The sequence below is a fragment of the Phyllobates terribilis genome, unplaced genomic scaffold, assembly GCF_046119375.1.
Source record: "Phyllobates terribilis strain yellow unplaced genomic scaffold, ASM4611937v1 Scaffold_144__1_contigs__length_4642544, whole genome shotgun sequence".
In the NCBI taxonomy this organism is placed as follows: Eukaryota; Metazoa; Chordata; class Amphibia; order Anura; family Dendrobatidae; genus Phyllobates; species Phyllobates terribilis.
In genome coordinates this window covers 633,319-777,497 of record NW_027362904.1, presented here as the reverse complement: position 1 = coordinate 777,497, position 144,179 = coordinate 633,319, and positions in this window count along the sequence as shown.

Below are 144,179 nucleotides of genomic sequence, written 5' to 3'. Positions count from 1 at the left end.
CCTGTGGGGATGTGGTGTTCTATCCCCTTTACTCTGCCGAAGTCTAGCGGGTGCTTACTAAAGACTCTCTCGTACTCCTGTACCACCCGGTAGACTCCTTGTTTTTGGTGCAGGGGAGTGGAGTCAGCACCCACGTGGAGTTTCTGGCACCAGTCCTCCTTTTGTTTCTGGGAGCCATTACCCTCCGCCTGAGGAGATGGAGGCAAGGGTTCCACGGCCCTGATAGCTTTGTGTTCGACCACAAACAGCTTGGCGAGTGTAGCGTACCTGGGTAAGTGTACCTCCCTCTCCCCAATGTTGAGGATGCGGACGGGCACCCTCCCATGACGGACATCAACCACCCCCCGGGCTGTCAAAATGGTGGGCCTGCTGTCTGAGTACACGGGTTCTACCATGGCTTGGTAGTCTCTACCTCTCAACCCGATTGCAGTCCGACACCAGATCATCATTTCACTTTTGGGAGGCATGGAAATGGGGAATGGGTCACTCAGTCTTACGCTACCGATCTCACCACCAGACAGTTCTACCTGCTGCCGTCTCATCAGGGCCTTTATCTCCTTGTTGAGAACTCTCTGTTGGCTGGAACTAGCATTCACCGCCACCTGTTGTAAGATTACAATTACCTCTGAAAGACAATTTTCAATTACATTAGTACCCACAGTTATTTTAGGGTGACTTTCACGACGGTCAATGTCCACAATAATCACTCCCTGTGCCGGTAGTTCAACTTTACCAATCTTAATGGTCATCTCCTTGAACCCCATCTGCGGCACGGGTAAGCCATTACTGGCGATGATGCTCAAGTTACCGTCTGGATACCGTGTGATATCAGCATCAGTCCAATACTGCTTAAAAAGTACATAAGGGATAGTGGTTACTTGTGACCCAGTATCCAGCAAGGCGCTCATGGGGATACCGTCCAGCACCACGGGTAAAACCGGGCGCCCCCCAACGTACTTATTACGCCAATTGTAAGGGCCTGGTGATCTTATGCCTGGGGGTTGGCCCTCTGCCCCAGGTTGGACCCGTTTAAATTACAGTACCTGGAAATGTGTCCGGGCTGGTTGCATCGACGGCAAATGGGCTGTCCATCCTCTGCGTAGCGGTCTGTGGGCCTCCCTCGGAACGACGGGATCCTCCTCTGTCGACGCCATGGGACATCCTCCGGACTTGAAGCCAGCTCGATGGGTCTTGACGGGTCCACTTGCAATGCCTGGACGGTCCTGGTCAACGCCGCGACGCTCCTGGTCAGCTCCTGGACTTGTTGGTGCAGATCTTTCGACGGGGCTTGGTTCAGGGCCTGTGCATCAGTCTCCACAGAGTCCATAGAGGAGGGCGCCGCCTCCTGGTGGTAAGTGATAGCAGGGCGCCGGGGGTTTATAGCGCCACTGGTTGCAGATTCACGGAGCACCCTTATGGCCCTGTCCTTAAATTGGGCAAAGGTCAGGTCGAGGTTCTGAAAGAACATGAGGCGCAGTTGGGCCCTGTGGGCGCTAGACAGCAGACCTTCTATGAATTGTTCTGTTAGCAGCTTATCCGTTTCCTGCACACTGCCAGGGTCAGTTTGTTGAATAGCCCTCAAGGCTTCCTGCAGATTTAGGGCATAGTCTCTGATGCTGTCCTGTGCCCGCTGCTTACATCCATATAACCTCATTTTAATCTCAGCGGAGGTACGTGTGTCAAAGGTACCCCGCAGCCGGGCCAGAATACCCTTCACAGTCCTTTTCTCCTCAGTGGGCCATGATTTTACCTCCCGCTGGGCTGCGCCAGTTAACTGCCCTGTTAATATGCTGACCTTCTGTTCCTCTGTCAGGGGGTAAACGTGGAACAAACTGTATAGCCTTTCCTTGAAGTCAGTTAGGGCATGGGGCTCCCCTGAGTATTTGGGCAGCTAGGCCGCTCCAGGGATGTAGGGCAAGGAAAAGGGCATCACCGCTGCTGCAGTTGCGTTGGTGGTAGTGGGCGCCTCTGTGTCCGTCATCTTCCTCCTCCCCTAGTTACGCGTGGCCTACCTTCCGACGATCCTCTTCTGTAGGCCGCGGCTCCGCTGCTGCTGCTATGGACGAGGACCTGGCGTCGCGTCCTGATGACGTCAGCGTCGCTCTCTCTCCCTTCCAGGACCTTGCGCAGCGTCGGTGCGTGGGGCGGAGCTTCGGATCTCGCGCGGTTTTGACGTCCACGCCCCTCTTCTTCCCGCGCGGCGTCCTGAAGATGGCGTCCGATGGCGGGAAGCAGCTGCGGATGGCGGGAAGGCGGCAGAAGATGGCGGGAAACGGTCCAAGATGGCGTCCGATGGCGGGAATCGGCTCCGGATGGCGGGAAAAGACTCCGGACGGCGGGAAACTTTGCCACAGGTAAGTTACAAAAGTCTTTTTCAGGCACGCAGTACCCGGTGGTTGCGGGCACGAAATCCTGCCGACTATGCCAAAGCTGACTCGCCCCCTGGGCCATGCGGCACTCGGATCCGGGCAATAGGGAGACGATGGGGGTAGTAGTGGCGACCCGGTTCCGTGGCTCAGGGTGGTCAGGCCAATGGTAGTCTGCTATGTTCTGCTGATAATGTTCGACTACGCCACCCATGGATTGCGGTTATTAGGAACCGCCGCTGCATGCAGACCGCTGGGGCTGATGAGGTGTGCAGCTAGGGTAGTGTGACTCTCCACGGGAAGAGTGCGGCCCCAGGGCAGTATAATGGATGTTGGGAGTGATGGTAGTGGGAGTCCCAGTGCTGATAGTGCTGGAGGAGCAAGGAGCACACAGACAACAGGTTGCAGTCTAGGGTCTTTACTAAACAGGTAAACTGACCCACAAACAGTCCCGGCTAGGAGGGGACCTGGATGTCTGAGAGCAACGGGGAAATTGGCCCTGGTCAGGGTGAGGGTGTAGGCCTACCGTGCTTTCTGCGCTCCTTCTGGCTATCTCCTCCTGATAGGGTAACAGCCCACGTTTCCGAGCTTTCCATGTTTTCTCGCCTGTATGGCCTGCGACATGGGTTCCTTTCTCCTCCCAGCCTTGTATGGCTTTACTGGTCCCTTCTGTTGTGGCAGGGCCTCCAGGCTTCTTAGGCCAAGGAATATACAGTCCCTTGCGGACTGGTTCTCTGCTGGGGGATGTGGAATCCTTCCAGCCTCAGACACCAAACTCTGGTAGATTAAGTCTGTTATCTGCCAAGACAGGCTCTCTTCGCCTCTTGTCTCTGGCTTGTGGCTCTCCTCCTGCCACACTTCCTCTTAGGTGCAGTGCAACTGTCTGTCCCTGCTCTGCTGAGACACGTCTCAGTCCTGAGACAGGTCATCTGGGTTCTCTCTAACCCTGACCTCAGCACCAGCTTTTATAGGGGCAGCCTGCTCCCCCTACTGGCCTGAGACAGGAAGCATTGCATGCTAATGTTCCCCTGACTAGAGAACCTCCCCCCTGCTCTCAGACACAGCTTTAATTACACTTGTGGCATCCAGGCCAGGGTGACACACATGTACACTTACACTACACACGTGGTCAAAACTGTTGGTACCCCTCGTTTAATGAAAGAAAAACCCACAATGGTCACAGAAATAACTTGAATCTGACAAAAGTAATAATAAATTAAAAATCTATGAAAATGAACAAATGAAAGTCAGACATTGCTTTTCTGCTTCCACAGAATAAAAATAAATAAATAAACTGATGAAACAGGCCTGGACAGAAATGATGGTTCTTCTTAACTTTATATTTTGCTGAACAACCTTTTGAGGCAATCACTGCAATCAAACGACTCCTGTAACTGTCAATGAGACTTCTGCACCTCTCCACAGGTATTTTGGCCACTCCTCATGAGCAAACTGCTCCAGTTGTCTCATGCTTGAAGGTTGCCTTTTCCAGACGGCATGTTTCAGCTCTTTCCAAAGATGCTCAATAGGATTTAGGTCAGGGCTCATAGAAGCCACTTCAGAATAGTCCAATGTTTTCCTCTTAGCCATTGTTGGGTGTTTTTAGCTGTGTGTTTTGGGTCATAATACTGTTGCAAGACCCATGACCTGCGACTGAGACCACGCTTTCTGACACTGGGCAGCACATTTCTCTCTAGAATCCCTTGATAGTCTTGAGATTTCATTGTACCCTGCACAGATTCAAGACACCCTGTGCCAGATGCGGCAGACCAGCCCCAAAACATAAAAGAGACTCCTCCATGTTTCACAGTAGGGACAGTGTTCTTATCTTGATATGCTTCATTTTTCCATCTGTGAACATAGATCTGATGTGCCTTGCCAAAAACTTCCATTTTTGTCTCATCTGTCCATAGGGCATTCTCCTAAAAGCTTTGTGACTTGTGAACATGTAGTTTGGCAAATTCCAGTCTGGCTTTTTTATGATTTTTTTTCAACAATGGTGTACTCCTTGGTCGTCTCCCATGAAGTCCACTTTAGATCAAACAACGACGGATGGTGCGATCTGACACTGATGTTCCTTGAGCTTGAAGTTCACCTTTAATCTCTTTAGAAGTTTTCCTGGGCTCTTTTGTTACCATTCATATTATTCGTCTCTTTGATTTGTTATCAATTTTCCTCCTGCGGCCACGTCCAGGGAGGTTGGCTACAGTCCCATGGATCTTAAATTTCTGAATAATATGTGCAACTGTAGTTACAGGAACATCAAGCTGCTTGGAGATGGTCTTATAACCTTTACCTTTAACATGCTTGTCTATAATTTTCTTTCTAATCTCCTGAGACAACTCTTTCCTTTGCTTCCTTTGGTCCATGTTGAGTGTGGTACACACCATGTCACCAAACAGCACAGTGAGTATCTGTAGCCCTATATACAGGCCCACTGACTGATTACAAGATTGTCGACACCTGTGATGCTAATTAGTGGACACAACTTGATGTAACATGTCCCTTTTGTCACATTATTTTCAGGGGTACCATCATTTCTGTCCAGGCCTATTTCAAGAGTTTAATTTTTTTTTAAATTCTGTGGAAGCAGGGTTGAAAAGCAATGTCTGTCTTTCATTTGTTCATTTTCATCGATTTTTAATTTATTATTACTTTTGTCAGATTCAAGTTTTTTCTGTGACCATTGTGAGTTTTTCTTTCATTAAACGAGGGGTACCAACAATTTTGACCACGTGTGTATATAGTATATACAGAGCTCCTGTGTATGTCACAGGTGATCACTGTATTACCTATACACTATATACAGAGCTCCTGTCTATAATGTCACTGGTGATCACTGTGTTACCTGTACACTGACACTATATACAGAGCTCCTGTGTATAATGTTCCTGGTGGTAATAACAGTGTTGTTAGTATTGTGGTTTTGTATTCATGATCAGTATTGTAGTATTTGGTCACCTTGGGGTGGTAATATATGGTCTGGTCATAGTTTGGCCATATTTGTTCCTTGTATGTGGTATTATTCGGTCACTATGTAGTGGTAATGTGTGATCTAGTCAAGGTGTGGCGATATTTGTCCCTTTTGTATGTGGTATTATTGGTGTTGATATAGTGGACTGTGTTGTGTATGGCGGTCATTTTATTCTCGCTGATCTTAACTAGGAAAAGATTTTTTTCCATTAGGCCACAGCCCCACCATCAGTATTTGGTCAGTATTTTTCTCAGGAGTGGCTGCCGAAACCAGGAATGGTTGATTAATGCAGAATTGGTGACTTGTTTCTATTATACCTTTTCTCTGATTGTTCATCACCTGTTTTGGCTCCCACTCCTGAGAAAAAATACTGACTGGACACTGACCGAATACTGATAGTAGGGCCGTGGCCTTAGCGATTAAATACTTGGACCAGAGCAGCAGAGATGCACTTACAGGGGTTCTCCGGTGAAAACAAGTAATCACCTCTCCACAGGATCATTGATAATATTGATTGGTGGGGGTCTGACTGCTTGCACACACCGGCAGAATGTGGAGCTTTTCTCCCCATTAGACTGGAGCGGCATGTGAGATGCGACCACTGATCCATTCATTCTCTCAGTGGCTGTGAGCGCTGCTCTTTTTTGCAAGTCTCTAAGAGAATGAATAGAGCTGCGGTCAGACGTCCCACCTGCCGCAGCATTTTAAAATAGGGATAAGTGTTCTGTCAGGGATAAAACTTCCCCATTCTTCCGATAGGTGCGTTTTCCAATGTTCGGACACAAATGCTCAATAAGTGATCACCTATCCTGTAGAGCCCATGGATCGTTGGTAACTTGTTTTAACTAGTGTTGAGCGAGTATGTTCTGTCCGAGTATGCTCGGGCCGAGCGCCGAGTATTTACAGCTGCTCGGTGATATGGTTGAATCGCTCCCGTGTGCATGATTTGCAACTGTTTGACAGCTTTAACCCCTTAACGACATGTCACGTATTAGTACGCGCATGTCGTTATCCTCCGGTTCAGTGAGGGCTCCGGCGCTGAGCCCGCACTGAACCAAGCACATGTCAGCTGATTATTACAGCTGACATGTGCCCGCAACAGGCGCGGGTGGAATCGCGATCCACCAGCGGCTGTTAACATATTAAATGCCGCTGTCAATCTCCGACAGCGGCATTTAATGCGCGCTTCCTGGAAGCGCGTCACTTACCCCGCCCATCGGCGACCCCGTCACATGATCGCGGGTCGGCGATGTGTGGTCATGACAACCCTGGGTCTGCAGCAGACACCAGTGGTTGTAATGATCCTGTCGCTATGAGCGCCATCTAGTGGTCGGCGCTCATAGGACAGGACCATTTCTGCTGCATACAGGGGAACTGCTGGTCCCCTGTATGTAGCAGAGGCGATCGGACAGTTGCTGCTTCAAGTCTCCTATGGAGACTACAGAAGCAAGCAAAAAGTGAAAAAAAAAAGTTTTAAAAAATATGAAAAAAAATAAAAAAATGTAAAAGTTTAAATCACCCCCTAAAATCATAAAATAAACCCCACATACACATATTTGGCATTGACGCGTTCAGAATCGCCTGATCTATCAATATAAAAATAGAATTAATGCGATCGGTAAATGGCGTAATGAGAAAAAAATTCTAAACGCCAGAATTACGTTTTTTGGTCACCGTAAAATTGCAATAAAATGCAATAACGGGCGATCAAAACATCGGATCTACCCCAAAATAGCATCTATAAAAACTTCAGCTCGGTTCACAAAAAATAAGCCCTCACCCTGCCCCAGATCCCGAAAAATGGAGACGCTACGGGTCTCGGAAAATGGCACCATTTTTTTTTTTTTTACCAAACTTTGGAATTTTTTTTCATCACTTAAATAAAAAAGAACCTATACATGTTTGGTGTCTACGAACTCGTAATGACCTGGAGAATAATAATGGCAGGTCAGTTTTAGCATTCAGTGAACGTGGTAAAAAAAATAAAAAAAAAACCTCAGTGGTATTGCACTTTTTTTGCAATTTCACGGCGCTTGGAATTTTTTTCCCGTTTTCCCGTACACGGCATGGTAAAACTAGTAATGGCGTTAAAAAGTACAACTCGTCCCGCAAAAAATAAGCCCTAACATGGCCATATTGACTAAAAAATAAAAACGCTATGGCTCTGGGAACAAGTGGAGCAAAAAGCGAAAATGCAAAAACGGAAAATGCTCCGCGGCTTAAGGGGTTAATACATGTGAGGAATGTCTATTTCTTACACATTCCTCACATGCAGGGTCGGACTGGGGTGTCTGGGGCCCACAGGGAGAACTGACTCTAGGGGCCCACCTACAGCCATATGCAAATATCTGTTTTCCGCTATCCCTGTTATAGTGGAGCATTGACTGGCGGCTCCTGCACATCTACTGTGCACCACTATAACTGGGATGTGCAATTACGGTAGTTTGCATTAAAGGGCTTCTTTGGTTAAAACAAGTTATCACCGATCCATGGGATCCACAGGATCGGTGATCACTTATTGATCGTTTGGGTCCGAACATTGGAAAAGGCGCCTATCAGAAGAATGGGGAAGTTTCATCCCTGACAGGACACTTATCCCCATTTTAAAATGCAGCTTCCAAAAAAGAGCAGCGCTCACAGTCACTGAGGGAATGACTGGATGAGTGGTCGCATCTCACATGCCGCTCCAGTCTAATGGGGAGAAAAGCTCCACATTCTGCCGATTGTGTCCCAGCAGTCAGACCCCCACCAATCAATATCATCACTGATCCTGTGGAGAGGTGATTACTTGTTTTCACCGGAGAACCCCTGTAAGTGCATCTCTGCCGCTCTGGTCCAAGTATTTAATCTCTAAGGCTGCGGCCCTACTATCAGTATTTGGTCAGTATTCAGTCAGTATTTTTTCTCAGGAGTGGGAGCCAAAACCAGGTGAGGAACAATCAGAGAAAAGGTATAATAGAAACAAGTCACCAATTCTGTATTTATCACCCACTCCTGGTTTTGGCAGCTACTCCTGAGAAAAAATACTGACCGAATACTGATGGTGGGGCTGTGGCCTAATGGAAAAAAATCTTTTCCTAGTTAATATCAGCAAGAACAAAATGACTGCCATACACAACACAGTCCACTATATCAACACCAATAATACCACATACAAAAGAGACAAATATCGCCACACCATGACTAGATCACATATTACCACCACATAGTGACCGAATAATACTACATACAAGGAACAAATACGGCCACACCATGACCAGACCACATATTACCACCCCAAAGTGACCAAATACTACAATACTGATCATGAATCCAAACCACAATACTAACAACACTGTTATTACCACCAGTGACATTATACACAGGAGCTCTGTATATAGTGTCAGTGTACAGGTAATACAGGGATCACCAGTGACATTATACACAGGAGCTCTGTATATAGTGTCAGTGTACAGGTAATACAGGGATCACCAGTGACATTATACACAGGAGCTCTGTATATAGTGTACAGTGTACAGGCAATACAGTGACCACCAGTGACATTATACACTGGAGCTCAGTATATAGTGTCAGTGTACAGGTAATACAGGGTTCACCAGTGACATTATACACAGGAGCTCTGTATAGAGTGTCAGTGTACAGGTAATACAGTGATCACCAGTGACATTATACACTGGAGCTCTGTATTTAGTGTACAGGTATTACAGTGGTCACCAGTGACATTATACACAGGAGCTCTGTATATAGTGTACAGGTAATACAGTGGTCACCAGTGACATTATACACAGGAGCTCTGTATATATTGCACAGGTAATACAGTGGTCACAAGTGACATTATACACAGAAGCTCTGTATATAGTGTATACATAATATAGTGATCACCAGTGACATACACAGGAGTTCTGTATATACTATATACACACACGTGGTCAGAATTGTTGGTACCCCTCGTTTAATGAAAGAAAAACCCACAATGGTCACAGAAATAACTTGAATCTGACAAAAGTAATAATAAATTAAAAATCTATGAAAATGAACAAATGAAAGTCAGACATTGCTTTTCTGCTTCCACTGAATTAAAAAAAAAAATTAAACTCATGAAATCGGCCTGGACAGAAATGATGGTACCCCTGAAAATAATGTGACAAAAGGGACATGTTAAATAAAGTTGTGTCCACTAATTAGCATCACAGGTGTCTACAATCTTGTAATCAGTCAGTGGGCCTGTATATAGGGCTACAGATACTCACTGTGCTATATATAGGGCTGCAGATACTCACTGTGCCTGTATATAGGGCTACAGATACTCACTGTGCCTGTATATAGGGTTACAGATACTCACTGTGCCTGTATATAGGGTTACAGATACTCACTGTGCCTGTATATAGGGTTACAGATATTCACTGTGCCTGTATATAGGGTTACAGATACTCACTGTGCTTGTATATAGGGTTACAGATACTCACTGTGCCTGTATATAGGGTTACAGATATTCACTGTGCCTGTATATAGGGTTACAGATACTCACTGTGCTTGTATATAGGGCTACAGATACTCACTGTGCTTGTATATAGGGCTACAGATACTCACTGTGTTGTTTGGTGACATGGTGTGTACCACACTCAACATGGACCAGAAGAAGCAAAGGAAAGAGCTGTCTCAGGAGATTAGAAAGAAAATTATAGAAAAGCATGTTAAAAGGTAAAGGTTATAAGACCATCTCCAAGCAGCTTGATGTTTCTGTGACTACAGGTGCACATATTATTCAGAAATTTAAGATCCATGGGACTGTAGCCAACCTCCCTGGACGTGGCTGCAGGAGGAAAATTGATGACAAATCAAAGAGACGGATAATATGAATGGTAACAAAAGAGCCCAGAATAACTTCTAAAGAGATTAAAGGTGAACTTCAAGCTCAAGGAACATCAGTGTCAGATCGTACTATCCACCGTTGTTTGATCCAAAGTGAACTTCATGTAAGACGACCAAGGAGAACACCATTGTAGAAAAAAAAAATAGTAAAAAGGCCAGACTGGAATTTGCCAAACTACATGTTGACAAGCCACAAATCTTCTGGGAGAATGTACTATGGACAGATGAGACAAAAATTGAAGTTTTTGGCAAGGCACATCAGCTCTATGTTCACAGATGGAAAAATATCAAGAAAAGAACACTGTCCCTACTGTGAAACATGGTGGAGGCTCTGTTATGTTCTGGGGCTGCTTTGCTGCACCTGGCACAGGGTGTCTTGAATCTGTGCAGGGTACAATGAAATCTCAAGACTATCAAGGGATTCTAGAGAGAAATGTGCTGCCCAGTGTCAGAAAGCTTGGTCTCAGTCGCAGGTCTAGCAACAGGATAATGACCCAAAACACACACAGCTAAAAACACCCAAGAATGGCTAAGAGGAAAACATTGGACTATTCTGAAGTGGCTTGTATGAGCCCTGAACTAAATCCTATGGAGCATCTTTGGAAAGAGCTGAAACATTCTGGAAAAGGCAACCTTCAAACACGAGACAACTGGAGCAGTTTGCTCATGAGGAGTCGGCCAAAATACCTGTCGAGAGGCGCAGAAGTCTCATTGACAGTTACAGGAATCGTTTGATTGCAGTGATTGCCTCAAAAGGTTCAACAAAATATTAAGTTAAGAAGAAGAACCATCATTTCTGTCCAGGCCGATTTCATGAGGTTAATTTTTTTTTAAATTCTGTGGAAGCAGAAAATCAATGTCTGACCTTCATCTCTTCATTTTCAAAAATTTGTAATTTATCAGATTGAAGTTATTTCTGTGACCATTGTGGGTTTTTCTTTCATTAAACGAGGGGTACCAACAATTTTGACCACGTGTGTAGTGTAAGTGTACATGTAATACACTGACTCACCAGTGATGTCTCTAGGTGAAGTCCTTCATCTTCGCTTTTCTTCTTCATCTGGCACAGACGGCCATCACTTCTTCCAGCCAGGAATCATCTCTGCAGAAAATAACACACAGTTATTAATAACTGATCTCTTCTAGAGAATATTCCCACTTTCCCTCCCCCGACCTCTACACTACACCAGTTGAAGAAAAAAAGCAACATAGTGCCGTCCTGCACAGTAACAGGACCCCTCTTTTGTCCCATCCCATGGAAAACAATTTCCTAAAAAGTAAATTATATTACAGAAGTAATAATGTAATAATAATTGGAATCTAAAGTAATAATGTTCCCCACTGGTCACCATAAACTAATAAAGTATGTTCCTCAATCTGGCTCCCAAACAGTAATTAAGTCCCTTGTCTAGCCAGGCACCCCCATATGTCCCTTCTGGCCACCATTTGTCTAGTGTGACCCCTCCATATATTTATCCTAGCACATGTGTATCGAGCCTGCCCCCTCCCATATACCCATCCTAGCCCCCCCATGTGCCAGTCTGCCCCCCCACATATCCATCCTTGCTTCCATGTTTCCAGCCTGCGCCCCCATATGTCCCCCCCATATATCCTCCATGTGTCCAGCCTGCCCTCTACATATTCATCCTGGCCTCCATGTGTCCAGCCTCTCCCCTCATATATCCATACTGCCCTTACCCCCTGCATATATCCATCCTGACACCCCCCATATATCCAGCGTGCCCCTCCATATATTTACGCTAGCCCATGTGTATCGAGCCCGCCCCCCCCACATATTCATCCTAGCACCCCATGTGTCCAGCCTGTCCCCCCCCATATATCCATCCTGGCCTCCGTGTGTTCAGCCTGCCCCCCCTCCCCCATATATCCATCCTGGCCTCCATAAGTCCAGCTTGCCCCCCCCATATATCCATCCTGGCCTCCATATATCCATCTTGCCCCCCCATATATCCATCCTGCCCCCCCATATATCCATCCTGCCCCCCATATATCCATTCTGGCCTCCATGTGTCCAGCCTGCCCCCCATATACCCATCCTGCCCACCCCCCTTTGCCTGGGTCCACCTTGGTTCCCCCTTGTGTGTCCTGCCAGGGCTCCCCCTTGTGTGTCCAGCCAGGGCTCCTCTCCCTTGCGTGTCCAGCCAGGGCTCCCCCCTTGCATGTCCAGCCAAGGCTCCCCCCCTTGCGTGTCCAGCCAGGGCCCCCCCCTTGCGTATCCAGCCAGGGTTCCCCCCTCGTGTGTCCAGCTGGGCCCCCCCTCGTGTGTCCGTCCAGCTGGGCCCCCCCTCGTGTGTCCATCCAGCTGGGCCCCCCCTCGTGTGTCCGTCCAGCTGGGCCCCCCCTCGTGTGTCCGTCCAGCTGGGCCCCCCCTCGTGTGTCCGTCCAGCTGGGCCCCCCCTCGTGTGTCTGTCCAGCTGGGCCCCCCCTCGTGTGTCTGTCCAGCTGGGCCCCCCCTCGTGTGTCTGTCCAGCTGGGTCCCCCCTCGTGTGTCTGTCCAGCTGGGCCCCCCCTTGTGTGTCTGTCCAGCTGGGCCCCCCCTTGTGTGTCTGTCCAACTTGGCCCCCCCTTGTGTGTCTGTCCAGCTTGGCCCCCCCTTGTATGTCTGTCCAGCTGGGCCCCCCCTCGTGTGTCCGTCCAGCTGGGCCCCCCCTCGTGTGTCCGTCCAGCTGGGCCCCCCCTCGTGTGTTTGTCCAGCTGGGCCCCCCCTCGTGTGTCTGTCCAGCTGGGCCCCCCCTCGTGTGTCTGTCCAGCTGGGTCCCCCCTCGTGTGTCTGTCCAGCTGGGCCCCCCCTTGTGTGTCTGTCCAGCTGGGCCCCCCCCTTGTGTGTCTGTCCAACTTGGCCCCCCCTTGTGTGTCTGTCCAGCTTGGCCCCCCCTTGTGTGTCTGTCCAGCTGGGCCTCCCTTGTGTGTCTGTCCAGCTGGGCCCCCCTTGTGTGTCTGTCCAGCTGGGCCCCCCTTGTGTGTCTGTCCAGCTGGGCCCCCCCTTGTGTGTCTGTCCAGCTGGGCCCCCCCTTGTGTGTCTGTCCAGCTGGGACCCCCCTTGTGTGTCTGTCCAGCTGGGCCCCCCCTTGTGTGTCTGTCCAGCTGGGCCCCCCCTTGTGTGTCTGTCCAGCTGGGCCCCCCCTTGTGTGTCTGTCCAGCTGGGCCCCCCCTTGTGTGTCTGTCCAGCTGGGCCCCCCCTTGTGTGTCTGTCCAGCTGGGCCCCCCCTTGTGTGTCTGTCCAGCTGGGCCCACCCCTTGTGTGTCTGTCCAGCTTGGCCCCCCCTTGTGTGTCTGTCCAGCTGGGCCCCCCCTTGTGTGTCTGTCCAGCTGGGCCCCCCCCTTGTGTGTCTGTCCAGCTGGGCCCCCCCTTGTGTGTCTGTCCAACTTGGCCCCCCCTTGTGTGTCTGTCCAGCTGGGCCCCCCCTTGTGTGTCTGTCCAGCTGGGCCCCCCCTTGTGTGTCTGTCCAGCTGGGCCCCCCTTGTGTGTCTGTCCAGCTGGGCCCCCCCTTGTGTGTCTGTCCAGCTGGGCCCCCACTTGTGTGTCTGTCCAGCTGGGCCCCCCCTTGTGTGTCTGTCCAGCTGGGCCCCCCCTTGTGTGTCTGTCCAGCTGGGCCCCCCTTGTGTGTCTGTCCAGCTGGGCCCCCCCTTGTGTGTCTGTCCAGCTGGGCCCCCCCTTGTGTGTCTGTCCAGCTGGGCCCCCCCTTGTGTGTCTGTCCAGCTGGGCCCCCCCTTGTGTGTCTGTCCAGCTGGGCCCCCCCTTGTGTGTCTGTCCAGCTGGGCCCCCCCTTGTGTGTCTGTCCAGCTGGGCCCACCCCTTGTGTGTCTGTCCAGCTTGGCCCCCCCTTGTGTGTCTGTCCAGCTGGGCCCCCCCCTTGTGTGTCTGTCCAGCTGGGCCCCCCCCTTGTGTGTCTGTCCAGCTGGGCCCCCCCTTGTGTGTCTGTCCAACTTGGCCCCCCCTTGTGTGTCTGTCCAGCTGGGCCCCCCCCTTGTGTGTCTGTCCAGCTGGGCCCCCCCTTGTGTGTCTGTCCAACTTGGCCCCCCCTTGTGTGTCTGTCCAGCTGGGCCCCCCCCTTGTGTGTCTGTCCAACTTGGCCCCCCCCTTGTGTGTCTGTCCAACTTGGCCCCCCCCTTGTGTGTCTGTCCAGCTGGGCCCCCCCTTGTGTGTCTGTCCAGCTGGGCCCCCCCCTTGTGTGTCTGTCCAACTTGGTCCCCCCTTGTGTGTCTGTCCAACTTGGTCCCCCCTTGTGTGTCTGTCCAGCTGGGCCCTCCCTTGTGTGTCTGTCCAGCTGGGCCCCCCCCCTTGTGGGTCTGTCCAGCTGGGCCCCCCCTTGTGTGTTCTGCTGGCCCCCGCCTTGTGTGTCCAGACCATTACACACACACACACACACACACACACCTCTTACCTTCCTGCGATCCCGTGCGGTGTCCTCCTTCTCCTGAGTTGCGCGCCTCCTTCACAGCAGGCGCATGACGATGACGTCATACGCCGGCCGGCGAAGGGAGACACGCAGCTTCAGCTGCTTCACAGGGACGTGCGCCGCGGTGGTTCAGGTAATGAACGCTGCGTGCGCGCGTCCCTGCATACACTATGCCTGCGCTTTTAAAGGGCCCGTGCCCCTTAAAACCGCAGGATTTTTTTTTGTTCTCTTCTCCCCCCTCTACTCTGCAGCAGGGGGCGGGGCCCACCGGGAAATTTCCCGGTATCCCGCCAGCCCAGACCGACCCTGCTCACATGTATTAAAACCGTCAAACAGTCGCAAATCATGCACACGGGAGCGATTCAACCATATCACCGAGGAGGTATAAATACTCGGAGCTCGGCCCGAGCATACTCGCCGAAAGGGTTAACAGAACATACTCGCTCAACACTAGTTTTAACCAAAGAAGCCCTTTAATGCAAACATGTCCATCCCAGTTAGAGTGTCGCCCAGTAGATGTGCAGGAGCCGCCAGTCAATGCTCCACTATAACAGGGAGAGCGGATAACAGATATTTGCATCTTGCTGTAGGTGGGCCCCTAGAGTTAATTTCCCCTGTGGGCCCCAGACACCGCAGTCCGACCCTGGTCATCAATATCAGATCAGTGAGGTTCCAACACACGGCCCCCTCACCAATAAGACAGCAGCTGGAAATACTCAGCGTAGAGAGCCCAAACAGCACAGCGCTGTACACTGTGTAGTGGCCGATCTTGGTACTGCAGCTCCTATTGAAATGATTGTGATCTGAGCTGTAGTACCTGAAACCAGCCATTGCACAGTGTGCGGAGCTGTGCTATTCCAGCTCTTAACACTGTGTACATCATCTTGCAGAAGTAGCTGATGTCTGGGGATTTCAGGTGTCAGACCCCCACTAATCACTGTATGAGTTCTGCTCTACTCCTTTATTAAAGGGGTGGTCTTGTGTTCCTCTCATCAGAAGCTGAAGATTTACAGTTCTGGCCGGTGGCTTGGCTGAGCCGCTTGTCTGAATTGTGCCCTCTTGCATTCTGCGGGCAGAGGCGGCTTTGCCTCTGCAGAATGGGACAGGCACAGGGGCGCTGAAGTCCACCAGTCTGCAAGTGAGCGCTTCTTGCCAAGGAGACCAGCCACTTCTCAGGTGGTCAGTAACCATAGCAATGAGCTGTACACTGCAGAATTAAAAATCTTTTCCTTCTTGAGAACAGAGAAGATTTTGAATAAGAAGGAAATTGCAAAGTTTCTTGTTTTTACAAGCTCTTTGCAATCTTAGCCTTTTAATACATTCATTTTATTTAGTTATATATTTATTTTACTCTCTTATATAGCGCCGTTAGATTTTGTAGCACCTTACAGACATTATCATCACTGTCCCCATTGGGGCTCACAATATGAATTCCCTATCAGTATGTCTTTGGAGTGTGGGAGGAAACCGGAGAACCCGGAGGAAACCCACACAAACACGGGGAGAACATACAAACTCCTTGCAGATGTTGTCCTTGCTATTATATGAACCCAGCCCCACAGCGTTAATCATTGACCCACCATGTTGCCCACATTCCTCGGCTTTTTTAAGATTTTCTGCAATGAATAAGAACACTGAAGAAAATCTAGATTGATCAACATTTAATATCACAAATGCAGTTGCTGCAAAACTTGTCCATAGTCCTGTTCCCAGCTGAAAATTGGATACAATTGTATCTTGTGTAGACAATGCTCTGTGAGCTAAATAGCCGGGATCCACTGCTACAAGGCAGGAAACAGACAGATTCTGCTGATGGGTTCTGCTCCCAGAGCATTATTCAGCCTGGACATCTCAGCTCAGAGCAAAACCAGCTATAAGGCTGTGTGCACACCTAGCAGATTTGATGCAGATTTACATGCGTTTTTTCTGCTAGAGAGAAGCGTTTTCACATGCATTTTTTCAAGCAATTTTCCAAGCGATTTTGAGCATCACTTGGAAAAGTGCTTGATAAGTTGATCACACAATATAAATCCATGCAACCGAAATGGATCTATAATGTGTGAACAACTTAGATGCTTTAAATGCAGCATCTATAGTAAAAAAAAGAATCAAAACGTTAATAAATAAAAAAAAACAACTGTATATTCACCTCTCCGGCGGCCCCCGGTCTGCTCTCCGGTCTCCTCCGGTCTGCTCCCGGCCGCGTCTTCTCTCTTCAGCGTCCCGCAGTGTACGGTCAGGACCTGCGGTGACGTCATTTAGTCAGCTGATGGCCACGCGACCATCACCTGATGCCGACGTCAGCGGTCATGCGACCATCACCTGACTAAATGACGTCAGCGCAGGTCCTGACAGTACAGACAGCAGACCGGAGGAGACCGGAGAGCAGAGCGGGGGCCGCCGGAGAGGTGAATATACAGGTTTTGTTTGTTTTTAACTTTTTTATTTCTTTTTTTCACCGCGTGGTAGCCGGGATGAAGAGGAGTTGTAGTCTCGTCTTCCTCCCAGATACCACACGCATCGCGAATAAGCTTCAGCGTAATCGCAGTAGAAATGGTCATGCTGCGTTTTGCAAAGTAATGCGAATTCGGCGCGCAAATTAGCGCATCATGTGCACAGCACATCCGAATTCACATGGCTTTGCATGGCAGACTGTTTTACAAGCATTTTCGCGGCCGTAAAAACGCCGCAAAAACGCTACAAAAACGCTACGTGGGCACATAGCCTAAGGCTGTGTGCCCACGACGCGTATTTTAAGCGTTTCCGCATGGCAAAAACGCTGCAGAAATGCTTAAAGACGCATGTTAGAAGGTCTGCCATGTTCCCCAATGATAGTCCGCATGTGCTGTGCACATGCTGCGGAAATTTCCGCTGCGGATTATCATTGCGGAAAAAAACGCAGCACTACCAATTATTTTGCGGAAGCGCAGCGTTTTCCTGGCCATTGACTTGCATTGGAACGCATGGATTCCGCTTCACTAGATAAGCACATGCGGAATACATGCGTTCAATGTGCGGATGGTACCCGCGTGTGGAGGATGGGAGACTCTCCTCCGGACCCGGGTACCATAGAACCTGTCAAAATAAAGAATAAAATAAAAAATAAATGTTATATTTACCTTCTGACGGCCCCCGCTGCGCTCGTCCTCCCATGTCGGCAGCTCGCGATGGACTGAAGGACCAGCGCTGACGTCATAGTCATGTGACGGCAGGTCCTTCAGTGTACCGCGATCTGCCAGCAGCCAGGACGGAGCGAAGCGAGACTGCGGGGGCCATCGGAAGGTAAGTATAGATTTATTTTTTTATTTTTAACCAGTCGTTGGGGTCACACTATATAAATCCATGCCGTTTTCATGGATTTCTATAGTGTGACCAAGTTGACAAGCACTTTCCAAGTGATGCTAAAATCGCTTGTAAAGCGCTTGTCAACCCGCATGCGGAAATGCATGTGAAGAACGCTCCACTTCTGCATGTCCCTGGCAGGAAAAACGCATGTACAATCCGCATATACAATCCGCATGTACAATCCGCGTGTACAATCCGCATATACAATCCGCATGTACAATCCGCATGTACGATCCGCATGTACAATCCGCGTGTACAATCCGCATATACAATCCGCATGTACAATCCGCATGTACAATCCGCGTGTACAATCCGCGTGTACAGTCCGCATATACAATCCGCATGTACAATCCGCGTGTACAATCCGCATATACAATCCGCATGTACAATCCGCGTGTACAATCCGCATATACAATCCGCATGTACAATCCGCGTGTACATTCCGCGTGTACAATCCGCGTGTACAATCCGCATGTACAATCCGCGTGTACAATCCGCATGTACAATCCGCATGTACAATCCGCATGCGTTTTTTCTGCCAGCGAGATGCAGAAACGCTCAGGAAAAATCCGGAGCATTTCTGCATCGTGGGCACATAGCCTAAGTCTCTGCATTTGTCTGCTTACACATCAGTACATTTCTGAACACATTCAGCAAAAATTGCAGTACATTTGTTAAAATTGGGCATATAGCATACTATAGGTGCTTCTCACAAAATTAGAATATCATCAAAAAGTTAATTTATTTCAGTTCTTCAATACAAATAGTAAAACTCATATTATATAGAGTCATTACAGACAGAGTGATCTATTTCAAGTGTTTATTTCTGTTAATGTTATTATCTCAGTAAATTAGAATACTTTATAACACCAGCTTGAAAAATGTTTTTAAAATCTGAAATGTTGTCCTACTGAAATGTATGTTCAGTAAATGCCCTCAATACTTGGCCAGGCTCCTTTTGCATCAATTACTGCATCAATGCGGCAATGTGGCATGGAGGCGATCAGCCTGTGACACTGCTGAGGTGTTATGGAAGCCCAGGTGGCTTTGATAGAAGCCTTCAGCTCGTCTGCATTGTTGGGTCTGGTGTCTCTCATCTTTCTCTTGACAATACCCCATAGATTCTCTATAATAGATTCTCTATGGGGTTAAGGTCAGGTGAGTTTGCTGCCAATCAAGCACAGTGATACTGTTGTGTAAACCAGGTATTGGTACTTTTGGCAGTGTGGACAGGGGCCAAGTCCTGCTGGAAAATGACATTTCCATCTCCATAAAGCTTGTCGGCAGAGGGAAGCATGAAGGGCTCTACAATGTCCTGGTAGACGGGTGCGCTGACTTTGGTCTTGATAAAACACAGTGGACCTACACCAGCAGATGACATGGCTCCCCAAACCATCACCGATTGTGGAAACTTCACACGAGACCTCAAGCAGCTTGGATTGTGGCCTCTCCACTCTTCCTCCAGACTCTGGGACCTTGATTTCCAAATTAAATGCAAAATTTACTTTCATCGGAAAACAACACCTTGGACCACTGAGCAACAGTCCAGGTGTTTTTCTCCTTGGCCCAGGTAAGATGCTTCTGGCGTTGTGTATTGGTGATGAGTGGCTCGACACAAGGAATGTGACACTTGTAGCCCATGTCCTGGATACGTCTGTGTGTGGTGGCTCTTGAAGCAATGACTCCAGCAGCAGTCCACTCCTTGTGAATCTTCCCCAAATGTTTGAATGGCCTTTCCTTAACAATCTTTTCAAGGCTGCGGTTATCCCGGTTGCTTGTGCACCTCTTCCTACCACACTTTTTCTTTCCACTCAACTTTCCATAAATATGCTTGGATACAGCACTCTGTTAACAGCCAGCTTCTTTAGCAATGACCTTTTGTGGTTTACACTCCTTGTGGAGTGTGTCAATGACTGCCTTCTGGACATCTGTCAAGTCATCAGTCTTCCCCATGATTGTGGAGCCTACTGAAACAGACAAAGGGACCTTTTTAAATGTGTAAGAAGCCTTTGCAGGTGTTTTTTGTTAATTATTCTAATTTACTGAGATAATGACTTTGTGTTTTCATTGGCTGTAAGCCATCATTATCAACATTAACAGAAATAAACACTTGAAATAGATCACTCTGTAATGACTCTGTATAATATATGAGTTTCACTTTTTGGATTGAAGAACTGAAATAAATAAACTTTTTGATGATATTCTAATTTTGTGAGAAGCACCTGTATGTTTGATGCATCTCATTAGCTAAGCTCAACCTCTTCCTTGCTTCACCTCAATTTGAGCCATAAATTGTGATATTTCATTTTGGTGCATTTTATGACTCCTCTTTGTCACACTTTTCTCATAACTATTTTTTTTATAACTGAGGGAAAATAACAAAATCTTATTTGTTGTACTCAAGTTTTCACAGAAACATCTGATAAAGTGTTGACTTATTTTTCTGGGTTAAACTCTTCCTTTTGGCCCTCTATATATTTGAGTTTGACAGCCCTGATGTAGATGGATGATGATGTGGCAAGAAGGGGCAGAGGGGCAGAGCCTCCTGGCTCTCAGCTTCGCTCTCCACTGCTCACAGGAGACAGCAGTTACTTCACAAATGTAACTGATAGAAAAGATGTCACGTAAGAGGGGATCAGGGGAGCGATGTGCTGCAGGAAGAGGAGGATTAGGCAGGGAGCGCTGTGCTGCAGGAAGAGGAGGATTAGGCAAGGGAGTGATGTAATGCAGGAGGGGGAGGCTTAGGCAGGGAAGCGATGTGCTGCAGGAAGAGGTGGCTTATGCAGGGGAGTGATGTAATGCAATAGGAGAGGATTAGTCAGGGAGCGATGTGCTGCAGGAAGTGCAGGATTTGGCAGTGGGCGATGTGGTGCAAGAGGGGATTTGGCAGTGGGTGATGTGGTGCAGGAAGGGGGAGATTTAGAAAGGGCACAATGTGCTGCAAGGAGGGGAGGATTAGACGGGAGCAATGTGCCGCAAGAGGGGGAGGTTTAGACAGGGGAGTGATGTGCTGCAGGAGTGGGAGAATTAAGCGGTGAGAAACATGCTGCAGGACGGGGAGGGTTAGGCAGGGGAGCAATGTGCTGCAGGTGGAAGGAGAATCTGTGACTACAGCCCAGTGTTTAAGGTTTATTGGAGCCTGTCTTTTATATATTTTATTGTTTTTTTTTCTGACAAAACTGCATAACATCTGACATGAAGTCCGCTTAGCAGTCACAGTCCCTGTAGATTGTTACTGTCCAGGTTCACCGCTGTCTCTTTTTGTTTTTAGTGCCAATCTGACAGCAGTGAAGGTTCCGCTGATAATGGCGGTCGGGTTCCGAATAGAATGTTCATGTCTGTTCTCATTGTAGTAACATCACGGAATATGCTAATTTCTTCTGACCACACCCGATGACTGAATAAAGGCGCCTCACCCACTTGTCTATGTCATCACTTTGTGGTGTCACAATGATCTAAGGGGATAAAAAAAACGCTCCTGGCAGCTTTACAGTCGTCCCTTCGTGTTAAAGGAGCAGGATGATAGAGCCGCACCATGCCAGCCAGAAGAAAAGAAAGTGGAGCCCTTCAAGATGATGAAGCAAGAAAGCAGACTGTGGAAGGCCATCCAGGACCAAGAGCATCATGAGGGCCTGGTAACGTATACTACACAACTGTTCTGTATATGCTCATGCCATGTACACCTATGGTGGCCGATTCATCAAGGCTGGTGGATTTCTATACCAGCATTCATGAAGCGCCTATTGGAGGAACGTGCACCAAATTCATTAAAAAGACTAAACCTCTTAATGAACTTGACTCATCCTTAAAGGGGTTGTTCCCTTTCAATAAATGAATGTCCCTAGCTGCAGGTCATTTAATTAAAAAAAAGAGGTTCCACCATCTCAGAGCTGCAGCAGCTCAGTGCGCTCAGCTGGGCAGTCCGTCTGATTACATTTGTTGGCTGCGGCAGTATTGAGGTGATGTCAGTGCCATACACAATCCCAGGAATGGGTCAGGACAGCACAGTTTGATTCTTTATACCTGCAGCCAGGGTCATTCATTTATTGAAATATCCCCTTAAAGCTGACGTACTACACCTCAAGAAATGTACTCCAGTCAAAAGATGGAGTCAATTTCAGTCCTATTTTACACCACTTTTCCAGCCTAATTTGTAATAAGTTTTCAGGTAAAGCTAAGCCACAAGCGGTCCAGATAAGCTCTGTTCACTATTTAAGAAGTTAAAAGAGTGGGTGTAAAAAGGTCAGAGTATTTAAATGTAAGTTGTGCAGGAATTTACTGAGATTCAAATAGTTGTGCAACACATTTCCGGTGAAAACTGCTTGATGAAAAATGTTCCTTGAATAATATAACATTTCAGGTTAGTGGTAATAGATTTTATTATGGGACGTTGATCCAGGGAACTACTCTGATTGCCATATGTGGAGTCGGGAAGGAATTTTTCCCCTAAAATGGGGCAATTAGCATCTGCCTCATGGGGTTTTTGCCTTCCTCTGGATCAACACATTAGCTTTTAGGTTGAACTTGATGGACTTGTGTCTTTCAACCTTAAAACTATGAAACTGTCCCTGTATTGAGGTTCAAGGGTGAAGCCCAGGGTTCATTTGGAACCATCAGAAATGGTGTGTTTTGCGCCCAGTCTGTCCAAGGAAGCCTGTTTGAGCCAACGGCCTCAGAAATATCCTAACATTTCAGAAAGTAGCAATAGTTAGGGTGGCTGAACCATTCTAGCCTTAAGTTTGCCCCTCCAGTCAGCATCTACTATGTAGATGCAATCAAGGCCATGTAATAAGTCTTTATCGCTGTACAGGGCTGTAAGAGTGAAGGCCAGAGTTCCTTTGGAACCTGTAGGATAGACTGGCTTTTGCCAAGTCTTTCCAAAGAAGCTTTTTTGAGCCATAGGCCTCAGACAGGTTCTAACAAGAAAGTGGCATTAGATAGGTTTTTCTTTAGTTAGGATTGATTCAACTACTCAAGCCTCAAGCGCACTCCTCCGGCCAGCAGCTACTCTGTAGATGCAACCCTGGGCCTATGGTAAGTATCTATCCCTGTACAGGGGTGTAATGGTAAAAACCTGGGTTCCCTTGGGATCTGCAGAATGGAGTAGCTTGCGCCAAGTCTGTCCGAGGAAGTCTGTTTGAGCCAACAGCCTTAAACAGATCCCAGTATTTGGGGAAAAAAAAGCTTCAGTTAGAGTTGAATCAACCACTATAGCCTCAAGCTCGCTCCTCCGGCCAGCAGCTACTCTGTAGATGCAGCCCTGGGCCTATGGTAAGTATCTATCCATGTACAGACGTGTAATGGTAAAGGCCAGGGTTCCCTTGGGATCTGCAGAATGGAGTAGCTTGCGCCAAGTCTGTCCGAGAAAGCCTTTTTGAGCTGATGGATTTAAACAAATTTCAACATTTAGGAAAAAAGCATTAATCTATTTCAGTTAGAGTTAATTCAATTACTCTAGCATAAAGATCCTAATTCACTTTGTCTAAAGGAAGTTAGTTGGCAAATTTTTATTGTGTGAGCAATGAGGTTATGGAACTCTCTACCACATTAACTTGAAATACTTAATTTTCTAAAAAAAATTCAAGGAGGGCATATGTGTGCCTTTCTTGAATAATATAAAATTGCAGGTTATCCGTACTAGATTTTGTTATGGGACGTTGATCCAGGGAACTAGTCTGATTGCCATATGTGGAGTCGGGAAGGAATTTTTCCTCTAATATGGGGCAATTAGCATCTGCCTCATGGGGTTTTTGCCTTCCTCTGGATCAACACATTAGCTTTTAGGTTGAACTTGATGGACTTGTGTCTTTCAACCTTAAAACTATGAAACTGTCCATGTATTGAGGTTCAAGGGTGAAGCCCAGGGTTCATTTGGAAACATCAGAAATGGTGTGTTTTGCGCCCAGTCTGTCCAAGGAAGCCTGTTTGAGCCAACGGCCTCAGAAATATCCTAACATTTAAGAAAGTAGCAATAGTTAGGGTTGGCTGAACAATTTTAGCCTTAAGTTTGCCCCTCCAGTCAGTATCTACTATGTAGATGCAATCAAGGCCCTGCAATAAGTCTTTATCGCTGTACAGAGCTGAAAGAGTGAAGGCCAGAGTTCCTTTGGAACCTGTAGGATAGACTGGCTTTTGCCAAGTCTTTCCAAAGAAGCTTTTTTGAGCCATAGGCCTCAGACAGGTCCTAACAAGAAAGTGGCATTAGATAGGTTTTTCTTTAGTTAGGATTGATTCAACTACTCAAGCCTCAAGCGCACTCCTCCGGCCAGCAGCTACTCTGTAGATGCAACCCTGGGCCTATGGTAAGTATCTATCCCTGTACAGGGGTGTAATGGTAAAAAACAGGGTTCCCTTGGGATCTGCAGAATGGAGTAGCTTGCGCCAAGTCTTTCCGAGGAAGTCTGTTTGAGCCAACAGCCTTAAACAGATCCCAGTATTTAGGAAAAAAAAGCTTTAGTTAGAGTTGAATCAACCACTATAGCCTCAAGCTCGCTCCTCCGGCCAGCAGCTACTCTGTAGATGCAGCCCTGGGCCTATGGTAAGTATCTATCCCTGTACAGGGGTGTAATGGTAAAGGCCAGGGTTCCCTTGGGATCTGCAGAATGGAGTAGCTTGCGCCAAGTCTGTCCGAGAAAGCCTTTTTGAGCTGATGGATTTAAACAAATTTCAACATTTAGGAAAAAAGCATTAATCTATTTCAGTTAGAGTTAATTCAATTACTCTAGCATAAAGATCCTAATTCACTTTGTCTAAAGGAAGTTAGTTGGCAAATTTTTATTGTGTGAGCAATGAGGTTATGAAACTCTCTACCACATGAAATTGAAATACTTAATTTTCTAAAAAAAATTCAAGGAGGGCATGTGTGTGCCTTTCTTAAATGATATAAAATTGCAGGTTATCCGTACTAGATTTTGTTATGGGACGTTGATCCAGGGAACTAGTCTGATTGCCATATGTGGAGTCGGGAAGGAATTTTTCCCCTAATATGGGGCAATTAGCATCTGCCTCATGGGGTTTTTGCCTTCCTCTGGATCAACACATTAGCTTTTAGGTTGAACTTGACAGACTTGTGTCTTTCAACCTTAAAACTATGAAACAGTCCCTGTATAGAGGTTCAAGGGTGAAGCCCAGGGTTCATTTGGAAACATCAGAAATGGTGTGTTTTGCGCCAAGTCTGTCCAAGGAAGCCTGTTTGAGCCAATGGCCTCAGAAATATCCTAACATTTAAGAAAGTAGCAATAGTTAGGGTTGGCTGAACCATTCTAACTTTAAGTTTGCCCCTCCAGTCAGCATCTACTATGTAGATGCAATCAAGGCCCTGTAATAAGTCTTTATCACTGTACAGGGCTTTAAGAGTGAAGGCCAGAGTTCCTTTGGAACCTGTAGGATAGACTGGCTTTTGCCAAGTCTTTCCAAAGAAGCTTTTTTGAGCCATAGGCCTCAGACAGGTTCTAACAAGAAAGTGGCATTAGATAGGTTTTTCTTTAGTTAGGATTGATTCAACTACTCAAGCCTCAAGCGCACTCCTCCGGCCAGCAGCTACTCTGTAGATGCAACCCTGGGCCTATGGTAAGTATCTATCCCTGTACAGGGGTGTAATGGTAAAAACCTGGGTTCCCTTGGGATCTGCAGAATGGAGTAGCTTGCGCCAAGTCTGTCCGAGGAAGTCTGTTTGAGCCAACAGCCTTAAACAGATCCCAGTATTTAGGGAAAAAAAAAGCTTCAGTTAGAGTTGAATCAACCACTATAGCCTCAAGCTCGCTCCTCCGGCCAGCAGCTACTCTGTAGATGCAGCCCTGGGCCTATGGTAAGTATCTATCCATGTACAGACGTGTAATGGTAAAGGCCAGGGTTCCCTTGGGATCTGCAGAATGGAGTAGCTTGCGCCAAGTCTGTCCGAGAAAGCCTTTTTGAGCTGATGGATTTAAACAAATTTCAACATTTAGGAAAAAAGCATTAATCTATTTCAGTTAGAGTTAATTCAATTACTCTAGCATAAAGATCCTAATTCACTTTGTCTAAAGGAAGTTAGTTGGCAAATTTTTATTGTGTGAGCAATGAGGTTATGAAACTCTCTACCACATGAAATTGAAATACTTAATTTTCTAAAAAAAATTCAAGGAGGGCATGTGTGTGCCTTTCTTAAATGATATAAAATTGCAGGTTATCCGTACTAGATTTTGTTATGGGACGTTGATCCAGGGAACTAGTCTGATTGCCATATGTGGAGTCGGGAAGGAATTTTTCCCCTAATATGGGGCAATTAGCATCTGCCTCATGGGGTTTTTGCCTTCCTCTGGATCAACACATTAGCTTTTAGGTTGAACTTGACAGACTTGTGTCTTTCAACCTTAAAACTATGAAACAGTCCCTGTATAGAGGTTCAAGGGTGAAGCCCAGGGTTCATTTGGAAACATCAGAAATGGTGTGTTTTGCGCCAAGTCTGTCCAAGGAAGCCTGTTTGAGCCAATGGCCTTAGAAATATCCTAACATTTAAGAAAGTAGCAATAGTTAGGGTTGGCTGAACCATTCTAACTTTAAGTTTACCCCTCCAGTCAGCATCTACTATGTAGATGCAATCAAGGCCCTGTAATAAGTCTTTATCACTGTACAGGGCTTTAAGAGTGAAGGCCAGAGTTCCTTTGGAACCTGTAGGATAGACTGGCTTTTGCCAAGTCTTTCCAAAGAAGCTTTTTTGAGCCATAGGCCTCAGACAGGTCCTAACAAGAAAGTGTCATTAGATAGGTTTTCCTTTAGTTAGGATTGATTCAACTACTCAAGCCTCAAGCGCACTCCTCCGGCCAGCAGCTACTCTGTAGATGCAACCCTGGGCCTATGGTAAGTATCTATCCCTGTACAGGTGTGTAATGGTAAAAACCAGGGTTCCCTTGGGATCTGCAGAATGGAGTAGCTTGCGCCAAGTCTGTCCGAGGAAGTCTGTTTGAGCCAACAGCCTTAAACAGATCCCAGTATTTAGGAAAAAAAAGCTTTAGTTAGAGTTGAATCAACCACTATAGCCTCAAGCTCGCTCCTCCGGCCAGCAGCTACTCTGTAGATGCAGCCCTGGGCCTATGGTAAGTATCTATCCCTGTACAGGGGTGTAATGGTAAAGGCCAGGGTTCCCTTGGGATCTGCAGAATGGAGTAGCTTGCGCCAAGTCTGTCCGAGAAAGCCTTTTTGAGCTGATGGATTTAAACAAATTTCAACATTTAGGAAAAAAGCATTAATCTATTTCAGTTAGAGTTAATTCAATTACTCTAGCATAAAGATCCTAATTCACTTTGTCTAAAGGAAGTTAGTTGGCAAATTTTTATTGTGTGAGCAATGAGGTTATGAAACTCTCTACCACATGAAATTGAAATACTTAATTTTCTAAAAAAAATTCAAGGAGGGCATGTGTGTGCCTTTCTTGAATAATATAAAATTGCAGGTTATCCGTACTAGATTTTGTTATGGGACGTTGATCCAGGGAACTAGTCTGATTGCCATATGTGGAGTCGGGAAGGAATTTTTCCCCTAATATGGGGCAATTAGCATCTGCCTCATGGGGTTTTTGCCTTCCTCTGGATCAACACATTAGCTTTTAGGTTGAACTTGATGGACTTGTGTCTTTCAACCTTAAAACTATGAAACGGTCCCTGTATAGAAGTTCAAGGGTGAAGCCCAGGGTTCATTTGGAAACATCAGAAATGGTGTGTTTTGCGCCCAGTCTGTCCAAGGAAGCCTGTTTGAGCCAACGGCCTCAGAAATATCTTAACATTTAAGAAAGTAACAATAGTTAGGGTTGGCTGAACCATTCTAGCCTTAAGTTTGCCCCTCCAGTCAGCATCTACTATGTAGATGCAATCAAGGCCCTGTAATAAGTCTTTATCACTGTACAGGGCTTTAAGAGTGAAGGCCAGAGTTCCTTTGGAACCTGTAGGATAGACTGGCTTTTGCCAAGTCTTTCCAAAGAAGCTTTTTTGAGCCATAGGCCTCAGACAGGTCCTAACAAGAAAGTGGCATTAGATAGGTTTTTCTTTAGTTAGGATTGATTCAACTACTCAAGCCTCAAGCGCACTCCTCCGGCCAGCAGCTACTCTGTAGATGCAACCCTGGGCCTATGGTAAGTATCTATCCCTGTACAGGTGTGTAATGGTAAAAACCAGGGTTCCCTTGGGATCTGCAGAATGGAGTAGCTTGCGCCAAGTCTGTCCGAGGAAGTCTGTTTGAGCCAACAGCCTTAAACAGATCCCAGTATTTAGGAAAAAAAAGCTTTAGTTAGAGTTGAATCAACCACTATAGCCTCAAGCTCGCTCCTCCGGCCAGCAGCTACTCTGTAGATGCAGCCCTGGGCCTATGGTAAGTATCTATCCCTGTACAGGGGTGTAATGGTAAAGGCCAGGGTTCCCTTGGGATCTGCAGAATGGAGTAGCTTGCGCCAAGTCTGTCCGAGAAAGCCTTTTTGAGCTGATGGATTTAAACAAATTTCAACATTTAGGAAAAAAGCATTAATCTATTTCAGTTAGAGTTAATTCAATTACTCTAGCATAAAGATCCTAATTCACTTTGTCTAAAGGAAGTTAGTTGGCAAATTTTTATTGTGTGAGCAATGAGGTTATGAAACTCTCTACCACATGAAATTGAAATACTTAATTTTCTAAAAAAAATTCAAGGAGGGCATGTGTGTGCCTTTCTTGAATAATATAAAATTGCAGGTTATCCGTACTAGATTTTGTTATGGGACGTTGATCCAGGGAACTAGTCTGATTGCCATATGTGGAGTCGGGAAGGAATTTTTCCCCTAATATGGGGCAATTAGCATCTGCCTCATGGGGTTTTTGCCTTCCTCTGGATCAACACATTAGCTTTTAGGTTGAACTTGATGGACTTGTGTCTTTCAACCTTAAAACTATGAAACGGTCCCTGTATAGAGGTTCAGGGGTGAAGCCCAGGGTTCATTTGGAAACATCAGAAATGGTGTGTTTTGCGCCAAGTCTGTCCAAGGAAGCCTGTTTGAGCCAACGGCCTCAGAAATATCCTAACATTTAAGAAAGTATCAATAGTTAGGGTTGGCTGAACCATTCTAACCTTAAGTTTGCCCCTCCAGTCAGCATCTACTATGTAGATGCAATCAAGGCCCTGTAATAAGTCTTTATCACTGTACAGGGATGTAAGAGTGAAGGTCAGAGTTCCTTTGGAACCTGTAGGATAGACTGGCTTTTGCCAAGTTTTTCCACAGAAGCTTTTTTGAGCCATAGGCCTCAGACAGGTCCTAACAAGAAAGTGTCATTAGATAGGTTTTTCTTTAGTTAGGATTGACTCAACTACTCAAGCCTCAAGCGCACTCCTCCGGCCAGCAGCTACTCTGTAGATGCAACCCTGGGCCTATGGTAAGTATCTATCCCTGTACAGGGGTGTAATGGTAAAAACCAGGGTTCCCTTGGGATCTGCAGAATGGAGTAGCTTGCGCCAAGTCTGTCCAAGGAAGTCTGTTTGAGCCAACAGCCTTAAACAGATCCCAGTATTTAGGAAAAAAAAGCTTTAGTTAGAGTTGAATCAACCACTATAGCCTCAAGCTCGCTCCTCCGGCCAGCAGCTACTCTGTAGATGCAACCCTGGGCCTATGGTAAGTATCTATCCCTGTACAGGGGTGTAATGGTAAAGGCCAGGGTTCCCTTGGGATCTGCAGAATGGAGTAGCTTGCGCCAAGTCTGTCCGAGAAAGCCTTTTTGAGCTGATGGATTTAAACAAATTTCAACATTTAGGAAAAAAGCATTAATCTATTTCAGTTAGAGTTAATTCAATTACTCTAGCATAAAGCTCCTAATTCACTTTGTCTAAAGGAAGTTAGTTGGCAAATTTTTATTGTGTGAGCAATGAGGTTATGAAACTCTCTACCACATGAAATTGAAATACTTAATTTTCTAAAAAAAATTCAAGGAGGGCATGTGTGTGCCTTTCTTGAATAATATAAAATTGCAGGTTATCCGTACTAGATTTTGTTATGGGACGTTGATCCAGGGAACTAGTCTGATTGCCATATGTGGAGTCGGGAAGGAATTTTTCCCCTAATATGGGGCAATTAGCATCTGCCTCATGGGGTTTTTGCCTTCCTCTGGATCAACACATTAGCTTTTAGGTTGAACTTGATGGACTTGTGTCTTTCAACCTTAAAACTATGAAACGGTTCCTGTATAGAGGTTCAAGGGTGAAGCCCAGGGTTCATTTGGAAACATCAGAAATGGTGTGTTTTGCGCCCAGTCTGTCCAAGGAAGCCTGTTTGAGCCAACAGCCTCAGAAATATCTTAACATTTAAGAAAGTAGCAATAGTTAGGGTTGGCTGAACCATTCTAGCCTTAAGTTTGCCCCTCCAGTCAGCATCTACTATGTAGATGCAATCAAGGCCCTGTAATAAGTCTTTATCGCTGTACAGGGCTGTAAGAGTGAAGGCCAGAGTTCCTTTGGAACCTGTAGGATAGACTGGCTTTTGCCAAGTCTTTCCAAAGAAGCTTTTTTGAGCCATAGGCCTCAGACAGGTCCTAACAAGAAAGTGGCATTAGATAGGTTTTTCTTTAGTTAGGATTGATTCAACTACTCAAGCCTCAAGCGCACTCCTCCGGCCAGCAGCTACTCTGTAGATGCAACCCTGGGCCTATGGTAAGTATCTATCCCTGCACAGGGGTGTAATGGTAAAAACCAGGGTTCCCTTGGGATCTGCAGAATGGAGTAGCTTGCGCCAAGTCTGTCCGAGGAAGTCTGTTTGAGCCAACAGCCTTAAACAGATCCCAGTATTTAGGAAAAAAAAGCTTTAGTTAGAGTTGAATCAACCACTATAGCCTCAAGCTCGCTCCTCCGGCCAGCAGCTACTCTGTAGATGCAGCCCTGGGACTATGGTAAGTATCTATCCCTGTACAGGGGTGTAATGGTAAAGGCCAGGGTTCCCTTGGGATCTGCAGAATGGAGTAGCTTGCGCCAAGTCTGTCCGAGAAAGCCTTTTTGAGCTGATGGATTTAAACAAATTTCAACATTTAGGAAAAAAGCATTAATCTATTTCAGTTAGAGTTAATTCAATTACTCTAGCATAAAGATCCTAATTCACTTTGTCTAAAGGAAGTTAGTTGGCAAATTTTTATTGTGTGAGCAATGAGGTTATGAAACTCTCTACCACATGAAATTGAAATACTTAATTTTCTAAAAAAAATTCAAGGAGGGCATGTGTGTGCCTTTCTTAAATAATATAAAATTGCAGGTGATCCGTACTAGATTTTGTTATGGGACGTTGATCCAGGGAACTAGTCTGATTGCCATATGTGGAGTCGGGAAGGAATTTTTCCCCTAATATGGGGCAATTAGCATCTGCCTCATGGGGTTTTTGCCTTCCTCTGGATCAACACATTAGCTTTTAGGTTGAACTTGACAGACTTGTGTCTTTCAACCTTAAAACTATGAAACGGTCCCTGTTTAAAGGTTCAAGGGTGAAGTCCAGGGTTCATTTGGAAACATCAGAAATGGTGTGTTTTGCGCCAAGTCTGTCCAAGGAAGCCTGTTTGAGCTAATGGCCTCAGAAATATCCTAACATTTAAAAAAGTAGCAATAGTTAGGGTTGGCTGAACCATTCTAACTTTAAGTTTGCCCCTCCAGTCAGCATCTACTATGTAGATGCAATCAAGGCCCTGTAATAAGTCTTTATCACTGTACAGGGCTGTAAGAGTGAAGGACAGAGTTCCTTTGGAACCTGTAGGATAGACTGGCTTTTGCCAAGTCTTTCCAAAGAAGCTTTTTTGAGCCATAGGCCTCAGACAGGTCCTAACAAGAAAGTGGCATTAGATAGGTTTTTCTTTAGTTAGGATTGATTCAACTACTCAAGCCTCAAGCGCACTCCTCCGGCCAGCAGCTACTGTGTAGATGCAACCCTGGGCCTATGGTAAGTATCTATCCCTGTACAGGTGTGTAATGGTAAAAACCAGGGTTCCCTTGGGATCTGCAGAATGGAGTAGCTTGCGCCAAGTCTGTCCGAGGAAGTCTGTTTGAGCCAACAGCCTTAAACAGATCCCAGTATTTAGGAAGAAAAAGCTTTAGTTAGAGTTGAATCAACCACTATAGCCTCAAGCTCGCTCCTCCGGCCAGCAGCTACTCTGTAGATGCAGCCCTGGGCCTATGGTAAGTATCTATCCCTGTACAGGGGTGTAATGGTAAAGGCCAGGGTTCCCTTGGGATCTGCAGAATGGAGTAGCTTGCGCCAAGTCTGTCCGAGAAAGCCTTTTTGAGCTGATGGATTTAAACAAATTTCAACATTTAGGAAAAAAGCATTAATCTATTTCAGTTAGAGTTAGTTCAATTACTCTAGCATAAAGATCCTAATTCACTTTGTCTAAAGGAAGTTAGTTGGCAAATTTTTATTGTGTGAGCAATGAGGTTATGAAACTCTCTACCACATGAAATTGAAATACTTAATTTTCTAAAAAAAAATTCAAGGAGGGCATGTGTGTGCCTTTCTTGAATAATATAAAATTGCAGGTGATCCGTACTAGATTTTGTTATGGGACGTTGATCCAGGGAACTAGTCTGATTGCCATATGTGGAGTCGGGAAGGAATTTTTCCCCTAATATGGGGCAATTAGCATCTGCCTCATGGGGTTTTTGCCTTCCTCTGGATCAACACATTAGCTTTTAGGTTGAACTTGATGGACTTGTGTCTTTCAACCTTAAAACTATGAAACGGTCCCTGTATAGAGGTTCAAGGGTGAAGCCCAGGGTTCATTTGGAAACATCAGAAATGGTGTGTTTTGCGCCAAGTCTGTCCAAGGAAGCCTGTTTGAGCCAACGGCCTCAGAAATATCCTAACATTTAAGAAAGTAGCAATAGTTAGGGTTGGCTGAACCATTCTAACCTTAAGTTTGCCCCTCCAGTCAGCATCTACTATGTAGATGCAATCAAGGCCCTGTAATAAGTCTTTATCACTGTACAGGGCTGTAAGAGTGAAGGTCAGAGTTCCTTTGGAACCTGTAGGATAGACTGGCTTTTGCCAAGTTTTTCCAAAGAAGCTTTTTTGAGCCATAGGCCTCAGACAGGTCCTAACAAGAAAGTGTCATTAGATAGGTTTTTCTTTAGTTAGGATTGACTCAACTACTCAAGCCTCAAGCGCACTCCTCCGGCCAGCAGCTACTCTGTAGATGCAACCCTGGGCCTATGGTAAGTATCTATCCCTGTACAGGGGTGTAATGGTAAAAACCAGGGTTCCCTTGGGATCTGCAGAATGGAGTAGCTTGCGCCAAGTCTGTCCGAGGAAGTCTGTTTGAGCCAACAGCCTTAAACAGATCCCAGTATTTAGGGAAAAAAAGCTTTAGTTAGAGTTGAATCAACCACTATAGCCTCAAGCTCGCTCCTCCGGCCAGCAGCTACTCTGTAGATGCAACCCTGGGCCTATGGTAAGTATCTATCCCTGTACAGGGGTGTAATGGTAAAGGCCAGGGTTCCCTTGGGATCTGCAGAATGGAGTAGCTTGCGCCAAGTCTGTCCGAGGAAGTCTTTTTGAGCCAATGGCCTTAGACAGAACCCATCATTTAGTAATAAAAAAGCTTTAGTTAGAGTTATAGCCTCAAGCTCGCTCCTCTGGCCAGCAGCTACTCTGTAGATGCAACCCTGAGCATGTGGTAAGTCTCCATTCCTGTAAAGGGGTGTAATGGTAAAGATCAGGGTTCCTTTTGACCTGCTTATGCCAAGTCTGTCAAAGGAAGCCTTTTTGAGCTGATGGCTCTAAACAGATCCTAATGTTTAGGAAAAAAGCTTATGTGTATTTCAGTTAGATTAAAAGTAAAGTCAACAAAAGAGAATTTAACTTTCCCCAAAAAATCAATTATTAATATAGCATTTACCTGCCCAGATCTCAGAACTAATGCACTATTAGGATGTAGCAATCCCATATAATTTTGTGTGCAGTTTTAATACTATGTAATCACCCCCCTCCATTAATTGGTAATATGTGAGTGGTTGTCGCATCAGTATTTTGCACCTGTATTGCTGTCATCGTTATTATATGGTATGATTAGTACTGAGACCTAGGCAGGTAAACACTGTTGCCCTTTTTTCCTGTGTTAATTCTTGAATTTTGGTGGGAATTTAAATTTGTCTTTGCTTTTAATGTTAGTGTAGGGACTCGCAAGTATGAGGACCCTTGACGCGGGTTGCGAGCTTGTGTATTTTGGCCAAAATATTTACTAATACCTCATATATATCATATATATTTTTTGCACATTATTTTTATTCAGGGTGCAGCCAGACCCATCAATGTTGGCCTTGTAAACTAGGGTGTCTGTCTTCATGGGGTGTACTTAAAAAGTGCTGGGCAGCCCGCCTAATCTAATAGTTTGGGCTTCACTAATAGGCTGTAAGCCAGACATTGTGCACTACCTATGTGTGACCAGTGCCCTATACAAGGCTTATTTGTGTGCAGTTTTAATACTAAGCAATCACCCCCTCCATGAATTGGTAGGTTGTGAGTGGTTGTCTCATCAATATTTTGCACCTGTGTTGCTGACTTCTTCATTATATGGGTTTGCTGCATCCTTGTAATTATTGTTGCTGTATTTGCTGTGTTAATTCTTGAATTTTGGTGGGAACTTTAATTCCTTGTTTTTGTGACTTTGCTTTTAATGTTAGTGTAGGGACTCGTAAGTATGAGGACCCTTGAGCAGGTTGCGAGCTTGTATATTTTGGCCAAAATATCGACCAATACCTCATATATATCATATATATTTTTTACATGCTATTTTTATTCAGGGTGCAGCCAAGCCCATCTACAGGTGCATCTCACAAAATTAGAATATCACCATAAAAGTTAATTTATTTCAGTTCTTCAATACAAAACGTGAAACTCATATATTATATAGAGCCATTACACACAGAGTGATCTATTTCACGTGTTTATTTCTGTTAATGTTGATGATTATGGCTTACAGCCAATGAAAACTCAAAAGTCATTATTTCAATTAATTAGAATACCTTATAACAACAGCTTGAAAAATGTTTTCAAAATCCAAAATGTTATCCTACTGAAATCTATGTTCAATAAATGCCCTCAATACTTGGTCGGGGATCCTTTTACATCAATTACTGCATCAATGCGGCAATATGGCATGGAGGGATCAGCCTGTGGCACTGCTGAGGGGTTATGGAAGCCCAGGTGGCTTTGATAGAAGCCTTCAGGTCGTCTGCATTGTTGGGTCTGGTGTCTCTCATTTTCCTCTTGACAATACCCCATAGATTCTTTATGGGGTTAAGGTCAGGTGAGTTTGCTGCCAATCAAGCACAGTGATACTGTTGTTTTAAACCAGGTATTAGTACTTTTGTCAGTGTGGACAGGGGCCAAGTCCTGCTGGAGAATGAAATTTCCATCTCCAAAAAGCTTGGCGTAGCTAAGGTTTTGTTTCAGGGGGCCGAAACTTCTGAGTGGGCCTCTAACCAGGTAACCCTGATTCCAACTATAGCGGCGCACCCAGATAGTTGATGTAGGAAAACCTCAGCAGATGACCGCGCTGTTACTAAAAATAATCTCTATACAAAGACCAGCACTGATATTACCGCCATATGGTGACATATATTGATAGATGCCAGTCCTGCAGAACATATAAGAGATCACAGCTCAGTTATATATAGTACCTTACAGCTGACGTTCTTTCTGATTAAATTGTTCACTTTTCCCGTCTTTTCCATCTGGCCCAGACCGACACGACAACTTCTCCAGCCAGGACTCAGAGTCTCAGGTATGCAGAGATCACAACAAAGACACATTTGACTCCTTACATTTCAGGCACTGACCACATCTATCCCCAACCTGCACAAACTTCTCATCCTGCTGATACCCCAATACTGAGCCTCTGCTGCAAAATGTGTCCCTATTACTGCACCTACTGTGTGCCCTCTAGATGGTAAAACAAACCTCTAAAATAAAGTAATGCCGTGTGCAAGTGTCCTAGAAAACAGTGCCCGCATTGTGCCCCCTAGAAAGTAATAGTGCCCCTTCGACAGTCACGATAACCTGAGTTCCCCTATAACAATAAGTGCCCACCTAAGATTTAATAATGTCCTGAGTCTCCCCCCATGTAGAGCTCCGCTCTAACCAGTATGATGTTCTCCTATTCACGATATAATTCCCCCTCACTGTATAGTACCCCCACAAAGTATACTGACCCCTTAGTAGCCCCCAAGCTGATGGCTCCAACACTGTATGATGGCCTCCACACTATACAAAGACCCCACATTATCTCCCACACTGTATGATGGCCCCCACGCTGTTCAAAGAACCCACATTATCTCCCACACTGTATAAATAGCCTACATATAGTATAATGCGCCAGATAGTCCTCTATATAGTATAATGCACTCCCCATAGTCCTTCGTATAGTATAATGCGCCCCTATAGGCAGAGTCTGTAGTAAAATGCTCCCCCCATTGACAGAGTCTGTAGTATAAAGCTCCCCCCCATAGGCAGAGTCTGTAGTATAATGCTCCCCCCCTCCTCATAGGCAGAGTCTGTGGTATAATGCCCCCCCATAGGCAGAGTCTGCAGTATAATGCCCCCCCCATAGGCAGAGTCTGTAGTATAATGCTCCCCCCTCCTCATAGGCAGAGTCTGTAGTATAATGCCCCCCCCTCCTCATAGGCAGAATCTGTAGTATAATGCCCCCCCCCATCTCATAGGCAGAGTCTGTAGTGTAATGTGCCCCCCCTCCTCATAGGCAGAGTCTGTGGTATAATGCCCCCCCATCTCATAGGCAGCGTCTGTAGTATAATGCCCCACTTATAGGCAGAGTCTGTAGTAAAATGCACCCCCCATAGGCAGAGTCTGTAGTATAATGCTCCCCCTCTTATAGGCAGAGTCTGTAGTACAATGTCCCCCCCATAGGCAGAGTCTGTAGTATAATGCTCCCCCCCTCCTCATAGGCAGAGTCTGTAGTATAATGCCCCCCCATAGGCAGAGTCTGCAGTATAATGCCCACCCATAGGCAGAGTCTGTAGTATAATGCTCCCCCCTCCTCATAGTCAGAGTCTGTAGTATAATCCCCCCCCTCCTCATAGGCAGAATCTGTAGTATAATGCCCCCCCATCTCATAGGCAGAGTCTGTAGTATAATGTGCCCCCCCTCCTCATAGGCAGAGTCTGTGATATAATGCCCCCCCCCATCTCATAGGCAGCGTCTGTAGTATAATGCCCCACCTATAGGCAGAGTCTGTAGTAAAATGCACCCCCCATAGGCAGAGTCTGTAGTATAATGCTCCCCCTCTTATAGGCAGAGTCTGTAGTACAATGTCCCCCCATAGGCAGAGTCTGTAGTCTACTGCTCTCCCCTGCTCATAAACAGAGTCTGTAGTATAATGCCCCCCATAGGCAGAGTCTGTAGTAGAATGCCCCCCCATAGACAGAGGCTTTAGTATAATGCTCCCCCCCTCCCCATAGACAGTCTGTAGTATAATGCCCCCCCTCCCCATAGGCAGAGTCTTTAGTATAATGCCCCCCCTCTCTGTGGGCAGAGTCTTTAAGATAATGCTCCCCCATAGGCAGAGTCTGTAGTATAATGCACCTCCCCCTTCCCATAGGCAGAGTCTGTAATATAATGCCGGCCCCCACCCGGCAAAAAATAAATAAACAGTACTCATCTCTCCTCCTGGTTCCCTCGCTGCTCAGAGCACCCAGCACGCACACATCTTCAGCACAGCGGGCTGGGCGCCAAGTGATGATGTCAGAGACGTCAGTCACAGAAGGGACTAATGGGAGAGAGATCCGCGCTCCCTCTCTCATCAGTAAACTTGCGGCGGTGGCGGGCAGTGGGGCCCGATGCTGGCACCAGGGGCATGCTAGATACAGTTACACTGGCGTAGCCCTGGATGGGCCCCCTAAGAGCAAGGGGCCCGGGGCCACCGCCCCCTTTGCCCCCCTGGTAGCTTGATACTGTGGCAGAGGGAAGCATGAAGTGCTCTAAAATTTCCTGGTAGACGGCTGCGCTGACTTTTGTGTTGAAAAAACACAGTGGACCTACACCAGCAGATGACACGGCTCCCCAAACCATCACTGATTGTGGAAACTTCACACTAGACCTCAAGCAGCTTGGATTGTGGCCTCTCCACTCTTCTTCCAGACTCTGGGACCTTGATTTCAAATGAAAATTGGAACTCTGGACATCTGTCAAGCCAGCAGTCTTCATCATGATTGTCATGATTGTGGAGCCTACTAAAACAGACTAAGGGACCTTTTTAAATGCTTAGGAAGTCTTTGCAGGTGTTTTTTGTTAATTATTTTAATTTACTGAGTTAATGACTTTTGTGTTTTCATTGGCTATAAGCCATAATCATCAACATTAACAGAAATAAACACTTGAAATAGATCACTGTGTTTGTAATGACTCTATATAATATATGAGGTTCACTTTTTGCATTGAAGAACTGAAATAAATTAACTTTTTGATGATATTCTAATTTTGTGAGATGCACCTATATGTTATGGCCTTGTAAATTAGAGTGTTTATCTTCATGGGGTGCACTTAAATAGTGCTGGGCAGCCCGTGTTTTTGCCTCAGCAGCGAATTTAGCTATCCAGGGAATCTAGTCACTTTATGTGTATATCAGTTCTGACATTATGTTGCTTGCATTTGAATCCTGTCTCTTTTTTATTGTTTGATAACTGCACTGTCTGCTAGTGATTTAATGTATTTGCTCTAGTTTCAATTTGCAATGCATTATGGGAAAGTTCCAAGAGCATTGTGAGACAGTTCTTGTTGCATTGTGGTCCTGTTCTTGTCACAGTTTGGGCAGCGACCATTATTTCCTCTTCTCTTCTGATGGAGAAGTTCCCTTATCACTCATCTTGTAAAGTGGCACAGAGCGGTAGTCGTGACTGAACGTCGGTCTGATTTCGCTCTGGCACTTTACAGACAATGGGTGTCCCAGTCCCAGTGTGCTCTAGGGTGTGGGGTGCAGCACACTCTCTTGTAGGCCGCAGGCCTCCACTGCCTTCAGGCTTCTGTCCTCAGAAGCCGCCGCACACAATTTAGGGGACACGAAGTTCTTTGTAACAGTCAAACATATACTTGACAGTTCAAGTTCATCAGGTGGGTACAGATGGGATAAGGCACAGCAATTCACATTATCCTCCTTCTTAGCATAACTCCTCTTCAGCCCTGTTGCTAGCTCATCCTGTATTTCTCGTCCACCTCTGCAGTGCACCCGGGACTGGCCTTCAACTTCCATCTATGCAGGTCCCTGTCCATCTTCCTTTGTACTTCAGAGCACACAAAGTGTCCGGCAGCTCCTATGCCAGACCTTAGGCTCTGGACGTGACTGGAGCGACTGCTCTGGATCCCAGTAATGCCTCCCACTGCCTGGAACATTGAGTACTATATACAGTGGGTACGGAAAGCATTCAGACCCCTTTACATCTTTCACTCTTTGTTTCATTGCAGCCATTTGGTAAATTCTAAAAAGTTCATTTTTTTTCTCATTAAAGTACACTGTGCACCCCATCTTGACTGAAAAAAAACAGAAATGTAGAAATTTTTGCAAATTTATTAAAAAAGGAAAACTGAAATATCACATGGTCATAAGTATTCAGACCCTTTGCTCATATTTAAGTCACATGCTGTCCATTTCTTGTGATCCTCCTTGAGATGGTTCTACTCTTTCATTGGAGTCCAGCTGTGTTTAATTAAACTGATAGGACTTGATTTGGAAAGGCACACACCTGTCTATATAAGACCTCACAGCTCACAGTGCATGGCAGACCAAATGAGAATCATGAGCTCAAAGGAACTGCCTGTTACGATGTTAGTAGATACCCTGAAGTCCAATGGCGTGGGCCAAAAGCAGAGACTGAGACAAGAGTAGTGTGAAAGTCTATTTTAAACTCAAGTGCAAAAGATCACAGCAAACAGTTTATGAAGGTAAGTTCATTCCAAACAATACTTCTTAGAACCTAATCTGTAAGGCACGGCCTTCATTACTATTAGGGTATGTAAACGTTAACGATAGTCCAAGTTTACTTAGGGACAGTAATATGCAAACAGAAATAAGGATAGTAAGCAGACGTAGGTATTCCTCAGTTGATTGTGGACTCACGTAGTGCAGAAGAGAAGACAAACTGGAATATGGATCTGGATATTGAAGAATGCAGGAGGTGCAGCGGAGGAAACAGCGATGTCTTAAGCAGAGCTGGAGCCGGGTATTTAAACACAGAGCAAGATGGTGACTATACCAGAGGTGTAGAGATCCAGGAGAAGTTTTCTTCAGGAAGACAAAAGTTCAGAGATCCCAGCGTGAGTGAACAACAGCCAGCGGTTCCTTTCAGCAGAAGTCCCCTTAGCAGAGGATTCAGGCAGCAATCCTTTCAGCGGATGACTAGGAGTAAACACAAAGTCAGCAAGACTCTATTCAGAGGGCTAGCACAGGTGAGTAGAAAGCTAAAAGCACACAATACTCAGGCAAGGCATGATTGCAACACATGCAGTTTAAGTAGGTCCACAGGCAGGAAACACATGACCCCAGTGAGGCAATGGAAGCCATCTTGGCTAAGGGAAAAACTACTGGCAAAGTAAAATTAAACCTGGCATCCTGACACTGCCAAAGGAGCTTAGAGACAGAATTGTGGCAAGGCACAGATCTGGCCAAGTTTACAAAAGAATTTCTGCATTAGTCAAGGGTCCTAAGAACACAGTGGCCTCCATAATCCTTAAGTGGAAAAAGTTTGGGACCACCAGAAGTCTTCCTAGACCTGGCCGTCCAGCTCAACTGAGCAATCGTGGGAGAAGAGCCTTGGTGAGAGAGGTAAAGATGAACCCCAAGATCACTGTGGCTGAGCTCCAAAGATGCAGTAGGGAGATGGGAGAAAGTTGCATAAAGTCAACTATCACTGCAGCCCTCCACAAGTCGAGCCTTTATGGCAGAGTGGCCCAACGGAAGCCTCTCCTCAGTGCAAGACATATGAAAGCCTGCACAGAGTTTGCTTAAAAACACATGAAGGACTCCCAGTCTATGAGAAATAAGATTCTTTGGTCTGATGAGACTAAGATAGAACTTTTTGGTGATAATTCTAAGGGGTATGTGTGGAGAAAACCAGGCACTGCTCATCACCTGCCCAATACAATCCCAACAGTGAAACATGGTGGTGGCAGCATCATGGGGGTGTTTTTCAGCTGCAGGGACAGGACGACTGGTTGGAATTGAAAGAAACATGAATGTGGCCAAGTACACAGATATCCTGGATGAAAACCTCTTCCAGAGTGCTCTGGACCTCAGACTTGGCCGAAGGTTCACCTTCCAACAAGACAATGAGCCTATGCACACAGTTAAAATAACAAAGGAGTGGCTTCAGAACAAATCTGTGACCATTCTAGACTGGCCTAGCCAGAGCCCTGACCTAAACCCAATTGAACATCTCTGGAGAGACCTGAAAATGGCTGTCCACCAACGTTCACCATCCAACCTGACAGAACTGGAGAGGATCTGCAAGGAAGAATGGCAGAGGAACCCCAAATCCAGGTGTGAAAAACTTGTTGCATCATTCCCAAGAAGACTCATGGATGCACTAGCTCAAAAGGGGGCTTCTACTCAATACTGGTCATTTGGTCTGACATGCACTGTGAGCTGTGAGGTCTTATATAGACAGGTGTGTGCCTTTCCAAATCAAGTCCTATCAGTTTAATTAAACACAGCTGGACTCCAATGAAAGAGTAGAACCATCTCAAGGAGGATCACAAGGAAATGGACAGCATGTGACTTAAATATGAGCAAAGGGTCTGAATACTTATGACCATGTGATATTTCAGTTTTCCTTTTTTAATAAATTTGCAAAAATTTCTACATTTCTGTTTTTTTCAGTCAACATGGGGTGCAGAGTGGACTTTAATGAGAAAAAAATGAACTTTTTAGAATTTACCAAATGGCTGCAATGAAACAAAGAGTGAAAAATTTAAAGGGGTCTGAATGCTTTCCGTACCCACTGTACTTCAATAAAACTCACCCTATAGATACCCTAGCCTGAACCTGCATGTCAATGGAGATGGGCATCCTACATATAGATGACAATGGCACCCTTGCTGAACGGCAGCTGCCCCTAGACCCTAAAAGTCCCTTATTCGTACTTACATAGACCAAAGATCTGACAGTCTACCAGAAACTGGTACAGATATCACATCAAACAATCAATCCTCAGTGTGTACTAAATGATTAAAGTGACAACAGTGAATAAAGTGACAATGTGCAAATTTATAAAAACACCCAAGAACGTTCCTAATATCTTTGGACCTCCAAGCCAAAGGATACATTCGGGCATCCAAACAAAGGCTACAATCAGCCCTGTTCAACACCCTAGATGCTGATTACCTGCCTTATAGTGGAGGGTGACACCCTAGTTAATGTTGACACTGTGGCGCCCCCGCTCCACGGCGGCTATCCCTGGATAACCCTAGCCGGCCCTGGAATTAATCACCCATAGAGGTATCAATGACATAAATGATCACAAGACTAAACAATGAAAGGAACTTATCTTGATAAAGTGCAATACTGATGCGGATCATCTTTATGCCGCATGTCCCGATTTTAAAGAGATTTAATAAAATTTGTATTTTAGGGTTTATGTTATACTTATGTCTTATGGTATCCTAAGCTTATCTTATGCTATACTCACATTATGCATTAACACTTCACATGCTGATACATCACCATTATACATTACATAAGACACATATCACTTTTAGATATAAAACCGCAAGACAGTATTCACATGACGTGTTTGTTGTCTTCAGGGGCAGGAACAGGGTAAGACAGTCCACATCCCTACAGTTTTGTATCTTGGGCTCTGTGCACACAGCCTGCTCCAAGCTTAGCCGGTAAGAGCCCTATCTATGTGGTACAATACTGGGGTTCATCGTATGTTTTCCGCATCTACTGTATGGAGGTTTCTCTACTATCAATAAAGAGAAGGTTTTTCGCAGCCTTATTCTTAAGAAGACAGGGGGTTTAGCTCCATGTCACACTACACACCGTGGTAAGGTGTATGAGGGGAGCATAGCCTGCCTAATCTAATAGTATGGGCGTCACTAATAGGCTGTAAACCAGACACTGTGTGTGACCAGCGCCAAAATATCTACCAGTACCTCATATATAGATTTTGCATGTTATTTTTATTCAGCGTTCAGACAAGCCCATCAATGCTGGATTTGTAAACTAGGGGGTCTGTCCTCATGGGGTGCACTTAGATAGTGCTTTGCAGCCTGCCTAATCTAACAGTATGAGGGTCACTAATAGGCTGTAAGCCCTATATTGAGCACTATCTGTGTTAGGCGTCAGGTGTTTTCTGGATCTGAAATGGGTTCAGAATCATCAGTGGATTCTGTGGTCTCCCATTCCGGTCCAGATGCTGCTCAGCATCATCGTCAGTCCCAACGCCTAGCTGGTGCACGAGATGTACAAGCTGTCTCTTGGGTCTTTGTTCCTAGCAACATGAAGGATAGGTTGCGGAGGGAAACAGGGCTGTTACAGCCTAAGTCCAGGATACACTGCACTGAGCATGCCCGTGACATGGCGGACCGTGATTAGTGGTTTGGGAGTCAGCTGATCCGGTGACCTGGCACCGCCTGATTGGTCGCGGGTGACGTCACCAATAATGTGACGATGGGCAGGGCTTAATATTTAATATTTAAATAGCACGCCCACAAACATGGCGGCGCACTCTGATCATTGAGCTGAGTTGGTGTTATTGTGTGGACGCTTGGTCGTTTCGGCTCCACGTGTGCTTTTGCTGTTATAGCTTCTGACAGGCAGTTTTAGCAGGGGATAGACAGCCTTAGATGGAGGGAGGCAGGTAGCTTCGTCTGACACTCTGGCTCCAACAAGGGGGTCGCTATACACCCCGAGCAGACTGCGGACTCCGTATTCCCGGCACCGCCTGTTAGCCACGTGGAGAGATACTCCTCAGTCCGGTAGCACGCCAGCTGGGAGCACGTATAAGCCGGCGTGAATCACACACGCATCCGAGCGCCTGCTGCGTAGCCTCTGTGCAGTTAACAGGGCTACGGCTCCATTATTTGTCGCACATCTCTCGTGCAGTTAACGGAGCGAATCCCTATTCCCGTTCCGGTGTGCAGTAACACGGGGGGGATTGTTATTTCAGTTGGTTGTTTTACCTTCTTACCCGGAAGGTGTTCGTCCGCAGTCCTCCAGGCTGCATCACGGACCCCGGGTTCGTTTGCTTTCCATTATTTAATAAAGTTGTTTGCAACCATTCCCCTAACAATCTGTGTGTGACCAGTGACCTATACAAGCCATTTTTTGTGTGCAGTTTTAATACTAAGCAATGACCCCCTCCAAGAATTGGTAGGTTATGAGTTGGTTGTCTCATCAGTATTTTGCACCTGTGCTGCCCCTGCCTTTATTATATGGTTTGCTTCATCCTGATTAGTGCATTCGTTTTGAGACCTGGGCTGGAGAATAAATACTGTTCCTCTTTTTTGCTGTGTTAATAATTTTTTTCAGTTTTAATTCAACTACTCTAGCATCAAGCTCCTAATTCGCTTTGTCTAAAGGAAGTTAGATGGCAATGTTTTATTGTGTGAGGTATGGAACTCTCTACCACATGACCTTGTAATACTTAATTCTCTAAAAAAAAGTTCAAGGAGGTCCTGTGTGACTTTCTTGAATAACATTACAGGTTATTCATACTAGATTTTGTTATGGGACGTTGATCCAAGCAACTAGTCTGATTGCCATATGTGGAGTCGGGAAGGAATTTTTCCCCTAATTTTGGGCAAGCAGCATCTGCCTCATGGGTTTTTTTGACTTCCTCTGGATCAACACATAAGCTTTTCACAGGTCTCTATATATAGTGTGATGGCTCCCACAGCTCTTTATATACAGTACTAGATGGTGGCCCGATTCTAACGCATCGGGTATTCTAGAATCTGTATGCGGCCGACCAGGCGCAATCAACAGAGTGGTGTTTAAATGTGGCGCCAAAATCGCTGATTGGTCGCGGCCGCCGGCCACGACCAATCAGCAGAGCGGTGTTTAAATTTGGCGCCAGTATCGCTGATTGGTCGCGGCGCCAATATCGCTGATTCCGACCAATCAGCGAATCGTATTACTGAGGACCGGGCAGCGACGCTACCTGTGCGGGTACTTCCGCTGCAAGGAACCGGGAGATGGCCGGCTGCTCACAGCCAAAGTATCCCGACTGGCGGCGCCGCTCCCCGGTCCTCGCTTCACACTTGCCGTCGGGAGATCAGCGGCCCTAGCCATTGATCTCCCGACGGTAGCCGCATGGAGGTCAGCGGCGCCGCCGGTCGCGGTACTTCTGCTGCGAGCAGCCGGGAGATGAGCGGCTAGCGCCGGTCATCTCCCGGCTGCATCGCCGCTGACCTCCATGCGGCAGATGAGCTGCTAACGGCCGCCATCTTTTTCTGAAATCCCGCGTCGCTGATTGGCCGCGGCTGGACCAATCAGCGACGCAGGATTTCCTGGACAGAAGGACAGACAGACAGACGGGATAAGACGATTATATACAGTACAGACCAAAAGTTTGGACACACCTTCTCATTTCAAGATTTTTCTGTATTTTCATGACTATGAAAATTGTACATTCACACTGAAGGCATCAAAACTATGAATTAACACATGTGGAATTATATACTTAACAAAAAAGTGTGAAACAACTGAAAATATGTCTTATATTCTAGGTTCTTCAAAGTAGCCACCTTTTGCTTTGATGACTGCTTTGCACACTCTTGGCATTCTCTTGATGAGCTTCAAGAGGTAGTCAATGGAAATGGTCTTCCAACAATCTTGAAGGAGTTCCCAGAGATGCTTAGCACTTGTTGGCCCTTTTGCCTTCACTCTGCGGTCCAGCTCACCCCAAATCATCTCGATTGGGTTCAGGTCTGGTGACTGTGGAGGCCAGGTCATCTGGCGTAGCACCCCATCATTCTCCTTCTTGGTCAAATAGCCCTTACACAGCCTGGAGGTGTGTTTGGGGTCATTGTCCTATTGAAAAATAAATGATGGTCCAACTAAACGCAAACCGGATGGAATAGCATGCCGCTGCAAGATGCTGTTGTAGCCATGCTGGTTCAGTATGCCTTCAATTTTGAATAAATCCCCAACAGTGTCACCAGCAAAGCACCCCCACACCATCACACCTCCTCCTCCATGCTTCTCGGTGGGAACCAGACATGTAGAGTCCATCCGTTCACCTTTTCTGCATCGCACAAAGACACGGTGGTTGGAACCAAAGATCTCAAATTTAGACTCATCAGACCAAAGCACAGATTTCCACTGGTCTAATGTCCATTCCTTGTGTTCTTTAGCCCAAATAAGTCTCTTCTGCTTGTTGCCTGTCCTTAGCAGTGGTTTCCTAGCAGCTATTTTACCATGAAGGCCTGCTGCACAAAGTCTCCTCTTAACAGTTGTTGAAGAGATGTGTCTGCTGCTAGAACTCTGTGTGGCATTGACCTGGTCTCTAATCTGAGCTGCTGTTAACCTGCGATTTCTGAGGCTGGTGACTCGGATAAACTTATCCTCAGAAGCAGAGGTGACTCTTGGTCTTCCTTTCCTGGGGCAGTCCTCATGTGAGCCAGTTTCTTGCAGCGCTTGATGGTTTTTGCATCTGCACTTGGGGACACTTTCAAAGTTTTACCAATTTTTTGCATTGACTGACCTTCATTTCTTAAAGTAATGATGGCCACTCATTTTTCTTTACTTAGCTGCTTTTTTCTTGCCATAATACAAATTCTAACAGTCTATTTAGTAGGACTATCAGCTGTGTATCCACCAGACTTCTGCACAACACAGCTGATGATCCGAACCCCATTTATAAGGCAAGAACTCCCACTTATTAAACCTGACAGGGCACACCTGTGAAGTGAAAACCATTTCCGGTGACTACCTCTTGAAGCTCATCAAGAGAATGCCAAGAGTGTGCAAAGCAGTCATCAAAGCAAAAGGTGGCTACTTTGAAGAACCTAGAATATAAGACATATTTTCAGTTGTTTCACACTTTTTTTGTTAAGTATATAATTCCACATGTGTTAATTCATAGTTTTGATGCCTTCAGTGTGAATGTACAATTTTCATAGTCATGAAAATACAGAAAAATCTTTAAATGAGAAGGTGTGTCCAAACTTTTGGTCTGTACTGTATATTAGATGATGACCCCACAGACCCTTTACACAGCATTATGTTTCCACAGCTCCTTGTATACAGTATGATTCCCTCATTGTTCCCTAAATACAGTATGATGTGCTCACAGCTCCATATACACCGTATGATGTCCCCACACATGCAGATACACAATATGATACCTATACACAATATGATGCCCCTACATCTCCCTATACACAATATGATGCCCCTACATCTCCCTCCATCTGAACAAGTCTCTCCAGCTTCAGAAAGATTATGGACGCATCACATTTTTTTTTACGGACAGGGAAAAAAGTGCCCTATTTTTATGGACTGTCCAAGAATTTCTGGACAGTTGGCTACCCTGCTATTAGTTCCACTGGGGTGGCAGCCTAGGTGGATGCTGGAAGCACAACCGTCTCTCCCTAAGATTCGGAGAGGGAAGGCCACCGATTCCTGACCCTTGCTGTGGCCTTTTCGTTGAGAGGGATGGTTTATTGAGGGCCCATATATACACACAGTCATGGCCGGAAGTGTTTAGCAACCTTGAGATTGTTCCAGAAAGTGAAGTATTTCTCCCAGAAAATTATTACAATTACACATGTTTTGTTATACATTTGTTATAATATTTATTTCCTTTGTGTGTATTGAAACAGCACAAAAAAATGGGAAAAAAAGGCAAATTGGACATAATTTCACACAAAACTCCAAAAATGGGCCGGACAAAATTGTTGGCACTTTTCCAAAATTGTGGAAAAACAACTTTGCTTCAAGCATGTGATGCTCGTTAAAACTCACCTGTGGCAAGTAACAGTCGTGGGTAATATGAAAGTCATACCTGAGACCAGATAAAAAGTGGAGAAGATAGATAGATATGAGATTGATAGATAGATAGATATGAGATAGATAGATGGATATGTGGCACCCCAGGGTCTGGTTACCACTGTAATAGAAATATTATGTCTGAGAGCAAGTGGGAGGTTTCCTGGTTCGGAGCCCTTAAACATGCAACACCTCCTGTCCCAGACCAGATAGGGGAGGAACCTGCCCTATATAAACTGGATCTGGGGTGGGGTTAGTGAAGTCAGAGCCTGGAGTTAGTTCCAGACACAGGGAAAGTAACAGCGAGGAGCTCTGTAGGAGCAGGAGCTGAAGACCAGGGACTTGAGCTAAGCGGAGTTCGTCCTGGCAGAAGACTCTGAGAACCGGACACAGGAGTCCGAGGTTGCGGGGACTTATATATACCCAGCAGCAGAAACCCGCCGGCAGGGGATTTCAAGTCCTCTGGCCATAGAAGCCCGGAGGCTCAGTCACGAGCAAGGGACCAGCACTGCAATCGAGGAGCGGGGGCTATCAGAAGGCCCCAAGTCACCAGCCATACAGGTGAGCACCACACGGAACACTCAGGGACGTGGGCTACTTCCACTCGCTTACAGCAAGGTAGCCAGGAAGAGTGCAGATAGTCAGGGAGGCCTACAACTCCACCTGGCCAGGGGAACTCCAGTTTGCTCACAGACTGACCAGGCCTCTTATGCTAGCCAGTACTCCCGGGAGGGTCTGCCTTATCACCATCAGTAAAGACCCTGAACTGCACTGCAAAGCCTCTGAGTCATTCCTGCTGCGCTCGTGCACCATCACTCCTATCATCCACACTCACTAGCCTGAGGCTATACTCCTCCCGTGGGGAGTTATACTACACTCTGCTGCCCTCACAACATCAGCCTCAGAGGTCTGCTCAGGTCTGCTCAGCAGCGGCCGTTCTTATTGACCGCAATCCACGGGTGGCGTAGTCGGACATTGCATTATACTGATACAGAGACTGCCACAATATTGGTCTGGCCACCCTGAGCCACGGGACCGGGTCGCCACTACTACTCCCAGCATTGCCCTGAAGTCCAGTCCCGGGTGCCCCATGGCCCAGGGGGCGCGTCATATAGATAATAGATAGATGATAGATTGTCCTATGATATGAGATAGAGGTCGTTATAGACAGGTTTATACACTCTCTCCCGAAGTCGGTAAAATCCTGGGTTGCCCAGGGAGATCCCTATAATGCTGATGACTTGGTGGGGTTGGTGGAAAGATACCAGGCGGTTGAGAGTCCGTTGGGAAAACAAGGGGTCGTAGCCTCTCAATACTGGGGTTCCCAAAAGGTGGCGGACACCCAAAAGAAGCAAGCTAGCGCCACACCTGGGGGGCATCCTAGAGTTCAGGAGGGGTCTGAGTTGCTGCCCAAGGTCCCACCCCATAATATAGTGTGTTGGAGATGTCATACCCCTGGCCATATTGCCTCCCGGTGTCCCATAACCTCTGAACCAATGGACTGTAACATGTGCCGGCGTTGCTCTTATTTTGCCTACCCCGCCTGCAGCGCGGTTCGTCAACATGGCGAGGGCCCTCAGGCATGCTCAGTGTCAGTTAACGGGGCACAAGTCTCTGGACTATTGGTCTCAGGAAGTTTGGTGACCCTGATAAGGGCCACACTCCCTCATCGGCTGGTTTCTGGGAAGGTGGTGGATGTCCGGTGTATCCATGGGGACGCTAAGAACTATCCTGTGGCCCAGGTGGATGTAAACACAGACTGTGGCACCACATCTCATGAAGTGGCGGTCGTTAAGGACCTATTGCATCCCATAATAATTGGACGTTACTTTGCATTATTCTGGGAAATGTGGGGGAAAGCGGGGACACCTGGTTGCTTGGACGACAGCCAGATCGCCCCTAAGGAAACTTACCCGCAGAACATAGTAGATGAGTTTCCCATGTGTGTGCTGGTGGGCAATGAGGATGAAGTAGCATCCCCTGAGTCCAATATCCCTGAGCTGGAGGTGTCCGAGGGAAACTTTGGAACTGCCCAACTCAGGGATTTAACTCTGAAAGGGGCCTTTGAAAATGTTACTGTGTTAAATGGGGTGCCTCAGGAACCGGGGGCTGACACTCGGTTCCCTCATTTTGCTGTGAATGGGGATTTGCTGTACAGAATAACCAAGCCAAGGGGTGAGGTAATAGAACAGTTGCTGGTGCCAGGGCCCTATAGACGCAGGGTGTTAGACATGGCTCATTCTCATGTGTTGGGTGGTCACCTGGGTGCAGACAAGATTCAAGAACGGATCCTCCAAAGATTCTACTGGCCAGGTTGCTATAGAGAAATATAGAGTTATTGTCGTTCCTCCCCCACATGCCAGATAACCTCCCCAGTGGCCCACTTCCGCAGTCCCCTAGTGCCACTACCAGTCATCGAGGTTCCATTCGAACGCATAGCAATGGATCTAGTGGAGCCTCTGGTCAAGTCCGCCCAAGGGCATCAGTATATCCTGGTGGTATTAGATTATGCTACATGGTATCTGGAGGCCGTACCACTACGAAACTCCTCCACCAGGTGTATAGCCCGGGAGTTAGTCCACATGTTTTTAAGAACCGGGTTGCCTAACGAGATCCTAACAGACCAAGGAACTCCATTTATGTCGAAGGTCATGAGGGAATTGTGCAAGACACTGCAGATTGCACAACTGAGAACCTCCGTGTACTCTCCCCAGACGGACGGACTGGTAGAGAGGTTTAACAAAACCTTGAAAGCAATGTTGAGGAAAGCAGTGGAAAAGGATGGCCGAGACTGGGACTATATGTTGTTCGCCATGAGGGAAGTTCCCAAAGCTTCCACAGGTTTCTCCCCGTTTGAACCACTCTATGGACGACACCCTCAGGACTCCTGGAGGTGGAGAAAGAGTCCTGGGAAGCTGAGACCACTCCCTATAGGAGAGTGGTGGAGCACGTTGCCCAGATGCAAGAGAGGATTGCCCATGTGATGCCCATTGTGAGGGAGCACCTCCTCAAGGCACAAGAGGCACAGTCCAGGGTGTATAATAGGTCGGCCAGGGTGAGATCGTTCAACCCAGGAGATCGAGTGCTTGTGCTAGTCCCACAGTGGAGAGCAAGTTCATGGCCAAGTGGCAGGGCCCCTATGAGGTGGTAGAGAAAGTGGGGGAAGTCAACTTTAAGATCCACCAACCAGGGAAGAGGAAGCCCTACCAAATTTATCATGTTAACTTGATTAAGCCATGGCAAGATAGAGAGCCTGCGGAAGCTCCCTGTTTAGTGGCTGAGGCTGAGGCCGATGTGAAAGAGGTCAAGGTGGCAGAGTCACTGTCACATGCCCAAAAGCAACAGTGCAAAGAGTTGTTACAGCGAAATAAAGACATGTTTTCGGAGTTGCCAGGACTCACTCAGGTCATAGAGCATGAGGTTCTCACAGAGCCTCATGTTCGCGTCAATCTAAAACCATACCGGATCCCCGAAGCCCGCAGAGAGGTGATCTCTAAAGAAGTAAGGCGGATGCTAAACCTGGGAGTCATTGAAGAGTCCAAAAGTCGATGGTCCAGTCCTATAGTCTTAGTGCCGAAACCAGATGGGGAATGGCGGTTTTGCAACGACTATAGGAAGCTGAAGGAGGTCTCAAAGTTCGACGCCTACCCAATGCCTAGGGTAGATGAGCTTATCGAAAGGCTAGGACCCGCTCGGTACATCACCACTCTGGACTTCACCAAAGGATATTGGCAAATTCCCCTGTCCAAAGAGGCTAAGGAGAAGACAGCCTTCTCGACGCCAATACGTCAGGATGCCGTTTGGGTTGAAGGGAGCTCCGGCCACCTTCCAGAGAGCCATGGACCGGATCTTAGCACCCCACAAACAGTATGCAGCGGCCTACCTAGATGCTATCGTCATATTTAGCCAGGACTGGGAAAGTCATCTGGACAAAGTTCAAGCCATACTTGATGCCCTAAGGAAGGCGGGCTTTACTATCAACCCGAAGAAATGTGCCATGGGGATGGAGGAAGCCAAGTACCTAGGGTACGTGGTTGGTAGAGGGGAAATAAAACCACAAATAAATAAGGTCGAGGCGATCTTGAACTGGCCACAGCCCCTCTCGAAGAAGCAGGTCAGGGCGTTTCTAGGCATTGTGGGCTACTATCGAAGATTTGTCCCTAACTTTGCCCTGATAGCAGCCCCACTGATGGATCTTCTGAAAGGGATGAAGTCAGCTATGGCCAAGTGGTCCCCGGAAGCAGAAGCGACCTGCCAGGAATTGAAACTGGTCCTCTGTAAACAACCAGTCTTGGTGGCACCCAGCTTCTCCAAGGAGTTTGTGGTCCAGATGGATGCATCGGATGTCGGGCTGGGAGCAGTCTTGTCCCAGGAGATTAACGGAGAAGAACACCCTGTAAAATACCTCAGTCTGAAGCTCTCCGCTTGTGAGAAGGACTACTCCATTGTAGAAAAAGAATGTTTGGCCATTAAGTGGGCGTTAGACACTCTGAGGTATTACCTATTAGGTAGAAGGTTCAGGGTAGTGTCAGACCATGCCCCATTGAGGTGGATGCGAGAAAAGAAGGGAAACAATGCCAGAGTGACTAGGTGGTTCCTGGCTCTACAAGATTTTAGTTTCCGGGTAGAGCATAGGCCTGGGAAACAACATGGGAATGCCGCTGCCTTGTCAAGGATTTATTGTATGGTGACAGAAGGTGCCAAGCCCTACGGCTTTGGACAGAGGGGGGGTGTATGTAAGGTTGCTGCCGGACAGATCGTGGACGGGAGGTATGTGTCCTCGAAGTGCCATGCTTCGGTGATGTAGGATCCGGAGAAGCAGGCTCCAGCACACATAGTGCTGAGAGGAATTTAATGGGTCCGGATTACAGGGCCGGGTTTTATGAGCAGCTGAAAGAGCTGGGGGGAACAGCTTCTCACTTACCTCCAGTCCAGGTCTTGGAAGGCTAATTTAAGACAGCTGCGCCTGTCTCTGTCTGTCTGTGTTTGCTGGGCAAGGTGAGCAGACCTTGCAGGTGCTTCTTAGACTCTGCAGGAGGCAGAGAAAAGCACCTTGTTTAAACGGCTGAAGCCGTGCTGCATGGACTTGTTATTTTGAGCTTTGTTCTGTTATTCCTTTTTGTGCCAGGAAAAGGCTGTAACTTTTGTTTCTTAACTGGTGTATGGACACTAAAATAAGCCACCAGTTTGTTTGAACCCGTGGACTGCATCACTGTGTGAACCTGTGCCTACCTCCAAATCCCTACACTATCTATCTATCTATTTATCTATCTATCCATCTATCTATCCATCTATTTATTCATCTATCCATCTATCTATCCATCCATCATACATGGATAGATAGAAAGATAGATAGATACATATATGGATAGATAGATGGATAGATAGATATGAAATAGAGTATATAAGGATAGATAGATGATAGATAATCCTATGATATGATAGGTTTGATCGTGCATTTCCAATGTCTCTTACCACTGCTGCCATGATAGAGCATTTTCTACACTTTCTCGGTTCCTTCTTCCATTGCTGGAGGCTAACTTCTGCCGCATGAAATACAGTGGTGGCCAAAAGTATTGGCACCCCGGCAATTCTGTCAGATAATACTCAGTTTCTTCCTGAAAATGATTGCAATCACAAATTCTTTGGTATTATTATCTTCATTTAATTTGTCTTCAATGAAAAAACACAAATAGAATTGTCCTAAAGCCAAATTGGATATAATTCCACATCAAACCTAAAAAAGGGGATGGACAAAAGTATTGGCACTGTTTGAAAAATCATGTGATGCTTCTCTAATTCGTGTAATTAACAGCACCTGTAACTTACCTGTGGCACCTAACAGGTGTTGGCAATAACTAAATCACACTTGCAGCCAGTTAACATGGATTAAAGTTGACTCAACCTCTGTCCTGTGTCCTTGTGTATACCACATTGAGCATGGAGAAAAGAAAGAAGACCAAAGAATTGTCTGAGGACTTGTGAAACCAAATTGTGAGGAAGCATGAGCAATCTGAAGGCTACAAGTCCGTCTCCAAAGACCTGAATGTTCCTGTGTCTTCCGTGCGCAGTGTCATCAAGAAATTTAAAGCCCATGGCACTGTGGCTAACCTCCCTACATGTGGACGGAAAAGAAAAATTGACGAGAGATTTCAACGCAAGATTGTGCGGATGGTGGATAAAGAACCCCGACTAACATCCAAACAAGTTCAAGCTGCCCTGCAGTCCGAGGCTACAACAGTGTCAACCCGTACTATCCGTCGGCGTCTGAATGAAAAGGGACTGTATGGTAGGATACCCAGGAAGACCCCACTTCTTACCCCGAGACATAAAAAAGCCAGGCTGGAGTTTGCCAAAACTTACCTGATAAAGCCTAGAACTGGAAGTGCATTGAGGTGAAGGTGAAGAGGTATTGGGAATCCTGCAGAAAATACCTGTGTGAATTGCGTGAAGAGGTATTGGGAATCCTGCAAAAAATACCTGTGTGAATTGCGTGAAGAGGTATTGGGAATCCTGCAGAAAATACCTGTGTGAATTGCGTGAAGAGGTATTGGGAATCCTGCAGAAAATACCTGTGTGAATTGCGGTGAGTGCTGCATTGTGATCTGCTGAGTGCTTTTCTACCTGTTTAGATTTATTGGGCTTTTTAAAATCTATTTTCTCACTACAGTTTTAGTTTCTTAGTTTACTACCTGTGTATTTAAAGGTTAACTACATTGCACTAAAATCCTGAGGTGTAGATTTACTCACAAGGGGTTAATTAAGGGGAAGGGGTCATAATTAAGGGTTTATAAGGGGCAGCTGGTTGGGCATAAAGTCCTTTGGAAGTGCATTGAGGTGAAGGGTACATTGCTGGAAAAGGAAAAAAAAAAAAAAAAAAACACTTTAAATCTCTTAGTTTGCGAGTGTGAACGAGCTGCGTGTGTCCGGAGCGTAAGTGCGAACGAAAGTAAGTGTGTGACTTGTTTTTCAGTGACTTTGGATTCAGGGAGTTTGGAAGGGAGGACTTAGGACTGAATTGCTGACTGTATTTCATTCTTTCTTTACTTTACTTTTTACTTAATTAATCCACCTGACCTACTTAGCTGATTCCCCCGTCCATACTTGATACTTAATTGATCCCCCGTCCATACTTAACTGATCCCCTGCCAATATCTAATTGATACACTTGCACATCCCTAATTGATCCCCGTCCATACACCTATATATAAATAATTGTGTTTTGTACTTGTATATATATACTGACTGTATCCCCATATTTAGAATGACGTCCATGTTGGACGGAGCCGTGCAGTGTACATCTTGCGCAATGTATGCATTCCGTGAGCACCCACTCGAGGATCCATACTGCTGCGAGAGATGTGAGCATATCGTGCACTTGGAAGCCCAAATTCTGGATCTAAGTGCTCAGATAGCGGTACTGAGGAGCATCGACAACATAGAACGGAGTTTGCTGCTCACCGAGCAGACACTCAATGGGTCAATACTGGGGGTGGAGCATAGAGGGGAAGTGCAGGCTGAACAGGCAGGGAGCTGGATAACAGTAAGGAGGGATAGAGGGAAGAAGTATAGGAAGGCTGGTTCAGAACCGGCATTATTGGAGCATGACAGATCCTCTGACCGCCGGGGGAGTGTATCCTCCAGTAATGAGGGGGAGGGGGGAAGTGTAGGGCAGGCAAGACAGGTTCTGGTAGTGGGTGACTCTATTATTAGGGGGACAGACAGGGCAATCTGTCACAAAGACCGGGATCGCCGAACGGTGTGCTGCCTCCCTGGCGCTCGAGTCCGGCACATCGCGGATCGGGTTGACAGGTTACTGGGTGGGGCTGGCGAAGACCCAGCGGTCATGGTCCACATCGGCACCAATAACAAAGTGAGTGGTAGATGGAGGGTCCTTAAAAATGATTTCAGGGACCTAGGTAGGAAGCTTAGGGCAAGGACCTCCAAGGTAGTTTTCTCAGAAATACTACCAATCCCGCGAGCCACACAGGAGCGCCAACAGGAAGTTAGGGAGGTGAATAAGTGGCTAAAGAGTTGGTGCAAGGCAGAAGGGTTTGGGTTCATGGAGAACTGGGCCAACTTCGCGGTCGGATACAGGCTCTACCGTAGGGACGGGCTGCACCTCAATGGGGAGGGTGCAGCGGTGCTGGGGAAGAAGATAGCTAATAGGTTGGAGGAGTTTTTAAACTAGAGACGGGGGGGGGGGGGAAACCAAGGAAATAGGTGGGATGTGAGGCAAGCAAGGGGGAAGGGGAGAAGTGAATATAATGAGGGTGGAGAGGGGGGTGGGGATAGTACAGTTAGATCATTAGAGAAGAATAGGATGCTAAATAAACCCAAAGTTTTATCTTGCATGCTGACCAATGCAAGAAGCCTGACCAATAAGGCGGATGAGCTGCGGGCGCTTATATGGGAGGAGAGGTATAACATCGTAGGTATAACAGAGACTTGGCTAGACGATAGCTACGACTGGGCGGTAAATTTATTAGATTATAGTTTATTTAGAAGGGACCGGAAACAGGGGAAAGGCGGAGGAGTCTGCTTATATGTAAAGTCATGTCTAAAACCCAGACTAAGGGAAGATATAGGAGAGGGAGAAGAGGGGGTCGAGTCCATGTGGGTAGAGATAGAGGGAACTAAAAATAATAATAAAATATTACTGGGGGTCTGCTATAAGCCACCCAATATAACAGAGGAGAATGAGAATCTGCTATTAGGACAAATAGACAAAGTAGCAAAACATAATGAAGTGATTGTAATGGGGGATTTCAACTACCCGGATATTGACTGGGAAACAGAAACCTGTAGATCTCATAAAGGAAAAAGGTTCTTGACAAATATTAAGGATAATTATCTCTCCCAACTAGTGCAGGAACCAACGAGAGGGAAGGCCGTGTTGGACTTAATATTGACTAATAGGCCTGATAGAATAACTGAGGTACAGATAGGGGGGCACCTAGGTAATAGCGACCATAATATTATCGACTTCAAAATGCCCTTCAGTAGGGTTATCAATAAGGGAACAACAAAAACATTAAACTTTAGGAGGGCGAAGTTTGATCAGCTGAAAGAAAGCCTTCAACTTATTGACTGGGACAAAGTTCTTAATCAAAGGAATACGAATAGTAAATGGGAAACCTTCAAAAGAATTCTGAATACTCAGTGCGAGAGGTATATACCGTATGGGAATAAAAGGGCCAGAAATAAGAGGAAACCAATATGGTTGAACAAGAACGTAAAAGGGGCGTTAAATAGCAAAAAAGAGGCATTCAAGAGATTAAAACAGGAAAACAGTAAGGAGGCACTAATGTGTTACAAGGAAAAAACGAGAACCTGTAAAAAACAAATAAAAATAGCGAAGGAGGAAACAGAGAGACGTATTGCTAGGGAAAGTAGATCAAATCCCAAACTGTTCTTTACGTATATAAATAGTAAAAGGATTAAATCGGATAATATTGGACCAATAAAAAGTGAGGAAGGCAAAATCATAGAGAAAGATGAGGATAAAGCTAATCTATTAAATAATTTTTTTTCGACAACTTTCACAAAGGAAATCAAACTAACAGGAGAAATGAGAAGTGACAAGCTTAATCCTCCACTAAGTATGACAAATCTAACCCAAGCTGGGGTACAGAAACGCCTCAGTAACATTAAAATAAACAAATCACCAGAACCTGATGGCATACACCCACGGGTACTAAGGGAACTAAGTAATGTGATAGACAGACCGTTATATCTTATATTTAAGGACTCTGTTGAGACTGGGTCTGTGCCACTTGATTGGCGACAGGCGAATGTAGTGCCAATATTCAAAAAGGGAGCGAAAAGTGACGCCGGAAACTATCGGCCGGTGAGTCTGACGTCCGTTGTGGGCAAAATTTTTGAAAGCTTCATTAAAGAGGCAATTACGGAGCATCTTGATGCTAATAATCTTTTAATCCCGAACCAACATGGATTCATGAGGAATCGCTCCTGCCAAACAAACCTGATTGACTTCTACGAGGAGATTAGCTCTCGAGTAGATCAGGGGGAACCAGTGGATGTCGTGTATCTCGACTTCTCAAAAGCTTTCGATAGCGTGCCACATAATAGGTTGGTATACAAAATGAGAATGATGGGGCTGGGGGAAAATGTCTGCAAGTGGGTAGCTAACTGGCTAAGGGATAGAAGGCAGAGGGTGGTTATAAATGGAATATACTCAGATTGGGTAAGCGTCACTAGAGGGGTTCTTTACGGTAAGAGCAGTGAGAATATGGAATTCACAGAGTGAGGAGACGGTGATGTCAGATTCACTACGCCAGTTCAAGCGGGGACTGGATGCATTTCTAGATACCAGGCAGATTTCAGCATATACTTAAAAATAAAATAAAATAGTAAGTTGATACAGGGATTTATTTTGGCTGCTGGTTTCAGAGTCAGGAGGGAATTTTTCCTCAGGTGAAGATTGGCCAAATCATTTGGGGTTTTTGCCCTCCTCTGGATCAACTTTACCAATTACAGAACTAACAGGTCGAACTTGATGGACGCAAGTCTTTATTCGGCTTTACTAACTATGTTTACAAACTATGTTACTATGTTTTGGAAGAATGTTCTCTGGTCAGATGAGACAAAAGTCGAGCTTTTTGGGAAAAACCATCAACATAGAGTGTACAGGAAAAAAAAGAGGCATTCAAAGAAAAGAACATGGTCCCTACAGTCAAACATGGCGGAGGTTCCCTGATGTTTTGGGGTTGCTTTGCTGCCTCTGGCACTGGACTGCTTGACCGTGTGCATGGCATTATGAAGTCTGAAGACTACCAACAAATTTTGCAGCATAATGTAGGGCCCAGTGTGAGAAAGCTGGGTCGCCCTTAGAGGTCATGGGTCTTCCAGCAGGACAATGACCCAAAACACACTTCCAAAAGCACTATAAAATGGTTTTAGAGAAAGCACTGGAGACTTCTAAGGTGGCCAGCCATGAGTCCAGACCTGAATCCCATAGAACACCTGTGGAGAGATCACAAAATGGCAGTTTGGAGAAGGCACCCTTCAAATATCAGGGACCTGGAGCAGTTTGCCAAAGAAGAATGGTCTACAATTCCAGCAGAGCATTGTAAGAAACTCATTGATGGTTACCGGAAGTGGCTGTTCGCAGTTATTTTGGCTAAAGGTTGTGCAACCAAGTATTAGGCTGAGGGTGCCAATACTTTTGTCTGGCCCATTTTTGGAGTTTTGTGTGAAATGATCAATGATTTGATTTTTGCTTCATTCTCTTTTGTGTTTTTTCCTTGCAAGCAAATTAAATGAAGATAATAATACCAAAGAATTTGTGATTGCAATCATTTTCAGGAAGAAACTGAGTATTATCTGATAGAATTGCAGGGGTGCCAATACTTTTGGCCACCACTGTAATAAGTGAGCTGTCATTTATTCATAAGACGTTCTATTCTTCAGAGCTGAGACTGTAAAATAAAAAGTGAAGAATAAAATATCTGATGACTGTTCTTTCACTGTGAGTAAGAAACAGATAATAAAATTAAAGGAAAAATAACTGAGGGGAGAACCCTGCAGGTTTATTGTCCTTCTATAGCTGTATGGTGGCAGGATGGTGACACTGCTGGAGTCCTGGTGAGGATCTGCATGATATTCATTTCTGTTGACTTTTTATTGCCAACATATTCTGCAGTGATGTACATATAGTCCCTGCCCACAATGCGGTACACATGAGGGACAATTTCATATTAAGCCAAGTAACCTATGATGTCAAGGTCTCATATTTACAAGGTGCTTATTGGCAATCTGAGCCGGCGAATGGCTCTGTGTCCGTATATTCGCTATATACTGCCCGCAATATCTTGTAGAAAGCTCACAGTGACTAAAATGTATAAATAGTTCTCTTTGGAGAATTTAATTAGATCCATTCATACCTTACCTTATAATGAGGACTTAAAGGGCTTTTATAACTAGGTAAAACAAGCTTAACGGGACTGTCCAGGACTTATATATTAATGACCGATTTTAGGATAAGTCATCAACAGGGTGGGACTGGGCTGGCGGGGTACCCTTCTGCAGAGGAGAGGGGGAGAAGAGAATGAAAAAATAAAAAAACCTGCGGTTTTAAGGGGCACGGGCCCTTTAAAAGCGCAGGCACAGTGTATGTGACGCGCCCCTGGGCCTGTGTCGCGCTGCGTTGCGCACGCGGGAGCTTACCCGGAGCCGGATCAGATGAGGGTAGTAGTCTTGTGGCGGTGACCCGGTCCGTGCCCAGGGAGTCAGACTAAGTGGCGGTAAATTAGCAGTGGATGTTGGATGACTACGCCACCCGTTGAATGCAGCTATGGAGCTGCCGCTGCAGGGCAGACTGCTGAGGCCGGTGGAAGGATGGTGCAGCGTGGATGGTATAACCCCCAACGGGAGGGGTATGGCCTCAGGGCAGCCGACGTGGATGATGGGGGTAGCAGGAACCACTCAGAGACGATGCGGTGTAGTTCAGGGTCTTTACTGGTGACAAAGATAGACCCTCCCGGAGTACTTGCTAGCAATCGGGGCCTGGTCAGTCCTTGAGCAGATGGGATCTCCCCTGGCCAGGCGGAGTTGTAGGCCTTCCCAACTAACTGTACTCTTCTGGCTACCTTGCTAGAGGCGGGTAAAAGTAGCCCACGTCCCTGAGTGTACCGTGTGGTGCTCACCCGTATGGCCGGTGACTCGGGGCCTTCTAATGGCTTCCGCTCCACGATGGCGGTGCTGGTCCCACGCGTGTGACCGTGCCTTCGGGTTTCTGGGCCAGAGGACCTGCAATCCCCTGCCGGTCGGTTTCTGCTGCTGGGTAGGAGTTAGTCCCCACAGCCTCGGACTCCGGGTCCGGTAAGAAATCTTCTCAGTCAGGGCGAGCTCTGCAGCTGCCAGCCCCTGACTCGTAGTAGTACTGCTTCTGCTGTCTCTTCCTATGACTGTTTCTCGTCTCTACTCTCCTTGACTGCCTAACCCTGCCTCAGCCCCGGGTTTATATAGGGGAAGTCCTTCCCCTCCCAAGACTGGGCAGGAGGTGTGGCATGCACAGGATCCCTGACCAAAGGACCTCCCACCTGCTCTCAGACATAACATTACATTACTGTGGAAACCAGACCCCTGGGGTGCCACATTCCCCCCTAGTGAAATTTAGTACTCCGGGACTAAACATATTTTTGGAAAAACATAACAGAGTACAACCAAAACATTATAATAAAGAGACACATAACGATGGTCACGGCGTGTCCGCAACCGGGTGCAGTCTTTGAGGGAAAGCAAGGTGTCCATTTCACCAAAACAGGGAGACGTAACCAGGTAGGGGCCTGTCCTGCCCCGAGTCCTTAACAGTCTTTAGTCCATCCTGGGTTACGCTCCAACTAATTGTACAAGGATTCCCGGTAAATCCACCAAGGACTCCTAAAAATAACTAGAAACACAAAATTATACACAAGCAACTATAAACAGGTAAACATTATAAGATAGCTTAAACATTTAGATCCTCCAACGTGTGGGTAACTGGCCTCTAGTGGCCCTAGTGGACCTACGGAGCTGACTGTCTGGCCCTGAACTACAGGGTGTAGGAGCTGTCAAGGGTAAACTGGGCCGCTGTCTATGGGCCCTCTGGCTCACTAGGGGTATGGCAGGCTCACTATAAGCAGAGGGTTGATTTTCCGGGTCTGCTTGTGTAGAGTCTTCTGCCTCCTGGACCGGCTGTTCTTCCAGCTCTACCGGTTGCTCCGTAGGTACTTGGGATGATGGTTGGAGGAAGGTGAGTACGGGTACCACAACTGCACCATTGACTTGAGTCCAAGACCGAGGGAAGTCCCCGAGCACGGTACTAACCATATCTTCCCTTTCCTCTATGGGTCGATGGTCTTCTTGTTCCTCTTCAGGGTTCCTCAGTTGTTCGGGACACTTCTTCAGGTGGTCCCGGGATACAATGGCTGTGGTCTCCCCTCCGTCTTTACTGATGGTACAGACCTTCGGGTTCTCGTGGCTTGAGGGCAGTACGGTGTACGGGTCCTTCTCCCACTGGTCGTCCAACTTGTGGAGCCGTCTTTTCCTCTTCAAGACCTGCTCTCCGGGTACCAGGGGAACAGCGGGAGCATACTGGTTGTAAGTTTTCTCTTGCCTTTCCCTAGCCTGACAGAGACTTCGCTCCACGCTCTCCTGTACTTTCCGGTACTGCTGTTGCCTCTCTGTGTCCCAGTCTGCTTCTGGTGAAGTGTCCTCAGGTGTCAGGACTCCCATTTCCAGGTCAACAGGTAACTTACCAGGTCTCGCCCTCATTAGGTAAGCCGGGGTACAGTTGGTGGAACCTACCGGGATGTGGTTGTATAGGTCCACCAGATCGGGCAACTTCTCAGGCCACAGACTGCGTTCTTCCAGGGGCAACGTTTTTAGAAGATCCATTACCACCTGGTTCATTTTTTCACAAAGTCCATTAGTTTGCGGATGGTAGGGTGTCGTATTTATCTTCCGGCAGCCATACAGATTGCAGAATTCCTGGAAGACCTCCGCTTCAAAGACAGGTCCCTGGTCCGTCAGCACTTGGTCCGGGTACCCGTGTGGACGGCAGAAGTGCTGCTGGAAGGCTCTAGCTGCTGTTTGAGCCGTTAAGTCCTTGACGGGGACGACAACCAAGAACCGGGAGTAATGATCCACGATGGTTAACGCGTAGACGTAGCCACTTCTGCTTGGGGTCAGTTTTACATGATCCAAGGCTACCAGTTCCAACGGTTGCCGGGTGACGATAGATTGCAGGGGAGTCTTCTGGCTGGCCCGGTCCTTCCTTCTCAGATTGCACGGGCCACAGTCCCTGCACCACTTCTCGATGGTTCCCCTCATGCCTACCCAGTGGAACCGCTCGCGCAGCAGGAACTCCAGCTTCTTCCACCCGAAGTGTCCAGCTCCGTCGTGGTATGCCTCCATCACCATGGCTGCGTCTCTTCGTGGCACCACTACTTGCCAGAGTAGTTCATGCGTCCGGGAGTTGACCATTCTGCGGCACAACTTCCCCTTGTAAAGGAACAGTCGACTCTTCTCCGCCCATAGTTGTTTGGCTTCCTCCGGAGCGTCTGGTTCAAGGCGAGCCTCCGGCCGAGTCAGCATCTCCTTCACCAGTCGGACGGCAGGGTCGCTGTCTTGCGTTTCCGCCCAGTTGTGGTGAGGTAAGGGGTTCAACGTAGCAGCCTGCTTACTCCTTACCCGGTGGGAATACTGGATAGTCCCATGACGGTGGAACGCAGGGAGTTCAATTTCTTCCAGTCCCTCCGGATCTTCTCCTTCGTCCGGCAGGTTGGGCATCCTGGACAGGGCGTCCACGTTAGTATTGGAGCGCCCTGCCCGGTATTTGATTGTGAACTCGTAGTTGGACAGACGGGCCATCCACCTCTGCTCCAGGGCACCGAGTCTTGCCGTGTCCAGGTGTGTCAACGGGTTGTTATCCGTGTACACGGTGAACCGGGAAGAAGCAAGGTAATGCTTAAAGCGCTCAGTGACTGCCCATACCACGGCCAGGAACTCTAGCTTAAATGAGCTATAATTCTCGGGGTTCCTTTCGGTGGGTCGCAGTTTTCGGCTGGCGTAGGCGATTACTCGTTCTTTCCCCTGCTGGATCTGGGACAGTACGGCTCCTAGCCCAATGTTACTGGCGTCGGTGTAGAGGATGAAGGGCTGGCTATAATCCGGGTATGCCAAGATTTCATCCCCCGTGAGGGCCATCTTCAGCTGGCGGAAGGACTCTTCTTCTAGCTCCTCCCATTTGAAGGGCGGCTTCTGGTTCTTGGCCTTCCGGGACTGGCCTATCAGGAGGTCCTGCATAGGCGCTGCCTTTTTGGTGAAACCGGGAATAAACCTTCGGTAGTAGCCTACCAACCCGAGGAACTGCCGCACTTCTTTTACGCTGGAGGGGCTTGGCCATCCCTTAATTGCGGTGATCTTATCAGGGTCGGGAGCCACTCCGTCAGCGCTCACCACGTGTCCCAGGTACTGCACCTTTGGTTTCAGGAGGTGACACTTGGAGGGTTTCACCTTTAGGCCGTAACTCGCCAGAGCTTCGAACACCTCCGCCAGGTGTTTCAGGTGGTCCTCATAAGTCTTGGAGTATACGATGACATCGTCCAGGTACAACAGGACCGTCTCGAAGTTTCTGTGGCCCAGACAGCACTCCATTAATCGTTGGAAGGTTCCTGGGGCGTTGCAGAGTCCGAACGGCATGCAGGTGAACTCGCTAAGTCCCATCGGGGTGGTGAATGCGGTCTTCTCCCGGTCCGCCTCTGCTACAGGAACCTGCCAGTACCCGCTAGTGAGATCCAAGGTAGAGAAGAAGTTAGCAGATCTTAAAGCAGCCAATGACTCCTCTATCCTTGGTAAGGGGTACGCATCCTTGTGTGTGATACGGTTGATTTTCCGGTAATCTACACACATCCTCATGGTGTTGTCTTTCTTTTTGACTAAAACTAGTGGGGCTGCCCAGGGGCTACAGCTATCCCGGATTACCCCAGCCTCCTTCATGTCTCTAAGCATCCCCTTGGCGTGTTGGTAATGTGCAGGGGGTACGGGTCGATACCTCTCTTTTATGGGAGGATGATCTCCCGTGGGGATGCGGTGTTCTACCCCCTTGACTCGCCCGAAGTCTAACGGGTGTTTACTAAACACTCTCTCATACTCTTGAACCACCCGGTAGACTCCCTGTTTCTGGTGGGAGGGAGTGGCGTCAGTTCCCAAGTGTAGTTGCTGACACCAATCCTCCATTACTTTCTTAGAGCCGTTACCTTCCTCCGGGTGAGATGGAGGCAAGGGTTCCACAGACTGTATAGAGTTTTGGTTGATGGTATATAATTTGGCTAGCGTGGCATACCGGGGCAGGTACACTTCCCTCTCCCCGATATTGATTATGCGAACGGGCACCCTCCCATGGCGTACATTGACCACCCCCCGTGCTGTCAAAATGGTGGGCCTACTGTCTGAGTAAACTGGTTCTACCATTGCCTGGTAATCTCTACCTCTCAGACCAATAGCTGCCCGGCACCAAATCATCATTTCACTTTTTGGGGGCATGGCAATAGGGAAAGGGTCACACATTCTTACGCTACCAATCTCACCGCCGGAGAGTTCCACCTGTTGCCGTCGCATCAGTGCCCGGATCTCTTTCTGGAGCACTCGCTGCTCGCCGGAGCTGGCGTTCTTGGCAACCTGCTGTAGAAGGAAAATCACCTCTGCAAGACAATTTTCAATTACATTAGTTCCTAGAGTTATTTTTGGGTGGCTCTCATGTTTGTCAATGTCTACAATGATCAGTCCCTGTGCTGCCAGTTCGACTCTACCGATTTTGATGGTCACCTCTTTAAATCCGATCTGTGGCACGGGCTGGCCATTGCTGGCGATGATACTCAAGTCGTCGTCAGGGTAGCGGGTAATATCCGAGTCATTCCAGTACTGCTTAAAGAGCACGTACGGGATGGTGGTGACCTGTGACCCGGTGTCCAGTAGGGCACTCATGGGAATGCCATCCAGTACCACAGGCAAGACTGGATGTCCTCCCACATATCTGTCGCACCAGTTCGATGGGCCTGGTGATCTTTTTCCTGGGGGTTGGCCCTCTACCCCAGGTTGTGCCCGTTTAAAGAACAGTACCTTGCCATATGTCCGGGTTGATTGCAGTGGCGGCAGATGGGTCGTCCGTCCTCGCTGTATCGGTCACTGGGTCTTCCTCTGGCCGGTGGGGTCCTCCTTGGTCGACGCCACGGGATGTCCTCCGGTCCGGATGCCAGCTGGATCTTCCCTGGAGTGGAAGCCTGTAAAGACTGCACAGTTCGGGTTAGCGCAGCAACGCTCTTAACTAGCTCTTGGACCTGATGGTGTAGGTCTGGAGCCGGGTCATTGTCCAAAGCCTGTGCATCAGCTCCCACAGGCCCTGCCGACAAGGGCGCCGCCTCCTGGTGGTAAGTGATAGCAGGGCGCCTGTGGGTCACAACGCCACCCGGTGCCGGTTCTCGGAGCACCCGGATGGCTCTGTCCTTGAACTGTGCAAAGCCCAGATGGGGATCCTGTAAAGCCATTGCCCGCAACTGGGTTCGGTGGGTATTACAATATAGTCCCTCTATAAACTGTTCGGTCAACAGCCTGTCCTCATCTCCCACTCCATCAGGGTCGGTCTGCTTAATGGCCCTCAGGGCCTCTTGTAGGTTTAGTGCATAGTCCCTTATACTCTCATGCGCTCGCTGCTTGCACCCGTAGAATCTAAGCTTAATCTCGGCTGAGGTGCGGGTATCAAAGGTGTCCTTCAGCCGGGTTAGTATCCCTGCGACAGTCTTCCTCCCAGGTGGCCAAGATTTTACTTCCCTTTTGGCTGCCCCGGTTAGTTGGGCCACCAGGATGCTCACTTTTTGCTCTTCTGTGAGGGGGTACACCTGGAAGAGGCTATCCAGCTTCTCTCTAAAGTCATGCAGGGTATGCGACTCCCCTGAGTACTGGGGTAGCCAAGCTGCTCCCGGGATATAGGGCATGGTGAAGGGCATAACTGCAGCAGCGGTAGCGCTGGCGGGGGTTGAGGCAGTGAAGCTCTCCTCCGTATCCGACATCTTCCTCCCCCCTAGTGGACCATGGCCTACCTTGCGATGATCCTCTTCCGTAGGCCGCGGCTCCGCAGTGGATCGTCAGGGTTGAGGACCTTCCGTCGCGCTCCTGTGACGTCGGCGTCTGCTGGGCTCCTTCCAGGACCTTACGCAACGTCCGGACGTGAGGCGGGGCTTCAGTTCTCGCGCGCTTTCGGAGTCCACGCCCCTCTTCTTCCCGCGCGGCGTCCTCAAGATGGCGTCCAATGGCGGGAAAACTCCACGGATGGCGGGAAGAAGGCTGAAGATGGCGCCGGATGGCGGGAATCTTCACCGATGGCGGGAAGAAGGCTGAAGATGGCGCCGGATGGCGGGAAACTTCACCGATGGCGGGAAGAAGGCTGAAGATGGCGCCGGATGGCGGGAATCTTCACCACAGGTGAGTTTGAAAAGTCTCTTTTTCAGGCACGCAGTACCCGGTGGTTGCGGGCACGAAATCCTGCCGACTACGCCAAAAGTTGACGCGCCCCTGGGCCTGTGTCGCGCTGCGTTGCGCACGCGGGAGCTTACCCGGAGCCGGATCAGATGAGGGTAGTAGTCTTGTGGCGGTGACCCGGTCCGTGCCCAGGGAGTCAGACTAAGTGGCGGTAAATTAGCAGTGGATGTTGGATGACTACGCCACCCGTTGAATGCAGCTATGGAGCTGCCGCTGCAGGGCAGACCGCTGAGGCCGGTGGAAGGATGGTGCAGCGTGGATGGTATAACCCCCAACGGGAGGGGTATGGCCTCAGGGCAGCCGACGTGGATGATGGGGGTAGCAGGAACCACTCAGAGACGATGCGGTGTAGTTCAGGGTCTTTACTGGTGACAAAGATAGACCCTCCCGGAGTACTTGCTAGCAATCGGGGCCTGGTCAGTCCTTGAGCAGATGGGATCTCCCCTGGCCAGGCGGAGTTGTAGGCCTTCCCAACTAACTGTACTCTTCTGGCTACCTTGCTAGAGGCGGGTAAAAGTAGCCCACGTCCCTGAGTGTACCGTGTGGTGCTCACCCGTATGACCGGTGACTGGGGGCCTTCTAATGGCTTCCGCTCCACGATGGCGGTGCTGGTCCCACGCGTGTGACCGTGCCTTCGGGTTTCTGGGCCAGAGGACCTGCAATCCCCTGCCGGTCAGTTTCTGCTGCTGGGTAGGAGTTAGTCCCCACAGCCTCGGACTCCGGGTCCGGTAAGAAATCTTCTCAGTCAGGGCGAGCTCTGCAGCTGCCAGCCCCTGACTCATAGTAGTATTGCTTCTGCTGTCTCTTCCTATGACTGTTTCTCGTCTCTACTCTCCTTGACTGCCTAACCCTACCTCAGCCTCGGGTTTATATAGGGGAAGTCCTTCCCCTCCCAAGACTGGGCAGGAGGTGTGGCATGCACAGGATCCCTGACCAAAGGACCTCCCACCTGCTCTCAGACATAACATTACATTACTGTGGAAACCAGACCCCTGGGGTGCCACATATGCAGGGACGCGCTCACGCGGCGTTCATTACCTGAACCGCCGCGACACACGTCCCAGTGAAGCAGCTGAAGCTGCGCGTCTCCCTTCCCCGGCCGGCGTATGACGTCACCGGAGAAGGAGGACACCGCACGGGAGAGCAGGAAGGTAAGAGGTGTCTGTGTGTGTGTCTGTGTGTATATGAGTGGATGCAGAATGGGATGGGCCCCTGGCTGGACACACAAGGGGGGGCCCGGCTAGACACACAAGGGGGGACCCTGGCTGGACACACAAGGGGGGGCCCGGATGGACACACAAGGGGGGCCTTGCTGGACACACAAGGGGGAGCCCTGGCTGGACACACAAGGGGAAGCCCTGGCTGGACACACAAGGGGGAGCCCTGACTGGACACACAAGGGGGAGCCCTGACTGGACACACAAGAGGGAACCCTGGCTGGACACACAAGGGGGAGCCCTGGCTGGACACACAAGGGGAAGCCCTGGCTGGACACACAAGGGGGAGCCCTGACTTGACACACAAGGGGGAGCCCTGGCTGGACACACAAGGGGGGAGCTGGATGGACACACAAGGGGGAACCCTGGCTGGACCCACAAGGGGGAGCCCTGGCTGGACACACAAGGGGAAGCCCTGACTGGACACACAAGAGGGAACCCTGGCTGGACACACAAGGGGGAACCCTGGCTGGACACACAAGGGGGGACACTGGCTGGACACACAAGGGTGAGAGCCTGGCTGGACACACAAAGGGGAACCCTGGCTGGACACACAAGGGGGGGAGCCTGGCTGGACACATAAGGGGGAGCCTGGCTGGACACATGGGAAAGGGTGGGCAGGATGGCTATATGGTGGGGCAGGCTGGACACATGGAGGCCAGGATGGATATGTGAGGGGGATGGATATATGGGGGGGCCGGATATATGGGGGGCGGGGCAGGCTGGACACATGATGGCCAGGATGGATATGTGGGGGGCAGGCTGGACACATGGGGGGCTAGGATAGATATGTGGAGGGGCAGGCTCGATACACATGGGCTAGGATAAATATATGGAGGGGCCACGCTGGACATATGGGGGCCAGTATGGATATATGGGGGGGTGTAAGGATGGATATATGCAGGGGGGAAGGGCAGGATGGATATATGAGGGGGCAGGCTGGACACATGGAGGTCAGGATGGATATATGCGGGGCAGGCTGGAAACATGGAGGCCAGGATGGATATATTGTGGGGGGCAGGCTGGACACATGGAGGCCAGGAAGGATATGTAGGGGGGGCATGCTGGACAAATGGAGGCCAGGATGGATATATGGGGGGCAGGCTTGACACATGGGGCTTTAGGACAGATATATGGGAGGGGGCAGGCTGGACACATGGAGGCCAGGACAGATATATGGGGGGGCAGGCTGGAAACATGGAGGCCAGGATGGATATGTGGGGGGGCAGCCTGGACACATGGAGGCCAGGATGGATATATGGGGGGAACAGGAGGGCCACATGGGGGACTAGGATGGGTATATGGGAGGGGGCAGGCTCGATACACGTGGGCTAGGATAAATATATGGAGGGGTCACACTGGACATATGGGGGCCAGAAGGGATATATGGGGGGTGTCAGGATGGATATATGCAGGGAAGGGGGTGCCAGGATGGATATATGGGGGTGCCAGGCTGAACAAGGGACTTAATTACTGTTTGGGGCCAGATTGAGGAACATACTTTATTAGTTTATGGTGGCCAGTGAGGAACATTATTATTTTAGAGTCCAATTAGAGACATTATTACTTCTGTAATATAATTTACTTTTTAGGAAATTGTTTTCCATGGGATAGGACAAAAGCGGGCTCCTGTTACTGTGCAGGGCGGCACTATATCGCTTTTTTTCTTCAACTGGTGTAGTGTAGAAGTCGGGGGGGTGGAGTGGGAATATTCCCTAGAAGAGATCAGTTATTGATAACTGTGTGTTATTTTCTGCAGAGATGATTCCTGGCTGGAAGAAGTGATGGCCGTCTGTGCCAGATGAAGAAGAAAAGCGAAGATGAAGGACTTCACCTAGAGACGTCACTGGTGAGTCAGTGTATTACATGTGACTCGCCCCCTGGGCCGTGGGGCACTCGGATCCGGGCAATAGGGAGACGATGGGGGTAGTAGTGGTGACCCCGTTCCGTGGCTCAGGGTGGTCAGGCCAATGGTAGTCTGCTATGTTCTGCTGATAATGTCCGACTACGCCACCCGTGGATTGCGGTTATTAGGAACCGCCGCTGCATGCAGACCGCTGGGGCTGATGAGGTGTGCAGCTAGGGTAGTGTGACTCTCCACGGGAAGAGTGCGGCCCCAGGGCAGTATAATGGATGTTGGGAGTGATGGTAGTGGGAGTCCCAGTGCTGATAGTGCTGGAGGAGCAAGGAGCACACAGACAACAGGTTGCAGTCTAGGGTCTTTACTAAACAGGTAAACTGACCCACAAACAGTCCCGGCTAGGAGGGGACCTGGATGTCTGAGAGCAACGGGGAAATTGGCCCTGGTCAGGGTGAGGGTGTAGGCCTACCGTGCTTTCTGCGCTCCTTCTGGCTATCTCCTCCTGATAGGGTAACAGCCCACGTTTCTGAGCTTTCCGTGTTTTCTCGCCTGTATGGCCTGCGACGTGGGTTCCTTTCTGCTCCCAGCCTTGTATGGCTTTACTGGTCCCTTCTGTTGTGGCAGGGCCTCCAGGCTTCTTAGGCCAAGGAATATACAGTCCCTTGCGGACTGGTTCTCTGCTGGGGGATGTGGAATCCTTCCAGCCTCAGACACCAAAGTCTGGTAGATTAAGTCTGTTATCTGCCAAGACAGGCTTGCTTCGCCTCTTGTCTCTGGCTTGTGGCTCTCCTCCTGCCACACTTCCTCTTAGGTGCAGTGCAACTGTCTGTCCCTGCTCTGCTGAGACACGTCTCAGTCCTGAGACAGGTCATCTGGGTTCTCTCTAACCCTGCCCCCAGCACCAGCTTTTATAGGGGCAGCCTGCTCCCCCTACTGGCCTGAGACAGGAGGCATTGCATGCTAATGTTCCCCTGACTAGAGAACCTCCCCCCTGCTCTCAGACACAGCTTTAATTACACTTGTGGCATCCAGGCCAGGGTGACACATTCCCCCCTAGTGAAATTTAGTACTCCGGGACTAAACAGTAAACAAAGACAATATGCATAACAATAAAACATTAATAGACAGACGACGCACAAATTGAGTTCTTAAGGTCACAGTGTGGCCTGTGACCGGGTGTCCATATCACCAGCACAACGGGGAGCCTTAACCAGGTGGGGGTCTGTCCTACCCCAAGTCCTTCACAGTCTTAGTTCATTCCTGGGTTAGGCTCTGAACGCAGTCCATACAAGGTCCCGGTTATAAAAAGTCCATAACCTGTGAGTCCTTACGGTAGCTGCAAGAAACTGAAACAGAGTATTACCAAACATGCATGTAACTTTGCAAACAATTCAACATTTGGCAACAGGGTTATTTACAATTTTAGTACACTCTATATTCTCCAGCGAGCGGGTATCTGTCCCTTTGTGCTCCTGGTTGACCTACGTAGCCCACTGTCTGGTAGTGGACTGACTTGGCTTTCCCCACTAGCGTTAGGGGTGCAGCTACCAGCTGGGTGTACAGGTAGGGCAGGCAGCTGTCTGCGAGTCCTTTGGCTTACCACAGGCATGGCAGGCTCACTGTCAGCAGAGGGTTGACTCTCCTGGGCTGCTGGTACAGGCTCTTCTGCCTCTGGAACTGCTTGCTCCTCTTCACCTTCCGGCTCTGGTGTTGGTTGTTGCTGTGCCGGTTGCAGGAAATGCAGGACAGGTACCACTATGGCATCATTTATGCGAGTCCAGGACTGAGGAAACTCTCCGAGAACGGTGCTGATCATTTCTTCCTTGTCCTCTGCGGGTTCAAGGTCACTCTGATCCTCTTCTGCACTACGGAGTTGCTCGGGGCACCTTTTGAGATGGTCTCTGGAGACGACACTAGTGGTTTCTCCTCCGTCCTTGGTGATTACGCACACCTTTGGGTTGTCGTGGTCAGACTGCAGTACGGTGTAGGGTTCCCTTTCCCACTGGTCGTCCAACTTATGTAGCCTTCTTTTTCGCTTTAGGACTTGCTCACCAGGTTCTAGGGGACTAGCAGGGGCGTGTTGATTGAAGAGTCTTTCTTGCTTCTCTCTCACCTGGGCCAGGCTCTTCTCCACACTCTCCTGTACCTTCTTGTACTGCAGTTGCCTTTCCGTATCCCAGTCCGCATCCGGGGAGGTGTCCTCAGGTATTAGGACTCCTATCTCCAGGTCTACGGGCAGCTTTCCTGGTCTAGCTTGCATCAGGTAAGCCGGGGTGCAGTTTGTAGCATTCACCGGGATATTGTTGTATAGGTCTATCAGGTCCGGCAGTTTTTCTGGCCACAGGCTGCGTTCCTCCAGGGGCAACGTCTTCAGGAGATCAATGACTATATTGTTCATCTTCTCACACATCCCGTTGGTTTGGGGGTGGTAAGGCGTTGTACGAATCTTCTTACAGCCATAGAGGTTGCAGAACTCCTGGAAGATTTCAGCCTCGAACGCTGGACCCTGGTCTGTCAGGACCTGTTCCGGATACCCGTGTGGACGGCAGAAATATTGCTGGAAGGCTCTGGCCGCTGTTTGGGCTGTCAAGTCCTTTACCGGGACCACCACTAGAAAACGGGAATAGTGGTCCACGATTGTCAGGGCATAGATGTATCCTGACCGGCTGGGAGCCAATTTGACATGGTCCAGAGCTACCAGCTCAAGAGGCTGCGTGGTGATGATGGGCCTCAAGGGTGTCTTCTGGCTGGCACGGTCCTTCCTCCTTAGGTGACAAGGGCCACAGTCTCTGCACCATTTTTCTACAGCTCCTCTCATGCCGACCCAAAAGAATCTTCCTCTTAGTAGGAACTCCAGTTTCTTCCAACCGAAGTGTCCCGCTCTGTCATGGTAAGCCCCCAGGACCATAGCTGCATCCCTCCTTGGGACCACGACTTGCCAGGTCAGCTCGTGCGTCCGGTGGTTGACAATCCTTCTGCACAACTTGCCTTCGTAGAGGAACAGCTTGCTCTTCTCCTTCCATAGCTGCTTGGCTTCCTCTGGGGCATCTGGATCTAAGCGGGCGTCTTCCCGGGTCAGCAGATCTTTCACCAGGCGGACTGCAGGGTCACTATCTTGGGTCTCGGCCCAGCTGTGGTGAGGTAGGGGATTCATCATCACAGTTGTTAGATCCTCCTCCTTCGCGCGGTGAGAGTGTTGAGCGGCTCCATACCGGTGAAACGCGGGGAGTTCTACCTCCTCCAGCTCTTCTGGGTCTTCGTCACCTTCAGGTAAGTGAGGCATCCTTGATAGGGCGTCCGCGTTGGAGTTGGTTTTGCCTGCCCGGTACTTGATCACGAAGTCATAGTTGGAGAGACGGGCCATCCACCGCTGTTCCAGGGCACCCAGTCTTGCATTGTCCAGGTGTGTCAACGGGTTGTTGTCCGTGTACACGGTGAACTTTGCGGAGGCCAGGTAATGCTTGAAGCGTTCCGTCACGGCCCACACCACCGCCAAGAATTCTAGCTTGAAGGAGCTGTAATTCTCCGGGTTCCTCTCGGTGGGCCTCAGCTTCCGGCTGGCGTATGCGATCACCCGTTCTCTGCCCTGTTGGTTTTGGGACAATACGGCTCCCAGTCCCACATTACTGGCATCTGTGTGGAGAATGAAAGGCTGGCCATAATCAGGGTAGGCCAGGATCTCATCCCCTGTGAGGGCCATCTTTAGCTGGCGGAAGGACTCCTCTTCCGGTTTATCCCACTTGAAGGGCGGCTTTTGCCTCCTGGACTTAGACTGTCCGATCAGGAGGTCCTGCATAGGAGCTGCCATCTTGGTGAACCCGGGGATGGATCTTCGGTAGTAGCCTACCAACCCGAGAAACTGTCTCACCTCTTTGATGTTCGAGGGGCTTGGCCAGCTCTTGATTGCCGTGACCTTGTCAGGGTCGGGGGCCACTCCTTCCGCGCTTACCACGTGCCCTAGGTACTGGACCTTTGGTTTCAGCAGGTGACACTTCGATGGTTTCACCTTCAGGCCATAGCCTGCCAGGGCTTCGAACACCTCGGCCAGGTGCTTCAGATGGTCCTCGTAGGTCTTCGAATAGACGATCACGTCGTCCAGGTAAAGGAGGACCGTCTCGAAGTTTCGGTGCCCTAGACAGCATTCCATCAGCCGCTGGAAGGTCCCTGGTGCGTTGCAGAGCCCGAAAGGCATGCAGTTGAATTCGCTCAGTCCCATCGGTGTGGTGAAGGCGGTCTTCTCCTTGTCAGCCTCTGCCACAGGAACCTGCCAGTACCCGCTAGTAAGGTCCAAAGTAGAAAAGAAGTTAGCTGATTTTAGTGCGGCTAAAGACTCCTCTATTCTAGGCAGCGGATATGCGTCTTTGTGAGTGATACGGTTGATTTGTCTATAGTCGACGCACATTCTCATGGTGCCGTCTTTCTTTTTGACCAGAACCAAGGGGGCTGCCCAGGGGCTACAGCTGTCTCTAATTACCCCAGCTTCTTTCATCTCTCTTAGCATGCCCCTTGCGTTCTGATAATGTGCAGGGGGTACAGGTCTGTGCCTCTCTTTTATCGGTGGGTGGCTCCCTGTGGGGATGTGGTGTTCTATCCCCTTTACTCTGCCGAAGTCTAGCGGGTGCTTACTAAAGACTCTCTCGTACTCCTGTACCACCCGGTAGACTCCTTGTTTTTGGTGCAGGGGAGTGGAGTCAGCACCCACGTGGAGTTTCTGGCACCAGTCCTCCTTTTGTTTCTGGGAGCCATTACCCTCCGCCTGAGGAGATGGAGGCAAGGGTTCCACGGCCCTGATAGCTTTGTGTTCGACCACAAACAGCTTGGCGAGTGTAGCGTACCTGGGTAAGTGTACCTCCCTCTCCCCAATGTTGAGGATGCGGACGGGCACCCTCCCATGACGGACATCAACCACCCCCCGGGCTGTCAAAATGGTGGGCCTGCTGTCTGAGTACACGGGTTCTACCATGGCTTGGTAGTCTCTACCTCTCAACCCGATTGCAGTCCGACACCAGATCATCATTTCACTTTTGGGAGGCATGGAAATGGGGAATGGGTCACTCAGTCTTACGCTACAGATCTCACCACCAGACAGTTCTACCTGCTGCCGTCTCATCAGGGCCTTTATCTCCTTGTTGAGAACTCTCTGTTGGCTGGAACTAGCATTCACCGCCACCTGTTGTAAGATTACAATTACCTCTGAAAGACAATTTTCAATTACATTAGTACCCACAGTTATTTTAGGGTGACTTTCACGACGGTCAATGTCCACAATAATCACTCCCTGTGCCGGTAGTTCAACTTTACCAATCTTAATGGTCATCTCCTTGAACCCCATCTGCGGCACGGGTAAGCCATTACTGGCGATGATGCTCAAGTTACCGTCTGGATACCGTGTGATATCAGCATCAGTCCAATACTGCTTAAAAAGTACATAAGGGATAGTGGTTACTTGTGACCCAGTATCCAGCAAGGCGCTCATGGGGATACCGTCCAGCACCACGGGTAAAACCGGGCGCCCCCCAACGTACTTATTACGCCAATTGTAAGGGCCTGGTGATCTTATGCCTGGGGGTTGGCCCTCTGCCCCAGGTTGGACCCGTTTAAATTACAGTACCTGGAAATGTGTCCGGGCTGGTTGCATCGACGGCAAATGGGCTGTCCATCCTCTGCGTAGCGGTCTGTGGGCCTCCCTCGGAACGACGGGATCCTCCTCTGTCGACGCCATGGGACATCCTCCGGACTTGAAGCCAGCTCGATGGGTCTTGACGGGTCCACTTGCAATGCCTGGACGGTCCTGGTCAACGCCGCGACGCTCCTGGTCAGCTCCTGGACTTGTTGGTGCAGATCTTTCGACGGGGCTTGGTTCAGGGCCTGTGCATCAGTCTCCACAGAGTCCATAGAGGAGGGCGCCGCCTCCTGGTGGTAAGTGATAGCAGGGCGCCGGGGGTTTATAGCGCCACTGGTTGCAGATTCACGGAGCACCCTTATGGCCCTGTCCTTAAATTGGGCAAAGGTCAGGTCGAGGTTCTGAAAGAACATGAGGCGCAGTTGGGCCCTGTGGGCGCTAGACAGCAGACCTTCTATGAATTGTTCTGTTAGCAGCTTATCCGTTTCCTGCACACTGCCAGGGTCAGTTTGTTGAATAGCCCTCAAGGCTTCCTGCAGATTTAGGGCATAGTCTCTGATGCTGTCCTGTGCCCGCTGCTTACATCCATATAACCTCATTTTAATCTCAGCGGAGGTACGTGTGTCAAAGGTACCCCGCAGCCGGGCCAGAATACCCTTCACAGTCCTTTTCTCCTCAGTGGGCCATGATTTTACCTCCCGCTGGGCTGCGCCAGTTAACTGCCCTGTTAATATGCTGACCTTCTGTTCCTCTGTCAGGGGGTAAACGTGGAACAAACTGTATAGCCTTTCCTTGAAGTCAGTTAGGGCATGGGGCTCCCCTGAGTATTTGGGCAGCTAGGCCGCTCCAGGGATGTAGGGCAAGGAAAAGGGCATCACCGCTGCTGCAGTTGCGTTGGTGGTAGTGGGCGCCTCTGTGTCCGTCATCTTCCTCCTCCCCTAGTTACGCGTGGCCTACCTTCCGACGATCCTCTTCTGTAGGCCGCGGCTCCGCTGCTGCTGCTATGGACGAGGACCTGGCGTCGCGTCCTGATGACGTCAGCGTCGCTCTCTCTCCCTTCCAGGACCTTGCGCAGCGTCGGTGCGTGGGGCGGAGCTTCGGATCTCGCGCGGTTTTGACGTCCACGCCCCTCTTCTTCCCGCGCGGCGTCCTGAAGATGGCGTCCGATGGCGGGAAGCAGCTGCGGATGGCGGGAAGGCGGCAGAAGATGGCGGGAAACGGTCCAAGATGGCGTCCGATGGCGGGAATCGGCTCCGGATGGCGGGAAAAGACTCCGGACGGCGGGAAACTTTGCCACAGGTAAGTTACAAAAGTCTTTTTCAGGCACGCAGTACCCGGTGGTTGCGGGCACGAAATCCTGCCGACTATGCCAAAGCTGACTCGCCCCCTGGGCCATGCGGCACTCGGATCCGGGCAATAGGGAGACGATGGGGGTAGTAGTGGCGACCCGGTTCCGTGGCTCAGGGTGGTCAGGCCAATGGTAGTCTGCTATGTTCTGCTGATAATGTTCGACTACGCCACCCATGGATTGCGGTTATTAGGAACCGCCGCTGCATGCAGACCGCTGGGGCTGATGAGGTGTGCAGCTAGGGTAGTGTGACTCTCCACGGGAAGAGTGCGGCCCCAGAGCAGTATAATGGATGTTGGGAGTGATGGTAGTGGGAGTCCCAGTGCTGATAGTGCTGGAGGAGCAAGGAGCACACAGACAACAGGTTGCAGTCTAGGGTCTTTACTAAACAGGTAAACTGACCCACAAACAGTCCCGGCTAGGAGGGGACCTGGATGTCTGAGAGCAACGGGGAAATTGGCCCTGGTCAGGGTGAGGGTGTAGGCCTACCGTGCTTTCTGCGCTCCTTCTGGCTATCTCCTCCTGATAGGGTAACAGCCCACGTTTCCGAGCTTTCCATGTTTTCTCGCCTGTATGGCCTGCGACATGGGTTCCTTTCTCCTCCCAGCCTTGTATGGCTTTACTGGTCCCTTCTGTTGTGGCAGGGCCTCCAGGCTTCTTAGGCCAAGGAATATACAGTCCCTTGCGGACTGGTTCTCTGCTGGGGGATGTGGAATCCTTCCAGCCTCAGACACCAAACTCTGGTAGATTAAGTCTGTTATCTGCCAAGACAGGCTCTCTTCGCCTCTTGTCTCTGGCTTGTGGCTCTCCTCCTGCCACACTTCCTCTTAGGTGCAGTGCAACTGTCTGTCCCTGCTCTGCTGAGACACGTCTCAGTCCTGAGACAGGTCATCTGGGTTCTCTCTAACCCTGACCTCAGCACCAGCTTTTATAGGGGCAGCCTGCTCCCCCTACTGGCCTGAGACAGGAAGCATTGCATGCTAATGTTCCCCTGACTAGAGAACCTCCCCCCTGCTCTCAGACACAGCTTTAATTACACTTGTGGCATCCAGGCCAGGGTGACACACATGTACACTTACACTACACACGTGGTCAAAACTGTTGGTACCCCTCGTTTAATGAAAGAAAAACCCACAATGGTCACAGAAATAACTTGAATCTGACAAAAGTAATAATAAATTAAAAATCTATGAAAATGAACAAATGAAAGTCAGACATTGCTTTTCTGCTTCCACAGAATAAAAATAAATAAATAAACTGATGAAACAGGCCTGGACAGAAATGATGGTTCTTCTTAACTTTATATTTTGCTGAACAACCTTTTGAGGCAATCACTGCAATCAAACGACTCCTGTAACTGTCAATGAGACTTCTGCACCTCTCCACAGGTATTTTGGCCACTCCTCATGAGCAAACTGCTCCAGTTGTCTCATGCTTGAAGGTTGCCTTTTCCAGACGGCATGTTTCAGCTCTTTCCAAAGATGCTCAATAGGATTTAGGTCAGGGCTCATAGAAGCCACTTCAGAATAGTCCAATGTTTTCCTCTTAGCCATTGTTGGGTGTTTTTAGCTGTGTGTTTTGGGTCATAATACTGTTGCAAGACCCATGACCTGCGACTGAGACCACGCTTTCTGACACTGGGCAGCACATTTCTCTCTAGAATCCCTTGATAGTCTTGAGATTTCATTGTACCCTGCACAGATTCAAGACACCCTGTGCCAGATGCGGCAGACCAGCCCCAAAACATAAAAGAGACTCCTCCATGTTTCACAGTAGGGACAGTGTTCTTATCTTGATATGCTTCATTTTTCCATCTGTGAACATAGATCTGATGTGCCTTGCCAAAAACTTCCATTTTTGTCTCATCTGTCCATAGGGCATTCTCCTAAAAGCTTTGTGACTTGTGAACATGTAGTTTGGCAAATTCCAGTCTGGCTTTTTTATGATTTTTTTTCAACAATGGTGTACTCCTTGGTCGTCTCCCATGAAGTCCACTTTAGATCAAACAACGACGGATGGTGCGATCTGACACTGATGTTCCTTGAGCTTGAAGTTCACCTTTAATCTCTTTAGAAGTTTTCCTGGGCTCTTTTGTTACCATTCATATTATTCGTCTCTTTGATTTGTTATCAATTTTCCTCCTGCGGCCACGTCCAGGGAGGTTGGCTACAGTCCCATGGATCTTAAATTTCTGAATAATATGTGCAACTGTAGTTACAGGAACATCAAGCTGCTTGGAGATGGTCTTATAACCTTTACCTTTAACATGCTTGTCTATAATTTTCTTTCTAATCTCCTGAGACAACTCTTTCCTTTGCTTCCTTTGGTCCATGTTGAGTGTGGTACACACCATGTCACCAAACAGCACAGTGAGTATCTGTAGCCCTATATACAGGCCCACTGACTGATTACAAGATTGTCGACACCTGTGATGCTAATTAGTGGACACAACTTGATGTAACATGTCCCTTTTGTCACATTATTTTCAGGGGTACCATCATTTTTGTCCAGGCCTATTTCAAGAGTTTAATTTTTTTTTAAATTCTGTGGAAGCAGGGTTGAAAAGCAATGTCTGTCTTTCATTTGTTCATTTTCATCGATTTTTAATTTATTATTACTTTTGTCAGATTCAAGTTTTTTCTGTGACCATTGTGAGTTTTTCTTTCATTAAACAAGGGGTACCAACAATTTTGACCACGTGTGTATATAGTATATACAGAGCTCCTGTGTATGTCACAGGTGATCACTGTATTACCTATACACTATATACAGAGCTCCTGTCTATAATGTCACTGGTGATCACTGTGTTACCTGTACACTGACACTATATACAGAGCTCCTGTGTATAATGTTCCTGGTGGTAATAACAGTGTTGTTAGTATTGTGGTTTTGTATTCATGATCAGTATTGTAGTATTTGGTCACCTTGGGGTGGTAATATATGGTCTGGTCATAGTTTGGCCATATTTGTTCCTTGTATGTGGTATTATTCGGTCACTATGTAGTGGTAATGTGTGATCTAGTCAAGGTGTGGCGATATTTGTCCCTTTTGTATGTGGTATTATTGGTGTTGATATAGTGGACTGTGTTGTGTATGGCGGTCATTTTATTCTCGCTGATCTTAACTAGGAAAAGATTTTTTTCCATTAGGCCACAGCCCCACCATCAGTATTTGGTCAGTATTTTTCTCAGGAGTGGCTGCCGAAACCAGGAATGGTTGATAAATGCAGAATTGGTGACTTGTTTCTATTATACCTTTTCTCTGATTGTTCATCACCTGTTTTGGCTCCCACTCCTGAGAAAAAATACTGACTGGACACTGACCGAATACTGATAGTAGGGCCGTGGCCTTAGCGATTAAATACTTGGACCAGAGCAGCAGAGATGCACTTACAGGGGTTCTCCGGTGAAAACAAGTAATCACCTCTCCACAGGATCATTGATAATATTGATTGGTGGGGGTCTGACTGCTTGCACACACCGGCAGAATGTGGAGCTTTTCTCCCCATTAGACTGGAGCGGCATGTGAGATGCGACCACTGATCCATTCATTCTCTCAGTGGCTGTGAGCGCTGCTCTTTTTTGCAAGTCTCTAAGAGAATGAATAGAGCTGCGGTCAGACGTCCCACCTGCCGCAGCATTTTAAAATAGGGATAAGTGTTCTGTCAGGGATAAAACTTCCCCATTCTTCCGATAGGTGCGTTTTCCAATGTTCGGACACAAATGCTCAATAAGTGATCACCTATCCTGTAGAGCCCATGGATCGTTGGTAACTTGTTTTAACTAGTGTTGAGCGAGTATGTTCTGTCCGAGTATGCTCGGGCCGAGCGCCGAGTATTTACAGCTGCTCGGTGATATGGTTGAATCGCTCCCGTGTGCATGATTTGCAACTGTTTGACAGCTTTAACCCCTTAACGACATGTCACGTATTAGTACGCGCATGTCGTTATCCTCCGGTTCAGTGAGGGCTCCGGCGCTGAGCCCGCACTGAACCAAGCACATGTCAGCTGATTATTACAGCTGACATGTGCCCGCAACAGGCGCGGGTGGAATCGCGATCCACCAGCGGCTGTTAACATATTAAATGCCGCTGTCAATCTCCGACAGCGGCATTTAATGCGCGCTTCCTGGAAGCGCGTCACTTACCCCGCCCATCGGCGACCCCGTCACATGATCGCGGGTCGGCGATGTGTGGTCATGACAACCCTGGGTCTGCAGCAGACACCAGTGGTTGTAATGATCCTGTCGCTATGAGCGCCATCTAGTGGTCGGCGCTCATAGGACAGGACCATTTCTGCTGCATACAGGGGAACTGCTGGTCCCCTGTATGTAGCAGAGGCGATCGGACAGTTGCTGCTTCAAGTCTCCTATGGAGACTACAGAAGCAAGCAAAAAGTGAAAAAAAAAAGTTTTAAAAAATATGAAAAAAAATAAAAAAATGTAAAAGTTTAAATCACCCCCTAAAATCATAAAATAAACCCCACATACACATATTTGGCATTGACGCGTTCAGAATCGCCTGATCTATCAATATAAAAATAGAATTAATGCGATCGGTAAATGGCGTAATGAGAAAAAAATTCTAAACGCCAGAATTACGTTTTTTGGTCACCGTAAAATTGCAATAAAATGCAATAACGGGCGATCAAAACATCGGATCTACCCCAAAATAGCATCTATAAAAACTTCAGCTCGGTTCACAAAAAATAAGCCCTCACCCTGCCCCAGATCCCGAAAAATGGAGACGCTACGGGTCTCGGAAAATGGCACCATTTTTTTTTTTTTTACCAAACTTTGGAATTTTTTTTCATCACTTAAATAAAAAAGAACCTATACATGTTTGGTGTCTACGAACTCGTAATGACCTGGAGAATAATAATGGCAGGTCAGTTTTAGCATTCAGTGAACGTGGTAAAAAAAATAAAAAAAAAACCTCAGTGGTATTGCACTTTTTTTGCAATTTCACGGCGCTTGGAATTTTTTTCCCGTTTTCCCGTACACGGCATGGTAAAACTAGTAATGGCGTTAAAAAGTACAACTCGTCCCGCAAAAAATAAGCCCTAACATGGCCATATTGACTAAAAAATAAAAACGCTATGGCTCTGGGAACAAGTGGAGCAAAAAGCGAAAATGCAAAAACGGAAAATGCTCCGCGGCTTAAGGGGTTAATACATGTGAGGAATGTCTATTTCTTACACATTCCTCACATGCAGGGTCGGACTGGGGTGTCTGGGGCCCACAGGGAGAACTGACTCTAGGGGCCCACCTACAGCCATATGCAAATATCTGTTTTCCGCTATCCCTGTTATAGTGGAGCATTGACTGGCGGCTCCTGCACATCTACTGTGCACCACTATACCTGGGATGTGCAATTACGGTAGTTTGCATTAAAGGGCTTCTTTGGTTAAAACAAGTTATCACCGATCCATGGGATCCACAGGATCGGTGATCACTTATTGATCGTTTGGGTCCGAACATTGGAAAAGGCGCCTATCAGAAGAATGGGGAAGTTTCATCCCTGACAGGACACTTATCCCCATTTTAAAATGCAGCTTCCAAAAAAGAGCAGCGCTCACAGTCACTGAGGGAATGACTGGATGAGTGGTCGCATCTCACATGCCGCTCCAGTCTAATGGGGAGAAAAGCTCCACATTCTGCCGATTGTGTCCCAGCAGTCAGACCCCCACCAATCAATATCATCACTGATCCTGTGGAGAGGTGATTACTTGTTTTCACCGGAGAACCCCTGTAAGTGCATCTCTGCCGCTCTGGTCCAAGTATTTAATCTCTAAGGCTGCGGCCCTACTATCAGTATTTGGTCAGTATTCAGTCAGTATTTTTTCTCAGGAGTGGGAGCCAAAACCAGGTGAGGAACAATCAGAGAAAAGGTATAATAGAAACAAGTCACCAATTCTGTATTTATCACCCACTCCTGGTTTTGGCAGCTACTCCTGAGAAAAAATACTGACCGAATACTGATGGTGGGGCTGTGGCCTAATGGAAAAAAATCTTTTCCTAGTTAATATCAGCAAGAACAAAATGACTGCCATACACAACACAGTCCACTATATCAACACCAATAATACCACATACAAAAGAGACAAATATCGCCACACCATGACTAGATCACATATTACCACCACATAGTGACCGAATAATACTACATACAAGGAACAAATACGGCCACACCATGACCAGACCACATATTACCACCCCAAAGTGACCAAATACTACAATACTGATCATGAATACAAACCACAATACTAACAACACTGTTATTACCACCAGTGACATTATACACAGGAGCTCTGTATATAGTGTCAGTGTACAGGTAATACAGGGATCACCAGTGACATTATACACAGGAGCTCTGTATATAGTGTCAGTGTACAGGTAATACAGGGATCACCAGTGACATTATACACAGGAGCTCTGTATATAGTGTACAGTGTACAGGCAATACAGTGACCACCAGTGACATTATACACTGGAGCTCAGTATATAGTGTCAGTGTACAGGTAATACAGGGTTCACCAGTGACATTATACACAGGAGCTCTGTATAGAGTGTCAGTGTACAGGTAATACAGTGATCACCAGTGACATTATACACTGGAGCTCTGTATTTAGTGTACAGGTATTACAGTGGTCACCAGTGACATTATACACAGGAGCTCTGTATATAGTGTACAGGTAATACAGTGGTCACCAGTGACATTATACACAGGAGCTCTGTATATATTGCACAGGTAATACAGTGGTCACAAGTGACATTATACACAGAAGCTCTGTATATAGTGTATACATAATATAGTGATCACCAGTGACATACACAGGAGTTCTGTATATACTATATACACACACGTGGTCAGAATTGTTGGTACCCCTCGTTTAATGAAAGAAAAACCCACAATGGTCACAGAAATAACTTGAATCTGACAAAAGTAATAATAAATTAAAAATCTATGAAAATGAACAAATGAAAGTCAGACATTGCTTTTCTGCTTCCACTGAATTAAAAAAAAAAATTAAACTCATGAAATCGGCCTGGACAGAAATGATGGTACCCCTGAAAATAATGTGACAAAAGGGACATGTTAAATAAAGTTGTGTCCACTAATTAGCATCACAGGTGTCTACAATCTTGTAATCAGTCAGTGGGCCTGTATATAGGGCTACAGATACTCACTGTGCTATATATAGGGCTGCAGATACTCACTGTGCCTGTATATAGGGCTACAGATACTCACTGTGCCTGTATATAGGGTTACAGATACTCACTGTGCCTGTATATAGGGTTACAGATACTCACTGTGCCTGTATATAGGGTTACAGATATTCACTGTGCCTGTATATAGGGTTACAGATACTCACTGTGCTTGTATATAGGGTTACAGATACTCACTGTGCCTGTATATAGGGTTACAGATATTCACTGTGCCTGTATATAGGGTTACAGATACTCACTGTGCTTGTATATAGGGCTACAGATACTCACTGTGCTTGTATATAGGGCTACAGATACTCACTGTGTTGTTTGGTGACATGGTGTGTACCACACTCAACATGGACCAGAAGAAGCAAAGGAAAGAGCTGTCTCAGGAGATTAGAAAGAAAATTATAGAAAAGCATGTTAAAAGGTAAAGGTTATAAGACCATCTCCAAGCAGCTTGATGTTTCTGTGACTACAGGTGCACATATTATTCAGAAATTTAAGATCCATGGGACTGTAGCCAACCTCCCTGGACGTGGCTGCAGGAGGAAAATTGATGACAAATCAAAGAGACGGATAATATGAATGGTAACAAAAGAGCCCAGAATAACTTCTAAAGAGATTAAAGGTGAACTTCAAGCTCAAGGAACATCAGTGTCAGATCGTACTATCCACCGTTGTTTGATCCAAAGTGAACTTCATGTAAGACGACCAAGGAGAACACCATTGTAGAAAAAAAAAATAGTAAAAAGGCCAGACTGGAATTTGCCAAACTACATGTTGACAAGCCACAAATCTTCTGGGAGAATGTACTATGGACAGATGAGACAAAAATTGAAGTTTTTGGCAAGGCACATCAGCTCTATGTTCACAGATGGAAAAATATCAAGAAAAGAACACTGTCCCTACTGTGAAACATGGTGGAGGCTCTGTTATGTTCTGGGGCTGCTTTGCTGCACCTGGCACAGGGTGTCTTGAATCTGTGCAGGGTACAATGAAATCTCAAGACTATCAAGGGATTCTAGAGAGAAATGTGCTGCCCAGTGTCAGAAAGCTTGGTCTCAGTCGCAGGTCTAGCAACAGGATAATGACCCAAAACACACACAGCTAAAAACACCCAAGAATGGCTAAGAGGAAAACATTGGACTATTCTGAAGTGGCTTGTATGAGCCCTGAACTAAATCCTATGGAGCATCTTTGGAAAGAGCTGAAACATTCTGGAAAAGGCAACCTTCAAACACGAGACAACTGGAGCAGTTTGCTCATGAGGAGTCGGCCAAAATACCTGTCGAGAGGCGCAGAAGTCTCATTGACAGTTACAGGAATCGTTTGATTGCAGTGATTGCCTCAAAAGGTTCAACAAAATATTAAGTTAAGAAGAAGAACCATCATTTCTGTCCAGGCCGATTTCATGAGGTTAATTTTTTTTTAAATTCTGTGGAAGCAGAAAATCAATGTCTGACCTTCATCTCTTCATTTTCAAAAATTTGTAATTTATCAGATTGAAGTTATTTCTGTGACCATTGTGGGTTTTTCTTTCATTAAACGAGGGGTACCAACAATTTTGACCACGTGTGTAGTGTAAGTGTACATGTAATACACTGACTCACCAGTGATGTCTCTAGGTGAAGTCCTTCATCTTCGCTTTTCTTCTTCATCTGGCACAGACGGCCATCACTTCTTCCAGCCAGGAATCATCTCTGCAGAAAATAACACACAGTTATTAATAACTGATCTCTTCTAGAGAATATTCCCACTTTCCCTCCCCCGACCTCTACACTACACCAGTTGAAGAAAAAAAGCAACATAGTGCCGTCCTGCACAGTAACAGGACCCCTCTTTTGTCCCATCCCATGGAAAACAATTTCCTAAAAAGTAAATTATATTACAGAAGTAATAATGTAATAATAATTGGAATCTAAAGTAATAATGTTCCCCACTGGTCACCATAAACTAATAAAGTATGTTCCTCAATCTGGCTCCCAAACAGTAATTAAGTCCCTTGTCTAGCCAGGCACCCCCATATGTCCCTTCTGGCCACCATTTGTCTAGTGTGACCCCTCCATATATTTATCCTAGCACATGTGTATCGAGCCTGCCCCCTCCCATATACCCATCCTAGCCCCCCCATGTGCCAGTCTGCCCCCCCACATATCCATCCTTGCTTCCATGTTTCCAGCCTGCGCCCCCATATGTCCCCCCCATATATCCTCCATGTGTCCAGCCTGCCCTCTACATATTCATCCTGGCCTCCATGTGTCCAGCCTCTCCCCTCATATATCCATACTGCCCTTACCCCCTGCATATATCCATCCTGACACCGCCCATATATCCAGCGTGCCCCTCCATATATTTACGCTAGCCCATGTGTATCGAGCCCGCCCCCCCCACATATTCATCCTAGCACCCCATGTGTCCAGCCTGTCCCCCCCCATATATCCATCCTGGCCTCCATGTGTTCAGCCTGCCCCCCCTCCCCCATATATCCATCCTGGCCTCCATAAGTCCAGCTTGCCCCCCCCCATATATCCATCCTGGCCTCCATATATCCATCTTGCCCCCCCATATATCCATCCTGCCCCCCCATATATCCATCCTGCCCCCCATATATCCATTCTGGCCTCCATGTGTCCAGCCTGCCCCCCATATACCCATCCTGCCCACCCCCCTTTGCCTGGGTCCACCTTGGTTCCCCCTTGTGTGTCCTGCCAGGGCTCCCCCTTGTGTGTCCAGCCAGGGCTCCTCTCCCTTGCGTGTCCAGCCAGGGCTCCCCCCTTGCATGTCCAGCCAAGGCTCCCCCCCTTGCGTGTCCAGCCAGGGCCCCCCCCTTGCGTATCCAGCCAGGGTTCCCCCCTCGTGTGTCCAGCTGGGCCCCCCCTCGTGTGTCCGTCCAGCTGGGCCCCCCCTCATGTGTCCGTCCAGCTGGGCCCCCCCTCGTGTGTCCGTCCAGCTGGGCACCCCCTCGTGTGTCCGTCCAGCTGGGCCCCCCCTCGTGTGTCCGTCCAGCTGGGCCCCCCCTCGTGTGTCTGTCCAGCTGGGCCCCCCCTCGTGTGTCTGTCCAGCTGGGCCCCCCCTCGTGTGTCTGTCCAGCTGGGTCCCCCCTCGTGTGTCTGTCCAGCTGGGCCCCCCCTTGTGTGTCTGTCCAGCTGGGCCCCCCCCTTGTGTGTCTGTCCAACTTGGCCCCCCCTTGTGTGTCTGTCCAGCTTGGCCCCCCCTTGTATGTCTGTCCAGCTGGGCCCCCCCTCGTGTGTCCGTCCAGCTGGGCCCCCCCTCGTGTGTCCGTCCAGCTGGGCCCCCCCTCGTGTGTTTGTCCAGCTGGGCCCCCCCTCGTGTGTCTGTCCAGCTGGGCCCCCCCTCGTGTGTCTGTCCAGCTGGGTCCCCCCTCGTGTGTCTGTCCAGCTGGGCCCCCCCTTGTGTGTCTGTCCAGCTGGGCCCCCCCCTTGTGTGTCTGTCCAACTTGGCCCCCCCTTGTGTGTCTGTCCAGCTTGGCCCCCCCTTGTGTGTCTGTCCAGCTGGGCCTCCCTTGTGTGTCTGTCCAGCTGGGCCCCCCTTGTGTGTCTGTCCAGCTGGGCCCCCCTTGTGTGTCTGTCCAGCTGGGCCCCCCCTTGTGTGTCTGTCCAGCTGGGCCCCCCCTTGTGTGTCTGTCCAGCTGGGCCCCCCCTTGTGTGTCTGTCCAGCTGGGCCCCCCCTTGTGTGTCTGTCCAGCTGGGCCCCCCCTTGTGTGTCTGTCCAGCTGGGCCCCCCCTTGTGTGTCTGTCCAGCTGGGCCCCCCCTCGTGTGTCTGTCCAGCTGGGCCCCCCCTTGTGTGTCTGTCCAGCTGGGCCCCCCCTTGTGTGTCTGTCCAGCTGGGCCCACCCCTTGTGTGTCTGTCCAGCTTGGCCCCCCCTTGTGTGTCTGTCCAGCTGGGCCCCCCCTTGTGTGTCTGTCCAGCTGGGCCCCCCCCTTGTGTGTCTGTCCAGCTGGGCCCCCCCTTGTGTGTCTGTCCAACTTGGCCCCCCCTTGTGTGTCTGTCCAGCTGGGCCCCCCCTTGTGTGTCTGTCCAGCTGGGCCCCCCCTTGTGTGTCTGTCCAGCTGGGCCCCCCTTGTGTGTCTGTCCAGCTGGGCCCCCCCTTGTGTGTCTGTCCAGCTGGGCCCCCACTTGTGTGTCTGTCCAGCTGGGCCCCCCCTTGTGTGTCTGTCCAGCTGGGCCCCCCCTTGTGTGTCTGTCCAGCTGGGCCCCCCTTGTGTGTCTGTCCAGCTGGGCCCCCCCTTGTGTGTCTGTCCAGCTGGGCCCCCCCTTGTGTGTCTGTCCAGCTGGGCCCCCCCTTGTGTGTCTGTCCAGCTGGGCCCCCCCTTGTGTGTCTGTCCAGCTGGGCCCCCCCTTGTGTGTCTGTCCAGCTGGGCCCACCCCTTGTGTGTCTGTCCAGCTTGGCCCCCCCTTGTGTGTCTGTCCAGCTGGGCCCCCCCCTTGTGTGTCTGTCCAGCTGGGCCCCCCCCTTGTGTGTCTGTCCAGCTGGGCCCCCCCTTGTGTGTCTGTCCAACTTGGCCCCCCCTTGTGTGTCTGTCCAGCTGGGCCCCCCCCTTGTGTGTCTGTCCAGCTGGGCCCCCCCTTGTGTGTCTGTCCAACTTGGCCCCCCCTTGTGTGTCTGTCCAGCTGGGCCCCCCCCTTGTGTGTCTGTCCAACTTGGCCCCCCCCTTGTGTGTCTGTCCAACTTGGCCCCCCCCTTGTGTGTCTGTCCAGCTGGGCCCCCCCTTGTGTGTCTGTCCAGCTGGGCCCCCCCCTTGTGTGTCTGTCCAACTTGGTCCCCCCTTGTGTGTCTGTCCAACTTGGTCCCCCCTTGTGTGTCTGTCCAGCTGGGCCCCCCCTTGTGTGTCTGTCCAGCTGGGCCCCCCCCCTTGTGGGTCTGTCCAGCTGGGCCCCCCCTTGTGTGTCCTGCTGGCCCCCGCCTTGTGTGTCCAGACCATTACACACACACACACACACACACACACACACACACACCTCTTACCTTCCTGCGATCCCGTGCGGTGTCCTCCTTCTCCTGAGTTGCGCGCCTCCTTCACAGCAGGCGCATGACGATGACGTCATACGCCGGCCGGCGAAGGGAGACACGCAGCTTCAGCTGCTTCACAGGGACGTGCGCCGCGGTGGTTCAGGTAATGAACGCTGCGTGCGCGCGTCCCTGCATACACTATGCCTGCGCTTTTAAAGGGCCCGTGCCCCTTAAAACCGCAGGATTTTTTTTTGTTCTCTTCTCCCCCCTCTACTCTGCAGCAGGGGGCGGGGCCCACCGGGAAATTTCCCGGTATCCCGCCAGCCCAGACCGACCCTGCTCACATGTATTAAAACCGTCAAACAGTCGCAAATCATGCACACGGGAGCGATTCAACCATATCACCGAGGAGCTATAAATACTCGGAGCTTGGCCCGAGCATACTCGCCGAAAGGGTTAACAGAACATACTCGCTCAACACTAGTTTTAACCAAAGAAGCCCTTTAATGCAAACATGTCCATCCCAGTTAGAGTGTCGCCCAGTAGATGTGCAGGAGCCGCCAGTCAATGCTCCACTATAACAGGGAGAGCGGATAACAGATATTTGCATCTTGCTGTAGGTGGGCCCCTAGAGTTAATTTCCCCTGTGGGCCCCAGACACCGCAGTCCGACCCTGGTCATCAATATCAGATCAGTGAGGTTCCAACACACGGCCCCCTCACCAATAAGACAGCAGCTGGAAATACTCAGCGTAGAGAGCCCAAACAGCACAGCGCTGTACACTGTGTAGTGGCCGATCTTGGTACTGCAGCTCCTATTGAAATGATTGTGATCTGAGCTGTAGTACCTGAAACCAGCCATTGCACAGTGTGCGGAGCTGTGCTATTCCAGCTCTTAACACTGTGTACATCATCTTGCAGAAGTAGCTGATGTCTGGGGATTTCAGGTGTCAGACCCCCACTAATCACTGTATGAGTTCTGCTCTACTCCTTTATTAAAGGGGTGGTCTTGTGTTCCTCTCATCAGAAGCTGAAGATTTACAGTTCTGGCCGGTGGCTTGGCTGAGCCGCTTGTCTGAATTGTGCCCTCTTGCATTCTGCGGGCAGAGGCGGCTTTGCCTCTGCAGAATGGGACAGGCACAGGGGCGCTGAAGTCCACCAGTCTGCAAGTGAGCGTTCTTGCCAAGGAGACCAGCCACTTCTCAGGTGGTCAGTAACCATAGCAATGAGCTGTACACTGCAGAATTAAAAATCTTTTCCTTCTTGAGAACAGAGAAGATTTTGAATAAGAAGGAAATTGCAAAGTTTCTTGTTTTTACAAGCTCTTTGCAATCTTAGCCTTTTAATACATTCATTTTATTTAGTTATATATTTATTTTACTCTCTTATATAGCGCCGTTAGATTTTGTAGCACCTTACAGACATTATCATCACTGTCCCCATTGGGGCTCACAATATGAATTCCCTATCAGTATGTCTTTGGAGTGTGGGAGGAAACCGGAGAACCCGGAGGAAACCCACACAAACACGGGGAGAACATACAAACTCCTTGCAGATGTTGTCCTTGCTATTATATGAACCCAGCCCCACAGCGTTAATCATTGACCCACCATGTTGCCCACATTCCTCGGCTTTTTTAAGATTTTCTGCAATGAATAAGAACACTGAAGAAAATCTAGATTGATCAACATTTAATATCACAAATGCAGTTGCTGCAAAACTTGTCCATAGTCCTGTTCCCAGCTGAAAATTGGATAGAATTGTATCTTGTGTAGACAATGCTCTGTGAGCTAAATAGCCGGGATCCACTGCTACAAGGCAGGAAACAGACAGATTCTGCTGATGGGTTCTGCTCCCAGAGCATTATTCAGCCTGGACATCTCAGCTCAGAGCAAAACCAGCTATAAGGCTGTGTGCACACCTAGCAGATTTGATGCAGATTTACATGCGTTTTTTCTGCTAGAGAGAAGCGTTTTCACATGCATTTTTTCAAGCAATTTTCCAAGCGATTTTGAGCATCACTTGGAAAACTGCTTGATAAGTTGATCACACAATATAAATCCATGCAACCGAAATGGATCTATAATGTGTGAACAACTTAGATGCTTTAAATGCAGCATCTATAGTAAAAAAAAGAATCAAAACGTTAATAAATAAAAAAAAACAACTGTATATTCACCTCTCCGGCGGCCCCCGGTCTGCTCTCCGGTCTCCTCCGGTCTGCTCCCGGCCGCGTCTTCTCTCTTCAGCGTCCCGCAGTGTACGGTCAGGACCTGCGGTGACGTCATTTAGTCAGCTGATGGCCACGCGACCATCACCTGATGCCGACGTCAGCGGTCATGCGACCATCACCTGACTAAATGACGTCAGCGCAGGTCCTGACAGTACAGACAGCAGACCGGAGGAGACCGGAGAGCAGAGCGGGGGCCGCCGGAGAGGTGAATATACAGGTTTTGTTTGTTTTTAACTTTTTTATTTCTTTTTTTCACCGCGTGGTAGCCGGGATGAAGAGGAGTTGTAGTCTCGTCTTCCTCCCAGATACCACACGCATCGCGAATAAGCTTCAGCGTAATCGCAGTAGAAATGGTCATGCTGCGTTTTGCAAAGTAATGCGAATTCGGCGCGCAAATTAGCGCATCATGTGCACAGCACATCCGAATTCACATGGCTTTGCATGGCAGACTGTTTTACAAGCATTTTCGCGGCCGTAAAAACGCCGCAAAAACGCTACAAAAACGCTACGTGGGCACATAGCCTAAGGCTGTGTGCCCACGACGCGTATTTTAAGCGTTTCCGCATGGCAAAAACGCTGCAGAAACGCTTAAAGACGCATGGTAGAAGGTCTGCCATGTTCCCCAATGATAGTCCGCATGTGCTGTGCACATGCTGCGGAAATTTCCGCTGCGGATTATCATTGCGGAAAAAAACGCAGCACTACCAATTATTTTGCGGAAGCGCAGCGTTTTCCTGGCCATTGACTTGCATTGGAACGCATGGATTCCGCTTCACTAGATAAGCACATGCGGAATACATGCGTTCAATGTGCGGATGGTACCCGCGTGTGGAGGATGGGAGACTCTCCTCCGGACCCGGGTACCATAGAACCTGTCAAAATAAAGAATAAAATAAAAAATAAATGTTATATTTACCTTCTGACGGCCCCCGCTGCGCTCGTCCTCCCATGTCGGCAGCTCGCGATGGACTGAAGGACCAGCGCTGACGTCATAGTCATGTGACGGCAGGTCCTTCAGTGTACCGCGATCTGCCAGCAGCCAGGACGGAGCGAAGCGAGACTGCGGGGGCCATCGGAAGGTAAGTATAGATTTATTTTTTTATTTTTAACCAGTCGTTGGGGTCACACTATATAAATCCATGCCGTTTTCATGGATTTCTATAGTGTGACCAAGTTGACAAGCACTTTCCAAGTGATGCTAAAATCGCTTGTAAAGCGCTTGTCAACCCGCATGCGGAAATGCATGTGAAGAACGCTCCACTTCTGCATGTCCCTGGCAGGAAAAACGCATGTACAATCCGCATATACAATCCGCATGTACAATCCGCGTGTACAATCCGCATATACAATCCGCATGTACAATCCGCATGTACAATCCGCGTGTACAATCCGCGTGTACAGTCCGCATATACAATCCGCATGTACAATCCGCGTGTACAATCCGCATATACAATCCGCATGTACAATCCGCGTGTACAATCCGCATATACAATCCGCATGTACAATCCGCGTGTACATTCCGCGTGTACAATCCGCGTGTACAATCCGCATGTACAATCCGCGTGTACAATCCGCATGTACAATCCGCATGTACAATCCGCATGCGTTTTTTCTGCCAGCGAGATGCAGAAACGCTCAGGAAAAATCCGGAGCATTTCTGCATCGTGGGCACATAGCCTAAGTCTCTGCATTTGTCTGCTTACACATCAGTACATTTCTGAACACATTCAGCAAAAATTGCAGTACATTTGTTAAAATTGGGCATATAGCATACTATAGGTGCTTCTCACAAAATTAGAATATCATCAAAAAGTTAATTTATTTCAGTTCTTCAATACAAATAGTAAAACTCATATTATATAGAGTCATTACAGACAGAGTGATCTATTTCAAGTGTTTATTTCTGTTAATGTTATTATCTCAGTAAATTAGAATACTTTATAACACCAGCTTGAAAAATGTTTTTAAAATCTGAAATGTTGTCCTACTGAAATGTATGTTCAGTAAATGCCCTCAATACTTGGCCAGGCTCCTTTTGCATCAATTACTGCATCAATGCGGCAATGTGGCATGGAGGCGATCAGCCTGTGACACTGCTGAGGTGTTATGGAAGCCCAGGTGGCTTTGATAGAAGCCTTCAGCTCGTCTGCATTGTTGGGTCTGGTGTCTCTCATCTTTCTCTTGACAATACCCCATAGATTCTCTATAATAGATTCTCTATGGGGTTAAGGTCAGGTGAGTTTGCTGCCAATCAAGCACAGTGATACTGTTGTGTAAACCAGGTATTGGTACTTTTGGCAGTGTGGACAGGGGCCAAGTCCTGCTGGAAAATGACATTTCCATCTCCATAAAGCTTGTCGGCAGAGGGAAGCATGAAGGGCTCTACAATGTCCTGGTAGACGGGTGCGCTGACTTTGGTCTTGATAAAACACAGTGGACCTACACCAGCAGATGACATGGCTCCCCAAACCATCACCGATTGTGGAAACTTCACACGAGACCTCAAGCAGCTTGGATTGTGGCCTCTCCACTCTTCCTCCAGACTCTGGGACCTTGATTTCCAAATTAAATGCAAAATTTACTTTCATCGGAAAACAACACCTTGGACCACTGAGCAACAGTCCAGGTGTTTTTCTCCTTGGCCCAGGTAAGATGCTTCTGGCGTTGTGTATTGGTGATGAGTGGCTCGACACAAGGAATGTGACACTTGTAGCCCATGTCCTGGATACGTCTGTGTGTGGTGGCTCTTGAAGCAATGACTCCAGCAGCAGTCCACTCCTTGTGAATCTTCCCCAAATGTTTGAATGGCCTTTCCTTAACAATCTTTTCAAGGCTGCGGTTATCCCGGTTGCTTGTGCACCTCTTCCTACCACACTTTTTCTTTCCACTCAACTTTCCATAAATATGCTTGGATACAGCACTCTGTTAACAGCCAGCTTCTTTAGCAATGACCTTTTGTGGTTTACACTCCTTGTGGAGTGTGTCAATGACTGCCTTCTGGACATCTGTCAAGTCATCAGTCTTCCCCATGATTGTGGAGCCTACTGAAACAGACAAAGGGACCTTTTTAAATGTGTAAGAAGCCTTTGCAGGTGTTTTTTGTTAATTATTCTAATTTACTGAGATAATGACTTTGTGTTTTCATTGGCTGTAAGCCATCATTATCAACATTAACAGAAATAAACACTTGAAATAGATCACTCTGTAATGACTCTGTATAATATATGAGTTTCACTTTTTGGATTGAAGAACTGAAATAAATAAACTTTTTGATGATATTCTAATTTTGTGAGAAGCACCTGTATGTTTGATGCATCTCATTAGCTAAGCTCAACCTCTTCCTTGCTTCACCTCAATTTGAGCCATAAATTGTGATATTTCATTTTGGTGCATTTTATGACTCCTCTTTGTCACACTTTTCTCATAACTATTTTTTTTATAACTGAGGGAAAATAACAAAATCTTATTTGTTGTACTCAAGTTTTCACAGAAACATCTGATAAAGTGTTGACTTATTTTTCTGGGTTAAACTCTTCCTTTTGGCCCTCTATATATTTGAGTTTGACAGCCCTGATGTAGATGGATGATGATGTGGCAAGAAGGGGCAGAGGGGCAGAGCCTCCTGGCTCTCAGCTTCGCTCTCCACTGCTCACAGGAGACAGCAGTTACTTCACAAATGTAACTGATAGAAAAGATGTCACGTAAGAGGGGGTCAGGGGAGCGATGTGCTGCAGGAAGAGGAGGATTAGGCAGGGAGCGCTGTGCTGCAGGAAGAGGAGGATTAGGCAAGGGAGTGATGTAATGCAGGAGGGGGAGGCTTAGGCAGGGAAGCGATGTGCTGCAGGAAGAGGTGGCTTATGCAGGGGAGTGATGTAATGCAATAGGAGAGGATTAGTCAGGGAGCGATGTGCTGCAGGAAGTGCAGGATTTGGCAGTGGGCGATGTGGTGCAAGAGGGGATTTGGCAGTGGGTGATGTGGTGCAGGAAGGGGGAGATTTAGAAAGGGCACAATGTGCTGCAAGGAGGGGAGGATTAGACGGGAGCAATGTGCCGCAAGAGGGGGAGGTTTAGACAGGGGAGTGATGTGCTGCAGGAGTGGGAGAATTAAGCGGTGAGAAACATGCTGCAGGACGGGGAGGGTTAGGCAGGGGAGCAATGTGCTGCAGGTGGAAGGAGAATCTGTGACTACAGCCCAGTGTTTAAGGTTTATTGGAGCCTGTCTTTTATATATTTTATTGTTTTTTTTCTGACAAAACTGCATAACATCTGACATGAAGTCCGCTTAGCAGTCACTGTCCCTGTAGATTGTTACTGTCCAGGTTCACCGCTGTCTCTTTTTGTTTTTAGTGCCAATCTGACAGCAGTGAAGGTTCCGCTGATAATGGCGGTCGGGTTCCGAATAGAATGTTCATGTCTGTTCTCATTGTAGTAACATCACGGAATATGCTAATTTCTTCTGACCACACCCGATGACTGAATAAAGGCGCCTCACCCACTTGTCTATGTCATCACTTTGTGGTGTCACAATGATCTAAGGGGATAAAAAAAACGCTCCTGGCAGCTTTACAGTCGTCCCTTCGTGTTAAAGGAGCAGGATGATAGAGCCGCACCATGCCAGCCAGAAGAAAAGAAAGTGGAGCCCTTCAAGATGATGAAGCAAGAAAGCAGACTGTGGAAGGCCATCCAGGACCAAGAGCATCATGAGGGCCTGGTAACGTATACTACACAACTGTTCTGTATATGCTCATGCCATGTACACCTATGGTGGCCGATTCATCAAGGCTGGTGGATTTCTATACCAGCATTCATGAAGCGCCTATTGGAGGAACGTGCACCAAATTCATTAAAAAGACTAAACCTCTTAATGAACTTGACTCATCCTTAAAGGGGTTGTTCCCTTTCAATAAATGAATGTCCCTAGCTGCAGGTCATTTAATTAAAAAAAAGAGGTTCCACCATCTCAGAGCTGCAGCAGCTCAGTGCGCTCAGCTGGGCAGTCCGTCTGATTACATTTGTTGGCTGCGGCAGTATTGAGGTGATGTCAGTGCCATACACAATCCCAGGAATGGGTCAGGACAGCACAGTTTGATTCTTTATACCTGCAGCCAGGGTCATTCATTTATTGAAATATCCCCTTAAAGCTGACGTACTACACCTCAAGAAATGTACTCCAGTCAAAAGATGGAGTCAATTTCAGTCCTATTTTACACCACTTTTCCAGCCTAATTTGTAATAAGTTTTCAGGTAAAGCTAAGCCACAAGCGGTCCAGATAAGCTCTGTTCACTATTTAAGAAGTTAAAAGAGTGGGTGTAAAAAGGTCAGAGTATTTAAATGTAAGTTGTGCAGGAATTTACTGAGATTCAAATAGTTGTGCAACACATTTCCGGTGAAAACTGCTTGATGAAAAATGTTCCTTGAATAATATAACATTTCAGGTTAGTGGTAATAGATTTTATTATGGGACGTTGATCCAGGGAACTACTCTGATTGCCATATGTGGAGTCGGGAAGGAATTTTTCCCCTAAAATGGGGCAATTAGCATCTGCCTCATGGGGTTTTTGCCTTCCTCTGGATCAACACATTAGCTTTTAGGTTGAACTTGATGGACTTGTGTCTTTCAACCTTAAAACTATGAAACTGTCCCTGTATTGAGGTTCAAGGGTGAAGCCCAGGGTTCATTTGGAACCATCAGAAATGGTGTGTTTTGCGCCCAGTCTGTCCAAGGAAGCCTGTTTGAGCCAACGGCCTCAGAAATATCCTAACATTTCAGAAAGTAGCAATAGTTAGGGTGGCTGAACCATTCTAGCCTTAAGTTTGCCCCTCCAGTCAGCATCTACTATGTAGATGCAATCAAGGCCATGTAATAAGTCTTTATCGCTGTACAGGGCTGTAAGAGTGAAGGCCAGAGTTCCTTTGGAACCTGTAGGATAGACTGGCTTTTGCCAAGTCTTTCCAAAGAAGCTTTTTTGAGCCATAGGCCTCAGACAGGTTCTAACAAGAAAGTGGCATTAGATAGGTTTTTCTTTAGTTAGGATTGATTCAACTACTCAAGCCTCAAGCGCACTCCTCCGGCCAGCAGCTACTCTGTAGATGCAACCCTGGGCCTATGGTAAGTATCTATCCCTGTACAGGGGTGTAATGGTAAAAACCTGGGTTCCCTTGGGATCTGCAGAATGGAGTAGCTTGCGCCAAGTCTGTCCGAGGAAGTCTGTTTGAGCCAACAGCCTTAAACAGATCCCAGTATTTAGGGAAAAAAAAAGCTTCAGTTAGAGTTGAATCAACCACTATAGCCTCAAGCTCGCTCCTCCGGCCAGCAGCTACTCTGTAGATGCAGCCCTGGGCCTATGGTAAGTATCTATCCATGTACAGACGTGTAATGGTAAAGGCCAGGGTTCCCTTGGGATCTGCAGAATGGAGTAGCTTGCGCCAAGTCTGTCCGAGAAAGCCTTTTTGAGCTGATGGATTTAAACAAATTTCAACATTTAGGAAAAAAGCATTAATCTATTTCAGTTAGAGTTAATTCAATTACTCTAGCATAAAGATCCTAATTCACTTTGTCTAAAGGAAGTTAGTTGGCAAATTTGTATTGTGTGAGCAATGAGGTTATGGAACTCTCTACCACATTAACTTGAAATACTTAATTTTCTAAAAAAAATTCAAGGAGGGCATATGTGTGCCTTTCTTGAATAATATAAAATTGCAGGTTATCCGTACTAGATTTTGTTATGGGACGTTGATCCAGGGAACTAGTCTGATTGCCATATGTGGAGTCGGGAAGGAATTTTTCCTCTAATATGGGGCAATTAGCATCTGCCTCATGGGGTTTTTGCCTTCCTCTGGATCAACACATTAGCTTTTAGGTTGAACTTGATGGACTTGTGTCTTTCAACCTTAAAACTATGAAACTGTCCATGTATTGAGGTTCAAGGGTGAAGCCCAGGGTTCATTTGGAAACATCAGAAATGGTGTGTTTTGCGCCCAGTCTGTCCAAGGAAGCCTGTTTGAGCCAACGGCCTCAGAAATATCCTAACATTTAAGAAAGTAGCAATAGTTAGGGTTGGCTGAACAATTTTAGCCTTAAGTTTGCCCCTCCAGTCAGTATCTACTATGTAGATGCAATCAAGGCCCTGCAATAAGTCTTTATCGCTGTACAGAGCTGAAAGAGTGAAGGCCAGAGTTCCTTTGGAACCTGTAGGATAGACTGGCTTTTGCCAAGTCTTTCCAAAGAAGCTTTTTTGAGCCATAGGCCTCAGACAGGTCCTAACAAGAAAGTGGCATTAGATAGGTTTTTCTTTAGTTAGGATTGATTCAACTACTCAAGCCTCAAGCGCACTCCTCCGGCCAGCAGCTACTCTGTAGATGCAACCCTGGGCCTATGGTAAGTATCTATCCCTGTACAGGGGTGTAATGGTAAAAAACAGGGTTCCCTTGGGATCTGCAGAATGGAGTAGCTTGCTCCAACTCTGTCCGAGGAAGTCTGTTTGAGCCAACAGCCTTAAACAGATCCCAGTATTTAGGAAAAAAAAGCTTTAGTTAGAGTTGAATCAACCACTATAGCCTCAAGCTCGCTCCTCCGGCCAGCAGCTACTCTGTAGATGCAGCCCTGGGCCTATGGTAAGTATCTATCCATGTACAGACGTGTAATGGTAAAGGCCAGGGTTCCCTTGGGATCTGCAGAATGGAGTAGCTTGCGCCAAGTCTGTCCGAGAAAGCCTTTTTGAGCTGATGGATTTAAACAAATTTCAACATTTAGGAAAAAAGCATTAATCTATTTCAGTTAGAGTTAATTCAATTACTCTAGCATAAAGATCCTAATTCACTTTGTCTAAAGGAAGTTAGTTGGCAAATTTTTATTGTGTGAGCAATGAGGTTATGAAACTCTCTACCACATGAAATTGAAATACTTAATTTTCTAAAAAAAATTCAAGGAGGGCATGTGTGTGCCTTTCTTAAATGATATAAAATTGCAGGTTATCCGTACTAGATTTTGTTATGGGACGTTGATCCAGGGAACTAGTCTGATTGCCATATGTGGAGTCGGGAAGGAATTTTTCCCCTAATATGGGGCAATTAGCATCTGCCTCATGGGGTTTTTGCCTTCCTCTGGATCAACACATTAGCTTTTAGGTTGAACTTGACAGACTTGTGTCTTTCAACCTTAAAACTATGAAACAGTCCCTGTATAGAGGTTCAAGGGTGAAGCCCAGGGTTCATTTGGAAACATCAGAAATGGTGTGTTTTGCGCCAAGTCTGTCCAAGGAAGCCTGTTTGAGCCAATGGCCTCAGAAATATCCTAACATTTAAGAAAGTAGCAATAGTTAGGGTTGGCTGAACCATTCTAACTTTAAGTTTACCCCTCCAGTCAGCATCTACTATGTAGATGCAATCAAGGCCCTGTAATAAGTCTTTATCACTGTACAGGGCTTTAAGAGTGAAGGCCAGAGTTCCTTTGGAACCTGTAGGATAGACTGGCTTTTGCCAAGTCTTTCCAAAGAAGCTTTTTTGAGCCATAGGCCTCAGACAGGTCCTAACAAGAAAGTGTCATTAGATAGGTTTTCCTTTAGTTAGGATTGATTCAACTACTCAAGCCTCAAGCGCACTCCTCCGGCCAGCAGCTACTCTGTAGATGCAACCCTGGGCCTATGGTAAGTATCTATCCCTGTACAGGTGTGTAATGGTAAAAACCAGGGTTCCCTTGGGATCTGCAGAATGGAGTAGCTTGCGCCAAGTCTGTCCGAGGAAGTCTGTTTGAGCCAACAGCCTTAAACAGATCCCAGTATTTAGGAAAAAAAAGCTTTAGTTAGAGTTGAATCAACCACTATAGCCTCAAGCTCGCTCCTCCGGCCAGCAGCTACTCTGTAGATGCAGCCCTGGGCCTATGGTAAGTATCTATCCCTGTACAGGGGTGTAATGGTAAAGGCCAGGGTTCCCTTGGGATCTGCAGAATGGAGTAGCTTGCGCCAAGTCTGTCCGAGAAAGCCTTTTTGAGCTGATGGATTTAAACAAATTTCAACATTTAGGAAAAAGCATTAATCTATTTCAGTTAGAGTTAATTCAATTACTCTAGCATAAAGATCCTAATTCACTTTGTCTAAAGGAAGTTAGTTGGCAAATTTTTATTGTGTGAGCAATGAGGTTATGAAACTCTCTACCACATGAAATTGAAATACTTAATTTTCTAAAAAAAATTCAAGGAGGGCATGTGTGTGCCTTTCTTGAATAATATAAAATTGCAGGTTATCCGTACTAGATTTTGTTATGGGACGTTGATCCAGGGAACTAGTCTGATTGCCATATGTGGAGTCGGGAAGGAATTTTTCCCCTAATATGGGGCAATTAGCATCTGCCTCATGGGGTTTTTGCCTTCCTCTGGATCAACACATTAGCTTTTAGGTTGAACTTGATGGACTTGTGTCTTTCAACCTTAAAACTATGAAACGGTCCCTGTATAGAAGTTCAAGGGTGAAGCCCAGGGTTCATTTGGAAACATCAGAAATGGTGTGTTTTGCGCCCAGTCTGTCCAAGGAAGCCTGTTTGAGCCAACGGCCTCAGAAATATCTTAACATTTAAGAAAGTAACAATAGTTAGGGTTGGCTGAACCATTCTAGCCTTAAGTTTGCCCCTCCAGTCAGCATCTACTATGTAGATGCAATCAAGGCCCTGTAATAAGTCTTTATCACTGTACAGGGCTTTAAGAGTGAAGGCCAGAGTTCCTTTGGAACCTGTAGGATAGACTGGCTTTTGCCAAGTCTTTCCAAAGAAGCTTTTTTGAGCCATAGGCCTCAGACAGGTCCTAACAAGAAAGTGGCATTAGATAGGTTTTTCTTTAGTTAGGATTGATTCAACTACTCAAGCCTCAAGCGCACTCCTCCGGCCAGCAGCTACTCTGTAGATGCAACCCTGGGCCTATGGTAAGTATCTATCCCTGTACAGGAGTGTAATGGTAAAAACCAGGGTTCCCTTGGGATCTGCAGAATGGAGTAGCTTGCGCCAAGTCTGTCCGAGGAAGTCTGTTTGAGCCAACAGCCTTAAACAGATCCCAGTATTTAGGAAAAAAAAGCTTTAGTTAGAGTTGAATCAACCACTATAGCCTCAAGCTCGCTCCTCCGGCCAGCAGCTACTCTGTAGATGCAGCCCTGGGCCTATGGTAAGTATCTATCCCTGTACAGGGGTGTAATGGTAAAGGCCAGGGTTCCCTTGGGATCTGCAGAATGGAGTAGCTTGCGCCAAGTCTGTCCGAGAAAGCCTTTTTGAGCTGATGGATTTAAACAAATTTCAACATTTAGGAAAAAAGCATTAATCTATTTCAGTTAGAGTTAATTCAATTACTCTAGCATAAAGATCCTAATTCACTTTGTCTAAAGGAAGTTAGTTGGCAAATTTTTATTGTGTGAGCAATGAGGTTATGAAACTCTCTACCACATGAAATTGAAATACTTAATTTTCTAAAAAAAATTCAAGGAGGGCATGTGTGTGCCTTTCTTGAATAATATAAAATTGCAGGTTATCCGTACTAGATTTTGTTATGGGACGTTGATCCAGGGAACTAGTCTGATTGCCATATGTGGAGTCGGGAAGGAATTTTTCCCCTAATATGGGGCAATTAGCATCTGCCTCATGGGGTTTTTGCCTTCCTCTGGATCAACACATTAGCTTTTAGGTTGAACTTGATGGACTTGTGTCTTTCAACCTTAAAACTATGAAACGGTCCCTGTATAGAGGTTCAGGGGTGAAGCCCAGGGTTCATTTGGAAACATCAGAAATGGTGTGTTTTGCGCCAAGTCTGTCCAAGGAAGCCTGTTTGAGCCAACGGCCTCAGAAATATCCTAACATTTAAGAAAGTATCAATAGTTAGGGTTGGCTGAACCATTCTAACCTTAAGTTTGCCCCTCCAGTCAGCATCTACTATGTAGATGCAATCAAGGCCCTGTAATAAGTCTTTATCACTGTACAGGGATGTAAGAGTGAAGGTCAGAGTTCCTTTGGAACCTGTAGGATAGACTGGCTTTTGCCAAGTTTTTCCACAGAAGCTTTTTTGAGCCATAGGCCTCAGACAGGTCCTAACAAGAAAGTGTCATTAGATAGGTTTTTCTTTAGTTAGGATTGACTCAACTACTCAAGCCTCAAGCGCACTCCTCCGGCCAGCAGCTACTCTGTAGATGCAACCCTGGGCCTATGGTAAGTATCTATCCCTGCACAGGGGTGTAATGGTAAAAACCAGGGTTCCCTTGGGATCTGCAGAATGGAGTAGCTTGCGCCAAGTCTGTCCGAGGAAGTCTGTTTGAGCCAACAGCCTTAAACAGATCCCAGTATTTAGGAAAAAAAAGCTTTAGTTAGAGTTGAATCAACCACTATAGCCTCAAGCTCGCTCCTCCGGCCAGCAGCTACTCTGTAGATGCAGCCCTGGGACTATGGTAAGTATCTATCCCTGTACAGGGGTGTAATGGTAAAGGCCAGGGTTCCCTTGGGATCTGCAGAATGGAGTAGCTTGCGCCAAGTCTGTCCGAGAAAGCCTTTTTGAGCTGATGGATTTAAACAAATTTCAACATTTAGGAAAAAAGCATTAATCTATTTCAGTTAGAGTTAATTCAATTACTCTAGCATAAAGATCCTAATTCACTTTGTCTAAAGGAAGTTAGTTGGCAAATTTTTATTGTGTGAGCAATGAGGTTATGAAACTCTCTACCACATGAAATTGAAATACTTAATTTTCTAAAAAAAATTCAAGGAGGGCATGTGTGTGCCTTTCTTAAATAATATAAAATTGCAGGTGATCCGTACTAGATTTTGTTATGGGACGTTGATCCAGGGAACTAGTCTGATTGCCATATGTGGAGTCGGGAAGGAATTTTTCCCCTAATATGGGGCAATTAGCATCTGCCTCATGGGGTTTTTGCCTTCCTCTGGATCAACACATTAGCTTTTAGGTTGAACTTGACAGACTTGTGTCTTTCAACCTTAAAACTATGAAACGGTCCCTGTTTAAAGGTTCAAGGGTGAAGTCCAGGGTTCATTTGGAAACATCAGAAATGGTGTGTTTTGCGCCAAGTCTGTCCAAGGAAGCCTGTTTGAGCTAATGGCCTCAGAAATATCCTAACATTTAAAAAAGTAGCAATAGTTAGGGTTGGCTGAACCATTCTAACTTTAAGTTTGCCCCTCCAGTCAGCATCTACTATGTAGATGCAATCAAGGCCCTGTAATAAGTCTTTATCACTGTACAGGGCTGTAAGAGTGAAGGACAGAGTTCCTTTGGAACCTGTAGGATAGACTGGCTTTTGCCAAGTCTTTCCAAAGAAGCTTTTTTGAGCCATAGGCCTCAGACAGGTCCTAACAAGAAAGTGTCATTAGATAGGTTTTTCTTTAGTTAGGATTGATTCAACTACTCAAGCCTCAAGCGCACTCCTCCGGCCAGCAGCTACTGTGTAGATGCAACCCTGGGCCTATGGTAAGTATCTATCCCTGTACAGGTGTGTAATGGTAAAAACCAGGGTTCCCTTGGGATCTGCAGAATGGAGTAGCTTGCGCCAAGTCTGTCCGAGGAAGTCTGTTTGAGCCAACAGCCTTAAACAGATCCCAGTATTTAGGAAAAAAAAGCTTTAGTTAGAGTTGAATCAACCACTATAGCCTCAAGCTCGCTCCTCCGGCCAGCAGCTACTCTGTAGATGCAGCCCTGGGCCTATGGTAAGTATCTATCCCTGTACAGGGGTGTAATGGTAAAGGCCAGGGTTCCCTTGGGATCTGCAGAATGGAGTAGCTTGCGCCAAGTCTGTCCGAGAAAGCCTTTTTGAGCTGATGGATTTAAACAAATTTCAACATTTAGGAAAAAAGCATTAATCTATTTCAGTTAGAGTTAGTTCAATTACTCTAGCATAAAGATCCTAATTCACTTTGTCTAAAGGAAGTTAGTTGGCAAATTTTTATTGTGTGAGCAATGAGGTTATGAAACTCTCTACCACATGAAATTGAAATACTTAATTTTCTAAAAAAAAATTCAAGGAGGGCATGTGTGTGCCTTTCTTGAATAATATAAAATTGCAGGTGATCCGTACTAGATTTTGTTATGGGACGTTGATCCAGGGAACTAGTCTGATTGCCATATGTGGAGTCGGGAAGGAATTTTTCCCCTAATATGGGGCAATTAGCATCTGCCTCATGGGGTTTTTGCCTTCCTCTGGATCAACACATTAGCTTTTAGGTTGAACTTGATGGACTTGTGTCTTTCAACCTTAAAACTATGAAACGGTCCCTGTATAGAGGTTCAAGGGTGAAGCCCAGGGTTCATTTGGAAACATCAGAAATGGTGTGTTTTGCGCCAAGTCTGTCCAAGGAAGCCGGTTTGAGCCAACGGCCTCAGAAATATCCTAACATTTAAGAAAGTAGCAATAGTTAGGGTTGGCTGAACCATTCTAACCTTAAGTTTGCCCCTCCAGTCAGCATCTACTATGTAGATGCAATCAAGGCCCTGTAATAAGTCTTTATCACTGTACAGGGCTGTAAGAGTGAAGGTCAGAGTTCCTTTGGAACCTGTAGGATAGACTGGCTTTTGCCAAGTTTTTCCAAAGAAGCTTTTTTGAGCCATAGGCCTCAGACAGGTCCTAACAAGAAAGTGTCATTAGATAGGTTTTTCTTTAGTTAGGATTGACTCAACTACTCAAGCCTCAAGCGCACTCCTCCGGCCAGCAGCTACTCTGTAGATGCAACCCTGGGCCTATGGTAAGTATCTATCCCTGTACAGGGGTGTAATGGTAAAAACCAGGGTTCCCTTGGGATCTGCAGAATGGAGTAGCTTGCGCCAAGTCTGTCCGAGGAAGTCTGTTTGAGCCAACAGCCTTAAACAGATCCCAGTATTTAGGGAAAAAAAGCTTTAGTTAGAGTTGAATCAACCACTATAGCCTCAAGCTCGCTCCTCCGGCCAGCAGCTACTCTGTAGATGCAACCCTGGGCCTATGGTAAGTATCTATCCCTGTACAGGGGTGTAATGGTAAAGGCCAGGGTTCCCTTGGGATCTGCAGAATGGAGTAGCTTGCGCCAAGTCTGTCCGAGGAAGTCTTTTTGAGCCAATGGCCTTAGACAGAACCCATCATTTAGTAATAAAAAAGCTTTAGTTAGAGTTATAGCCTCAAGCTCGCTCCTCTGGCCAGCAGCTACTCTGTAGATGCAACCCTGAGCATGTGGTAAGTCTCCATTCCTGTAAAGGGGTGTAATGGTAAAGATCAGGGTTCCTTTTGACCTGCTTATGCCAAGTCTGTCAAAGGAAGCCTTTTTGAGCTGATGGCTCTAAACAGATCCTAATGTTTAGGAAAAAAGCTTATGTGTATTTCAGTTAGATTAAAAGTAAAGTCAACAAAAGAGAATTTAACTTTCCCCAAAAAATCAATTATTAATATAGCATTTACCTGCCCAGATCTCAGAACTAATGCACTATTAGGATGTAGCAATCCCATATAATTTTGTGTGCAGTTTTAATACTATGTAATCACCCCCCTCCATTAATTGGTAATATGTGAGTGGTTGTCGCATCAGTATTTTGCACCTGTATTGCTGTCATCGTTATTATATGGTATGATTAGTACTGAGACCTAGGCAGGTAAACACTGTTGCCCTTTTTTCCTGTGTTAATTCTTGAATTTTGGTGGGAATTTAAATTTGTCTTTGCTTTTAATGTTAGTGTAGGGACTCGCAAGTATGAGGACCCTTGACGCGGGTTGCGAGCTTGTGTATTTTGGCCAAAATATTTACTAATACCTCATATATATCATATATATTTTTTGCACATTATTTTTATTCAGGGTGCAGCCAGACCCATCAATGTTGGCCTTGTAAACTAGGGTGTCTGTCTTCATGGGGTGTACTTAAAAAGTGCTGGGCAGCCCGCCTAATCTAATAGTTTGGGCTTCACTAATAGGCTGTAAGCCAGACATTGTGCACTACCTATGTGTGACCAGTGCCCTATACAAGGCTTATTTGTGTGCAGTTTTAATACTAAGCAATCACCCCCTCCATGAATTGGTAGGTTGTGAGTGGTTGTCTCATCAATATTTTGCACCTGTGTTGCTGACTTCTTCATTATATGGGTTTGCTGCATCCTTGTAATTATTGTTGCTGTATTTGCTGTGTTAATTCTTGAATTTTGGTGGGAACTTTAATTCCTTGTTTTTGTGACTTTGCTTTTAATGTTAGTGTAGGGACTCGTAAGTATGAGGACCCTTGAGCAGGTTGCGAGCTTGTATATTTTGGCCAAAATATCGACCAATACCTCATATATATCATATATATTTTTTACATGCTATTTTTATTCAGGGTGCAGCCAAGCCCATCTACAGGTGCATCTCACAAAATTAGAATATCACCATAAAAGTTAATTTATTTCAGTTCTTCAATACAAAACGTGAAACTCATATATTATATAGAGCCATTACACACAGAGTGATCTATTTCACGTGTTTATTTCTGTTAATGTTGATGATTATGGCTTACAGCCAATGAAAACTCAAAAGTCATTATTTCAATTAATTAGAATACCTTATAACAACAGCTTGAAAAATGTTTTCAAAATCCAAAATGTTATCCTACTGAAATCTATGTTCAATAAATGCCCTCAATACTTGGTCGGGGATCCTTTTACATCAATTACTGCATCAATGCGGCAATATGGCATGGAGGGATCAGCCTGTGGCACTGCTGAGGGGTTATGGAAGCCCAGGTGGCTTTGATAGAAGCCTTCAGGTCGTCTGCATTGTTGGGTCTGGTGTCTCTCATTTTCCTCTTGACAATACCCCATAGATTCTTTATGGGGTTAAGGTCAGGTGAGTTTGCTGCCAATCAAGCACAGTGATACTGTTGTTTTAAACCAGGTATTAGTACTTTTGTCAGTGTGGACAGGGGCCAAGTCCTGCTGGAGAATGAAATTTCCATCTCCAAAAAGCTTGGCGTAGCTAAGGTTTTGTTTCAGGGGGCCGAAACTTCTGAGTGGGCCTCTAACCAGGTAACCCTGATTCCAACTATAGCGGCGCACCCAGATAGTTGATGTAGGAAAACCTCAGCAGATGACCGCGCTGTTACTAAAAATAATCTCTATACAAAGACCAGCACTGATATTACCGCCATATGGTGACATATATTGATAGATGCCAGTCCTGCAGAACATATAAGAGATCACAGCTCAGTTATATATAGTACCTTACAGCTGACGTTCTTTCTGATTAAATTGTTCACTTTTCCCGTCTTTTCCATCTGGCCCAGACCGACACGACAACTTCTCCAGCCAGGACTCAGAGTCTCAGGTATGCAGAGATCACAACAAAGACACATTTGACTCCTTACATTTCAGGCACTGACCACATCTATCCCCAACCTGCACAAACTTCTCATCCTGCTGATACCCCAATACTGAGCCTCTGCTGCAAAATGTGTCCCTATTACTGCACCTACTGTGTGCCCTCTAGATGGTAAAACAAACCTCTAAAATAAAGTAATGCCGTGTGCAAGTGTCCTAGAAAACAGTGCCCGCATTGTGCCCCCTAGAAAGTAATAGTGCCCCTTCGACAGTCACGATAACCTGAGTTCCCCTATAACAATAAGTGCCCACCTAAGATTTAATAATGTCCTGAGTCTCCCCCCATGTAGAGCTCCGCTCTAACCAGTATGATGTTCTCCTATTCACGATATAATTCCCCCTCACTGTATAGTACCCCCACAAAGTATACTGACCCCTTAGTAGCCCCCAAGCTGATGGCTCCAACACTGTATGATGGCCTCCACACTATACAAAGACCCCACATTATCTCCCACACTGTATGATGGCCCCCACGCTGTTCAAAGAACCCACATTATCTCCCACACTGTATAAATAGCCTACATATAGTATAATGCGCCAGATAGTCCTCTATATAGTATAATGCACTCCCCATAGTCCTTCGTATAGTATAATGCGCCCCTATAGGCAGAGTCTGTAGTAAAATGCTCCCCCCATTGACAGAGTCTGTAGTATAAAGCTCCCCCCCATAGGCAGAGTCTGTAGTAGAATGCCCCCCCATAGACAGAGGCTTTAGTATAATGCTCCCCCCCTCCCCATAGACAGTCTGTAGTATAATGCCCCCCCTCCCCATAGGCAGAGTCTTTAGTATAATGCCCCCCCTCTCTGTGGGCAGAGTCTTTAAGATAATGCTCCCCCATAGGCAGAGTCTGTAGTATAATGCACCTCCCCCTTCCCATAGGCAGAGTCTGTAATATAATGCCGCCCCCCACCCGGCAAAAAATAAATAAACAGTACTCATCTCTCCTCCTGGTTCCCTCGCTGCTCAGAGCACCCAGCACGCACACATCTTCAGCACAGCGGGCTGGGCGCCAAGTGATGATGTCAGAGACGTCAGTCACAGAAGGGACTAATGGGAGAGAGATCCGCGCTCCCTCTCTCATCAGTAAACTTGCGGCGGTGGCGGGCAGTGGGGCCCGATGCTGGCACCAGGGGCATGCTAGATACAGTTACACTGGCGTAGCCCTGGATGGGCCCCCTAAGAGCAAGGGGCCCGGGGCCACCGCCCCCTTTGCCCCCCTGGTAGCTTGATACTGTGGCAGAGGGAAGCATGAAGTGCTCTAAAATTTCCTGGTAGACGGCTGCGCTGACTTTTGTGTTGAAAAAACACAGTGGACCTACACCAGCAGATGACACGGCTCCCCAAACCATCACTGATTGTGGAAACTTCACACTAGACCTCAAGCAGCTTGGATTGTGGCCTCTCCACTCTTCTTCCAGACTCTGGGACCTTGATTTCAAATGAAAATTGGAACTCTGGACATCTGTCAAGCCAGCAGTCTTCATCATGATTGTCATGATTGTGGAGCCTACTAAAACAGACTAAGGGACCTTTTTAAATGCTTAGGAAGTCTTTGCAGGTGTTTTTTGTTAATTATTTTAATTTACTGAGTTAATGACTTTTGTGTTTTCATTGGCTATAAGCCATAATCATCAACATTAACAGAAATAAACACTTGAAATAGATCACTGTGTTTGTAATGACTCTATATAATATATGAGGTTCACTTTTTGCATTGAAGAACTGAAATAAATTAACTTTTTGATGATATTCTAATTTTGTGAGATGCACCTATATGTTATGGCCTTGTAAATTAGAGTGTTTATCTTCATGGGGTGCACTTAAATAGTGCTGGGCAGCCCGTGTTTTTGCCTCAGCAGCGAATTTAGCTATCCAGGGAATCTAGTCACTTTATGTGTATATCAGTTCTGACATTATGTTGCTTGCATTTGAATCCTGTCTCTTTTTTATTGTTTGATAACTGCACTGTCTGCTAGTGATTTAATGTATTTGCTCTAGTTTCAATTTGCAATGCATTATGGGAAAGTTCCAAGAGCATTGTGAGACAGTTCTTGTTGCATTGTGGTCCTGTTCTTGTCACAGTTTGGGCAGCGACCATTATTTCCTCTTCTCTTCTGATGGAGAAGTTCCCTTATCACTCATCTTGTAAAGTGGCACAGAGCGGTAGTCGTGACTGAACGTCGGTCTGATTTCGCTCTGGCACTTTACAGACAATGGGTGTCCCAGTCCCAGTGTGCTCTAGGGTGTGGGGTGCAGCACACTCTCTTGTAGGCCGCAGGCCTCCACTGCCTTCAGGCTTCTGTCCTCAGAAGCCGCCGCACACAATTTAGGGGACACGAAGTTCTTTGTAACAGTCAAACATATACTTGACAGTTCAAGTTCATCAGGTGGGTACAGATGGGATAAGGCACAGCAATTCACATTATCCTCCTTCTTAGCATAACTCCTCTTCAGCCCTGTTGCTAGCTCATCCTGTATTTCTCGTCCACCTCTGCAGTGCACCCGGGACTGGCCTTCAACTTCCATCTATGCAGGTCCCTGTCCATCTTCCTTTGTACTTCAGAGCACACAAAGTGTCCGGCAGCTCCTATGCCAGACCTTAGGCTCTGGACGTGACTGGAGCGACTGCTCTGGATCCCAGTAATGCCTCCCACTGCCTGGAACATTGAGTACTATATACAGTGGGTACGGAAAGCATTCAGACCCCTTTACATCTTTCACTCTTTGTTTCATTGCAGCCATTTGGTAAATTCTAAAAAGTTCATTTTTTTTCTCATTAAAGTACACTCTGCACCCCATCTTGACTGAAAAAAAACAGAAATGTAGAAATTTTTGCAAATTTATTAAAAAAGGAAAACTGAAATATCACATGGTCATAAGTATTCAGACCCTTTGCTCATATTTAAGTCACATGCTGTCCATTTCTTGTGATCCTCCTTGAGATGGTTCTACTCTTTCATTGGAGTCCAGCTGTGTTTAATTAAACTGATAGGACTTGATTTGGAAAGGCACACACCTGTCTATATAAGACCTCACAGCTCACAGTGCATGGCAGACCAAATGAGAATCATGAGCTCAAAGGAACTGCCTGTTACGATGTTAGTAGATACCCTGAAGTCCAATGGCGTGGGCCAAAAGCAGAGACTGAGACAAGAGTAGTGTGAAAGTCTATTTTAAACTCAAGTGCAAAAGATCACAGCAAACAGTTTATGAAGGTAAGTTCATTCCAAACAATACTTCTTAGAACCTAATCTGTAAGGCACGGCCTTCATTACTATTAGGGTATGTAAACGTTAACGATAGTCCAAGTTTACTTAGGGACAGTAATATGCAAACAGAAATAAGGATAGTAAGCAGACGTAGGTATTCCTCAGTTGATTGTGGACTCACGTAGTGCAGAAGAGAAGACAAACTGGAATATGGATCTGGATATTGAAGAATGCAGGAGGTGCAGCGGAGGAAACAGCGATGTCTTAAGCAGAGCTGGAGCCGGGTATTTAAACACAGAGCAAGATGGTGACTATACCAGAGGTGTAGAGATCCAGGAGAAGTTTTCTTCAGGAAGACAAAAGTTCAGAGATCCCAGCGTGAGTGAACAACAGCCAGCGGTTCCTTTCAGCAGAAGTCCCCTTAGCAGAGGATTCAGGCAGCAATCCTTTCAGCGGATGACTAGGAGTAAACACAAAGTCAGCAAGACTCTATTCAGAGGGCTAGCACAGGTGAGTAGAAAGCTAAAAGCACACAATACTCAGGCAAGGCATGATTGCAACACATGCAGTTTAAGTAGGTCCACAGGCAGGAAACACATGACCCCAGTGAGGCAATGGAAGCCATCTTGGCTAAGGGAAAAACTACTGGCAAAGTAAAATTAAACCTGGCATCCTGACACTGCCAAAGGAGCTTAGAGACAGAATTGTGGCAAGGCACAGATCTGGCCAAGTTTACAAAAGAATTTCTGCATTAGTCAAGGGTCCTAAGAACACAGTGGCCTCCATAATCCTTAAGTGGAAAAAGTTTGGGACCACCAGAAGTCTTCCTAGACCTGGCCGTCCAGCTCAACTGAGCAATCGTGGGAGAAGAGCCTTGGTGAGAGAGGTAAAGATGAACCCCAAGATCACTGTGGCTGAGCTCCAAAGATGCAGTAGGGAGATGGGAGAAAGTTGCATAAAGTCAACTATCACTGCAGCCCTCCACAAGTCGAGCCTTTATGGCAGAGTGGCCCAACGGAAGCCTCTCCTCAGTGCAAGACATATGAAAGCCTGCACAGAGTTTGCTTAAAAACACATGAAGGACTCCCAGTCTATGAGAAATAAGATTCTTTGGTCTGATGAGACTAAGATAGAACTTTTTGGTGATAATTCTAAGGGGTATGTGTGGAGAAAACCAGGCACTGCTCATCACCTGCCCAATACAATCCCAACAGTGAAACATGGTGGTGGCAGCATCATGGGGGTGTTTTTCAGCTGCAGGGACAGGACGACTGGTTGGAATTGAAAGAAACATGAATGTGGCCAAGTACACAGATATCCTGGATGAAAACCTCTTCCAGAGTGCTCTGGACCTCAGACTTGGCCGAAGGTTCACCTTCCAACAAGACAATGAGCCTATGCACACAGTTAAAATAACAAAGGAGTGGCTTCAGAACAAATCTGTGACCATTCTAGACTGGCCTAGCCAGAGCCCTGACCTAAACCCAATTGAACATCTCTGGAGAGACCTGAAAATGGCTGTCCACCAACGTTCACCATCCAACCTGACAGAACTGGAGAGGATCTGCAAGGAAGAATGGCAGAGGAACCCCAAATCCAGGTGTGAAAAACTTGTTGCATCATTCCCAAGAAGACTCATGGATGCACTAGCTCAAAAGGGGGCTTCTACTCAATACTGGTCATTTGGTCTGACATGCACTGTGAGCTGTGAGGTCTTATATAGACAGGTGTGTGCCTTTCCAAATCAAGTCCTATCAGTTTAATTAAACACAGCTGGACTCCAATGAAAGAGTAGAACCATCTCAAGGAGGATCACAAGGAAATGGACAGCATGTGACTTAAATATGAGCAAAGGGTCTGAATACTTATGACCATGTGATATTTCAGTTTTCCTTTTTTAATAAATTTGCAAAAATTTCTACATTTCTGTTTTTTTCAGTCAACATGGGGTGCAGAGTGGACTTTAATGAGAAAAAAATGAACTTTTTAGAATTTACCAAATGGCTGCAATGAAACAAAGAGGGAAAAATTTAAAGGGGTCTGAATGCTTTCCGTACCCACTGTACTTCAATAAAACTCACCCTATAGATACCCTAGCCTGAACCTGCATGTCAATGGAGATGGGCATCCTACATATAGATGACAATGGCACCCTTGCTGAACGGCAGCTGCCCCTAGACCCTAAAAGTCCCTTATTCGTACTTACATAGACCAAAGATCTGACAGTCTACCAGAAACTGGTACAGATATCACATCAAACAATCAATCCTCAGTGTGTACTAAATGATTAAAGTGACAACAGTGAATAAAGTGACAATGTGCAAATTTATAAAAACACCCAAGAACGTTCCTAATATCTTTGGACCTCCAAGCCAAAGGATACATTCGGGCATCCAAACAAAGGCTACAATCAGCCCTGTTCAACACCCTAGATGCTGATTACCTGCCTTATAGTGGAGGGTGACACCCTAGTTAATGTTGACACTGTGGCGCCCCCGCTCCACGGCGGCTATCCCTGGATAACCCTAGCCGGCCCTGGAATTAATCACCCATAGAGGTATCAATGACATAAATGATCACAAGACTAAACAATGAAAGGAACTTATCTTGATAAAGTGCAATACTGATGCGGATCATCTTTATGCCGCATGTCCCGATTTTAAAGAGATTTAATAAAATTTGTATTTTAGGGTTTATGTTATACTTATGTCTTATGGTATCCTAAGCTTATCTTATGCTATACTCACATTATGCATTAACACTTCACATGCTGATACATCACCATTATACATTACATAAGACACATATCACTTTTAGATATAAAACCGCAAGACAGTATTCACATGACGTGTTTGTTGTCTTCAGGGGCAGGAACAGGGTAAGACAGTCCACATCCCTACAGTTTTGTATCTTGGGCTCTGTGCACACAGCCTGCTCCAAGCTTAGCCGGTAAGAGCCCTATCTATGTGGTACAATACTGGGGTTCATCGTATGTTTTCCGCATCTACTGTATGGAGGTTTCTCTACTATCAATAAAGAGAAGGTTTTTCGCAGCCTTATTCTTAAGAAGACAGGGGGTTTAGCTCCATGTCACACTACACACCGTGGTAAGGTGTATGAGGGGAGCATAGCCTGCCTAATCTAATAGTATGGGCGTCACTAATAGGCTGTAAACCAGACACTGTGTGTGACCAGCGCCAAAATATCTACCAGTACCTCATATATAGATTTTGCATGTTATTTTTATTCAGCGTTCAGACAAGCCCATCAATGCTGGATTTGTAAACTAGGGGGTCTGTCCTCATGGGGTGCACTTAGATAGTGCTTTGCAGCCTGCCTAATCTAACAGTATGAGGGTCACTAATAGGCTGTAAGCCCTATATTGAGCACTATCTGTGTTAGGCGTCAGGTGTTTTCTGGATCTGAAATGGGTTCAGAATCATCAGTGGATTCTGTGGTCTCCCATTCCGGTCCAGATGCTGCTCAGCATCATCGTCAGTCCCAACGCCTAGCTGGTGCACGAGATGTACAAGCTGTCTCTTGGGTCTTTGTTCCTAGCAACATGAAGGATAGGTTGCGGAGGGAAACAGGGCTGTTACAGCCTAAGTCCAGGATACACTGCACTGAGCATGCCCGTGACATGGCGGACCGTGATTAGTGGTTTGGGAGTCAGCTGATCCGGTGACCTGGCACCGCCTGATTGGTCGCGGGTGACGTCACCAATAATGTGACGATGGGCAGGGCTTAATATTTAATATTTAAATAGCACGCCCACAAACATGGCGGCGCACTCTGATCATTGAGCTGAGTTGGTGTTATTGTGTGGACGCTTGGTCGTTTCGGCTCCACGTGTGCTTTTGCTGTTATAGCTTCTGACAGGCAGTTTTAGCAGGGGATAGACAGCCTTAGATGGAGGGAGGCAGGTAGCTTCGTCTGACACTCTGGCTCCAACAAGGGGGTCGCTATACACCCCGAGCAGACTGCGGACTCCGTATTCCCGGCACCGCCTGTTAGCCACGTGGAGAGATACTCCTCAGTCCGGTAGCACGCCGGCTGGGAGCACGTATAAGCCGGCGTGAATCACACACGCATCCGAGCGCCTGCTGCGTAGCCTCTGTGCAGTTAACAGGGCTACGGCTCCATTATTTGTCGCACATCTCTCGTGCAGTTAACGGAGCGAATCCCTATTCCCGTTCCGGTGTGCAGTAACACGGGGGGGATTGTTATTTCAGTTGGTTGTTTTACCTTCTTACCCGGAAGGTGTTCGTCCGCAGTCCTCCAGGCTGCATCACGGACCCCGGGTTCGTTTGCTTTCCATTATTTAATAAAGTTGTTTGCAACCATTCCCCTAACAATCTGTGTGTGACCAGTGACCTATACAAGCCATTTTTTGTGTGCAGTTTTAATACTAAGCAATGACCCCCTCCAAGAATTGGTAGGTTATGAGTTGGTTGTCTCATCAGTATTTTGCACCTGTGCTGCCCCTGCCTTTATTATATGGTTTGCTTCATCCTGATTAGTGCATTCGTTTTGAGACCTGGGCTGGAGAATAAATACTGTTCCTCTTTTTTGCTGTGTTAATAATTTTTTTCAGTTTTAATTCAACTACTCTAGCATCAAGCTCCTAATTCGCTTTGTCTAAAGGAAGTTAGATGGCAATGTTTTATTGTGTGAGGTATGGAACTCTCTACCACATGACCTTGTAATACTTAATTCTCTAAAAAAAAGTTCAAGGAGGTCCTGTGTGACTTTCTTGAATAACATTACAGGTTATTCATACTAGATTTTGTTATGGGACGTTGATCCAAGCAACTAGTCTGATTGCCATATGTGGAGTCGGGAAGGAATTTTTCCCCTAATTTTGGGCAAGCAGCATCTGCCTCATGGGTTTTTTTGACTTCCTCTGGATCAACACATAAGCTTTTCACAGGTCTCTATATATAGTGTGATGGCTCCCACAGCTCTTTATATACAGTACTAGATGGTGGCCCGATTCTAACGCATCGGGTATTCTAGAATCTGTATGCGGCCGACCAGGCGCAATCAACAGAGTGGTGTTTAAATGTGGCGCCAAAATCGCTGATTGGTCGCGGCCGCCGGCCACGACCAATCAGCAGAGCGGTGTTTAAATTTGGCGCCAGTATCGCTGATTGGTCGCGGCGCCAATATCGCTGATTCCGACCAATCAGCGAATCGTATTACTGAGGACCGGGCAGCGACGCTACCTGTGCGGGTACTTCCGCTGCAAGGAACCGGGAGATGGCCGGCTGCTCACAGCCAAAGTATCCCGACTGGCGGCGCCGCTCCCCGGTCCTCGCTTCACACTTGCCGTCGGGAGATCAGCGGCCCTAGCCATTGATCTCCCGACGGTAGCCGCATGGAGGTCAGCGGCGCCGCCGGTCGCGGTACTTCTGCTGCGAGCAGCCGGGAGATGAGCGGCTAGCGCCGGTCATCTCCCGGCTGCATCGCCGCTGACCTCCATGCGGCAGATGAGCTGCTAACGGCCGCCATCTTTTTCTGAAATCCCGCGTCGCTGATTGGCCGCGGCTGGACCAATCAGCGACGCAGGATTTCCTGGACAGAAGGACAGACAGACAGACGGGATAAGACGATTATATACAGTACAGACCAAAAGTTTGGACACACCTTCTCATTTCAAGATTTTTCTGTATTTTCATGACTATGAAAATTGTACATTCACACTGAAGGCATCAAAACTATGAATTAACACATGTGGAATTATATACTTAACAAAAAAGTGTGAAACAACTGAAAATATGTCTTATATTCTAGGTTCTTCAAAGTAGCCACCTTTTGCTTTGATGACTGCTTTGCACACTCTTGGCATTCTCTTGATGAGCTTCAAGAGGTAGTCAATGGAAATGGTCTTCCAACAATCTTGAAGGAGTTCCCAGAGATGCTTAGCACTTGTTGGCCCTTTTGCCTTCACTCTGCGGTCCAGCTCACCCCAAATCATCTCGATTGGGTTCAGGTCTGGTGACTGTGGAGGCCAGGTCATCTGGCGTAGCACCCCATCATTCTCCTTCTTGGTCAAATAGCCCTTACACAGCCTGGAGGTGTGTTTGGGGTCATTGTCCTATTGAAAAATAAATGATGGTCCAACTAAACGCAAACCGGATGGAATAGCATGCCGCTGCAAGATGCTGTTGTAGCCATGCTGGTTCAGTATGCCTTCAATTTTGAATAAATCCCCAACAGTGTCACCAGCAAAGCACCCCCACACCATCACACCTCCTCCTCCATGCTTCTCGGTGGGAACCAGACATGTAGAGTCCATCCGTTCACCTTTTCTGCATCGCACAAAGACACGGTGGTTGGAACCAAAGATCTCAAATTTAGACTCATCAGACCAAAGCACAGATTTCCACTGGTCTAATGTCCATTCCTTGTGTTCTTTAGCCCAAATAAGTCTCTTCTGCTTGTTGCCTGTCCTTAGCAGTGGTTTCCTAGCAGCTATTTTACCATGAAGGCCTGCTGCACAAAGTCTCCTCTTAACAGTTGTTGAAGAGATGTGTCTGCTGCTAGAACTCTGTGTGGCATTGACCTGGTCTCTAATCTGAGCTGCTGTTAACCTGCGATTTCTGAGGCTGGTGACTCGGATAAACTTATCCTCAGAAGCAGAGGTGACTCTTGGTCTTCCTTTCCTGGGGCAGTCCTCATGTGAGCCAGTTTCTTGCAGCGCTTGATGGTTTTTGCATCTGCACTTGGGGACACTTTCAAAGTTTTACCAATTTTTTGCATTGACTGACCTTCATTTCTTAAAGTAATGATGGCCACTCATTTTTCTTTACTTAGCTGCTTTTTTCTTGCCATAATACAAATTCTAACAGTCTATTTAGTAGGACTATCAGCTGTGTATCCACCAGACTTCTGCACAACACAGCTGATGATCCGAACCCCATTTATAAGGCAAGAACTCCCACTTATTAAACCTGACAGGGCACACCTGTGAAGTGAAAACCATTTCCGGTGACTACCTCTTGAAGCTCATCAAGAGAATGCCAAGAGTGTGCAAAGCAGTCATCAAAGCAAAAGGTGGCTACTTTGAAGAACCTAGAATATAAGACATATTTTCAGTTGTTTCACACTTTTTTTGTTAAGTATATAATTCCACATGTGTTAATTCATAGTTTTGATGCCTTCAGTGTGAATGTACAATTTTCATAGTCATGAAAATACAGAAAAATCTTTAAATGAGAAGGTGTGTCCAAACTTTTGGTCTGTACTGTATATTAGATGATGACCCCACAGACCCTTTACACAGCATTATGTTTCCACAGCTCCTTGTATACAGTATGATTCCCTCATTGTTCCCTAAATACAGTATGATGTGCTCACAGCTCCATATACACCGTATGATGTCCCCACACATGCAGATACACAATATGATACCTATACACAATATGATGCCCCTACATCTCCCTATACACAATATGATGCCCCTACATCTCCCTCCATCTGAACAAGTCTCTCCAGCTTCAGAAAGATTATGGACGCATCACATTTTTTTTTACGGACAGGGAAAAAAGTGCCCTATTTTTATGGACTGTCCAAGAATTTCTGGACAGTTGGCTACCCTGCTATTAGTTCCACTGGGGTGGCAGCCTAGGTGGATGCTGGAAGCACAACCGTCTCTCCCTAAGATTCGGAGAGGGAAGGCCACCGATTCCTGACCCTTGCTGTGGCCTTTTCGTTGAGAGGGATGGTTTATTGAGGGCCCATATATACACACAGTCATGGCCGGAAGTGTTTAGCAACCTTGAGATTGTTCCAGAAAGTGAAGTATTTCTCCCAGAAAATTATTACAATTACACATGTTTTGTTATACATTTGTTATAATATTTATTTCCTTTGTGTGTATTGAAACAGCACAAAAAAATGGGAAAAAAAGGCAAATTGGACATAATTTCACACAAAACTCCAAAAATGGGCCGGACAAAATTGTTGGCACTTTTCCAAAATTGTGGAAAAACAACTTTGCTTCAAGCATGTGATGCTCGTTAAAACTCACCTGTGGCAAGTAACAGTCGTGGGTAATATGAAAGTCATACCTGAGACCAGATAAAAAGTGGAGAAGATAGATAGATATGAGATTGATAGATAGATAGATATGAGATAGATAGATGGATATGTGGCACCCCAGGGTCTGGTTACCACTGTAATAGAAATATTATGTCTGAGAGCAAGTGGGAGGTTTCCTGGTTCGGAGCCCTTAAACATGCAACACCTCCTGTCCCAGACCAGATAGGGGAGGAACCTGCCCTATATAAACTGGATCTGGGGTGGGGTTAGTGAAGTCAGAGCCTGGAGTTAGTTCCAGACACAGGGAAAGTAACAGCGAGGAGCTCTGTAGGAGCAGGAGCTGAAGACCAGGGACTTGAGCTAAGCGGAGTTCGTCCTGGCAGAAGACTCTGAGAACCGGACACAGGAGTCCGAGGTTGCGGGGACTTATATATACCCAGCAGCAGAAACCCGCCGGCAGGGGATTTCAAGTCCTCTGGCCATAGAAGCCCGGAGGCTCAGTCACGAGCAAGGGACCAGCACTGCAATCGAGGAGCGGGGGCTATCAGAAGGCCCCAAGTCACCAGCCATACAGGTGAGCACCACACGGAACACTCAGGGACGTGGGCTACTTCCACTCGCTTACAGCAAGGTAGCCAGGAAGAGTGCAGATAGTCAGGGAGGCCTACAACTCCACCTGGCCAGGGGAACTCCAGTTTGCTCACAGACTGACCAGGCCTCTTATGCTAGCCAGTACTCCCGGGAGGGTCTGCCTTATCACCATCAGTAAAGACCCTGAACTGCACTGCAAAGCCTCTGAGTCATTCCTGCTGCGCTCGTGCACCATCACTCCTATCATCCACACTCACTAGCCTGAGGCTATACTCCTCCCGTGGGGAGTTATACTACACTCTGCTGCCCTCACAACATCAGCCTCAGAGGTCTGCTCAGGTCTGCTCAGCAGCGGCCGTTCTTATTGACCGCAATCCACGGGTGGCGTAGTCGGACATTGCATTATACTGATACAGAGACTGCCACAATATTGGTCTGGCCACCCTGAGCCACGGGACCGGGTCGCCACTACTACTCCCAGCATTGCCCTGAAGTCCGGTCCCGGGTGCCCCATGGCCCAGGGGGCGCGTCATATAGATAATAGATAGATGATAGATTGTCCTATGATATGAGATAGAGGTCGTTATAGACAGGTTTATACACTCTCTCCCGAAGTCGGTAAAATCCTGGGTTGCCCAGGGAGATCCCTATAATGCTGATGACTTGGTGGGGTTGGTGGAAAGATACCAGGCGGTTGAGAGTCCGTTGGGAAAACAAGGGGTCGTAGCCTCTCAATACTGGGGTTCCCAAAAGGTGGCGGACACCCAAAAGAAGCAAGCTAGCGCCACACCTGGGGGGCATCCTAGAGTTCAGGAGGGGTCTGAGTTGCTGCCCAAGGTCCCACCCCATAATATAGTGTGTTGGAGATGTCATACCCCTGGCCATATTGCCTCCCGGTGTCCCATAACCTCTGAACCAATGGACTGTAACATGTGCCGGCGTTGCTCTTATTTTGCCTACCCCGCCTGCAGCGCGGTTCGTCAACATGGCGAGGGCCCTCAGGCATGCTCAGTGTCAGTTAACGGGGCACAAGTCTCTGGACTATTGGTCTCAGGAAGTTTGGTGACCCTGATAAGGGCCACACTCCCTCATCGGCTGGTTTCTGGGAAGGTGGTGGATGTCCGGTGTATCCATGGGGACGCTAAGAACTATCCTGTGGCCCAGGTGGATGTAAACACAGACTGTGGCACCACATCTCATGAAGTGGCGGTCGTTAAGGACCTATTGCATCCCATAATAATTGGACGTTACTTTGCATTATTCTGGGAAATGTGGGGGAAAGCGGGGACACCTGGTTGCTTGGACGACAGCCAGATCGCCCCTAAGGAAACTTACCCGCAGAACATAGTAGATGAGTTTCCCATGTGTGTGCTGGTGGGCAATGAGGATGAAGTAGCATCCCCTGAGTCCAATATCCCTGAGCTGGAGGTGTCCGAGGGAAACTTTGGAACTGCCCAACTCAGGGATTTAACTCTGAAAGGGGCCTTTGAAAATGTTACTGTGTTAAATGGGGTGCCTCAGGAACCGGGGGCTGACACTCGGTTCCCTCATTTTGCTGTGAATGGGGATTTGCTGTACAGAATAACCAAGCCAAGGGGTGAGGTAATAGAACAGTTGCTGGTGCCAGGGCCCTATAGACGCAGGGTGTTAGACATGGCTCATTCTCATGTGTTGGGTGGTCACCTGGGTGCAGACAAGATTCAAGAACGGATCCTCCAAAGATTCTACTGGCCAGGTTGCTATAGAGAAATATAGAGTTATTGTCGTTCCTCCCCCACATGCCAGATAACCTCCCCAGTGGCCCACTTCCGCAGTCCCCTAGTGCCACTACCAGTCATCGAGGTTCCATTCGAACGCATAGCAATGGATCTAGTGGAGCCTCTGGTCAAGTCCGCCCAAGGGCATCAGTATATCCTGGTGGTATTAGATTATGCTACATGGTATCTGGAGGCCGTACCACTACGAAACTCCTCCACCAGGTGTATAGCCCGGGAGTTAGTCCACATGTTTTTAAGAACCGGGTTGCCTAACGAGATCCTAACAGACCAAGGAACTCCATTTATGTCGAAGGTCATGAGGGAATTGTGCAAGACACTGCAGATTGCACAACTGAGAACCTCCGTGTACTCTCCCCAGACGGACGGACTGGTAGAGAGGTTTAACAAAACCTTGAAAGCAATGTTGAGGAAAGCAGTGGAAAAGGATGGCCGAGACTGGGACTATATGTTGTTCGCCATGAGGGAAGTTCCCAAAGCTTCCACAGGTTTCTCCCCGTTTGAACCACTCTATGGACGACACCCTCAGGACTCCTGGAGGTGGAGAAAGAGTCCTGGGAAGCTGAGACCACTCCCTATAGGAGAGTGGTGGAGCACGTTGCCCAGATGCAAGAGAGGATTGCCCATGTGATGCCCATTGTGAGGGAGCACCTCCTCAAGGCACAAGAGGCACAGTCCAGGGTGTATAATAGGTCGGCCAGGGTGAGATCGTTCAACCCAGGAGATCGAGTGCTTGTGCTAGTCCCACAGTGGAGAGCAAGTTCATGGCCAAGTGGCAGGGCCCCTATGAGGTGGTAGAGAAAGTGGGGGAAGTCAACTTTAAGATCCACCAACCAGGGAAGAGGAAGCCCTACCAAATTTATCATGTTAACTTGATTAAGCCATGGCAAGATAGAGAGCCTGCGGAAGCTCCCTGTTTAGTGGCTGAGGCTGAGGCCGATGTGAAAGAGGTCAAGGTGGCAGAGTCACTGTCACATGCCCAAAAGCAACAGTGCAAAGAGTTGTTACAGCGAAATAAAGACATGTTTTCGGAGTTGCCAGGACTCACTCAGGTCATAGAGCATGAGGTTCTCACAGAGCCTCATGTTCGCGTCAATCTAAAACCATACCGGATCCCCGAAGCCCGCAGAGAGGTGATCTCTAAAGAAGTAAGGCGGATGCTAAACCTGGGAGTCATTGAAGAGTCCAAAAGTCGATGGTCCAGTCCTATAGTCTTAGTGCCGAAACCAGATGGGGAATGGCGGTTTTGCAACGACTATAGGAAGCTGAAGGAGGTCTCAAAGTTCGACGCCTACCCAATGCCTAGGGTAGATGAGCTTATCGAAAGGCTAGGACCCGCTCGGTACATCACCACTCTGGACTTCACCAAAGGATATTGGCAAATTCCCCTGTCCAAAGAGGCTAAGGAGAAGACAGCCTTCTCGACGCCAATACGTCAGGATGCCGTTTGGGTTGAAGGGAGCTCCGGCCACCTTCCAGAGAGCCATGGACCGGATCTTAGCACCCCACAAACAGTATGCAGCGGCCTACCTAGATGCTATCGTCATATTTAGCCAGGACTGGGAAAGTCATCTGGACAAAGTTCAAGCCATACTTGATGCCCTAAGGAAGGCGGGCTTTACTATCAACCCGAAGAAATGTGCCATGGGGATGGAGGAAGCCAAGTACCTAGGGTACGTGGTTGGTAGAGGGGAAATAAAACCACAAATAAATAAGGTCGAGGCGATCTTGAACTGGCCACAGCCCCTCTCGAAGAAGCAGGTCAGGGCGTTTCTAGGCATTGTGGGCTACTATCGAAGATTTGTCCCTAACTTTGCCCTGATAGCAGCCCCACTGATGGATCTTCTGAAAGGGATGAAGTCAGCTATGGCCAAGTGGTCCCCGGAAGCAGAAGCGACCTGCCAGGAATTGAAACTGGTCCTCTGTAAACAACCAGTCTTGGTGGCACCCAGCTTCTCCAAGGAGTTTGTGGTCCAGATGGATGCATCGGATGTCGGGCTGGGAGCAGTCTTGTCCCAGGAGATTAACGGAGAAGAACACCCTGTAAAATACCTCAGTCTGAAGCTCTCCGCTTGTGAGAAGGACTACTCCATTGTAGAAAAAGAATGTTTGGCCATTAAGTGGGCGTTAGACACTCTGAGGTATTACCTATTAGGTAGAAGGTTCAGGGTAGTGTCAGACCATGCCCCATTGAGGTGGATGCGAGAAAAGAAGGGAAACAATGCCAGAGTGACTAGGTGGTTCCTGGCTCTACAAGATTTTAGTTTCCGGGTAGAGCATAGGCCTGGGAAACAACATGGGAATGCCGCTGCCTTGTCAAGGATTTATTGTATGGTGACAGAAGGTGCCAAGCCCTACGGCTTTGGACAGAGGGGGGGTGTATGTAAGGTTGCTGCCGGACAGATCGTGGACGGGAGGTATGTGTCCTCGAAGTGCCATGCTTCGGTGATGTAGGATCCGGAGAAGCAGGCTCCAGCACACATAGTGCTGAGAGGAATTTAATGGGTCCGGATTACAGGGCCGGGTTTTATGAGCAGCTGAAAGAGCTGGGGGGAACAGCTTCTCACTTACCTCCAGTCCAGGTCTTGGAAGGCTAATTTAAGACAGCTGCGCCTGTCTCTGTCTGTCTGTGTTTGCTGGGCAAGGTGAGCAGACCTTGCAGGTGCTTCTTAGACTCTGCAGGAGGCAGAGAAAAGCACCTTGTTTAAACGGCTGAAGCCGTGCTGCATGGACTTGTTATTTTGAGCTTTGTTCTGTTATTCCTTTTTGTGCCAGGAAAAGGCTGTAACTTTTGTTTCTTAACTGGTGTATGGACACTAAAATAAGCCACCAGTTTGTTTGAACCCGTGGACTGCATCACTGTGTGAACCTGTGCCTACCTCCAAATCCCTACACTATCTATCTATCTATTTATCTATCTATCCATCTATCTATCCATCTATTTATTCATCTATCCATCTATCTATCCATCCATCATACATGGATAGATAGAAAGATAGATAGATACATATATGGATAGATAGATGGATAGATAGATATGAAATAGAGTATATAAGGATAGATAGATGATAGATAATCCTATGATATGATAGGTTTGATCGTGCATTTCCAATGTCTCTTACCACTGCTGCCATGATAGAGCATTTTCTACACTTTCTCGGTTCCTTCTTCCATTGCTGGAGGCTAACTTCTGCCGCATGAAATACAGTGGTGGCCAAAAGTATTGGCACCCCGGCAATTCTGTCAGATAATACTCAGTTTCTTCCTGAAAATGATTGCAATCACAAATTCTTTGGTATTATTATCTTCATTTAATTTGTCTTCAATGAAAAAACACAAATAGAATTGTCCTAAAGCCAAATTGGATATAATTCCACATCAAACCTAAAAAAGGGGATGGACAAAAGTATTGGCACTGTTTGAAAAATCATGTGATGCTTCTCTAATTCGTGTAATTAACAGCACCTGTAACTTACCTGTGGCACCTAACAGGTGTTGGCAATAACTAAATCACACTTGCAGCCAGTTAACATGGATTAAAGTTGACTCAACCTCTGTCCTGTGTCCTTGTGTATACCACATTGAGCATGGAGAAAAGAAAGAAGACCAAAGAATTGTCTGAGGACTTGTGAAACCAAATTGTGAGGAAGCATGAGCAATCTGAAGGCTACAAGTCCGTCTCCAAAGACCTGAATGTTCCTGTGTCTTCCGTGCGCAGTGTCATCAAGAAATTTAAAGCCCATGGCACTGTGGCTAACCTCCCTACATGTGGACGGAAAAGAAAAATTGACGAGAGATTTCAACGCAAGATTGTGCGGATGGTGGATAAAGAACCCCGACTAACATCCAAACAAGTTCAAGCTGCCCTGCAGTCCGAGGCTACAACAGTGTCAACCCGTACTATCCGTCGGCGTCTGAATGAAAAGGGACTGTATGGTAGGATACCCAGGAAGACCCCACTTCTTACCCCGAGACATAAAAAAGCCAGGCTGGAGTTTGCCAAAACTTACCTGATAAAGCCTAGAACTGGAAGTGCATTGAGGTGAAGGTGAAGAGGTATTGGGAATCCTGCAGAAAATACCTGTGTGAATTGCGTGAAGAGGTATTGGGAATCCTGCAAAAAATACCTGTGTGAATTGCGTGAAGAGGTATTGGGAATCCTGCAGAAAATACCTGTGTGAATTGCGTGAAGAGGTATTGGGAATCCTGCAGAAAATACCTGTGTGAATTGCGGTGAGTGCTGCATTGTGATCTGCTGAGTGCTTTTCTACCTGTTTAGATTTATTGGGCTTTTTAAAATCTATTTTCTCACTACAGTTTTAGTTTCTTAGTTTACTACCTGTGTATTTAAAGGTTAACTACATTGCACTAAAATCCTGAGGTGTAGATTTACTCACAAGGGGTTAATTAAGGGGAAGGGGTCATAATTAAGGGTTTATAAGGGGCAGCTGGTTGGGCATAAAGTCCTTTGGAAGTGCATTGAGGTGAAGGGTACATTGCTGGAAAAGGAAAAAAAAAAAAAAAAAAACACTTTAAATCTCTTAGTTTGCGAGTGTGAACGAGCTGCGTGTGTCCGGAGCGTAAGTGCGAACGAAAGTAAGTGTGTGACTTGTTTTTCAGTGACTTTGGATTCAGGGAGTTTGGAAGGGAGGACTTAGGACTGAATTGCTGACTGTATTTCATTCTTTCTTTACTTTACTTTTTACTTAATTAATCCACCTGACCTACTTAGCTGATTCCCCCGTCCATACTTGATACTTAATTGATCCCCCGTCCATACTTAACTGATCCCCTGCCAATATCTAATTGATACACTTGCACATCCCTAATTGATCCCCGTCCATACACCTATATATAAATAATTGTGTTTTGTACTTGTATATATATACTGACTGTATCCCCATATTTAGAATGACGTCCATGTTGGACGGAGCCGTGCAGTGTACATCTTGCGCAATGTATGCATTCCGTGAGCACCCACTCGAGGATCCATACTGCTGCGAGAGATGTGAGCATATCGTGCACTTGGAAGCCCAAATTCTGGATCTAAGTGCTCAGATAGCGGTACTGAGGAGCATCGACAACATAGAACGGAGTTTGCTGCTCACCGAGCAGACACTCAATGGGTCAATACTGGGGGTGGAGCATAGAGGGGAAGTGCAGGCTGAACAGGCAGGGAGCTGGATAACAGTAAGGAGGGATAGAGGGAAGAAGTATAGGAAGGCTGGTTCAGAACCGGCATTATTGGAGCATGACAGATCCTCTGACCGCCGGGGGAGTGTATCCTCCAGTAATGAGGGGGAGGGGGGAAGTGTAGGGCAGGCAAGACAGGTTCTGGTAGTGGGTGACTCTATTATTAGGGGGACAGACAGGGCAATCTGTCACAAAGACCGGGATCGCCGAACGGTGTGCTGCCTCCCTGGCGCTCGAGTCCGGCACATCGCGGATCGGGTTGACAGGTTACTGGGTGGGGCTGGCGAAGACCCAGCGGTCATGGTCCACATCGGCACCAATAACAAAGTGAGTGGTAGATGGAGGGTCCTTAAAAATGATTTCAGGGACCTAGGTAGGAAGCTTAGGGCAAGGACCTCCAAGGTAGTTTTCTCAGAAATACTACCAATCCCGCGAGCCACACAGGAGCGCCAACAGGAAGTTAGGGAGGTGAATAAGTGGCTAAAGAGTTGGTGCAAGGCAGAAGGGTTTGGGTTCATGGAGAACTGGGCCGACTTCGCGGTCGGATACAGGCTCTACCGTAGGGACGGGCTGCACCTCAATGGGGAGGGTGCAGCGGTGCTGGGGAAGAAGATAGCTAATAGGTTGGAGGAGTTTTTAAACTAGAGACGGGGGGGGGGGGAAACCAAGGAAATAGGTGGGATGTGAGGCAAGCAAGGGGGAAGGGGAGAAGTGAATATAATGAGGGTGGAGAGGGGGGTGGGGATAGTACAGTTAGATCGTTAGAGAAGAATAGGATGCTAAATAAACCCAAAGTTTTATCTTGCATGCTGACCAATGCAAGAAGCCTGACCAATAAGGCGGATGAGCTGCGGGCGCTTATATGGGAGGAGAGGTATGACATCGTAGGTATAACAGAGACTTGGCTAGACGATAGCTACGACTGGGCGGTAAATTTATTAGATTATAGTTTATTTAGAAGGGACCGGAAACAGGGGAAAGGCGGAGGAGTCTGCTTATATGTAAAGTCATGTCTAAAACCCAGACTAAGGGAAGATATAGGAGAGGGAGAAGAGGGGGTCGAGTCCATGTGGGTAGAGATAGAGGGAACTAAAAATAATAATAAAATATTACTGGGGGTCTGCTATAAGCCACCCAATATAACAGAGGAGAATGAGAATCTGCTATTAGGACAAATAGACAAAGTAGCAAAACATAATGAAGTGATTGTAATGGGGGATTTCAACTACCCGGATATTGACTGGGAAACAGAAACCTGTAGATCTCATAAAGGAAAAAGGTTCTTGACAAATATTAAGGATAATTATCTCTCCCAACTAGTGCAGGAACCAACGAGAGGGAAGGCCGTGTTGGACTTAATATTGACTAATAGGCCTGATAGAATAACTGAGGTACAGATAGGGGGGCACCTAGGTAATAGCGACCATAATATTATCGACTTCAAAATGCCCTTCAGTAGGGTTATCAATAAGGGAACAACAAAAACATTAAACTTTAGGAGGGCGAAGTTTGATCAGCTGAAAGAAAGCCTTCAACTTATTGACTGGGACAAAGTTCTTAATCAAAGGAATACGAATAGTAAATGGGAAACCTTCAAAAGAATTCTGAATACTCAGTGCGAGAGGTATATACCGTATGGGAATAAAAGGGCCAGAAATAAGAGGAAACCAATATGGTTGAACAAGAACGTAAAAGGGGCGTTAAATAGCAAAAAAGAGGCATTCAAGAGATTAAAACAGGAAAACAGTAAGGAGGCACTAATGTGTTACAAGGAAAAAACGAGAACCTGTAAAAAACAAATAAAAATAGCGAAGGAGGAAACAGAGAGACGTATTGCTAGGGAAAGTAGATCAAATCCCAAACTGTTCTTTACGTATATAAATAGTAAAAGGATTAAATCGGATAATATTGGACCAATAAAAAGTGAGGAAGGCAAAATCATAGAGAAAGATGAGGATAAAGCTAATCTATTAAATAATTTTTTTTCGACAACTTTCACAAAGGAAATCAAACTAACAGGAGAAATGAGAAGTGACAAGCTTAATCCTCCACTAAGTATGACAAATCTAACCCAAGCTGGGGTACAGAAACGCCTCAGTAACATTAAAATAAACAAATCACCAGAACCTGATGGCATACACCCACGGGTACTAAGGGAACTAAGTAATGTGATAGACAGACCGTTATATCTTATATTTAAGGACTCTGTTGAGACTGGGTCTGTGCCACTTGATTGGCGACAGGCGAATGTAGTGCCAATATTCAAAAAGGGAGCGAAAAGTGACGCCGGAAACTATCGGCCGGTGAGTCTGACGTCCGTTGTGGGCAAAATTTTTGAAAGCTTCATTAAAGAGGCAATTACGGAGCATCTTGATGCTAATAATCTTTTAATCCCGAACCAACATGGATTCATGAGGAATCGCTCCTGCCAAACAAACCTGATTGACTTCTACGAGGAGATTAGCTCTCGAGTAGATCAGGGGGAACCAGTGGATGTCGTGTATCTCGACTTCTCAAAAGCTTTCGATAGCGTGCCACATAATAGGTTGGTATACAAAATGAGAATGATGGGGCTGGGGGAAAATGTCTGCAAGTGGGTAGCTAACTGGCTAAGGGATAGAAGGCAGAGGGTGGTTATAAATGGAATATACTCAGATTGGGTAAGCGTCACTAGAGGGGTTCTTTACGGTAAGAGCAGTGAGAATATGGAATTCACAGAGTGAGGAGACGGTGATGTCAGATTCACTACGCCAGTTCAAGCGGGGACTGGATGCATTTCTAGATACCAGGCAGATTTCAGCATATACTTAAAAATAAAATAAAATAGTAAGTTGATACAGGGATTTATTTTGACTGCTGGTTTCAGAGTCAGGAGGGAATTTTTCCTCAGGTGAAGATTGGCCAAATCATTTGGGGTTTTTGCCCTCCTCTGGATCAACTTTACCAATTACAGAACTAACAGGTCGAACTTGATGGACGCAAGTCTTTATTCGGCTTTACTAACTATGTTTACAAACTATGTTACTATGTTTTGGAAGAATGTTCTCTGGTCAGATGAGACAAAAGTCGAGCTTTTTGGGAAAAACCATCAACATAGAGTGTACAGGAAAAAAAAAGAGGCATTCAAAGAAAAGAACATGGTCCCTACAGTCAAACATGGCGGAGGTTCCCTGATGTTTTGGGGTTGCTTTGCTGCCTCTGGCACTGGACTGCTTGACAGTGTGCATGGCATTATGAAGTCTGAAGACTACCAACAAATTTTGCAGCATAATGTAGGGCCCAGTGTGAGAAAGCTGGGTCGCCCTTAGAGGTCATGGGTCTTCCAGCAGGACAATGACCCAAAACACACTTCCAAAAGCACTATAAAATGGTTTTAGAGAAAGCACTGGAGACTTCTAAGGTGGCCAGCAATGAGTCCAGACCTGAATCCCATAGAACACCTGTGGAGAGATCACAAAATGGCAGTTTGGAGAAGGCACCCTTCAAATATCAGGGACCTGGAGCAGTTTGCCAAAGAAGAATGGTCTACAATTCCAGCAGAGCATTGTAAGAAACTCATTGATGGTTACCGGAAGTGGCTGTTCGCAGTTATTTTGGCTAAAGGTTGTGCAACCAAGTATTAGGCTGAGGGTGCCAATACTTTTGTCTGGCCCATTTTTGGAGTTTTGTGTGAAATGATCAATGATTTGATTTTTGCTTCATTCTCTTTTGTGTTTTTTCCTTGCAAGCAAATTAAATGAAGATAATAATACCAAAGAATTTGTGATTGCAATCATTTTCAGGAAGAAACTGAGTATTATCTGATAGAATTGCAGGGGTGCCAATACTTTTGGCCACCACTGTAATAAGTGAGCTGTCATTTATTCATAAGACGTTCTATTCTTCAGAGCTGAGACTGTAAAATAAAAAGTGAAGAATAAAATATCTGATGACTGTTCTTTCACTGTGAGTAAGAAACAGATAATAAAATTAAAGGAAAAATAACTGAGGGGAGAACCCTGCAGGTTTATTGTCCTTCTATAGCCGTATGGTGGCAGGATGGTGACACTGCTGGAGTCCTGGTGAGGATCTGCATGATATTCATTTCTGTTGACTTTTTATTGCCAACATATTCTGCAGTGATGTACATATAGTCCCTGCCCACAATGCGGTACACATGAGGGACAATTTCATATTAAGCCAAGTAACCTATGATGTCAAGGTCTCATATTTACAAGGTGCTTATTGGCAATCTGAGCCGGCGAATGGCTCTGTGTCCGTATATTCGCTATATACTGCCCGCAATATCTTGTAGAAAGCTCACAGTGACTAAAATGTATAAATAGTTCTCTTTGGAGAATTTAATTAGATCCATTCATACCTTACCTTATAATGAGGACTTAAAGGGCTTTTATAACTAGGTAAAACAAGCTTAACGGGACTGTCCAGGACTTATATATTAATGACCGATTTTAGGATAAGTCATCAACAGGGTGGGACTGGGCTGGCGGGGTACCCTTCTGCAGAGGAGAGGGGGAGAAGAGAATGAAAAAATAAAAAAACCTGCGGTTTTAAGGGGCACGGGCCCTTTAAAAGCGCAGGCACAGTGTATGTGACGCGCCCCTGGGCCTGTGTCGCGCTGCGTTGCGCACGCGGGAGCTTACCCGGAGCCGGATCAGATGAGGGTAGTAGTCTTGTGGCGGTGACCCGGTCCGTGCCCAGGGAGTCAGACTAAGTGGCGGTAAATTAGCAGTGGATGTTGGATGACTACGCCACCCGTTGAATGCAGCTATGGAGCTGCCGCTGCAGGGCAGACCGCTGAGGCCGGTGGAAGGATGGTGCAGCGTGGATGGTATAACCCCCAACGGGAGGGGTATGGCCTCAGGGCAGCCGACGTGGATGATGGGGGTAGCAGGAACCACTCAGAGACGATGCGGTGTAGTTCAGGGTCTTTACTGGTGACAAAGATAGACCCTCCCGGAGTACTTGCTAGCAATCGGGGTCTGGTCAGTCCTTGAGCAGATGGGATCTCCCCTGGCCAGGCGGAGTTGTAGGCCTTCCCAACTAACTGTACTCTTCTGGCTACCTTGCTAGAGGCGGGTAAAAGTAGCCCACGTCCCTGAGTGTACCGTGTGGTGCTCACCCGTATGGCCGGTGACTCGGGGCCTTCTAATGGCTTCCGCTCCACGATGGCGGTGCTGGTCCCACGCGTGTGACCGTGCCTTCGGGTTTCTGGGCCAGAGGACCTGCAATCCCCTGCCGGTCGGTTTCTGCTGCTGGGTAGGAGTTAGTCCCCACAGCCTCGGACTCCGGGTCCGGTAAGAAATCTTCTCAGTCAGGGCGAGCTCTGCAGCTGCCAGCCCCTGACTCGTAGTAGTACTGCTTCTGCTGTCTCTTCCTATGACTGTTTCTCGTCTCTACTCTCCTTGACTGCCTAACCCTGCCTCAGCCCCGGGTTTATATAGGGGAAGTCCTTCCCCTCCCAAGACTGGGCAGGAGGTGTGGCATGCACAGGATCCCTGACCAAAGGACCTCCCACCTGCTCTCAGACATAACATTACATTACTGTGGAAACCAGACCCCTGGGGTGCCACATTCCCCCCTAGTGAAATTTAGTACTCCGGGACTAAACATATTTTTGGAAAAACATAACAGAGTACAACCAAAACATTATAATAAAGAGACACATAACGATGGTCACGGCGTGTCCGCAACCGGGTGCAGTCTTTGAGGGAAAGCAAGGTGTCCATTTCACCAAAACAGGGAGACGTAACCAGGTAGGGGCCTGTCCTGCCCCGAGTCCTTAACAGTCTTTAGTCCATCCTGGGTTACGCTCCAACTAATTGTACAAGGATTCCCGGTAAATCCACCAAGGACTCCTAAAAATAACTAGAAACACAAAATTATACACAAGCAACTATAAACAGGTAAACATTATAAGATAGCTTAAACATTTAGATCCTCCAACGTGCGGGTAACTGGCCTCTAGTGGCCCTAGTGGACCTACGGAGCTGACTGTCTGGCCCTGAACTACAGGGTGTAGGAGCTGTCAAGGGTAAACTGGGCCGCTGTCTATGGGCCCTCTGGCTCACTAGGGGTATGGCAGGCTCACTATAAGCAGAGGGTTGATTTTCCGGGTCTGCTTGTGTAGAGTCTTCTGCCTCCTGGACCGGCTGTTCTTCCAGCTCTACCGGTTGCTCCGTAGGTACTTGGGATGATGGTTGGAGGAAGGTGAGTACGGGTACCACAACTGCACCATTGACTTGAGTCCAAGACCGAGGGAAGTCTCCGAGCACGGTACTAACCATATCTTCCCTTTCCTCTACGGGTCGATGGTCTTCTTGTTCCTCTTCAGGGTTCCTCAGTTGTTCGGGACACTTCTTCAGGTGGTCCCGGGATACAATGGCTGTGGTCTCCCCTCCGTCTTTACTGATGGTACAGACCTTCGGGTTCTCGTGGCTTGAGGGCAGTACGGTGTACGGGTCCTTCTCCCACTGGTCGTCCAACTTGTGGAGCCGTCTTTTCCTCTTCAAGACCTGCTCTCCGGGTACCAGGGGAACAGCGGGAGCATACTGGTTGTAAGTTTTCTCTTGCCTTTCCCTAGCCTGACAGAGACTTCGCTCCACGCTCTCCTGTACTTTCCGGTACTGCTGTTGCCTCTCTGTGTCCCAGTCTGCTTCTGGTGAAGTGTCCTCAGGTGTCAGGACTCCCATTTCCAGGTCAACAGGTAACTTACCAGGTCTCGCCCTCATTAGGTAAGCCGGGGTACAGTTGGTGGAACCTACCGGGATGTGGTTGTATAGGTCCACCAGATCGGGCAACTTCTCAGGCCACAGACTGCGTTCTTCCAGGGGCAACGTTTTTAGAAGATCCATTACCACCTGGTTCATTTTTTCACAAAGTCCATTAGTTTGCGGATGGTAGGGTGTCGTCCTTATCTTCCGGCAGCCATACAGATTGCAGAATTCCTGGAAGACCTCCGCTTCAAAGGCAGGTCCCTGGTCCGTCAGCACTTGGTCCGGGTACCCGTGTGGACGGCAGAAGTGCTGCTGGAAGGCTCTAGCTGCTGTTTGAGCCGTTAAGTCCTTGACGGGGACGACAACCAAGAACCGGGAGTAATGATCCACGATGGTTAACGCGTAGACGTAGCCACTTCTGCTTGGGGTCAGTTTTACATGATCCAAGGCTACCAGTTCCCATGGTTGCCGGGTGACGATAGATTGCAGGGGAGTCTTCTGGCTGGCCCGGTCCTTCCTTCTCAGATTGCACGGGCCACAGTCCCTGCACCACTTCTCGATGGTGCCCCTCATGCCTACCCAGTGGAACCGCTCGCGCAGCAGGAACTCCAGCTTCTTCCACCCGAAGTGTCCAGCTCCGTCGTGGTATGCCTCCATCACCATGGCTGCGTCTCTTCGTGGCACCACTACTTGCCAGAGTAGTTCATGCGTCCGGGAGTTGACCATTCTGCGGCACAACTTCCCCTTGTAAAGGAACAGTCGACTCTTCTCCGCCCATAGTTGTTTGGCTTCCTCCGGAGCGTCTGGTTCAAGGCGAGCCTCCGGCCGAGTCAGCATCTCCTTCACCAGTCGGACGGCAGGGTCGCTGTCTTGCGTTTCCGCCCAGTTGTGGTGAGGTAAGGGGTTCAACGTAGCAGCCTGCTTACTCCTTACCCGGTGGGAATACTGGATAGTCCCATGACGGTGGAACGCAGGGAGTTCAATTTCTTCCAGTCCCTCCGGATCTTCTCCTTCGTCCGGCAGGTTGGGCATCCTGGACAGGGCGTCCGCGTTAGTATTGGAGCGCCCTGCCCGGTATTTGATTGTGAACTCGTAGTTGGACAGACGGGCCATCCACCTCTGCTCCAGGGCACCGAGTCTTGCCGTGTCCAGGTGTGTCAACGGGTTGTTATCCGTGTACACGGTGAACCGGGAAGAAGCAAGGTAATGCTTAAAGCACTCAGTGACTGCCCATACCACGGCCAGGAACTCTAGCTTAAATGAGCTATAATTCTCGGGGTTCCTTTCGGTGGGTCGCAGTTTTCGGCTGGCGTAGGCGATTACTCGTTCTTTCCCCTGCTGGATCTGGGACAGTACGGCTCCTAGCCCGATGTTACTGGCGTCGGTGTAGAGGATGAAGGGCTGGCTATAATCCGGGTACGCCAAGATTTCATCCCCCGTGAGGGCCATCTTCAGCTGGCGGAAGGACTCTTCTTCTAGCTCCTCCCATTTGAAGGGCGGCTTCTGGTTCTTGGCCTTCCGGGACTGGCCTATCAGGAGGTCCTGCATAGGCGCTGCCTTTTTGGTGAAACCGGGAATAAACCTTCGGTAGTAGCCTACCAACCCGAGGAACTGCCGCACTTCTTTTACGCTGGAGGGGCTTGGCCATCCCTTAATTGCGGTGATCTTATCAGGGTCGGGAGCCACTCCGTCAGCGCTCACCACGTGTCCCAGGTACTGCACCTTTGGTTTCAGGAGGTGACACTTGGAGGGTTTCACCTTTAGGCCGTAACTCGCCAGAGCTTCGAACACCTCCGCCAGGTGTTTCAGGTGGTCCTCATAAGTCTTGGAGTATACGATGACATCGTCCAGGTACAACAGGACCGTCTCGAAGTTTCTGTGGCCCAGACAGCACTCCATTAATCGTTGGAAGGTTCCTGGGGCGTTGCAGAGTCCGAACGGCATGCAGGTGAACTCGCTAAGTCCCATCGGGGTGGTGAATGCGGTCTTCTCCCGGTCCGCCTCTGCTACAGGAACCTGCCAGTACCCGCTAGTGAGATCCAAGGTAGAGAAGAAGTTAGCAGATCTTAAAGCAGCCAATGACTCCTCTATCCTTGGTAAGGGGTACGCATCCTTGTGTGTGATACGGTTGATTTTCCGGTAATCTACACACATCCTCATGGTGTTGTCTTTCTTTTTGACTAAAACTAGTGGGGCTGCCCAGGGGCTACAGCTATCCCGGATTACCCCAGCCTCCTTCATGTCTCTAAGCATCCCCTTGGCGTGTTGGTAATGTGCAGGGGGTACGGGTCGATACCTCTCTTTTATGGGAGGATGATCTCCCGTGGGGATGCGGTGTTCTACCCCCTTGACTCGCCCGAAGTCTAACGGGTGTTTACTAAACACTCTCTCATACTCTTGAACCACCCGGTAGACTCCCTGTTTCTGGTGGGAGGGAGTGGCGTCAGTTCCCAAGTGTAGTTGCTGACACCAATCCTCCATTACTTTCTTAGAGCCGTTACCTTCTTCCGGGTGAGATGGAGGCAAGGGTTCCACAGACTGTATAGAGTTTTGGTTGATGGTATATAATTTGGCTAGCGTGGCATACCGGGGCAGGTACACTTCCCTCTCCCCGATATTGATTATGCGAACGGGCACCCTCCCATGGCGTACATTGACCACCCCCCGTGCTGTCAAAATGGTGGGCCCACTGTCTGAGTAAACTGGTTCTACCATTGCCTGGTAATCTCTACCTCTCAGACCAATAGCTGCCCGGCACCAAATCATCATTTCACTTTTTGGGGGCATGGCAATAGGGAAAGGGTCACACATTCTTACGCTACCAATCTCACCGCCGGAGAGTTCCACCTGTTGCCGTCGCATCAGTGCCCGGATCTCTTTCTGGAGCACTCGCTGCTCGCCGGAGCTGGCGTTCTTGGCAACCTGCTGTAGAAGGAAAACCACCTCTGCAAGACAATTTTCAATTACATTAGTTCCTAGAGTTATTTTTGGGTGGCTCTCATGTTTGTCAATGTCTACAATGATCAGTCCCTGTGCTGCCAGTTCGACTCTACCGATTTTGATGGTCACCTCTTTAAATCCGATCTGTGGCACGGGCTGGCCATTGCTGGCGATGATACTCAAGTCGTCGTCAGGGTAGCGGGTAATATCCGAGTCATTCCAGTACTGCTTAAAGAGCACGTACGGGATGGTGGTGACCTGTGACCCGGTGTCCAGTAGGGCACTCATGGGAATGCCATCCAGTACCACAGGCAAGACTGGACGTCCTCCCACATATCTGTCGCGCCAGTTCGATGGGCCTGGTGATCTTTTTCCTGGGGGTTGGCCCTCTACCCCAGGTTGTGCCCGTTTAAAGAACAGTACCTTGCCATATGTCCGGGTTGATTGCAGTGGCGGCAGATGGGTCGTCCGTCCTCACTGTATCGGTCACTGGGTCTTCCTCTGGCCGGTGGGGTCCTCCTTGGTCGACGCCACGGGATGTCCTCCGGTCCGGATGCCAGCTGGATCTTCCCTGGAGTGGAAGCCTGTAAAGACTGCACAGTTCGGGTTAGCGCAGCAACGCTCTTAGCTAGCTCTTGGACCTGATGGTGTAGGTCTGGAGCCGGGTCATTGTCCAAAGCCTGTGCATCAGCTCCCACAGGCCCTGCCGACAAGGGCGCCGCCTCCTGGTGGTAAGTGATAGCAGGGCGCCTGTGGGTCACAACGCCACCCGGTGCCGGTTCTCGGAGCACCCGGATGGCTCTGTCCTTGAACTGTGCAAAGCCCAGATGGGGATCCTGTAAAGCCATTGCCCGCAACTGGGTTCGGTGGGTATTACAATATAGTCCCTCTATAAACTGTTCGGTCAACAGCCTGTCCTCATCTCCCACTCCATCAGGGTCGGTCTGCTTAATGGCCCTCAGGGCCTCTTGTAGGTTTAGTGCATAGTCCCTTATACTCTCATGCGCTCGCTGCTTGCACCCGTAGAATCTAAGCTTAATCTCGGCTGAGGTGCGGGTATCAAAGGTGTCCTTCAGCCGGGTTAGTATCCCTGCGACAGTCTTCCTCCCAGGTGGCCAGGATTTTACTTCCCTTTTGGCTGCCCCGGTTAGTTGGGCCACCAGGATGCTCACTTTTTGCTCTTCTGTGAGGGGGTACACCTGGAAGAGGCTATCCAGCTTCTCTCTAAAGTCATGCAGGGTATGCGACTCCCCTGAGTACTGGGGTAGCCAAGCTGCTCCCGGGATATAGGGCATGGTGAAGGGCATAACTGCAGCAGCGGTAGCGCTGGCGGGGGTTGAGGCAGTGAAGCTCTCCTCCGTATCCGACATCTTCCTCCCCCCTAGTGGACCGTGGCCTACCTTGCGATGATCCTCTTCCGTAGGCCGCGGCTCCGCAGTGGATCGTCAGGGTTGAGGACCTTCCGTCGCGCTCCTGTGACGTCGGCGTCTGCTGGGCTCCTTCCAGGACCTTACGCAACGTCCGGACGTGAGGCGGGGCTTCAGTTCTCGCGCGCTTTCGGAGTCCACGCCCCTTTTCTTCCCGCGCGGCGTCCTCAAGATGGCGTCCAATGGCGGGAAAACTCCACGGATGGCGGGAAGAAGGCTGAAGATGGCGCCGGATGGCGGGAATCTTCACCGATGGCGGGAAGAAGGCTGAAGATGGCGCCGGATGGCGGGAAACTTCACCGATGGCGGGAAGAAGGCTGAAGATGGCGCCGGATGGCGGGAATCTTCACCACAGGTAAGTTTGAAAAGTCTCTTTTTCAGGCACGCAGTACCCGGTGGTTGCGGGCACGAAATCCTGCCGACTACGCCAAAAGTTGACGCGCCCCTGGGCCTGTGTCGCGCTGCGTTGCGCACGCGGGAGCTTACCCGGAGCCGGATCAGATGAGGGTAGTAGTCTTGTGGCGGTGACCCGGTCCGTGCCCAGGGAGTCAGACTAAGTGGCGGTAAATTAGCAGTGGATGTTGGATGACTACGCCACCCGTTGAATGCAGCTATGGAGCTGCCGCTGCAGGGCAGACCGCTGAGGCCGGTGGAAGGATGGTGCAGCGTGGATGGTATAACCCCCAACGGGAGGGGTATGGCCTCAGGGCAGCCGACGTGGATGATGGGGGTAGCAGGAACCACTCAGAGACGATGCGGTGTAGTTCAGGGTCTTTACTGGTGACAAAGATAGACCCTCCCGGAGTACTTGCTAGCAATCGGGGCCTGGTCAGTCCTTGAGCAGATGGGATCTCCCCTGGCCAGGCGGAGTTGTAGGCCTTCCCAACTAACTGTACTCTTCTGGCTACCTTGCTAGAGGCGGGTAAAAGTAGCCCACGTCCCTGAGTGTACCGTGTGGTGCTCACCCGTATGGCCGGTGACTCGGGGCCTTCTAATGGCTTCCGCTCCACGATGGCGGTGCTGGTCCCACGCGTGTGACCGTGCCTTCGGGTTTCTGGGCCAGAGGACCTGCAATCCCCTGCCGGTCGGTTTCTGCTGCTGGGTAGGAGTTAGTCCCCACAGCCTCGGACTCCGGGTCCGGTAAGAAATCTTCTCAGTCAGGGCGAGCTCTGCAGCTGCCAGCCCCTGACTCGTAGTAGTATTGCTTCTGCTGTCTCTTCCTATGACTGTTTCTCGTCTCTACTCTCCTTGACTGCCTAACCCTGCCTCAGCCCCGGGTTTATATAGGGGAAGTCCTTCCCCTCCCAAGACTGGGCAGGAGGTGTGGCATGCACAGGATCCCTGACCAAAGGACCTCCCACCTGCTCTCAGACATAACATTACATTACTGTGGAAACCAGACCCCTGGGGTGCCACATATGCAGGGACGCGCGCACGCGGCGTTCATTAACTGAACCGCCGCGACACACGTCCCAGTGAAGCAGCTGAAGCTGCGCGTCTCCCTTCCCCGGCCGGCGTATGACGTCACCGGAGAAGGAGGACACCGCACGGGAGAGCAGGAAGGTAAGAGGTGTCTGTGTGTGTGTCTGTGTGTATATGAGTGGATGCAGAATGGGATGGGCCCCTGGCTGGACACACAAGGGGGGGCCCGGCTAGACACACAAGGGGGGACCCTGGCTGGACACACAAGGGTGGGCCCGGATGGACACACAAGGGGGGCCTTGCTGGACACACAAGGGGGAGCCCTGGCTGGACACACAAAGGGGAGCCCTGGCTGGACACACAAGTGGAAGCCCTGGCTGGACACACAAGGGGGAGCCCTGACTGGACACACAAGGGGGAGCCCTGACTGGACACACAAGAGGGAACCCTGGCTGGACACACAAGGGGGAGCCCTGGCTGGACACACAAGGGGGAGCCCTGGCTGGACACACAAGGGGGAGCCCTGACTGGACACACAAGGGGGAGCCCTGGCTGGACACACAAGGAGGAGCTGGATGGACACACAAGGGGGAACCCTGGCTGGACCCACAAGGGGGAGCCCTGGCTGGACACACAAAGGGAAGCCCTGACTGGACACACAAGAGGGAACCCTGGCTGGACACACAAGGGGGAACCCTGGCTGGACACACAAGGGGGAACACTGGCTGGACACACAAGGGTGAGAGCCTGGCTGGACACACAAAGGGGAACCCTGGCTGGACACACAAGGGGGGGAACCTGGCTGGACACATAAGGGGGAGCCTGGCTGGACACATTTGAAAGGGTGGGCAGGATGGCTATATGGTGGGGCAGGCTGGACACATGGAGGCCAGGATGGATATGTGAGGGGGATGGATATATGGGGGGGCCGGATATATGGGGGGCGGGGCAGGCTGGACACATGATGGCCAGGATGGATATGTGGAGGGCAGGCTGGACACATGGGGGGCTAGGATAGATATGTGGAGGGGCAGGCTCGATACACGTGGGCTAGGATAAATATATGGAGGGGCCACGCTGGACATATGGGGGCCAGTATGGATATATGGGGGGGTGTCAGGATGGATATATGCAGGGGGGAAGGGCAGGATGGATATATGAGGGGGCAGGCTGGACACATGGAGGTCAGGATGGATATATGGGGGGCAGGCTGGAAACATGGAGGCCAGGATGGATATATTGTGGGGGGCAGGCTGGACACATGGAGGCCAGGAAGGATATGTAGGGGGGGCATGCTGGACACATGGAGGCCAGGATGGATATATGGGGGGCAGGCTTGACACATGGGGCTTTAGGACAGATATATGGGAGGGGGCAGGCTGGACACATGGAGGCCAGGACAGATATATGGGGGGGCAGGCTGGAAACATGGAGGCCAGGATGGATATGTGGGGGGGCAGGCTGGACACATGGAGGCCAGGATGGATATATGGGGGGAAGAGGAGGGCCACATGGGGGACTAGGATGGGTATATGGGAGGGGGCAGGCTCGATACACGTGGGCTAGGATAAATATATGGAGGGGTCACACTGGACATATGGGGGCCAGAAGGGATATATGGGGGGTGTCAGGATGGATATATGCAGGGAAGGGGGGGCCAGGATGGATATATGGGGGTGCCAGGCTGAACAAGGGACTTAATTACTGTTTGGGGCCAGATTGAGGAACATACTTTATTAGTTTATGGTGGCCAGTGAGGAACATTATTATTTTAGAGTCCAATTAGAGACATTATTACTTCTGTAATATAATTTACTTTTTAGGAAATTGTTTTCCATGGGATAGGACAAAAGCGGGCTCCTGTTACTGTGCAGGGCGGCACTATATCGCTTTTTTTCTTCAACTGGTGTAGTGTAGAAGTCGGGGGGTGGAGTGGGAATATTCCCTAGAAGAGATCAGTTATTGATAACTGTGTGTTATTTTCTGCAGAGATGATTCCTGGCTGGAAGAAGTGATGGCCGTCTGTGCCAGATGAAGAAGAAAAGCGAAGATGAAGGACTTCACCTAGAGACGTCACTGGTGAGTCAGTGTATTACATGTGACTCGCCCCCTGGGCCGTGGGGCACTCGGATCCGGGCAATAGGGAGACGATGGGGGTAGTAGTGGCGACCCGGTTCCGTGGCTCAGGGTGGTCAGGCCAATGGTAGTCTGCTATGTTCTGCTGATAATGTCCGACTACGCCACCCGTGGATTGCGGTTATTAGGAACCGCCGCTGCATGCAGACCGCTGGGGCTGATGAGGTGTGCAGCTAGGGTAGTGTGACTCTCCACGGGAAGAGTGCGGCCCCAGGGCAGTATAGTGGATGTTGGGAGTGATGGTAGTGGGAGTCCCAGTGCTGATAGTGCTGGAGGAGCAAGGAGCACACAGACAACAGGTTGCAGTCCAGGGTCTTTACTAAACAGGTAAACTGACCCACAAACAGTCCCGGCTAGGAGGGGACCTGGATGTCTGAGAGCAACGGGGAAATTGGCCCTGGTCAGGGTGAGGGTGTAGGCCTACCGTGCTTTCTGCGCTCCTTCTGGCTATCTCCTCCTGATAGGGTAACAGCCCACGTTTCTGAGCTTTCCGTGTTTTCTCGCCTGTATGGCCTGCGACGTGGGTTCCTTTCTGCTCCCAGCCTTGTATGGCTTTACTGGTCCCTTCTGTTGTGGCAGGGCCTCCAGGCTTCTTAGGCCAAGGAATATACAGTCCCTTGCGGACTGGTTCTCTGCTGGGGGATGTGGAATCCTTCCAGCCTCAGACACCAAAGTCTGGTAGATTAAGTCTGTTATCTGCCAAGACAGGCTTGCTTCGCCTCTTGTCTCTGGCTTGTGGCTCTCCTCCTGCCACACTTCCTCTTAGGTGCAGTGCAACTGTCTGTCCCTGCTCTGCTGAGACACGTCTCAGTCCTGAGACAGGTCATCTGGGTTCTCTCTAACCCTGCCCCCAGCACCAGCTTTTATAGGGGCAGCCTGCTCCCCGTACTGGCCTGAGACAGGAGGCATTGCATGCTAATGTTCCCCTGACTAGAGAACCTCCCCCCTGCTCTCAGACACAGCTTTAATTACACTTGTGGCATCCAGGCCAGGGTGACACATTCCCCCCTAGTGAAATTTAGTACTCCGGGACTAAACAGTAAACAAAGACAATATGCATAACAATAAAACATTAATAGACAGACGACGCACAAATTGAGTTCTTAAGGTCACAGTGTGGCCTGTGACCGGGTGTCCATATCACCAGCACAACGGGGAGCCTTAACCAGGTGGGGGTCTGTCCTACCCCAAGTCCTTCACAGTCTTAGTTCATTCCTGGGTTAGGCTCTGAACGCAGTCCATACAAGGTCCCGGTTATAAAAAGTCCATAACCTGTGAGTCCTTACGGTAGCTGCAAGAAACTGAAACAGAGTATTACCAAACATGCATGTAACTTTGCAAACAATTCAACATTTGGCAACAGGGTTATTTACAATTTTAGTACACTCTATATTCTCCAGCGAGCGGGTATCTGTCCCTTTGTGCTCCTGGTTGACCTACGTAGCCCACTGTCTGGTGGTGGACTGACTTGGCTTTCCCCACTAGCGTTAGGGGTGCAGCTACCAGCTGGGTGTACAGGTAGGGCAGGCAGCTGTCTGCGGGTCCTTTGGCTTACCGCAGGCATGGCAGGCTCACTGTCAGCAGAGGGTTGACTCTCCTGGGCTGCTGGTACAGGCTCTTCTGCCTCTGGAACTGCTTGCTCCTCTTCACCTTCCGGCTCTGGTGTTGGTTGTTGCTGTGCCGGTTGCAGGAAATGCAGGACAGGTACCACTATGGCATCATTTATGCGAGTCCAGGACTGAGGAAACTCTCCGAGAACGGTGCTGATCATTTCTTCCTTGTCCTCTGCGGGTTCAAGGTCACTCTGATCCTCTTCTGCACTACGGAGTTGCTCGGGGCACCTTTTGAGATGGTCTCTGGAGACGACACTAGTGGTTTCTCCTCCGTCCTTGGTGATTACGCACACCTTTGGGTTGTCGTGGTCAGACTGCAGTACAGTGTAGGGTTCCCTTTCCCACTGGTCGTCCACCTTATGTAGCCTTCTTTTTCGCTTTAGGACTTGCTCACCAGGTTCTAGGGGACTAGCAGGGGCGTGTTGATTGAAGAGTCTTTCTTGCTTCTCTCTCACCTGGGCCAGGCTCTTCTCCACACTCTCCTGTACCTTCTTGTACTGCAGTTGCCTTTCCGTATCCCAGTCCGCATCCGGGGAGGTGTCCTCAGGTATTAGGACTCCCATCTCCAGGTCTACGGGCAGCTTTCCTGGTCTAGCTTGCATCAGGTAAGCCGGGGTGCAGTTTGTAGCATTCACCGGGATATTGTTGTATAGGTCTATCAGGTCCGGCAGTTTTTCTGGCCACAGGCTGCGTTCCTCCAGGGGCAACGTCTTCAGGAGATCAATGACTATATTGTTCATCTTCTCACACATCCCGTTGGTTTGGGGGTGGTAAGGCATTGTACGAATCTTCTTACAGCCATAGAGGTTGCAGAACTCCTGGAAGATTTCAGCCTCGAACGCTGGACCCTGGTCTGTCAGGACCTGTTCCGGATACCCGTGTGGACGGCAGAAATATTGCTGGAAGGCTCTGGCCGCTGTTTGGGCTGTCAAGTCCTTTACCGGGACCACCACTAGAAAACGGGAATAGTGGTCCACGATTGTCAGGGCATAGATGTATCCTGACCGGCTGGGAGCCAATTTGACATGGTCCAGAGCTACCAGCTCAAGAGGCTGCGTGGTGATGATGGGCCTCAAGGGTGTCTTCTGCCTGGCACGGTCCTTCCTCCTTAGGTGACAAGGGCCACAGTCTCTGCACCATTTTTCTACAGCTCCTCTCATGCCGACCCAAAAGAATCTTCCTCTTAGTAGGAACTCCAGTTTCTTCCAACCGAAGTGTCCCGCTCTGTCATGGTAAGCCCCCAGGACCATAGCTGCATCCCTCCTTGGGACCACGACTTGCCAGGTCAGCTCGTGCGTCCGGTGGTTGACAATCCTTCTGCACAACTTG